At 39.5% G+C, this 142,725-nt stretch overlaps 1 protein-coding gene across 2 annotated transcripts; it reads left to right on the plus strand.

Moving 5' to 3' along the window:
* The first annotated feature begins 10,987 nt into the window (after window positions 1-10,987).
* Cul3 (cullin 3) lies at window positions 10,988-85,922 on the plus strand. 2 transcript variants are annotated; one of them, XM_040753231.1, is made up of 16 exons: window positions 10,988-11,163; window positions 29,860-30,057; window positions 44,873-44,986; window positions 60,040-60,200; window positions 61,319-61,433; window positions 62,765-62,993; window positions 66,359-66,504; window positions 67,291-67,467; window positions 68,657-68,827; window positions 69,280-69,387; window positions 70,349-70,473; window positions 70,998-71,094; window positions 72,160-72,294; window positions 78,577-78,763; window positions 80,824-80,969; window positions 84,210-85,922. In XM_040753231.1, exons 1-16 carry the CDS (start codon window positions 11,098-11,100, stop codon window positions 84,339-84,341), a joined length of 2,307 nt encoding a protein of 768 aa, XP_040609165.1. In that variant the 5' UTR covers window positions 10,988-11,097; the 3' UTR covers window positions 84,342-85,922. The 2 variants fall into 2 exon arrangements, with proteins under 2 accessions (XP_040609165.1, XP_040609166.1); XM_040753232.1 differs by having other exon boundaries at window positions 11,010-11,163; window positions 29,860-29,929.
* Window positions 85,923-142,725: the final 56,803 nt, after the last annotated feature.

A 142,725-nucleotide genomic window follows, 5' to 3' on the forward strand; every position in this document is an offset into this window, starting at 1 on the left:
CCAAAAAAAAAAAAAAAACCAGAATGTCTATTGTTCTTGGGTTTTATGATTTTAATTAAAAAGCAGACCTTTCTTTTCTTTAATGCTCACAATAAACCTCCTACTAATTGCAATAAAGGTTAACTCTTTTTAATTCAGTGGAATACCTCAGAAATATGCCATTCATCTTTTAATGTTCAATTTCCCCTTTCCTGTCTTTTTAGGGTGGTTTGCATGATGTAAATCAGTCACTGTTGAAGCTGAAAACAAAGGAAAGCTACAGTCTTAGAACTCAGATTCACATAAGCCTCTGAGAATTATCTGGGTTATAGCATTTTCACTCACGTGGGGGTAATATATGTATATATTCATTTCAGAATTTCATACATTTTCAAGTAGAGAAATATGCATAATTTGAGCACATTTGAAAGCTTGAGCCCTGTTACATTTTCAGACACACTGTGGATAGCATCAGGATGGTTCTGTTTATGGTATGGTTGATACTTGAGAAAGGATATAGACCAATTTCTACTATATCAAATTATAGTGAAAGTGCATTGTAAATTTGTTCTGTTAAGAAATCCTAAAGTGAATACATTTGGGGGCAAGCAAAAACAAAACTGCATTTAAATAAATGCTCTGAGGAGTGGGAAAAGTCCCAGTCAGAGACTTTCTAAAAACTCTGGTATCCTAGTGATAATGAATTATGTGTGTCATTTGTAATAAGATGTGGGGAAATGCCCCCTTCTAGAACACTGTGCTTAACAGCAGTGGATATTAAGGTTTTGGCCTTGACTTCCATTTGTTAAAGAGATTTTATTATTCATTTGTGGGTTCTTTTTTCTTCCTTTGAAGATAAATTTAATATACAAAAATTATGTATACATTTTTGTATTTTGGAGTTAGTCATTTAATTATCCAAAAATATATTGGCTACACCATACATCAGAATGCCTTTAAAATTTCAATGTTGTCCTAGACTGATGGCTCAGTGGGCATCATGCTTGCTACACAAGCATGAAGGCCTGAGTTCAGACCCTGAAACTCATATAAACCCAGACAGGGTAGTGTGCATATGTAACCCCAAGAATCCTTACTGGAATATAGGAGATGGAAACAAGGGAACCCCTAGAAGTCTACAGACCATTAAGTCTGGCATATACAGCAGCCAACAAGACCATGACTCAAACAAGGTGAAAAGTGAGAACTGATTCTCAACGTTGTCCTCTCAATACACATACTGTGGCATGCATATGCCTGAACTCACACAAACATGTGTGCACACACTATTAAAACTCTGATGTTAAAGGGTACTCTCATGTGCTAGCTTAATCACATCGAGATTCTCTTTGTAATTTTCCTATCAGGGCACACAAAATTGATCCAAATCCATAGAAGGCACACTCTGCAGTAAAAAGAAGAGTCACGGTAGTTAGTGAGAAAACCATCAATTGAACACATAGAGAGCCTACTCAGATGTACCTACTTTTTCTGGCAACTTCATCTTGCTCTAAAACTTGAAAACTTGCCTCTTCTAATATGCTGAGAAGAATATATTCAACAAAACTACATCTTCCCTCCTTAATTTGTCCCTTTCAGAACAGAGAGATGGTCTTTGTGAACGGAAATGCACGAGGATGCAAATAGCATGAAAATGGAATGGCTGCACAAAACACATCCCAACCCCAAATCAGGGCCACAAGAGTGTTTCCTTTAGCTGATAGCATGTTGGTTTGGTATGCTTTGTCATCTCACTGACTTTATCTGTCACAATCATAACATTTATCTCGCCAGATAAACTTATCATGTTTCTGAGGTTCCGGTCATTTAAGATTCAGCTATATCGTGTATTAATGCTCAGTTCACTCTGCATCACAGAGTAATTTTTCAGAGCAAGAGGATGGCTTATTAGAGAGGTCAAGAGCTTGGTAAAGGCCTTGCACACTTCCTGCTGGGATCTTGAACCCATCATGCAAAAGTGCAACACCCAGGCAGTGGTGGCGCATGCCTTTAATACCAGTTCTCCAGAGGCAGAGGCAGGCAGAGAGAGTTCCAGAACAGGCTTCAAAGCTACAAAAAGAAACCCTGTCTCAAGAGACCAAAAAGAAAGAAGAGGAGGAGGAAGAGGAAGAGGAAGAGGAAGAGGAAGGAGAAGAAGAAGAAGAAGAAGAAGAAGAAGAAGAAGAAGAAGAAGAAGAAGAAGAAGAAGAAGAAGAAGAAGAAGAAGAAGAAGAAGGTGGTGGTGGTGGTGGCAGCAAAGAGACCTGTTCATCATCTTCCAAATCCAGTGTGTGGGAAATCACTTTGTTTCCATTTGCCTCTGGCTACTCTAGTCCATAGGCCACATGACAAAATGAAACAGAATAAGGTTTTACTAAGTGCCTCTGCAAGAGAAACCCAGAGATTGAAGGTGTCTATAAAAACATGAACACCTCTATGCCATAGATTTTACCTTTCTGTGGGTCTGTGGTTGTTATGTGTTTCTCTTTGGTCTTATCATTTGTATATGACAGCTCTCCTTTCAGTGTAGTTGGGCCAGAGATAGTAGTATGAAAATAAAAGACCCAGAGACAGATATTGGGTTTCAAACTTCAAGCTGAATATCAGAGAAGCAAAGCAGCCAAGCCAGTAGATCTTACTTCTACCTAGCTGAAATGGCAGTCCTGTCTCCACAAATCTTCAGAGGCAAAAGGCTCCAAATTCCTGTCTCCCCCTCCTTTAATTTCTTTCTCCACCTAGCCATATCACTGTCTCAACCTTCCTAGTGCGGGGATTAAACACGTGTGATCCCAGATGGTGAGATCACCTTTGTGTGAGCTGTTTCTCTTAGCACTGGATCAATTGCATGTAGTCAGTGTGACCTTGATCTAACAGAGATCAGTCTACCTCTTAATCCTGAGTCCTGGGATTAAAGGCGTGTACCATGACTATCTAGCATCTATAGCTAACTAGTGTGGCTGCTTTGCTATTTTGATCTCCAGTGGCTTTAATAAATCATAAACAACTTATCACTACATGAGATCATGCATTTTCATTAGCTAATCACTCAACACATACACCTCTTCTCCAAGACCTTTCAATGCATTGGTTTCCATGTGAAATCTCTTTAAAAAGAGATAAATATAGATGTGTGCTGTACTAATAGGTGATAGGGGTCTACTTGTAAGACCTGTTCTTCCCCAATACCTAGAATTAGTCATGTTTATTCCTCCTGCCACCTAATGAGATAGATTAGGCATGTAACCTATTCTTGGCCAATGAGCCATGGCAGTGTCTCCAACATCTGCCTCTGGGAACTCTATAAGAGTTTTTCTTGTTATTTTAGCCCAGTGGTTCTCAATCTTCCTAATGCTACAACTCTTTAATACAGTTCTCCATGCTATGGTGACCTCCAAGCATAAAATTATTTCATTGCTACTTTATAACTTGCTACTGTTATGGATAGCAATGCAAATATCTGGTATGCAGACATGTGATATGTGATCCCCAAATGGGGTCATAGCCCACAAGTTGAGAACCATTGCTTTAGCTGCAGATGAAACATATGGTGCTCTAGATTATAAATGATACATATTGTGACTATAACTGCCTGCCACTAGCCAATGGAGGAGGCTAGGGCCCCCAAAATTGCCACAAATGGCCTAGAACTTAAGGTTGCAAACTGACTCTGGGCTTCTTGCTACAGGATTCAATAATCTGGTTGTTCTTACACGGGTCAGAGATGGGTTTTCTGTCTTGCTGAGGAAAGAAGTTTAGCTGATTCAGATACACTATGCTTCTCAGGGACAATATTAATAGTTAACGATCATCTATTTTGATGTACTTTTGATGAATACTTATCTACTCTATAGCTGTCATATAACCATATAATAATTGCCAGTTTCCTTTGTGTTCACAGAAAAACCAGTTATTGATATATGAAAAGAGTTGGTTGGCTTGTTTTATTTTTGAAACTTTTCTATACCTAGCCATGGTGACATAACATAACGTGAAGTGGCAGCTGTGTAAATTCATCTAAAACAGTGGTGAATACGCTGCTCAAACAAAAAGAGGGAAGGGAAGAAGAGAGAAAGGGAAGAAGTGAGGGAGGGAGAAGGAAGGAAGGAAGGAAGGAAGGAAGGTCAGTTTGGGCACAATTATAGGATGAGCTATGTTCTTTACAACAGAGATGAACTGTACTTCAGGGCACTGAAGAGATGGCTCAGTGTGTAAGAGCACTTGCTGTGTAAGCATGAGGACCCGAGACGCTGAGGAGCAGGGGGCAATGGAAATCATCCACCAGGCAGAGTCTAGCCTATTTACTGCCACTGCCCCTGAATGTTGGACTACCTGTATCCTTCACTCATCTACTCGAATTTTTAGGTATGGATCTGATTATCTGTATCATCTGTGCACATTCTTAGACACAAGGACCAGTCAAGTCACTTTGGCTAACATGGTAGGAAGTGATAATTGCTATCCACTAAGACCACCCCGAGTCCTAAAGTCCCCTTAGAATAAAAGATTGGGAAGCTAATAAGAAGCATCCTCCCCCCAAGAACAGATACCTACCACTGTCATCACTGTCATAATTAACTTCACCAAACATGTAGCTACCTTAACAATCCAATCATCTGAAGTAGTTGTTCCAAGATGCCTGGAAGTTCATGTAAGGATAGGTACTTGTCAATGAGAATTTCAGCCACAGAGAAGTACCACTCCTAATAGACTGACACATAAAAATAATTCTTGAGGTGTTTTTTTTAAACTCACTTAAATGTAAAGTCTGATTCATCTTTAAAAGATGTCCATGTTACCACCACCTCAGAACAGCCCATTTGGTGGATCCTTTACTCAAAAAACAAAAAAACAAAAAACAAAAAAAAACCCAGCCATAAAATAACCAGAGGATTTTCAGAAGGTGGTGGCACAGAATCAGCTTGTCTCTAGGAATTGTTTCATTATACTGACTGGAGCTAGACAAGGCTCTGCTGGTTTTGATGTATTTTCTTCTATTGCTGTTAATTCTGTCCTACCAGGGCTGCTTTAATTCACTCACATTACAAATTCTACCAGGTTCAGATAGAAGAACTAAGCCTACGATTTCACTCTGAACAATACAGACAGACAAGAGCCTACTGAAGAAGTTTAAAGATAATGTTATTTTATTACACTTATTGGTGGCCTAGTTTATACACTTACTAAATGTAGAATGAAATTTATACTATTTGCCTTCAAACTACCTTACAAGGAATGAGCTGATGAATTATAAATTTCAACATATACTTTAGCTGTCATGAATGAAAGCAATACACAATATAACTCTCCCCTGGAGGCTTCTTGGGATGGTTACTGTTAAAATGCAATTGGTAAGAGAAAAATTATTTTCCTTTGAAATAAAATCTTGTGCAGGATAGCATGATGGTCCAACAGGTAAAAGAGCACTTGCCATACAAGCTTAGTGACCTGAGTTCAAGCCCCAGGATCCACACAAGGTGAAGGAGAGAACTGCCTCACTAAGTTATAAGTTATCCTTTGATCTCCACACACTTCCTTTTAATAACATGGCATCGTACAATGCAGGTATATATGCTGTTACCAGGCATCTGAGCAACTCCACGCCTAATGACCTGTAATACTTATTAGGAAACAAAGAAGAAAGAAAATCTAGCCCTTTCATGCAAAATAGCTGGGACTCACTCTGCATCTGTCTTCTAACCTGAAAAGCACACAACTTCCCTTACCATGGCCTTGGTCTGTTCAAAACCATTAACTTCTAATTGAATTGGTAGGTTGTGAGCTGATTTAATAACCAATATCTTTACAATCAAACACGTGTGTCTGCAGTGGTGATTACAGTGGTTTGGTTTCCTGGATACCTAGAAACTCATAGCTATTACTCTCTTTTACAGACTCTTCACACCTTATGGTGCTTTTTGCAGACTGGAACTTAGAAGAGGGGCTGGCCCACCCAGCTGCCTGGCCTGACATGTCTGACTGCACGTCCTCCGTGTGGATAATGGAAATGGGGCCACTGTTTCCCTGTGTCAGGACACTGTCAGCAGGAGTAGGAATAATAACTGTCAGGCACGCAAGATCTAGTGTGTTCCTATTGCAGTGTGCTTGCTCTGTTGGGAAGGTGGCTGCTTGCACAAAAGATAAGACCCTGAAAGGTCATCTTTTATTTGCAAGTCAGGGACTACCATGAGGCATCAGAACAGTCTACTGAGGTCTAGAAGTTTTTCATGGACATTTTGAGGATGTTGCTTCCCTGGAAAGAAAAAAAATCTCTTAATTTCTGGACTGAAATATAAATAAATTTATTGCTCAATTCAATTTGGGTTTGTGGCTTCTAATTTGTGATGATGGGTCCCAACTCATTTATTCACTGTAGAACTTCACATATATAGTAGCCTTTCAATAAATACTTGAGGAAATAAATGAACAGAAGGTGCGTTACTACCCTGGAGGTAGTGTTACGTGGTTCCTGGGGATTGAACCTATGTCCTCTGAAAGAACAGCTAGTGCTCTTAACCGCTGAACCATCTCTCCACCCCAAATGACTAAATTTCTTAATGTGATTCATTTTGAAACATTTTTGTATTTTCTTGGTGGTTAAAATCTAAGAAACAGGCCGGGCGGTGGTGGCACACGCCTTTAATCCCAGTACTGGGAGGCAGAGGCAGGCGGATCTCTGTGAGTTCGAGGCCAGCCTGGTCTACCGAGTGAGTTCCAGGACAGCCTCCAAAACAATACAGAGAAACCATGTCCTGAAAGAACCAAAAAAAAAAAAAATCTAAGAAACAGGCTGGGTGGTGATGGCACATGTCTTTATTCCCAGCCGAGGCAGGGAGATCTCTGTAAGTTCAAGACCATCCTGGTCTACAGAGCAAGTTCCAGGACAGCCAGAGCTACACAGAGAAATCCTGTCTGGGGTGGGGTGGGGTGGGATGGGGTGTGATGGGGTGGGGTAGGGTGGGATGGGGTGGGGTGGGGTAGAGATCTAAGAAACAGTTGATAGTGATTCTTTTTGTTTGTTTTTTGAGACAGGGTTTCTCTGTTGCTTTGGAGGCTGTCCTGGAACTAGCACTTGTAGACCAGGCTGTTCTCAAACTCAGATAGATCCTCCTGCCTCTGCCTCCCAAGTGCTGGGATTAAAGGCGTGTGCCACCAACGCCTGGCTGAGATAGGTCTTAAGGTAGTTAATTCTTGTAGTCTGGCCTTTGGTATTTTCCCAAATTCTTGGAAAACTGAGAAAGGTCAATGTACTGTTTTTCATAAGGCTAAATCAATGTTCTTTATTCAAAACTTAAATCTTCTCAACTCCTGAGTCAAAATATCTACTGTTTATTAAATTATAGGGATGGTTGTTCTTATAAATTTTTAAATTTTAAGTTTTGTTATTTTTTAAAATAAACTTGCTAATAATAAAAATACCACATCCGTAAACTTGATTAACTTCTGTAGTTAAAATTGACATTCAAAATGGAAGCTGTGGAGCTTCATATTAAATTTTACACTTTTACTACTGCATATGTTTTATGCGCTTATTCACCACTAGAAGCAAAAAAAAATAGCTTTCTATCCTCCCTCATAACTTGTATCCATCACCTACATTCCATACCTCCTGATCCCCTCATATTCAGCCTTTCTTATTCTAATTCTTCATACCTACAAGTGCATTTGTCTACATATTACATATATTATTGCCTGGAGTCTCTTTATGAAAGGGAACATGCAGTTTCTATCTTTCTGAGATTGTGTCACCCCACTTAATATCATACATCTAATTTCTTGCAAATTTAACTTCACTTTTCTTTCCTTCTTTCTTTTTTCTTTTTTGAGACAGGGTTTCACTGTGCAGTCCTGGCTGTCCTGGAACTTGTTCTCATTCTGTAGACCAGGTTCACAGAGATCCACCTTCCTTGGCCTCCCAAGTGCTGGGATTAAAGGTGATCCCTACTACTGCTTGATTAAACTTCACTTTTCAAACTGAGTAGTGAAAACATAAAACTTGAATTAATTAGATGTGTGTGTAAGTCAGAGGACAACTTCTGAGTCAGTTCTTGCCTTCCACCTACAGGCACTGGAGATGAAGCTCAGGTCCCCAGCTTGGTGGCTATCTGTCTAGCCATCTCGATCATCTGCTTCTTCCTTTTTATTTGGCAAATTGAAATTGATAATCTTCTAAGGGCTCTCCAGTTTCCTGAAAAGTATTTTCCTGGTATGTGGTATCTGAGCTGCAGCCTGGTTTTCAGATATGACACATTTTATAAACGCATATCAGTATTTACTTATTTTTTGGGAACTAGTATAACTTAGGCTTTATTGAATAATAAAGTAATAGCCAAAAAGTACTGCATGGCTGCTGTGATGGCTTTTACATTTCTAAAATTTTTATTATTGTTGTATATGTGAATATGTGGATGTTGACATGTTATGTCATCTGTGTGTGTTTGTATGTGTAGTCAGAAAAAAAAATGAGAGTTGGTTTTTTTTCTTTTTTAACCTTTAGGCAAGTACATCTGCTTCTAACTGCTGAGCCATCTGGTCAACTTTTTTGATGGCTTTTAAAAATGTATTCACTCATTGAAATTTGACAGCAACTAAGGAAGAAATGTCTCCATTTCACAGATGAAGCTCTCCAGACAAAATAGCTAAATCCTTGCCCACAGAGATCTTTATTACACATCTGATAAAGTGGCAGGGTTTAGCTGGGCGGTGGTGGCATATGCCTTTAATCCCAGTACTGGGGAGATAGAGGCAGGCAGATCTCTGTGAGTTTGAGGCTAGCCTGGTATACAGAGTACCAGGACAGCCAGAGTTGTTACACAGAGAAACCCTGTCTCAAAAAACAGAAGAAAACAAGTGGCAGAGCTTAGACTGTACCCAATGTCTACAGAACATATATTTAACTTTACTAAGAAATAGAGCTATGTGACGGAACAGCCAACATGAAAGTTTTATATTCTGATAACTATGGAAATGAAGATCAATTAGCATGCAAATTATATACTCCTAGGCCGCACTTATTATATTTGTCAGAGCCCTTCCTAGTTTTACCTAACCCATTTTTGGTTTCTTATTTTTAGCTTAGTGTAAGCAACATTCTCCTTAAGCTTCTGTTTTGATTAGTAAATACATACAGAAGATATACAGACATCACACACACACCTTGGTTTTTCGGGACAGGGTTTTTCTGTATAACAGCCCTGGCTGTCCTGGAACTCTCTTTGTAGATCAAGCTGGCTTTCAACTCAGAAATTCTCATGCCTCTGTATCCCTAGTGCTGGGATAAAAGGCGGGTGCCTGGCTGTAAGTCTATTTTTCATTGGGGGTATTTCAACCTAGGAGAGTCTGGAGCACAGCCCTGCAAGCTTGGACATTACAAATAATTTGGGGCTCATTCAACCATAAATAAACAAGATTTACTATGTTTCTTTTTTTTTTTCTTTTTTCTTTTTTTTTTTTTTTTTACAAGAAAGGGTTTCCCTTCCCTGTATTGTTTTGGAGGCTGTCGGTCCAGCCCTGCCTCGAACTCATAGAGATCCGTCTGCCTCTGCCTCCCGAGTGTTGGGATTAAAGGCGTGGGCCACCACCGCCTGGCCCTATGTTTCTATTTTTAAAAGTACTTAGACCTCAGCTTTCAAATGTACATGCACATCCCAACAACAGTTTATTGAAAAGATTAGAAACCTCGGGAGAAACTCGGATTTTCCTGTAGAGATGCAAACAGCAATTGAGTAGGTTGGTAAATTAGGAAGTTGGATTCATACTAAAGGCAAAAGGCAGTCAAACTAGACAGTTCCACCATAGGATGATAAAAGAGTCCCAGAGCAAACAAATAAAAAAATGTTTCCAAATCTACAGCAGACTGAATTCCACGGTGTTTTTATGATCTACACTGCTCTTGGAAATGGTACAAAAGATTTGTTTGGCAGGCGTCTATCATTATGCTTAGCACAAATAATGTTAAAGTTATTGTACTACATTAGGCACTCGTTTTATTTCAATACAAACAAAACACGGCTTTTCACATTAGTAGGCTCTGGATCCTCCAGGAAAATTTACCGACAAAGCCAGGAGCTTGCGCAGTGTAAGGGAGCCTGGTTGCCTCTGTTGTGAGGCGTTGCAACACCTAGCTAAATACAGGACACTAATTTCTTATTCGGCACAAACTCTGCTTCCAAGTTTCTGGCTGGGGCTCAAGTACCCATCCCTAGTCCACGTGCCCTAGAAAAACACAGGAACAGTTCTAGGGCGCCGAGCCGTCCCACTGGCACCCACGCCCTTCCCTAGGACTACCTGCAAGGCGCCCCAGCCAAGCTCAGCCGGGCCAGCCTACTGCACGGCACTCCCAGCTTTGCTCCCGGAACTTCCCCCCGCCCGCTGCCCACGTGACACATCATTCTCGCCCTCCACCAATCAGCGGCCAACCCCGCCTACCGGGGGGGGATCTCCGACGCTCCTCTTTTGAAAACGCAGCCTACGCCTCCTGTTCCCGAGCCCTGCCCCTCTCCCGCCCCCAGGGCGCTGACCACGCCCATTCCCAACTCCGCCCCCTCACCCTTTCTCCGGGCGCCCTCCCTTCCCGGGCTTCGCCCCGCCCCGCCCCGGGGAAGCGCGCCCGCCCCGATCTCGCGAGATCTGACGTGCCCGCCGCGGCCTCCCGCCTCCCCTCCCGTCCTCCCGCCCCCTCCCCCATCTCTCCACTCTCGGCTCTCCTCCCTCCCTCCTCCCCCCTCCACCCTCTGGGCCGGATCTCGTCTCGCTGAGGCGGAGGAGGAGAAGGAGGAGGAGGAGGACGTTCGGCCTGCGCAGTGAGATGTTTGTCCGTCGCCGCCGCCGCCGCCATCGCGGAGGAGCGCGATAAAGGGAGCCGAGCCCGGCGCGAGGGGAAGCCCGCGGAGCCGCCGCGCCAGCGCAGCCCGAGCCCGAGCCGCCCGAGCCCGAGCCGCCGCCCCCGCCGCCGCGGCCGCCCAGGGGCCGGCCCGCCGCCCAGCCCAGCCCGGGGGCCGCGCCGCCGCCCCCCCGCCGAGCCCCGCGGCCGCCCTCCCGCCTTCAATGTGACACCGGCGCCTCGGAGTGCGAGCCGCCGCCGCAGCCGCCGCCGCCGCCACCGGGGAGGGGTCGAGCACCATGTCGAATCTGAGCAAAGGCACGGGCAGCCGGAAGGACACCAAGATGCGGATCCGGGCCTTTCCGGTGAGTCGGTCCTCGGCGCCCGGGACCCGGAGCCGCGGCCGGGAGCCGCACGCGAGGCCGGGGCTGAACTCCGCCAACAGGCCGCAGCCCGCCTCCCCTCCCCCACGGCCGCCGGTGGCGGGGCGCGAGCCTTCCGGGCAACGGGGCGGCGCGGGCCGGCGCGGTCGCCTCCCGGGCCGTTCCTTGTGCCCCGGCCGCCCCGGGGCCTCCTTCGCGCCGGCCTCGGCTGCCTCGGCCCAGAGGGGATGCGCGCTGCCGCCGCAGCCCTCGTGTGGGGCGTGTGTGTGTAACTTTTAGCTTGTGGTTTCCAGAAGGAGCCGGCTCGGCTTGGACGGTTGTGGGGAGGACTGTCCGCCTCTGCCCCCTCCTCAGGCAGGAGCGGTCTTGCTGTCCGCCTGCCCCACTCACTGACAGAAATGCCCGATGGCAAAACGGCACCAGCGCCGAGCGTAGTATTTATAGCATCTTTGATCCTGCAAGCCTCCTGAGCGCCTTACCCACGCGTGTTCAGAATCGTCCCTCCACTCCCAGGAGGGCCGGGCACGGGACGAACCGCACGCTCTTGCTTTTCCGTTTCTTAGCCAAGGAAGTCCCCAAGAATAGTCGCCACGCAGGCTGGTTTTACCTTGTACGTTTTTAGCCGCAGCAGACGTTTTCTCTTCCGAAACTTTTTCTCTTGGCGTTGCGTTGAGTCATAGGCTTGCGGTGTTTAGTAGATAGAGTCTAACTTTGGATGTCATGCCTCCATCAGACAGCCCCTGGCAGGCAATTAAAATGTTCTGTTGTAACAGAGAAACTGTACGTACTTGCTCACGTCGCTACAGTAACAGGTAAAGTCAAATGGGCAAACCGGCAGTCGAGCAGAGTTTTAGAAGTAAAACCAAGGAAAGTTGTTTTTTTCTTCTAAGGCTCATAAGCATTCTGTCGTGTGGGAGGGAAAGGGGGCTTTGTCATCATTTTTTAGACGGGCTTTTCCTGCAGTACCCTTTGCAGTGAGGAAAGGAAAGACAGACCACAGTGTTGTCCGAGTTGAGTAACTTTGTCCTGGAGAACTTGAGGGCCTCTGAATTCTTAATGTCTAAAAGAAAAGTGCAACTGATGCACAGTTGTGAATTTGCAAGGGCCATATTGTCAGTCTGTTGACACTTGCACCTTTTTGTAAATAAATGGGGCCTATGTAAACAGGGAGGGTATAATCAGGAGAACGAATTATTTTGATATTAATTGCATTATGAACGATTTGTTTTTTAAAAAAATACATCAGAAAGTGAGAAATGGGAAGACAACACTAATAAAGTTCACTATGTTTTCCTTTGTAATTTGGCAGTGGACTGGGTTTATGAATTTGAGTAATATAATTTTCCTCCTGAATCAACCATCCAAGTGATTGTCAAGTCTGATCCCTAACCCCCCCCGGCTTTTTTTGTATGTGGGGGTTGTTTTTAAATCAATTGTGACACTGGTTTTCTAGGAAATATTTGCTCTTGGTGCAGTTCTTTCTTCAAGTCTTTGTTTGGTGAAATGTGGAGGACCTCATATCTGACAAGTTAATATTTTTCAGAGGAGAGTTCTGTCTTTATCTGTGTTTGCACCTCTTTGACCTCCGCATTTCCCTACTAGAACCTGTTTTCCTCTCCCATTCCTTCATTGGTCCAAGATATACTGAGTACTAGATGCAGGTACTGTTCGTTCTTGGAGCTTTAGGATTTATCAGTAGATGTGTAAAGGCAAAGATCTTTGTTTTCTGGAGCTAGTATTAGGGATTAAAAGGAGAGACTTTTATTCCATTAGCTGAAGATGATAATAGTGTGTGATAGGTTAGTTAATACATAGTACTGGAACTGAGATTTATTTTGTTTTGGGGTTTTTTTCCTAGTTCATAAGTAAATTACAGTCACAGGTAGTTCCCATTGAAAATAATCAGCCATTGTTGAGGATAGATAAGGCTCCAATGATATTTCATTGACTTCTGGGAATCAAGTCCTTAGACTGTCAGACTTCCTTTCATCCAGATTAGTGGTCTTGTCTATAACTGCAGCCCACATGAACTGCTAGTCAGAAGTTATAAATAGTATTTCATGCACACAGAAATATCACTTATGCTTATATATGTGTATATTCCTACAACTGGTGTATGTTACACCATGTGGATATTTAGTTAGCTGTAACTTATGGCAGACTGTAGGTTAATCAAAAATTTAAGTTGCTCATTTCAGGGTTTTCTTATTGGTATGTAAAAGGAAAGAATAAGTTTGGACGTGTTTCGTTGTCACTGTAAAATAGTGGTAAGTTACCTTACAGAATATTTCATATATACATGAGTATTTCAGATACAATTTTACCAGTCAGCTTCTCTTGTATTTTTAGTGTGTATTTTAAGTTTGCTTTCATATTATTCAGCAGAGTGAAAGTTATACTACACTAGCTTAATGCACAGCTTAAATTTTTTCTGCTCCCCCAGTTTACATTTTTAAGGAAACCTACAATTTTTAAAAATTATTTAACTTTATTTTATGTGCATGAGGTATCAGATCCCCTGGAACTGGAGTTACAGACAGCTGTGAGCTGCCATTTGAGTGCTGGGAATTGAACCCTGGTCTTCTAGAAGAAAAGTCAAATGCACTTGACCACTAAGCCATCTCTCCAGCCTGGAAACATACAAATTTAAGATAAAAAATTTCTGTACTTTTATCTGTTGACAGAAAAAATGTCTTAGTTTTTAGACTTTCTTTTGTTATATAGAATATAGTATATTTTACATCTTTTTGTTGGTAATTTTTTTTAAGATTTTTTTTTAAAATGATGTGCGTGTGGGTCTGTGCATATGAGTGTAGGCGCCTGCAGAGGGCAGAGGAGTTAGACTCTTTGGAGCTGTCCTGAACTATCCCTCCAGTGCTGGGAATCAGTGCTTTTCTTCTGCAAAATCATTGGGCACTTTTAACCACTGAGAGCCACTGGTCTAACCGCTGTTGATAATAGTTCGTTAAAAAAAAAAGTATGCACAAAATATCAGCTGGGGCTACAGAACTTGATTATTACTAAGAGGGGACTTTACATGTGCATTTGGGCCAAGTAATCCCATTGGAAGAGATGATTTCCTTGCTGTTGTCATGTGTCTTTGTATGTTGTCTACCATATATACTCGGAAAACCCATTCTTCTCTGGTCCAGAATTTTGTTCAAATGGGCTTTAATTTTAATAGGCGTGGTTTGATTTGGAGATGTGATTATTGAATGAAAATACTGTCCTCTGTCATTTGCCATTCTTGACTTCACTTAGAAGATTAGGAGACACAATGAAAGTCACTCCTATGATGTGACCTGTCTCTCTACAAAGCTCCTATGGGTCCTGGAAGTAACATCAGCTAATAGTTTATGACTGAAGCATGCTAAATCATAACAGGGACTACTCTGGATGTAGTCTGCTCCCTGATTGTAGATGGATTTTTTTACCTGTGCTATATAAGTGGATGATGCCCACAAAGTGACAAATGCTGAGATCCGTTCATGGCAAACAATAGAACATGGAGAGATAAGACAAGGATTTTGGGGATAATTAATGTCTTTTTCTTCTGTTTCTAGTGACAATAATATTTTCCAGGTTTAAGGGACACCTTTGATCTTCACAATAGGTTTGCTTCCTAGAGAAGGTACTTGTATAGGAAAGCTGAATAACAGTCTTGATCATACAAAGCCAGGAATTAACTGTTTTCATTCTGTGTTTTTCTTTACTTTTTTTTATAATTTACTTACTTTTTTTTTTTTTTCGAGACAGGGTTTCTCTGTGGCTTTGGAGGCTGTCCTGGAACTAGCTCTTGTAGACCAGGCTGGCCTCGAACTCACAGAGATCCACCTGCCTCTGCCTCCCAAGTGCTGGGATTAAAGGCGTGCGCCACCACCACCCGGCTGTTTTTACTGTTTCCTTAAAAAACATTCTATTGTATATGTATGGGTGTTTTACCTGCTTGTATGTCTGTGCCACGTATGTGCCTGTTGCACTCAGGTCAGAAGAGGGCATTGGATCCCCTGGAACTGGAGTTGCAGATAGTTGCTTGCCACTGTATGGATTCTGGAAACTTTAATCCTGAATCCCCTGCAGTAGTAGCAAGTGCTCTTAACCACTGAAGCCATCTTTCTGCCCCCTCACCTTGTTATTTAATTATATGTGTATGCTTGGGCCCATGAATGCATGTTCCCATAGAGGCCAGGAGAGGGTGTTGGATCCCCTGGAATTGGAGTTACGGGAAATTGAGGAACCACGCTGGGATTTTCTGCAAGAGCATTACACACTCTGTAACTGCTGAGTCAGCTCTCTTGCTCCAGTTTGCATATAACAGCAGTTCAGAAAAGTCAGGAAAATTAGTACTCAAGCTGAATTTTATTGTTCGTTTATTTGTGTATGAGAGAGAAAATGGTGTTGTTATTTAAGGGTGGAATGTGCGTGGTGTGGGCACATGTGTCTGTGGGTGTATTTGAGGCCAGAGGACTTTGGATGCCTTGTCTATCATTACCTTATTCCCTTGTGATATGTTCTCTCACTGAACCTGAAGATGGGTTGGCAACCAGTAAGTCAGTCCCAGGGACCCTCCTGTTTTTGCCCTTCTATAGAGCTAGGGTTACAGATATTCATTCAGAAAACTATGCTCAGATTTTGAATTCATTTCCTTACGCAGCAAGCACTCTTGCCCACTGAACCAACTCATCTCTCCAGCCCCATGCATTAGTCAATAATGTAAAAGTTTGGCCTTTTTGTGTATAGTACATTGACTAGGAAGTTGAATCATTCACATAAAATAGTCATTTGTTTGAAGATCATTTATACATTAAATGTAGCTTAGTGGTAGTACATGGTAATAACATTTGTCCAGTGCAGGAAGAGTATAGAATTATGACTAGACATATTGCCACTTTTCTTTGTATTATAAATATGGAGAACTTAAAACAGATTTTTTTGTTACTTTCATTCAGGATTCTCAGAAGGGTAGTAGATTTGTAATGTTGTATGACAGTGAATAATTTATTTATTTATGGTTTTTCTTTTTTTATTCCAGTTTTTCGAGACAGGGTTTCTCTGTATTGTTTTGGAGGCTGTCGGTCCAGCCCGGCCTCGAACTCACAGAGATCCGCCTGCCTCTGCCTCCTGAGTGCTGGGATTAGAGGTGTTTGTTTGCCTCTAATGTTGTAAAATGAACCCAAAAATATTAATACTAGGAATCATTGAGGTGAAATATGGTCTGTAATTAATAGATTATGGCTTGACAATTAGTAGACTTTTAAATCATGAAGTGATATGAGCTAATGATAGAAAATTTGATAAATATCCATGCTTACAATTCTAATAAGCTGGGCAGTGGTGTACGCCCTTACGTTCATAGCACTATTTTATGGTGGATCATGCCTTTAATCCCAGCACTCGGGAGGAAGAGGCAAGTGGATCTCAGTGAGTTCAAGGCCAGCTTGATCTACAGAACTAGTTCCAGGACAGATAGGGCTGTTAAACAGAGAAACTCTGTCTTGGAAAAAAAGAAAAGCAATTCCAATAATCCTATCACTTGGAAACAAAGAACATTAACATTTGAATGTGTTTCTTTAATGTTTCATATCACTGTGTGATTTCATAACCTAGTTGAGTTTTATTTTTGATGCTGTCTTTTTGTGGTTCAGTTTCTTTTTCTGGTGTTTGGGTTTGCACCCAGGGTCACAGATATGCTAAACAAGCACTCATCACTGAACTATATTCCCATCCCTGTTTTTCTTTTTCAATTTTTTAAGTTTTAGTTTTATTATGTGTATTAGTGTTTTGCCTGCATGTGTGTCTACGCACTACATTCCAGCTTGGTGCCTGATGACATGGGAATTGATCCCAGGACTTTCACAACAAGAGGTCCCTATACTCATGTTCAATAATGGTTTCTTACAGTGCATATGGTTAGGTTTTTGAAAGCATTTTTAGTCACTGGTACCTTACAATTCCCACATTTGCTTAATCATTCACCTACTGTCAGGAATTTTGACTGACTCTAGGAAGTTATTTTTTTCCCTCTGTACAGAATGCAGCTTAGAATCCATTCTAGAATTACTGAGCTGAATAGAGTTGAAGTATATTATGTAATGAATATCCAGAGAGGTAGAAATGCAGCTAAAACTTGCTGAATGCTAGTTCCAGGACAGTCTCCAGAGCTGCACAGAGAAACCATGTCTCAAAAAGCCCCCCCCCGTCATAAAAGTAGCAAAATTATAGTTTCAAAGTAGTAATGAAAATAATTTTATAGCTGAGGGTCACTACAACATGAGGAACTGTATTAAAAGGAGTTGTAGCATTAGGAAGGTTGAGACCCACTGTTCTATACTATTTTAGTGTTATTTGTTTTACAGGTGAGGGCTTGAGAGTTCAGTTTGCTTGAGGTTAGTCTGTAAATATGAGAGCCAGGTTATAACTGGTTCTGTGTGAATGTGAATAGGAAGTATACACTTCAAAGTTGTTTGAATTATTTGAATCTTGGCCAGATACATCTTAGTAATAGGTTAGAAAATAGTGCTTGAATATTTTTTTGTTTTGTTTATTAGTAAGGATAAAACTATGGGTAGACCCTGGGGAACTTTTAGTTTTGCAGCATTCAACATATGTGTTCATTGTGTGGCTAAAAAGTAAAGAGGCTGAGAGAGTCGCAGAGTGTGGGCTATGTACTGCTGTGGTTTGAACAGCAGGTCCACTTTATAGTTTGTACTGCCTCCTAAATTAGCCTCAGTTTCCTCTATAAAATGAGAATACTAAAAGGACCTACCTTACCATCTTGTGTGATAAAGTAAAGCTTAGAATTTAGTTAGTACACAGTTAACTATAATTATGTCAATAGTCATGATTTTGCCAAAATTGAAATATTAAAGTTTAATTTTTTTGTAGGTAGATTGAAGTTCTACATACTTACTTAGTGCTGTGCTCTCCCTCCCTGTTTTATACAAGCTCTAGCTTAGCATTTCTGAAAACCCACAGAACCAATTTGTGAAGCACCCAAGAATGCAGTCTGGCCGGGCGGTGGTGGTGCACCCCTTTCTTTAATCCCTGCACTTGGGAGGCAGAGGCAGGCGGATCTCTGTGAGTTCGAGGCCGGGCTGGACCGACAGCTTCCAAAACAATACAGAGAAACCCTGTCTCGTAAAACCAAAATAATAAATAAATAAATAAATAAATAAATAAATAAATAAATAAATAAATGCAGTCTGGAGAATATAGGGTTGGTACCTCTGGGTTCTGTACAGGAATGCTACTAGCTCTTGGGGTATGGCTTCAAGAGAGTTTCCAGTAGTGATTCCCACACAAGTGTATAAACACTCATTTGCTATGTGTATATACCCTTACACATTTAAATAAATGTTCATCTAAAGCACTAGTTCTCAACCTGTGGCTCTTGACCCCTTTGAGGGTCAAGCAGCTTTTTCATAGGGTTTCACCTAAGACCATCTGTGTATCAGGTATTTACTTTATGATTCATAGCAGTAGTAAAATTACAGTTATGAAGTAGCAACGAAAATAATTTTATGGTTCCACAATATAAGGAACTGTATTAGGAAGGTTGAGAACGACAGACCTAAAACTACTTATTATTTTGTTGTTGTTGTTTGTTTTAATTATTATTTCCTGTCTTCTTTTTGGTATCAAGTCTCAGATTGTGGGTTTGCCCAGTGCTCACCCCAGACAGCCTTTGTTTTTTGCCTTCATTGCTCATGTTTTCTAGGCTGTGGTGTACGGAAGAAAATTCAAAGACAGTGTCCCTAATTTAGACAGACACCCAGTGACTTGAACCGTTTAGTATGTGTACCTACCTAGTGCATCTCTCACCTTTCCTGCTCAGCTGTTTTATTTTTATTTTATGTGCATTGGTGTTTTGCCTGCATGTCTGAAGGTGTTGAATCCCTTGGAGCTGGAGTAACAGACAGTTGTGAGGTACCATTGTAGGTGCTGGGAATTAAACCTGGGTTCAGTATTTCTTTACTGTTAAGCCATCTCTCCAGCTTCAGAATTTTCATCACTGCACTTAAAACTGTTTAAGAATTCTCAACTAAAGGTGGTGACACACACCTTTAGTCCCAGCACACAGGAAGCAGATGGAGGTGGATCTCTGTAAGGTCAGGCCAGCCTGGTCTACAGAGTGAGTTCCAGGAGAGCCAAGGTTGTTAAACAGAGAAACCCTGTCTCAACCCCCCCCCAAAAGGAATTCTCTTACCTCTCCAAGAAATCTAACAATTGCTCCTCCTCCCCCAGGAAAACCAATGTCAGGAGATGGTTCAGCAAATTTTCTATTCAATTATATTCTTGAACTTGTGTTCAGCTCTTTGTTTCTGTTCTGAGAAGCAAGAAACTCTTTTCTTCATTTCCAATTTCATTTTGTTTTCATGGCCAAGATTCCTGATAGAATGGTCTGTATCTCTTTAGTTTACTTTTCTTTTAGAGGAAGCATCAAGTCTTTATGAATTGATTTTCATCAGTCTAGTTCTAATAGTATACAACATAGAGTTGGTAGTATTCAGTAAATGAATTAATACAGTTAATATTCTTTAGTCCATTTCTTCAATGGCACACTGAAGGATAGTTTTTCACAGATTCTAAAGAGTAAATGAGATAGTATAAACTTTCTTTTTAATAGTGGTGTAATTGGGAGATTTTAAAGAAAGAGTTGCTAATTGTAAAGCCAGAATTTTCACTTAAAAATGTTTAGTGTTTGCTGTAGGGTAGTCACAGACAGATTGTAGAGGACTGGAAGGCTTGTAGTAGAAGGTATCCTCAGAATTGTCCTCCATGGTCATTTAGAGCTGCTTGTCTATTGCTATTAGTAGGGGATTCACTTAAAAAGGTTAGCTGTTGCCTTAACATCACCAATCGCCTGCCTTATTAACAGGGCCCTACTTGCCCAACTAGGTAATAATAGGAAATTGAGAACTAACCTTGTAGATACTAGCCCATAGTTTTTGCTACTGGAAAGTATGCCTTTTAATGTTTTAAAGCCAACTAAAATTCTGAAGTAATTAAGTAAAACTTGTTGATTTGATTTGTATACATTTAAGACTTAGAATCTAGAGAAAGGGGGAGGACCTGTTTTGCTTTTTAAATGAGAAATGTTACTGCTGAGCAAGTGAACAAAAACTTCAAAGGGGGGGCGCTGGAGAGATGGCTCAGCGGTTAAGAGCACTCACTGACTGTTCTTCTGGAGGTCCTGAGTTCAATTCCTGGCAACCACATGTTAGCTCGCAACCACCTTGGATGAGATCTGGTGCCCTCCTCTGGCATGCAGGCAGAAGACTGTGTACACAATAAAAAAAATAACCTTAAAAAAACTCAAAAGAAAAAAAAACTTCAAAGGGGAATCTTTACCTTCTGTGGAAAATATAAGATTTCTTGGAGATATTCTTCTGAAACATCAAGACAGCATCACCAAGAGGGACTCTTTAACACACTGCTTGCAAGTTATTCTTAAGTAGCTCTTGATGAACTGTTAGCCCCTGATACCGATCTATACTCTCCAAGTAATGAACATTGTTTTCCTCTTTATATCCAGTTACTTTCTATCTCCAGCAAAGAAAAGTCACTTCATGAGATTAGTAAACTGCTAAGTGTTGAACACCTACTTTATTCTGGATTTTTCTTTTTTTTTCTTTTAATTTTAAATAGCTTGTTTTAATGTCAATCCCAGTTCCCTCTCCCTCCCCTCCTCCTGCACCCCCCACCAACCCCCCCCATCCTCCCACCCTATTGCCAATTCCTTCTGCATAGGGGATATCTAGAGTCTATCATTTCATTCAGGGTAGGGTCCAGGCACTTCCCTAAGAGTCCAGGCAAAGAGAGCAACCCTCTTTGTGTTATGGACACACGATGTCTGTTAGTATTCAAGGGATAAACACTGATCCCCACTGCTCAGGACCACATAGGTAGCCCAGGCCTCATCACTGACTCTCACATTCAGGAGATCTGGATCGGTCCCATGCTGGCCTCCCAGCCGTTGATCTGGGGTCCAAGAGCTCTCCCCTGTTCAGATCAGCTGTCTCTGCTGGTTTTGCCAGCCCATTCTTTGCCAATTTGCTCTTCGCTCCTCTCTCTCTGTCGCTGGGTTCCTTGGGTTCTCTTCAGTATTTAACTGTGGGTGTTTGCCTCTGCTTCCATCAGTCACTGGATGAAGGCTCCAGGATGTTTATAGACATCAAGTTCATTGTCAGGAATGGGCATTCGAGGTGGTCTCTACACTATTGCTTAGCTTGCCAATTGGTGTCATCCGTTTAGATTACTAGAGGTCACAATGGTCCCTGATCTGTCTTCTAACCTATGATTCCCTCTTCCCCCTATTCTATCCCCCCAGCCGACCTTCCTGTTCCTCAATGTCCTACTCTCTCTGGATTTTTCTTTTTAATGTTTTGACTGATCTGAAATCCTAAAAACAAGTTTTAGTTGAGACATTTTTCTCATGTTTTAAATGTACTTGGGAGTTCTGAGATATCCACTAAAAGTATTGTAATATTACAGAAATACATAGAATAGTGTAGAGGCAGGATTCATATCCAAGTGTCTGACTCAAGAAGACAATGTCATTTTCCATTAAACTACCAGGGTTGTCCAGTGTTTGAACATTGCTACATGGCATTGTCATCTATAGAAGTATTAGGTCCTTGTCTACGGCCATACCACCCTGATCTGATCTTGGAAGCTAAGCAGGGTTGGGCCTGGTTGGTACTTGGAAGGGAGAAGTATTGGGTCATGCTCTTAACTATCCAAGCATGCAAAAATGCATGTAGCTCATGGGATACAGGTTAATCTTGCAAGCTGTATGCTTTCTTAATAGAATTATATTGGAAAAACAATTCTAAGGTGGTTTAAATTATCGGCTAATAACCAGGCGGCGGCACATGTCTTTAGTCTTAGCACTTAAGAGGCAGAGGCATGCAGATCTCTGTGAGTTCCAAGACAGCTAGGGCTACACAGAGAAACCCTGCCCCAAAAACCAAACCAAAATAAAATTATTGGCTGGTGGCAGATCTAAGAGCCATGGGGCTTACTACAGTAAATGTGGCACAATGCAGTGTATCTTAAGTATGTATCTAGAAAGCCTATTCTTTGAAGTTAACATGTGAAATGAGTTTTAAAGCACAAGGATTAAAGAGTTCTCTTGGATATGTAAATGAAACATGAAGTGTAGTTTTTAAATTAATTAAATTAGCCAAATTTAACTATTTTCTCCTAAGGTGTTGTGGTTGGTGTGTGTGTGTATATGTGTGTGTGTGTGTGTGTGTGTGTGTGTGTGTGTGTGTGTATGTATGTATATGAACATAAGCATGTGTGTATGCATTCTCTTTATTTTTTTGTTTTGTTTTTTTCAAAACGGTTTCTCTTTGGTGCGTGTATGTGTTCTTGTGAGATGCCAAGGTCCAAGTACTGTGTCTTCAGTTTCTTTTCCATTTTATTCTTTTAAGACAGGCTGTCTTGGTTAGGGTTACTGTTGCTGTGATGAAACACTGTGGCCAAAGCAATTAGGGGAGGAAAGGGTTTGTTTGACTTAGACTTTCATATCAGTGTTCATCATCAAAGGAAGTCAGGACAGGAACTCAGAGCCCAGTATGAACCTGGAAGCAGGAGCTGATGGAGAAGCCATGGAGAGTTGCTCCTCATGATTTGCTCAGCCTACTTACAGAACCCAAGACCACCAGCCCAGGGATAGTACCCTCCCCAGTCAGTCACTAATTAATAAAATTCTTTACAGACTTGCCTACCCACCCAATTTTATGGAGTTTTTTTCTTAACTGAGGCTCTCTCCTCTCTGACTCTATCTTATGTCAGGTTGACATAAAAATAGCCAGTACACAGGCACTCTCACTGAACCTGGAGCTCATTGATGGAGCTCTATTGATTGTCCAGAGAGCTCCAGAGATACTTATGTCTCTGCCATCCTAGTGCTGGGGTTCAGGTATGCATCACCATGCCCAGACTTTTTTTTTTTACATGGATGCTGGGGATTCAGACATAGGTCCTCACACATGTTATGGACTAAGTCATCTTCCTAGCTATTAATTTTAAAAAGCTGGGTAGGACTGCTTTAGTAACTGTAACAGCAGACCGTAGACTGGACAACTTATAAACAAATAACTTACTTTCTCATACTTCTGGAGACTGGAAAGTCCACGATCATGATGATATTCCCAAGTTCAGTTCATTGTTCCCAAGATGACACTTTGATGCCACATACTCCAGAGGAGAGGAATGCTTTTCCTCTTTTGGCCAGAAGCAAAGGACCAAAGCGGTTAACTCCCTTCATCAAGCCCTTTTATAAGGTTACCTAATTCTACCCATAAGGGGTCCTCCCTTATAATCTACATCTTGTAGGCCTCAGTTGTTAGTATTTGTATATTCAACAAATTAAGAGCTTTGGAGCAGACACACATACTGTAACCATAACAAGAACTGTAGAGAAAATTGGTTATTAATTAAACAGATGAAGAAATTGAAGACTGGACAAGGTGATTTCACATAGGAATTTGTACCTTATTTGAATTCAGGAGAAACAGCTAACATCTGATGTTTTTGTTGTTGGTGTTGTTAAAAGATTGTTTCTGTGGACCAGACTGAAATTAAGGTGTAGCCATAGTAATTCATTGTTAATACTGGCTCTAATTATGAATTTCCAGTACAGAGAAGCTTGATAATTTGAGGTGACATGATACAATGGAGGGACATTTGGCCTCCTTCATTACTCTAACTAGTTTTATGGTTTTGATAAGCCACTTAGTCTATATCTTTGTAAAATGAAGAGGTTTTACTTTGGGGTTTGCAAATTCTAGCTCTTATTCTATGTAAATCTAGGAAATAATGCTTGTGTGCTCTTGGAATTTGTGTAAAACATTTGTCTCACATTGAAGACATTTAACCTTTCAGAATTCAATTTTTCTTAAAAGTGGAAATGCTGTATTCCACTGATGGTGGCTAAATTTTTGTATGAAGCAGTGGGGAAATTGGCCAAGTTCTTGCATGCTTCTTTTTGTGAACTGACCATTTTAGGAAAGGTTAAGTAGACTCCACAGCATATCTTTGTAATAAATGTATGTAGTGGGTCTTTTCCTGTCATAACTGATTATAGCCAGATCTCTTCAAAGACCAAGCTAATAGTAGTGGCAAATTAATTACACTTTCATTTGTTTGTCCCCTTTGACTTATGTATAATTGATTTTACAGTATAGCTACAATTTGGTGTTGTCTTATAGTTTACAGAGGTTCTGTTTAAAAAAACTAGTGATTTCAGCTAAAGGGGAAAATGATAATGATAGTGGTAATGTCATTGTTATGACTAATTTTTTATTATAGAAGTATGAATTTAAGTCAAGCACTCATGCATTTTTTTTCTAACAGCTACTTTGAGGTTCTATTTTTTTTTTCTGTATCAACTGTGAAAACAAGATCATCAGTGAGATATTGGCCAGCTTTGTGCATCAGTGGGAAGACAGTCTGTTCACCCAAGGAATCTTTATTAAATCTCTTAACTACTTGTAGTCCATAAACAGCGTAGTGACTATATAACACTTACATTGCATTAGTATTAAAAGTAATCTAGAAATGACTTTAAAGTATTGGGAGGATGGTAAGAGGCATGAGCATTCTCAAATTTTGGGTCCCAAGGTTTCTGGAATCAGTCTTCCATAGATGCTAGGGATGAATCTCTTTACATGATTGCCTCCAGCTGTGGTCACATTGGATTATGAAATGTTCCTCATATATAAAAATATCCAAAGAATATAATTGAAATAGAATTAATAGTAAGATGTATAAACAAATGGGCGTTGATAGACTAATCTAGAAGCATAATCTTCTGTTTTTGAAAAGTAAGTTCCAAATTTTCCAGATGTTCAACATGATACCTGAGCATCCTATTCATGTGCTAAAGATTGGGATCCTGAGCATAATTGAACCTCCTGTTTATTCAACTTTTTTAAGTGTAGCTGTCCTATAAGTTAATATTAGAAACCAGTTGGCTGTAGATAGGCTTATTTTGTGCTTTCATGGAATTATCCCAGGTTGCTGTGCTTTGATTGATAATATTTTTTCTTCATGACATAAGTTATTGAGGTGATTTTCTTTGGTTTTTAATTTTTGCTTGGCAGTACACTTTTATTCCCAAATGGTCTCTATTTGAAAAAGAAAGCATTTAAGCAAGCATCAGTGATTTTGTACTCAGTCACTAAGAAATGCTCTCTTCTTTTGTTCAGTAAAGGAAGAAACAAATTTACATTTATTAAGCAAATGCTATGTTCTGTGTGTTCATAAATGTTCTTAATTGCCATTCATTACATCTCTTTTCTTCACCACTAACAGATGAGGAAAGCCAAGTTTGGAAATTTTAATAACTTGTTTAATCAGTGTCTTTCCACTATACTGTTTGCTTCAAAGCTTGGATCTTTGGCTATGTTTTTGATGGTAGACATTATTTAAGAGATTACTGATAGAAAAATGAGGTTATTGCTGATATTATATATCATTGAATCCTGTCATCAAGATCCTTTATTGATATTAGCTAACCTCACCTAGTCATCATGCCGTGTATGTGTGTGTGTATGTATGTGTGTATATATATATATTTATTTATTATTGGGTATATAATAACAAAGGAGAGACCACCTTACTAGTCAAGTGTTTGTAGCCTAAGTGGGAGGTGCCTTAGTAATTAATTCTTCCATTGTAAATGTTAAGATTACTGTGATTCCTCAGAAAAGTACACTATGGAAGCCTGGTTGAGGCTAAAGCTTAGAACTAAGCTCAAACATTTCCCCATGTCTATACATATTTTAGCTGTGTCATTCTGAATTGCTTGGAATTTGGGGTACACACACACACACACACACACACACACACACACACAACAATTTTCTAGTAGAATATTACTCATAAGAGACTGAAAACTTCTTGTACTTTGTGCATAGTGGATGCAAAGAATACTGTTCTCTTCATCTTGGTTTTAACTTGTTTGATGTTGTAGTTCTACCCAAGCTTTTAATAATTGCAGCACCTTCTAGTTGTGTACGTATATAGACAGACACCTTTTCAAACCAGGCCTTTGGAGGTTGTGCCATTTGAAATAATATAGATGAGCATTTTAGTTTTTGTTTTTTGAGACAGGGTTTCTCTGTGCAGCAGCCCTAGATGTCCTGGAACTAGCTCTGTAGACCAGACTGGTCTCAGATTCGGATCTGCCTGTCTTTGCCTCCCAGATATTGGGATTAAAGGCATACGCCTCCCCTGCCCAGCCAGCATTATGATTTTTTGTTTTTTAAGACAGTAATTTTTATTGCTGTTGCCTAATGATGGAAATATAAACTATTTAAGAATAATTATGTATCTAATTATATCTTTCCTTTAAAAGTAAGTTTTTCTTGTTGAAGGAATTTATTTTCTGTAGCTTGAACTTCTTGGGGCGGGACACTAGATGTATTTTTAATTACATAGTGACATTAAGTGGAATAGTGTGTGTTGCGTGCATGTGTGTATGCACACATTGTCCCCTTAAAGCCTTGGTTGTGAAAACTCCTGAGTTTATTTGTAGTTATAGCAAACTTAAGTATATAAATTCAGTGGGACTATTAAAATTCTTCTCAGATAGTTTAGATTGTTACTTTCAAGATTTTTAAATGTGCATAGAATAGAACCCTAAGATTTTTTTTCTTATTCCGTGTAAAGTGTAGCCTAATGTTTCTGTGGCTAAAGTTGATGAAATAAGTGTTGAATGAAAGATAAAACTTACTGGTAAAAAATATTTTACCAGGGTTGATGTGCTTAATGCCAGGACCAAATCATAGAGGAATCTATAGTGACTGCCTGTTTGATTTGTAGTATTGTTCTTATGATCCTTTCCTGAATGGCTTATTACTAGTTCTTCCCAGCTAACACTTAATAATGAAAGCACTGGTTAAGCAGATTTCTGGAGTATTTGATAATGGGTAAGGGAAACAAGTAAATATGAAAATAGTGCCTGATAGGAAATTTTAGAGCCTTGTTTATCCCTTACTATTCTTTATTTCCATTTAAAAAAAGACATTTGAATACTTAAAAAATTAGATTGATAGCTGCAGGTAAGCGTGTTTAGTGTTCTTCCATTTTCCTTGTGCCTACTACTGGTTAACATTTTCAAAATTCATTATTGTAATAGTGGCTAAAGCAACCTTCATTTGTCAGTCATTGGTTTACTACCACTAAAGTGACCTTGAAGAAAAAGACACATCTCTCAGGATTCTCATGGTCCAGTAGAAGTGGAAGGAAATAATAGTTACAACAAAATATGGGATTGTAGTGGTAGATAGACCCTAAATGTTAGGAATGATCTGAAGAAGAATGAAGAATTTGGGTGTGGCCAGGGAGAAAATCCGGGAGAGTATGGTACCTGAACTGGGTTCTGAATCATGTAAGAATTGGATCAAGAAAGGGGAGTCAGTAGTGAGTGGAGGCTGGTATTGTAAATAGGATGGGCACTTAACAGTTCCTTGTCATCTGGCAGGTTTGAGATGTTCAGATACCTCTGAAGGAACAACATTCCAGAGAGAGGGTGAGAAACACAAAAACTAGAATGAGTTTATTTATGTATTCCAAAGAGTAGTTGGGAAGTAGCATAGTGAACATGGGGGAAAAGAGGTGAATGGGATCAAGTAAGGCCTTGTTGGAGAACCTTGCAAGCTTTTGTCGTTAACTCCAGGGATATGAAAAGTCATTTGAGGGTTGTGAACTGATAAGTGACATGATTTGATTTATGTTTTCAGAAGATCAGTTTCTGGAGGCAGACCAAGAATTGTAAAGTAGCTGTTAGAACTATCTGAGATATGGTATTGGGTTTGGTTTTGTTGTTTGTTTTTTGGGGTTTTTTTTTTGAGACAGGGTTTCTCTGTAGCTTTGGAGCTTGCTTTGTAGACCAGTCTTGCCTTAAACTCAACAGCGATCAGCCTGCCTCTGCCTCCAGAGTATTGGGATTAAAGGCCTGTGCCCCCACTACCCGGCTGGACTGATGGGGTTTTTGTTTGTTTGTTTTGGTTTTTCGAGACAGGGTTTCTCTGTATTGCTTTGGAGGTTGTCCTGGGACTTGCTGTGTAGACCAGGCTGGCCTTGAACTCAACAGAGATCCGCCTGCCTCTGCCTACAGAGTGCTGGGATTAAAACCACCAATGCCCAGTTGAAATGGTGGTTTTACCATGACTGCATTTATTAATGGAACTGTTGTGAAGGGGTTGTGCTCTCTGATTGTATTTGATTGGAATTGAAGTGGGGGAATAGCCAGAGATGATGATGTTTGCACTTAGCACCTGGAAGAAAGAAGTAGACATTTATTCAATTGAAAAGACTACAGGCCAGGTGGAGTGTTGGGAAAGATTAGGACTTGTGTTTGAAACTTGAGGAGTTTGAGTTGTTGAGTAGGCAGCTAACATATCATTAGTGTACAAAAGACAGGTCAGGATAGGATATAGGGAATTTGAGAGTCGGTCATAATGAGATCTCTAGAACGTGAGTCTAGCATTAGAGATGGTAGTAAGAACCAGAAGCCAACTGACAGAAGGAAGCAGTGAAATGGGAAGAAAAATAAGTGGCTGTAGTGCTTGGAAGGCAAGTGAAATGTTTGTTTTAAACTGTAGAATTGGTGAGCTCTTTCAAAATACTGCTGGATAAGTCTAGTAAAATGAGATCTGGGACTTTGACCATTATGAACATAGAAGTCAATGACTTTTTCACAGTTCTAGTGAAATGGTAGAAATGAAAGTTACATTGTTGTGGATTAAAGATATAATGGGAAAATGGAACTTGGAGATACTGAATATGAAGGACCATTTCAATCCTTTGCTATTTAAATATTTCATTGTAAATGTAAATAAGTTGTGAAAGGATTGTGAAGATTTGTTTTTAGGAATGATTTAGTAGACAGAAAGTCAATGATGATAAGAAAGGTGATTGTCAAAAAAGAGATCCTTTAGTAGTTGACTGGGCATATGGAAGACTTCATTCTGTATGCAGCTTGCTTAGACTTTCTTTTAAAATGCAGGTTGTTTCTGTAGTTGGGGTGGGGCCTGGCATCCTGCATTTGTACTGTTTACTTTTGGTTCCTGTACTGTACTTGTAGTGTAAGAATTAACAGATTTGTTGGCATAGAACCAAAAATGTTGGTGGATATGATCAGTTTGTATAGTGCCTCCTAGTTGTTTCCATTTTTGACTGCAACAGGAAGCATTTGAGTGAGGATATGGTGTAAAAATCTAGAAAAGTATAATCAATGTATTAAAAAATTGGGCTTATAGGGTTACAGGAAGGTCAGTCACACTTGGAGTTAGTCGGTATGAATTTAAACAGGTTAAATATAAGTAGTATGTTATTATATTTAAGTATATGACTTCATGTGAAGGAGTAGGTGGGCTTTTGGAATTTACCATGGCAAATATTTATCAGGAAGCAAGGAAGGGTTAAATGACTTGTGGATACTGTTTTGGTATACTTAGGATGGAGGAAGAGGTTATAAAAGAGTGAATAAGAATGTTTATTAGTTCAAGCAACTTCAGATATATCTCTTGCTAAAATAAAATAGTTGTTAATGTCTCTATAAGTCATATAGGTTTGTAGTCATAGTCAAAATATTTATGATATGAACAAATACAGAAATATTCTCAACCTTTTTTCCCTTTTCTCTCTTGGATATTGCAGATGACCATGGATGAAAAATATGTAAACAGCATTTGGGACCTTCTGAAAAATGCAATTCAAGAAATCCAGCGTAAGAATAACAGTGGTCTTAGTTTTGAGGAGCTCTATAGAAATGCATATACAATGGTTTTGCATAAACATGGAGAAAAGCTCTACACTGGACTAAGAGAAGTTGTTACTGAACATCTCATAAATAAGGTACCCAATTTAAAGGATTGTTGCTAATACAATTTTAACTATAGAAAAATCCTTATACCATGTTGTATTTTGACCAGAACATTCTTTTTAAGGCTACAGGAAGCCTTTATTTAACATGTCACTGTATTGTAAAACCTTACGGACACTTACTGACTAAATCACAGATTATGATAGTTGAGAAGAGAGGAAGAATGTATAAAAATGAGGAAAACGGTGAATTACAAACGCTTATTTATTAAATGTTAATTATAGATGATTCTTTTAAAAATATTTCAGCTAGCCTTTTTAGCTTTCTCTTCTGTATATTTGAAAATAAGAAAATTTATTTTAAAATATTCTAAGACTTTCATCAATGGAAGTAAACTATTCTTTTTAGCTAAGTTTTGTGGTAAATAGGAAATCTTTTAAAGATAAATTAGTGGTTAACACTGTAAAGTGTTCATTGAACAAGACTGCAAAAAATTAATTTATTTATGAAATATCCTTACTACAATGTCTTGCTTTAAGACATATGTGGGGGGCAGAAATGTTTTGTGAATGGTAAAATGAACTCTTATTTCTAACCTATACATTTTGCCACATTTTTTGCAAGTCATTCTATTACTAATTTTTATTTATTGTAATTGTTAATGAACAGTTAGAGAGTAAGGTTTACATTTCATATACCCTAAATTATTTGGGAACAGTTCTCCTGTGAATACAGAAGTTCTCTTACATAACTGAAGAGGCTTGATGAAAACCTGACAGTTTAACATTAGTGTAGTACCATGCTATCATCCATATTCAGATCTTACTGGTTGTCCTATGTAGCAGTGATGTCCTCTATAAAGCAGTGATGTCCTCTATAATAATCTTTTTCTGATTCACAATCGAATCCAGGATCACACATTGAGTTCCTCAGACTTCGTCTGCTTGTACATTGGCAATCTTGAAGGTTATAGGTCAGTGATTTATAGATTGCCCTCAGTGTTTGGTTTGTCTGATTGTTTCCTCATGACTAGTTTCAGGTTGTGCATTTTTGGCAGGAATAATACATAAGTGATGTCATGTCCTCAGTGCATCACATCAGGAGGCACATGCTGTCAGTTTATCCCATTATTGGTGATGTTAACTTTGATCAGTTGGTGTCCGCCAGATTTCTTCACTGTAAAGGTACCATTTTTCCCTTTGTAATTCCTAAGTAATCTGTTCAGTGATATTTTGATACTGTATGAATGTTCTATTCTTACAGAAGCTTCTGTGTGGTAGTTTCAGCGTTTTTTGATGAGTCATCACTGTAGGGTTGCACAACAGCTTTCTCTTCCCGTCCGTCTTTAAGAATTTCTTTCTCTGGAAGGTGGGGTGGAGAGATTACATGAGCTCTAGGTACTTTTAATATTTCATGACATTAATAGGATTATGTTTGACATGCAGTCAGATTTTTGTTAAATACCTCTTTTCAAAATAAAAAATTCACTTAGATGCACAATTAGTGTATACTATCCCTGTCTAGGGTTGTTTTTACTTTGATGTGAGAGATGGTACACTTTTAGTAATAGTGTGAAACCCCATACATTAAGTGGTAAATGAGTTGTGTAGGTGATAATAGCTTAGATATTATGTGAAAGAAAAGTTAACCTTAACTATAAGATTTCATGAGAAAGGAGGGAATTTAATGCAGTCTTTAAAAGAAAGATTGAGAGACATATCTAAACACTGGGAGGCACTCCAGTATAGCAAATAGTATACAGTTTTAAAAAAGAGCAACTGGTTATTCTTAGGGAAAGGGGGGATGTTAACTGAGAACCGAGGAACATAAATTTGGGGTTATTGAATTATTATATAGCAAAGAGCATAGTAAAAGATTAAGAAAATTTGACTGTTTTACTAAGGAATTTAAACTAAACAGTGGCAGAGTTTAAAAGGTTCAAGTGGGTATAACAATGTGTGGGAATTACTGATACTGAGGATGAGATATGAAATATAGAATTGGGTGGGTGTTTATTAGACTCAGAATAAAATCTTGAAAAATATGAGTCAAAGGATAGACTACAAAAGAGAGTATGTTAGAGATTTGGAAATAAGACAGGCAAAATTAGTTATCTCAGATTGTGGTGCACCTAATAAAGTGATTTGCAGCAGGTAAAGGATGAGGTAAATCTTATTTTAGGTTATATTGAGTTTTTTTATCATTGGACAATACCTTAGAATTTTTATGCATGAGTCACAAGACCCTCAAATGTGTTTGTAGATAACACTTGAAAATTCAGAACTAGTTTTGGAGTTTTGTTATTTGGTAGAATGTCCTGAGGAGTAAGCATTAGGTTTCAGAGAATGAAGTGACCAGAGTCAAGGGTTAAATGTTGAGGAGGAAACTGATAGTTGTTGGGAATAAGGAAGATTTATTCAAGAAGTTTAGACATTACGAGAAAGAGGAAGGATGAGTGTTTTGCTTAAAAGTATCCTGAAGGGGTGGAGGATTAAAACACTTGAGGTCTTAGATGTGGGATCAAGAAAGATGGAGAAATAAATTATGACAGTTGCGTTCACATTTGTCAGGGAATATGATCATTACTTTTTTGTATGTTAGGCCTAGCCCTAGTGGGTGGGACTTTCAGGTTAGTTAAATGTAATAATTAAAAAACCTGACTTTTGAAAATGAGAAAAGATACTTGATACGGTCCTAGTGAAGACTACTAAAGAATTGATGAAGGGTTTTAGTGCAAGTTGGTTAAAAGGTGCAATTTGTAGTATTGCTATCATTTTAAACGATACTGTGTAACTTGGCCACAGACTCAAAAAAAAAACTACAACCACGTGTTTTGAAAATTGGTACGTGGAAAAAGTAAAGAGAAGTGAGAGTATGAGGTCACTGTTTAAGTGAATAATTTTTGAACTCTGAAATGTGATTAAGTACATAATGAAGTCATTAGAATAAACCTCCATGAGAAATGTTAAAGGAATTTTTTTAGCCTTAATGTGGTCCTGTACTGTTGTCTCAGTTTGGACTGATGGCTTAAACAGCAACTTTTCACTGCTCTGGATGCAATGTAGTCTAAAACTAAGATATTTGTAGATTCATTTCCTGGGGAGGGCTGTTTGGCTGGTTTGTACGTAACTTCTTGCTGTATCTTCCCATGGCAGAGAGAGAACCGGTCATGAGGGCTCTATCCTCAGTATGTTCTTAAGGACATGTATTCATGTTGATTATTCTAGATGTTAAATTTAAAACTTGAAAGCATATACACTCTATTCTGGATTTTCTCCTTATACATAATCTTATGTCTCCAGGCATCTGAAATGTTATGCTCCCCCCCACCCACACACACTTAGCGAGTTGTTTCCAGTGAGGTTTCTGATGACTCCACACATCTATATGTCAAATGAATTAACTTTCGAACCTCTGCTAATATCTTCACTTTCTTTCATCTTTGTCTTTTCTATTTATATTCATTTTTATCTCCAGAGGGAAAATAATAGCTACAAATAGTGTTACTATACAAATGGACCACTACCAAGAGAGAACTGTTGATAGGGGAGGTCAGTATATAGTAGCTCAAAATACTTGTCTTTGGACATAGGAAGTATCAACTGGTTCAATGAATATGTTTTTCAACAATGCTAAATATGATATAATACACAATATATTCTGCATGGAAACCAGTATTACCTATTATTTCATTTTATTGTTGCCTATAGTTACCTGAACTATCTGCATAACATTTTGATAAGGTAAACTTTTAATACCATCATGTAAATAACCAAGACCCATCTTTTCAGATTGAAGAATTAAAAGGAAATTTAAGTTTTACATGGAGTCAGGATTTTTTAATGTAGTTTTTAGTACTTTGATGTTTTTGTTAAAACTCTCATTACAGACGAGAATAAAGAGAGGCTGTAGAGAAGACAGAATAAAAGTAGCTGATTATTGAAGAAATAGATTTCTTTTTTCTTTTTTCTTTTTGGTTTTTCGAGACAGGGTTTCTCTGTGGCTTTGGAGGCTGTCCTGGAACTCACTTTGTAGACCAGGCTGGCCTCGAACTCACAGAGATCCGCCTGCCTCTGCCTCCCAAGTGCTGGGATTAAAGGCGTGCGCCACCAACGCCCGGCTGAAGAAATGGATTTCTAAAATTGAAGAAAGTTCAAATAATCCAAGTGCTATCTGTCTCTTGTCTAGTACTGGTCGTATATTGTCTGAAGAGCATGCCAGGCAAAGAGAATGCCTAAATGTCATGTTTTCTGTTAAAACACCAGATAGTATTTTTGTTTTTCTGAGCCAGTCTTTGTCACACTCCTTAGCTCTTCTCCTAAGGCACAAAGATCAGGTATCATATGTAGCAAATGCTTATGATGGGATTCCAGTGAGTTCTTTGTCTTAATAGGCAGCAGGATATTGTTTATCAACTCCTAGAGTAAAGATACTGGCAATCTGCTATGAATGAAAACAGGGTATGAGAAAGTTGGAGAGAGTCAGAAGCCACCGTGCCAAGCCTTGAAGCTCTGACAGAATGGCTTAGTTCTTAATTATTTTGCAGTTTAGCAAAATGGCAGCATGCTGTTGTATAGGTTTTTAAAATCCTACTTGGGCTGTTTGGAGAATTAAGAGGTCTTAAGAATTGAAATGAAGAGTACTGGAACAAAGTAATCTGAAGTTGATTTATACCAATGATGGTAATAATACACACTAATAGTAAGAGTTAGAGTACAGTTGTCAGATACACACTATCTCACATGTAGAAGGAATGTTACTTGCTGATGGTTGGTGTGTAAGGAATTTAGAAATACTAAAAGTTAGCTTTGCTTTGTGTTTATAAATAGAACGGTGATCTTTAGTTTTGCCATTTGTAGATAGGTAAGGATGAAGCCAGTTTCCTTAGATGCTTCCTGTTTGGGATGCTAAATGTAACTGACAAGTTTCTAGGGTTGTCCTGCAGTAAGGAAAGTATCCTGCCTTCTGAGCCCCTCTTTAATAAGTAACTTAGATGTAGGTACAGTGGGGAAAGTACTAAGGAGAAATGAGAAATGCACTGGAAAGCCTGCTTTTGCTGGTAGCTAATTTGAACAAATGAACCTGAGCTTAGAATTTATACTTTCTTAATCTTACTGTTCACTTATAAAGATTGTATGATAAATCTAGGATTTTGATGTTTGTTTCTTTGGTTTGTTTCACTTTTTCTTGAAAAACTTTACCCTTTTAGTAATTTTATTTTGTACTTACTTATTGAGACAGAGTTTGACTCTATGACCCTGGCTGGCTTGGAACTCAATGTGTAGAACAGATTGTACTTAAACCCACAGAGATCCACCTGCTTCTGACTCCATTTTTTTCTTCTGCCTCTTAAGTGCTGGGATTAAAGGCATGTGTCATCATGCCTGGTTGTTTCTTTGTTTTGACATGGAGTCACCCTGTGTAACCCAGGTTGGCCTCAGACTGGCTATCCTAAGCCTCCCGTGTTAGCACAGTAGACATTAGGAACATTTAGGTTATTAAGACTTGGAAACACAATTTGTAATGCTTATTTATGTCTGAACCAAGAAGAAACTAGTTTTGATGAGACTTTAGTTTTGTCCGCTTTTAATACTCAACATGTTTTCTTGGGTTTGGTTTATTATTGATTGGTACTAATACTTTTCACTAATACCCTATAATATTATTTGAATAATGTATTTTATGAGTGAACCTATGGAAGCTTTGAATTGGTTATAGCTAAAAAAAAAAAAGGTGTTAATTTTCAAAATCTAGAAGATTCTTACTGCTATATAGAGCACTTACTCCAGCGGGGTTTCGGAGTCTTTTTATCTAAGTAACTTGCTCTTTGAATGCTATTTTACTGTGATTGAATAGGAAGAAGGGAGAATAAGAGGAGATTGGTAGTGTTCATTTTCATCACTCAGAAAACTGTTCGTTGAAGACCTGGTATGTTCCAGGCCCTGGTTCAGACAGTTGTAGTCTGTCAAGTAAAGCTTCTCTGCCTGTGTATGTATTAGAGGTTCTAGTTCACATACTTGGATTGGTGAGCTGTAGATCTGACCTCCTTGATGCTTTAGTTTACAGATAGGGAAATAGGAATTGTGAAGAGCCCATAGTTACTTATTTTGAACTGTTTTGGAAATGCAAAGTCTTATTTGTAGAACAAATAGCTTTTTTCCATTTTTTTTTTAAAATTTGTTATCCTATGGTAAAAATTGTATCTGTAAATCAGTTTCTCAATGTCTTCATTTTTCTCACATTTTTGAGGAGAGGAGAACAACTGAATTAAATCTATAGACAATTTAGGGTATTTTTATGTGGGTACAAGTGGAAATGAAGTTGGTAACTTAACCTTTGAACTGTTTCGTAGGTCAGTTGAGAAGACTTTTTTCGAGATGGTTTCTCTGTGGCGTTGGAGGCTGTCCTGGAACTAGCTCTTGTAGACCAGGCTGGTCTCAAACTCACAGAGATCCACCTGCCTCTGCCTCCCGAGTGTTGGGATTAAAGGGGTGCGCCACCACCGGTAGGCAGAGGAGACTTTAACTTTTTTTGAGTCTTCCTCTTGGTCTTAGGCAAATGGAAAACAATGTAGAGAGACATTTTAATTGCATTCATGATTAAATACAGTGATAGCAAGTCTTAAGAGAACTACTGGTAGAACAATGAGGGAAAGCTTTTCATTAGCTGATCTGTAGGTTCATTACCTTATTTTCATTAGTTTTAGTTCAGACACACAGATTCTCAGTTTTTCCTAAAATGTGACAGGGTACCTTTCAACAAGAACCTTTAATGGGATACTCAGAATTGGAGGGAAAATTACGTTGTCTGGGGAATGATTAATAATAGAAATTTTAAGACCCTTTGTTCATCTCTGACTCTTACATGTGCTAGGCAAATGCTCCACCACTGAGTTGTGTCCCCAGAGTTGAAAGAATATTTGAAAATAAGAATGCTTTTTAGGAGGCTAGAGAGATTGGCTCAGTGTTAAGAACACTACTAGTTGGTCTTCTAGGGGACCTACATTTGATCCCCAGCACCTATGTGGTGGCTCACAACTATAGCTCCAGTTCCCAGGACATCTGACACCCTCTTCTGGCTTTTGCATGCACTACACACATGATGCACAACTATATACACAAAAATGAAGACAATGAAGAATTAAGAAGAATGCTTTTTAGGCTGGACAAGAAGCCTTTTCTGGTAAAGGTATTCAGCTGCCAAGCCTGACAATCTAAATTCAATGCCCGAGCCCCATAGGGTGAAAGGAGAGCTGGCTCTGGCATGCTGTTCTCTGACTGCCCATGCGCACAGTAAATGTCTTTTTTTTTCTCCTCAAGAATGCTTCTAAAGAAATCAAGTTTACATGGTTTTCTCTTTGCCCTTACACGTAACAGATTATCTTAATATGTGAAATTATGGAAATGCACCACCCACAAACTTTCTGCATCTCTCCTTTGAATCTCAAATGGAGTCTAATATTAGATTTCTCTATTCCTCGGTTGGGATTATAAAGTGATTGAATGCCTCTTGTATCTCATTATAATGTTGTAGCATCTTGCTTTGTCTGATGGAAGCCATCATAAGTCTCTCAGTAAAAGGAAGGGTTTTCTTGGTATATTCTTTTGAGTGGTACTTGATAATCTTATATTATGACTTCGTTTCTTTGGAAGCTTGTAGACAACTGGGGTTGGGAATATTGGATTTGAGATTCAAAGTTTGTGTAGCCTTTGTGAAGGCTTTAAAGTTGTATTACTAACAGTATGTTAGCAAAAATTCTAGAAAAATCTGGCATTAATCAGAAAGAAAATTTTTAGTAAGTAATTAAGTGCTTTAAAATATTTTTGGTATATCTTTGATTTCTATCTTTATTCTTAACTGTTAATGAAAAGAAATTAGAATAATATGGTAATCTAGCTAATAATCACTGAGTTTTTTGACAGACATTCAGGAAGCTCACTCAGGCAGTTTTGAAAAACTTACAGAATCTTTCATGGATGGATCGATGGATGGGTGGGTGGATATAGACAAATGGAGATACTGAGATTTGTCTATATTTATACTAAATATTGTCTTGAATTTTGAGACTTAAAGAAGGAATCCCTCAGTTTTTTACTTTTTTTATTATATGGCTTTGTTACAGTTTTGGTAAAATTTAGAATTATAAACTTACCATTTTGTTTTAGGTAATGATTTCTGTCTTACCTAGACATTTGATTAAAATCAGCTCTTTGGGATTTTTTCCTTACATATTAAAATTTAAAAGGAGAGAATTTTATTAGTGGTTAAAATTGTATGTGTTGGAGGGTAGAATATTCAAAGAGTTGTGGTCCAGTGTCAGCCACTTTGTCTATCTACAGGAACTTTTGGAAATTCAAGAACAAAGAATTGGTTTCTCTTTAATCAGGTTCTGTTCCTACTCTTTGTCAGTAGTTTCAGTGTGTTATGAACATGGTTTGAGCATCAACAGATTTTATTACTGAAAATTAGAGATTTGTTTTGACTCAATTCTACTTTAATTTTAGTTTAATTTCAAAGTTTTTAAGATGTAAGAAAAAGCTGGAATCACAGAAATAAATAATGTCCAACTTGGTTTGTTGGCAGTATTAATCTAATATGTTGAAGTTATTTAACAACTCCAGCAATTTTTGGCATTGTAGTTCTTTTAACACTTGTGCAATTGCAGTTCATGATAAACGGGTTCAACTTGAGAATTTTATTGCCAACTTTTTAGTGAATATACAAAAATTGGTCTTTATTTCTACGCATAGTTCTTTGATTCTTGGCATATATACATATTGATGCAACCACCACTAACTACCTTAAGTGTGAAAAAGTTCCTTTATCCTGAAAACTTTGTGATACCCCCTTCATAGTGATGCCCTTCTTGTCCCCTCATCTCTCACAACTACTGATCAGTTCTCTTCACTATAATTTTGTACATTCAAGACTGTTCTGTAACTGGAGTCACAGTTTATTACCTTTGTGGTGATTGACTTCTTTGATTCAGGTTGGAGGCAACATTAGTTGGTTCCTTTTGTTGATGACCAACTCATGCTCTGTTGTCTCAAGAGTAGCACCATTTGCTTATCAATTTACCTGTGTGCTTAATGAAAGATGGTTCTTGTATGCAGCCTTTTGAAGTTGTGAATAAAGCTTATAAATATATGCATACAAACTTTGTGTGGATACATTTTAATTTCCCTGAGATTGGTATTTAGAAGTGAGATTACTGGGGCATATGATAGTTATGTATGTATGTATGTAACTTTATACACCTAATTTCCTATATGGCTGTACTATTTGCTTCCATTTGCTGCAAATGTTTGTCAGTACTTGATCCTGTCAGCTTACTTTAGCAATTCTAGCATAGTTAATTTCTCATCCTGGTTTTAGTCTACATTCTTGAAAATTTGCATTTTGCTTTTCTTCTTTTGTGAACTGTTTAAGACACATTTTTACAATTGAATTCTTTGCTTTTTTTACTGAGTTGTGTGATTTTTTTTTGTTTACTTGGATTTTTATTTTCTGCTAAACTGTCGCCTTTCCTAATTTTAACATCATCTGTAGAACAAAAGTTCAGAATTTTCTGATGGAGTCCAGTTTATATTTTCTTTTTTAAGCCATGCCATTACCAATCAGGATAACAGTTACTTAAAAATTCTCAAATGATGCATTTTCATCATAATAAAGTCCTTATTTGATCTTTGCAAATACTCCCACATATTGCTATTCTAAAGTGAAGGTTAATGTAAAATAGTGATCGGTGTTTTAAATACCAGAGTTGTGTAAATACTGTTGCAGCAGTATAAGAACAGTGGTGTAAAAGCCAGAAAGGCTGGCATGGCTCTTTAAGCCTGCACCAGGGCCTTATAGCAAAACTACCTAGGTGACATTTACTTTTATATGGGTTGTCTGCCTTCAGATTTAGGGTGGCTCTAAAATTTGTTTAAATATCCCTTTGTTTTCCAGGGAAATTTTAGATTTCTAGCAAAATGGAATGAAAGGCTTGCTTAAATGATGCATTTAAGTCTCTTCTTCATAGCCTGGTCCCATATTTCCTTTAGTGCTTAGTGGTATCTCACTGTATGTGCCAGAGTCTGTCGATTTTCATAGTGAAGGGAGAGTTTTGTTTTTGTTTTTAAATAAGAACCATTTGCAAGGCTGTGATGGCATATGCCTTTAATCCCAGCAGTCTGGGGGCAGAGGCAGGTGGATCTCTGTGAGTTGAGGCTGGCTTGTTCTACAAAGCTACACAGAGAAACCCTGTCTCAAAAAACACCAACAAGCAAACACTAAAACTGTTTGTTTGCATTCCTGTCAGCAATGAATAAGAGGCTCCCTGTTACACATACTTTTCAACATTTGGTTTTGTCTGTGTTTTATTTTAGCCACCCTAATAGACATGTAGGATTATCATATTCTCTCAATTTTCAGGTCCCTAGTGGCATTGGGTTGAACATTTTCTCATACAGTTATTTGTTGTCAGTGTATCTTTAGTTAGATACCCTTTGTTGCCTGTTTTAAAAATAGGGTTACTTAATTTTTTCATTAAAAATTTTTTTCTTGTAAGCTTTGTAGTCTTATCAGATAGGTCTTTGTAAATACGTTCTAGCCAGTAGTGGTCTTCTCATTCTCTTGACTGTAATCAGTTTTTAAAAAGTTTTCAAATGGTTTTAGTTTTCTGTAGACTGATCCATTGTTCTGTGAGACTTTCTCATTCTTTTGGAAGCCCAAGTACCACACACAGTCATTAGTTTTCCACAGCTTATTTTATCCTTCTCATCACAGTTGGTTCTATCTTACTCTTAACTTCTGACGTGGTTACTTCCACGTTTCTTCTTGTGTTGCTCTTCAAATGCTAGCTTTTCACCTGGATGAACTGTAATGTAAATTTTCTTTCAGTACTTGGTGTCAGGAGTTCCTTTATTCTCGTACTGCCTCCACAGCAGGTTCTGGTCATTTGCCCTGCTGGTGAAAAAAAAAGTAATGGTGATGTTAATGGGTGATACTAACAGTGTTACTACTCAATTTTTGCGTTAATTTTAAAAATGGTTCAGTTATTTCTTATTATGTACATTTTAGTTTCTGTGCCAACCTAACCCTCTTTTTAAAAAGTGTTAATATTTTAGTAAAGATTGAATTTTTATCATATTTTTACATTTTATTGTGTTTGAATAAATATCTCACTTTTATTACTTAAGGGTAGAAAGATTTCTGTAGGAAATTGTTAAAAGAATTTTCTCATAGTGTAGTCTTGAATAACTCAGAATAGAATAAATATGTCAACAGTTCAGAGCACTTGCTGCTTCTGCAGAAGGCTTGGGTTTGTTTCCCAGCACTCACAACAGGAGACTCAACAGTGCTTCTAGGGCTTTGAACATCCTCTCCTGGTCCCTATGGAAACCGCATGTACATAAAATACTCAACATACATGCAGACAACCAGTCAAGCATGTAAATCAGTCTTTAACAAACAATCATAAAACAACTTTTAGTCAGGGTAAAAGTTCAGCGTAGTTCTTTGAAAAATGATGCAGATAGCATCGTCTGCAGTGTGTGCTGATTGTTATCTTTTTCATTTGCCCACAGACTGGTTTCATAGTTTTCTGTTACTGTAATAAATAAATCACCATGACCAAAGCAACATAATAGAAGGAATGGTTTATTTGGGGATTACAGTTGCAGGGGTTTAGAGTAGATAATAATGGCATAGTATGGCAACAGACAGCAAAGTGGAGGCTGGGATAACTGAAAGCTCATACCTCAAACCCCAAACAGGAATCTTTAAAAGAGCTCACTGGAAACAACACACGTCTTTTGTCACATATTCAGCCCCTACAACATACTCCCTCCAGCAAGGACATGCCTCCTAATCTTGCAGCAAACCAGCTAGGGACCAAGCATTCAAATGTCCAAGAATTATGGAGGTCATCTCAACCAAACCATCAAACTGATATTGCATTACATGAAATATTTGTACATTTTAGAGAACATACTGTAATATTAACTTATTTGATTGGTCAGTTTTTTTATTCATTCAACAAATGTGTCAAGTATATTTTGAAATAACTTCCTGATTTGAATGTATTCCCAAACTGGAATAATTTAATACAGTTTATATTTAACACAATTTTGTAATAGTTGTAAGTTCAGTTCTTAATAATTGACTAGATGTTGTGGTATTTGGAACACATGACTTTCATGTGTAGATTGTCTAAGGTTTTTTTTTTTTTTTACAGTCTCGCTTTGTAACCCAAAGCTGTGTTTGAAACTTAGAATCCTCTACCTCTGTCTCCTGCCAGTGCTTGGGTTCCAGCTTTTTGCTCCAACACTTGCCTACACTGTCATGTTCTCAATTAATTCTTAAAACGTAATGAGTGGTCCGGTAAAATGTATGGAGCTTGATGAGTGCATTTGTAAATGGGCATGTTCCAACTTGCTTTTTCTTTTCCTCTGGTGTTATGTACCTTCTTTATTTACCTGATAAGTCCTATGTTTACATTTAAACATATAGATTAAAACTGTGTATTCTGTGTGAAATTATGCATGTGAAAGTATTTGATTAACATAGCAATCAACTAGCATACATATATATTTTTTAATTTCTTTTGATATAGACAGTGTACTTATGTCCTGGGGCTATACCTTAAAATTAAGGTGCTCAGTCTGAGAAAGCTAAAATATATCATGTTCTGTGTTTATGATATAAGCTAGTAGTTTTTCATGCTACATATTAGATAGGATATATATATGATCCCATCATTAAAATCTAGTATCTATCTTTCTCCAGCATGTAAGAATAAGTCAAGTTAGTAAACAGGACCTACTTGATAGAGAGCCGATTCCCACAGATTATTCTGTGACCTTCACATGGATTTAACACTCCCACACACATATACACACCTATGCATGCACATGCGCGCGCACACACACGCGCACACACACTCACTCTAAATAAATGTTAGTTTTCAGAAGTTAAAAAATAAATCTGACAGTTTTCTTGGTTTTTATTTATGCTGCTGTATGTTGCAGGCATTCTATTTTTTAAACCTATCCACTTATTAATTGATTTCCTATAGATTGACATTTTATTTACATGCATTTACAACTCAGATTTATAGATATGTATAACCTGATTAATTAGTGTTTCAAAAATGCACCATGACTTTAGATTGTCCCTAATCTAACAAGGTTTGGCAAATGTTTTGTGTTACAAGCTTGTTTAGGCTTGAGTTAATGAGAATTCATTTGGACCATGGAATACTTTTGAATCAGAATATTTGTAGAATTGTGCACCGTAGCACTCATTTCTTGTCCTCTTGGATTGGTTCCAGGTTCCCATAGCAACCAAACTCCATAAGTGTTCATCTGCTTGTATGTACTGTCCAGCACGAACTCATCTCTAAGTTACACATAGCAAACACAGCGCAAATGTTCTGGAAAGACTGTTATGCTCTGTTGTTTGGGGATGATGACAAGAAAAAAGGTGTGCATATTTTCAGTAGGAAACAGACTTTTTCTTCCAAATTTTTTTTGATTGATTGTTGCTTGAATATGTGGATTTGGGACACATGGATGTGGAGATCCAATTGTAATTTCAAAGACTTACATGATCTTGGGACACAGCCATATTACTTCTTCATTCTAAAGTTATAAGCACAGAAGAAAGTCTGTTTTCTAGGTAAATAATTTTTCCATTGTGCTGATAGCACAGCGGGAAACTTAACTAGTAAGGTAGTAGTAAGCTTGGTTTCTTCTTCTTTTTTTTTGAAACAGGGTTTCTCTGTGACTTTGGAGGCTGTCTTGGAACTAACTGTTATAGACCAGGCTGGTCTTGAACTCACAGAGATCCACCTGCCTTTGCCTCTTGAGTGCTGGGATTAAAGGCATGCACCACCATCGTCCAACCCTTGTGTTTTTGTGTGTGTGGGGGGGGAGGTTGGATTAAGAAGGCATATCAGATACAAGGAAACTTTATGAAAATGTTTAACTTGTTGAAAGTGACAGTTGATATGATCTTCTGTATACCAGGTACTGGTATTTGTGAAAGAGTAACAGCTGAAAAGAGAGGCATTCTGCCACCATGGAGGCATTCAGATTTTAGTGGAAGAAGCAATAAATAAATGTGTAATGTAGTCAGATACTAGTGAGAAGGAAAATTAAGCAGAAGGTGAAGAAGTAGAAGTAGAATGTGTATATATAGAGATTTTGAAATAGTGTAGGTGGGGAGAGGAGACCTGGAAGAGGCTGGTGAAGACTGGGGGGAAGTTTGAGTAGAAGAAAGTGAAGTGAGGCCTCATGATTTGAGTGAGCAGGACAATGACCAGTCATGGCTGCTGCTGGAGGGTTACAGTTATTGTGCCTAGAGAATTAACAGCACTGTTTTCTGTACCTTAGTATATTGTTCTCATTTCAATCCTGCAAGTCGATACTTTTTTGTATGTTAGGAAATCAAGTTCTGTAGGTGAAATCACTTTTCCAAACTCACAGAGCTCCTCAGAGACCTAGCTTTGGCAGGCACTTTTAGGTTCATACCCAGGGAAGTGTGTGAGGAGAATATTGGGCCTGGTAGTCTGGGGCCAGGAATAAAGTCTTGTTCATTATGAGGATTTGAGATTTTATTTTATGATGTTAAGCCACTGGGTAGTTTGAAATACCTAGGAGGTTGCTTTTTATGAGCACATTTGTTAAGTCTGCTGTGTATAGGTTATAGATTAACTTCTGACTGGCCTATAATGTATTTCTTTAAAGCTAAGGATTCTATTTGATTACTTTATTGAAAAAAATAATACATGCATGTATATATATATATGTGTGTGTGTGTGTGTGTTTATATGCATAAACTAATGAATTGTTCTCTTAATAGGTGCGAGAAGATGTACTAAATTCATTGAATAACAACTTTCTTCAAACATTAAATCAAGCTTGGAATGATCATCAAACAGCCATGGTGATGATTAGAGACATACTAATGTATATGGTAAGTACAGTTTTTCTTCTCTTTCCCTTAAAAAATGAGACATTTCAGAACAGTGACTTTCTGTCAGTTATAATTGGATACTGGCTACATCTTTGTAGAAGGTGTTTTTTGTTTTTTAAGACTATTTTATGTATGAGTGTTTTGCCTGCATGCTTGTAAGTGCACCACTTGCTGCAGTGACCTTAGAGGTCAGAGGACATTGTCTCCCCAGGAACTAGAGTTAACAGATAGTAATGTACCACCATGTGGGTAATATGAATTGGACTCTGGTCATCTGCCAGAACAGCAAGTGCTCTTTACCACTAAGCCATCTCTCCAGGTTTTGTTTCTTAAGTAAAAATATTTCCTTTGTAAAGACCACCCTCAACCTATGTAAATGAAATGTTAGTCATTCACATTCCTTTTAATATTAGAGTAAAACACTGAAAAGGCATGACTTTTAAAATAGTCTTACTGGGCTAGAGAGATGAGGCAGCTGAGTGGTAAAACACTTGTCAAGCAAGCAAGAGGACTGGGGTTTGGATCCCCAGAACCCATACGAATGCTGAGTAGGTACAGTGACTCATCTGTATATCCAGCCTTGAAAGGTGGAGCTAAGGGCCCCCAGAGAAATCTGACTAGCTAGAGTAGCTATGCTATCTATATTGGCAAATTCTGGGTTTGGTGTTAAAAGGCCTTTATTTAGTACTTCTTCCCTGAGGTAAAGGTAGTAACATGAGTTGAAAGCTGAATGTTCTAAGTTTGTTAAACCTAACTATAAATACTTTCAGCAACAAAATGCCTTATTAATATAAACAATTTCTCATAGCTGTAGTCTTCATAGCCTGCCATCCATCTCTTCTGTAAATTCTTGCCAGTATATTGCTACAGTTAGTTTGTTTTAAGATATGAGCTTCATTAGATATATAATCAGATTCACTTTGTTGCTGTTTTTCATTTTTTATCAGTCAAGAAAAAGGTGTTAATGAGATGGCTTGAGAAACCTTGGGTTTTACTCTCTGGCCGTTGAGCCCCCCCCCCCTCAGTTTTTGGTTTCTGTTTTGTTTTTTGTTTGTTTGTTTTTGAGACAGGGCTTCTCTTTGTATCCCTGGCTGTCTTGGAACTCATTCTGTAAACCAGGCTGCCCTCAGATTCTGCTTCCTGAGTGCTCAAATTGAAGACGTGTTCCCAGCCTCATATTTTATTATCAGTTAAAAACTACTTGCAAGTTTATAGAAAAAGTCTAAATTATTTCAGTTTAGTTTATTGCATCACTACAGAATTAGTTCTAATGACTTGTTATCCCTGTGTTTTATTTCTTTGCTTATGTGCATGAGTGTTTTGCCTTCATGTGTGTCTCTACACCATGTATATGTAGTACCTACGGAAGCCAGAAAAGAGCATTGAATTTTGTGAACAGGAGTTAGTAGTTGTAAACCACAGTGTGGATGCTGGGAATTGAGCCTAGGGTCCTGAAGAGCAGCCAGTGCTCTTCAACAGTGAGCTATCTCTCCAGCCCTTGCTATCAGTGTTTGTTAGAGAATTGGATATAGGGATTTTAGTTCAGCCCTTTACTCTCTTCAGGAATTTTATTTTCAGTTCTTTAGTTGCAGTATAACAACAAAAGCTTGTCCTAGTTTTCTTCACTTAATAGAAGGAAGAAAGCAATGTTCGGGAAGTATTTCCAGTGAGAACAAGCAGCTAGAGGTTTTTTTTTTTTGTTCTGCTGAGTGAATTCAAGCAAGCCTTTACTCCTGATTTTGTGAGGGCTTAGTGGCAAAAGGGTGAGGGAGAGGTCACCTTAGTTTTCTAGGATGAAATAAAAGGTCTACTAAGGAAACCGCTTTCTTTGTCAGGTTATGGATCTACCTTGTGTTAACACTTTTAGGATAAATGAGATAGCATGTGAAAACAAAATGTCTGACGCACAGGTGTGAAGGAAGCTAGGTAGCTCCTCTTGTTCTCTTTGCAGTTTTAACAGGAGTGAGTCAATTTAGTACCAGTGGCTAACAGTTAAATTGGAATTTTATCATCCATTGTCTATTAATGATCAACTATTTTAAAAGTATGTGTACTCATTTTGTAAAGTTGTTTCATTTCTGTTTTGAAATTACTGAAATTTCAAGGTTTGTATACAACTGGGGGGGGGGTCAAGACAGGGTTTCTCTCTGTAGCTTTGGAGGCTGTCCTGGAACTCGCTCTGTAGACCAGGCTGTCCTTGAACTCACAGAGATCCGACTGCCTCTGCCTCCTGAGAGCTGGGATTAAAGGCGGGCACCACCAATGCCTGGCACAGCTCTGCTTCTTTCTCACATGACCATGTCAAACAGTTCATTAATTCCTGTCAATGTTACTCATTTCTAAAATGAAAAAACTACCGATTGATTAGCTTATATGAAACCATTTATATAAAGCATGGCCATAATAATGAACTCAGTAAAAACTAGCCAATATTAATATTTCTTCTAACTCCTTATTTTTTTTAATGGCATATATGGTAGCACAATGCTGGATCGATCCAGTGACTTATTCTACCCTTTCCTGTATTCTGCTGGAGGAAACGTCATACTAAATGGGTCAGTGTCAGGATTGTCCACTGTCACAGGCCTTCTGGTAGCCCTCCTCATTGTCCATGTTTAGACTCCTTGTGTTTGGTGAAAGGGCTCTCCTGGCTGTTGCTCTCCATTCTTCTAGTTCTGCCCTCTGACTTCCTTCCTAGTAAAAGACTTTGCTATCTCTCTCTCAGAAAAGTGAAATTATAGGTAGCACCTGAGTGCTGTGTGTACTTCTTTTGTTTTTTTCCCACTTCTGTTATAGGCCAGGTTTTAAGTTTTTGTTTTTAATAAAGCTATATTAGGGGCCATAAACCCTACTAAACAACTGGTCAGTACCCTTAAGTATTTGGAAGTTCTAATGTTTTTGTTTTTAGTTGATCTTTTCAGTATTGGGCATGTTCAAGCCACTCATGTTTAGGATAAAATTCAACTAGATTTTTCTGATGGAGTACCATTTTCCAGGATTCTTACCTGCCTCTCAGGTAAATGTCTCATTAACAAATGTAGAAACTTGCTTTCTCTTTTTTATATCTACTTTTTAAACACATCCCAGCTAAGCATCTACGTCAGATTTTTTTTTCTTCCTTTACTGGGTTCACAATGGAGGGAAAAGGTACAGAGAGCACTGCTCATCCTCTTCTTTTTATCAGCATTGGCACAGCTGGCTGCACTTTTCTTTTAATGTATTGGGCCCTGCTTACTGTGACGCAGTACCTTCTGCCTTTGCCTTCTCAGCTACTGCTCCTCGTCCACACCCTCCTCCTCTGTAAATCAAGGGGGTCTTTGGACTTCTGGTTTTTCTTCGTACATATATATATATATAACACAATTCTCAGAGGTTGGGCTCACATTGTTTAGTTGTTGTCACACTTCATTGTCTTCAAAGCACTCAGACTTGGCATCTCCAAATGAACTCATAGTTGTCATTCTAGTTGCCCATACAGAAACCGACTTTTCCTTAATTTCTTTGTCCTGCATCTTCCGCTGCTAGAATCTGATTTCCTCTTCTGTTCTGGTCTATTGGCCAAGACCAGTCCTCTTCCATTTCTTTCGTGAAATTAGTGTAACTAGTTTTAGAAGTAAATGTGTATGTACGGACTAATCTTAAAGCATCTGCTAGGCACTATTCTATCCTGTTTGGCAGATCTCTCCCAGGTGTTCTTTGATTTTTTTTTTGTTTGTTTGTTCATTTGGTTTTCTCCTTACTTAGTACAAAAAAATACCACCTTGAGAATTCTTATGTCCTCTGTTTTGAAAAAGTCTGAACTTGTTCCGACTTAATGTTTTAAAATTTCTTGTCAAAGCTGGGGTGGAATTAGTGGTGACCCACCTATGATCCCTGCATAGAAGGCAAAGTCAAGAGGATTAGGAGTTTTGAAGATCATCTTCAGTCACAGAGTGGGTTAGAGACCAGCCTAGGCTACATGAAACCCTGTCTCAAGGAAAATGAACAGTTTTTATTAGCAGTCTCCTGTCCTGTTGGTTAAAAATACACTTTCTTTGTACTGAAAACTTTTCTTCAGCAACGTTCATAGCAATCATTACAATGTGTACCTCTATCCCACCACTTACTGAAATTTGGAGTTATTATGTTGTATAAGAATTATTTGAATAAAAGAATTACTTTGTGGATCTGAAAACTGAGTTCATAAGTGGAAGTTGGGGGTAGGGTGCTGGCTAATGCAGTGTGGAAATTCTAGACAGAGCATTGATTGAATTTGGTCAAAATGAGATGGTGTGATTAGAAACTTAGAAATTGTTTATTTCCAAAATTTTTCATTCACTATTTGGAGCCACTGAAAGCAAACCTTCAGAAAAGGTGGACTATTGTCCTAACTGTATTGTGTGGTTTATCTACTTGTCTGAACTGAGGACAAGAACAATGAATGCCTGTATAACCATTGTGTGTTATAAAGCCTAGTGCAGCTCCTTGTACAAACCTAGGCACATGCAAGCAGCATATTACATTACCTTTTTGAATTGACTGCCTTTTCAAAATGCTTATTAAAGTCTTATTTTAGATTCAGAAAGAATATCTTCATTCCATAGCCATTTTTTATCTTTATGTCCTTCATTTTCCTGTTTTACACTTTTTAAATAGATGAACTACTCTAGTTTTTTTATTAAAATATACCAGAAATGACATTTTAAAACAAAAAATGTGTTTATGTTGAAAAGAAGTAATTTTGAAGTATTAATATGCATTATTATTTTTATATTTTTATTCTTTGAGAATTTATACAAGTTTTGATCATAGTCTTCCCTGCCCTCAACGCTTCCCATATCCTTCCCCCACCTCCCTACCCTACCCATCCAACTTCATGTTCTCTCTGTGTATCAGGTCCAGTCTGTGTTGGCCAAGTATTCCTGGATGTGAGTAGTTGTGGATATACCATGTGTTGGTGCATCCGTGTATACCATTAAAGATGACTTGAGTTTTCCTCTCCTCTGAGCTGGGATTATTTTTCTGGTTTGAATTTATTCAGGTCTTGTCATACTATCATATTTGATATGCAACTTTCATGTATTTGGAAACAAGCTTCCTTGATGTCATCAAGCACCTTTGACTCTTAAAAACTTCCTATTCCCTCTTTGACATAGACTCTTCAGCCTTCATGGGGAGGAGTGAGATTTGCATTACCTATTTGGCAGGTGAAGGCAGTAGAGTTTATAACTAACTGCTTTAGTTAAATTCACTTTTTTTCATTCACTTTTTAGTTTTGTTTTTTGCTTGTTTGTTTTGGATTCATTTATTTTTGTGTGTGAGCTTGCCTGCCTGCGTGCGCGTGTGTGTGTTTGTACCCTTGGAGATGAGAAGAGGGTATCAAGTCACCTGTAACTAGGTTAGAGTTTGTTGTGCTTCACTGTGTGGGTGCTGGGACTAGGTCTTTTGCTGTGAGAAAGTACAAGGGCTGAACTTTGGCTGCAGCTGCACATTCATTGTTTCCTTACAAGTAGCTTGTAAGATAGTTTGTGGCTGATTGGGGGAGGTTTCATTGTCAGTTTGGATTATTGAGAAAACTAATTAATGGGAAAAGATTTGAATTATTTTTGGTGCAGAATTTCATGTAATCTAGATTGGCCTGAAACTCGCTCTGATGCAGAAGATGACTGGGAAATTCTGATCCTCTTATCTCCATTCTGGGTTCTGGAATTGCAAGAAGGTGCCATCATGCCTCCGATAGTGAGGAGGGAACCTAAGATTTCATGCATGGTAGGCAGGTACTCTACCAATTGAGCTACATTCCTAGCCTTATTTGAGTATTTTCTAGAGTAATGTTATATTAGTTTTAGTTGTTTGTGTTAATTGTAAACTATTAACATCTGTTTTTTTCTGTATACTATGGAAATAAATAAGGGAGAATTTCGTTTATAAATGTTTTGTAGGCTGCCTTTAGCAACTAGAATTAACATCAAAGGAATAGAAAACCATTTCTGTCTTTGTGAGAGAGGGACTAAATGATTGGCTAGAGCCAATTAATATTCTGAAATCTATTTTTATATTCCTTTTATAAACAATGTACCATGCATGCCCTTTATAACTTTTTTTGTTATTTATAAGAGACCATATCCACTTTACTACCAAGTCATTTTTACTTAAATCAGGACTCTCCAACAAAAACATTTTTAGCCATTCAATGATCAGAATTTTGGTTATGAATTAAATTATGGTACACGTTAAAAGTCACAAGACATTTGTTTCCGTTTTGGTTCGTGATGTTTTTTGGTTCTTGGTTTTTTTTTTCAGACAGGGTTTCTCTGTTGCTTTGGAAACTGTCCTGGAACTAGGTCTTGTAGACCAGGCCAGTCTCAAACTTACAGAGATCCGCCTGCCTCTGCCTCCCGAGTGCTGGGATTAAAGGTGTGCGCTACCACCGCCTGGGTGACATCACCCATTTTTAATTCACTCAAGGGTGATCAACACCACAATCGCTGTCCCGCTCCCTTCTTTTTTCTTTTTTTTACTTTGGCCACTTAATTTTTATTAATTATTACATATTATTCATTACCTACATATTCTCCTTGATGAGCATGTCTCTGTTCAACTATGTCTAAAAATTACGAAAAACTAGTTTTTTCTTTCATTTAATTTTTTCCCGCAGATTAAATTGTTTTGCTGCTTAGCATTTTTAGTTAAATGTAATTTTTTATTTAAAAATTATTTTTTATTTTATATGCCGACCCCAGTTCCCCCTCCTTCCTATTCTCCCACCCCGTCTCTTATTCCACCTCCTCCTCTCCACCCCCAATCCACTCCTCATTGGGAGTATGGTCTCCCTTGGGGAGTCCACAACATCTGGCATACCAAGTTGAATCAGGAGTAAGTTCTGGTCCCACTGCCAGCCCCACCCACCCCCGCAATTGATCAGATCACCTGTCACCCACATTCAGAGGGCCTAGTTTAGTCCCATGCAGGTTGCCCAGCTGTCACTCCATAGTCCATGTCACTCTCTTCCTTTTATAACATTTTAACATGGTCTCTTAAAGGTATACTAAGACAGATGAGGAAGAAAAAAACGACACATAAGGAATTTGGGAGTAGATAAAGGAATTAGTAGGAAGACAAAAATACATAAATGTGTTCAGAAACCATGGCCAGTAATCCCAACAAATACATTCTGTGTTGATCTTTGAAAAAAAGTGTTAATAGATTGTCCTTATCCTCCACGGAACAGAAGGGGTTTGGCTCATGTGGATCACAGTAACTTTCCTTTCCACTTTGTCTGGACCTCATTAGAGTATTCAGAACTGGGTTTTGTATTATATTTACAGCCTTTTTAATATTGTTTACATTTTGATCATATTTTTACTCCTCCCAGGTCTACCCACCTGACTTCATGTTCTCCCATTGATTCCTCTCTCACTTAAAAGAAAATTCAAGTCAAAACAAACAAAAAACCCAGTAAGACAAAAAATAACGAAGCAAAATGTATACAAAACCCTGGAGTTTATTTTGTGTTGGCCAACTACTCCTGTGCATGGGAATTCCCCTGGAATGTGGTTGATATACCCAAGTGACTCTCCATTGGAGAAGACTGATTTCCTTTTCCTAGCAGATAGCTATTGCAAATAGTTTTGTTAAGAGTGGCACTAAGTTCAGTTCTAAGATTTTGTGTGGTTTGAAACAGTGTACAGGGTTTGTTTGTGCTTACAGCACACATTTCTTGATGAAGTATATGGAATAAAGCTTACTTTGGAGTGGAGTACTGCAAGTTTATATGGGAAGTTTGAAGCAGTGATAAAATGCTTAATAATGAATTAAGAGTCTTGGCTGTATTTCCTGCTTTGTCATTCATTAATTTACTTATTTAACCCTCTGGGCAAGCATTCTTTTCCATATCCATGAACTATATTATTGTATAAAAAAAGCTCTGGTGCTTTCTGAGAGCCAGAGAATTCTTATTGCATGGTTGGAATTCCTGGATCCTCTCCTAGAAGTAGGCATGTGTATGTTTATGTACCACACAAGACTTGCTTTTATTTTCGTAGCAGGGGCATGAAGCCATCTATAGAATCTGGTAAGGATGTGTTGGTTCGATCACTGAATTTTCAGGATTCTTTCAGCTCTTAGGCTTTGAACTATTTTAATACTGAAAGTGAACAGCAAGATATTGTATCTGGGGAATGGGGGAAAGGAAGGAAAACAGAGTGTGGGTAGATTGGTATTAAGCGGATCACAATTTCTGTAAGAACTCTTAAACTGAATTGATAGCAACAATACATCTACTCAGTGATAAGTAGATGAGCGATCTACTTAAGGATAGCTGACAACACTGTCATAGTCTGTAACGTGGGCCAGACACTATTTAAGCTCTTTATGGTTTAGACTTCATGATAAGTTTTATCATTGTTTTTAAGTAATTATAACATTAAAAATAGTTAAGCAATAAAAATACTTCCCTGAGTATATGACAGTAAATATCTATTACTACATAGTTCTCTCTAGCCTTTACATATACGACTCATAAGTTGAATAGTATTGCCTCCATTTTATGGATAAAGAAATTGAAGGTATAGTCATTAAGAATTGGGGTTAGGGAGATTGATTTAGTAAGATTATCAGTTTCTGTACAACCAGAGTAGTGAGCTGATTTCCCAGTCTTTTTCATTTCTATGCGTGTGGTCTTCACCACTTTGCTGTCCTACCTTAGAATATTAGTCATACAAATCTTCTCTGTCTAGTAGAAGTGGTGGTAAACCCAGAATTGAACTAGTGTTCCCCTTGTGTTGTAATTCAGTAGTGATTGGCACTGGTTTCAGGTTCTTTCTCTTCAATCAGCAGTGTCCTAATGTAGAAATCCTCTTAAACAGTTAATCCTAACTTGGGAATGACGACTAAAATTTTGAAAATTGGTTTCTTGCATTTTATGTTGAAAGTGATTGCAGAAGTCTCCTGAATAAGTCACTTTCCAAGATCAGTTATGAGCAGTTCTTTTTTTTGGTTTTATCGAGACAGAGTTTCTCTGTAGTGTTTTGGAGGCTGTTGGACCATCCTGGCCTCGAACTCACAGAGATCTGAGCGCTGAGATTAAAGGCGTGTGCCACCACCACCTGGCTTATGAGCAGTTCTTAAAACCATCATGGGAACACTTAAACTCTGAAACCATGGGCACCCTGGCAGTTAGGCTGTCCATTGATACATCAAAAGCCTTTTTCTTCTTTCTACGATACAGCTCTTTACATCTGGCTCTAGCCCCTGTGAGATACCAGCTGAAAGCCTGGGGTGTTAACCAAGCTGTTTTGCATATTGCCATGCCTGACTTTTAGACTGGCAAGTCTGTCAGTTAGCATTTTAATGTTTTGTTCTCTTTGTTCTGCTGTGTTTTTGCATTTTATTTTGGTTTGGATTTTTTTGTCTTTCAGTAATTACCCAAGTCCTACATGGCTTAGTTCTGGAAACCTGACTGGGTCAAAACGGGAATGCAGAAAGAACACAGACACAGTTGTAGAAAAGCTAAGATGGAATGGGTCTGTGCTCTCTAATGGAGACCCACCACTAACAGCCATCTAAAAACTCAGTCGGCACTTTTATTTTGTGGATCTTGAATGGAGAAGGCGGGTGTATGGTACAGAGCTGAGGCAGGCGATTTAGCTAATCTCAATTTAGAGAAGTCTCTCAGGTTGTAGTTGTCTCAGACAGAGCAGGAAGCTGTGGCTGATAGTTAAACTGTCAAATTACCCACTTGAATCAGAGGAAGCTTTGCCAGTTCCCGTGGATCTGAACATTGGGTTCCTTGACATGGCTGTGTTCGTGTCAGCAACACACATTCAAGTAACCATCTCATGATGAGCTGAGTTTGGTTCTTTCTTTCCTCCTCAGAACCTTTGTCTGTTTAATAGTCAGTCTCCATGTACTAGCCCATGACATTGTGCTTGACCTTTCAGGAGATACTAAGTGACAGTAAGTGTATTAGTGCTAGTATGTAGTACTATTCTAATTGTACCTGCCTTTCTTGACCCCAGCAAGTTTGAATTGCCATTTTGTTTTTAAACACTGGGATGTGTGTTGGTGGTGGTGGTGGTGGTGGTGGTGATGGTGATGATGATGGTTTGGATTTTTAAGATTATGGCGAACAACATCCTGTAGAATTCTTAGAAAACTGGAACTCAGCCTTTAATTCCAGCACTCGAGAGGCAGAGGCAGGCAGAGCTCTTTGAGTTCGAGACCAGCCTGGTCTACAAGAGCTAGTTCCAGGACAGCCTCCAAAACAATACAGAGAAACCCTGTCTTGCAAAACCAAAAAAAAAAAAGGGGGGGGGCTGGAGCTCTTTACCCGTTAACCTCTCCAGTCTTGCATCAGTGAGTTTGATTGCTGTCGGTACTGTGTATAAGTAGAGCAGTACAGTATTTGTTCTTTTTCACTTAGCATCTGCTCCTCTGTTTTATGGAATATCTTTCTTTGTTTTTGAAGTCTGAACAATACTTCATTTTATATATACATATTTTGTCAGTCCCATCCTCTCATCCGTGGTCATTTTAATTGTGACTTCTAGAGCTTGTGGAAATTGCTGTTGTGACTATTGGAATGCGTATTTCCCCCAGGACCCTTCTTTCTGTTATTTGGGTGTGTACCTAGAAGTGCAACTGCTCAGCCATAGGCTGACTCTGGTTTTAATTTTTGACAGACGTTGATGCTATTTCCTATTGCATCCGGACTACCACTTCCTGCTTGTTTCTTACCTGTTGCTCTTGTTTTGTTCTGAGTTTTTGCCTATTTTATTTATTTGGTTTTTTTGAGACAGAATTTCTCTGTGTAGCCCTGGATGTCCTAGAACTCCTAGGCTCACCTCAGACTCAGGATTTTCCTGCCTCTACCTCCTGAGTGTTGGGATTCAAGGTATGTACCACCACACCTGGCTTTAGATTTTATTTAGTAGGTTTTTATTTTTAAATTTGAAGGCTAAGTGTGGTAGCTTTGGCAGTTCTTTCTATTGTCGATATTGCAAATGGTTGCCATTTGAGGTGGATGTTATGAATAAGGAAACAGTATAAAGATCCTACTTACTAATAGGACTGAGTTAAAAAAATACTCCTTGAATCTGTGCTCTTTTTTTGCTTGTTGATGTCTGTCTCTCATTTGTGCAGTGCCTGCCAAGGGCAGAAGAGGGCATCAGATCTCCAGGAGTGGAGTTATAGACCATTGTGAGCCACCACCATGTGGGTGCTGGGAATTGAACTTGGATCCTCTGGAAGAGCAGCCAGTGCTCTTAACCACTAAGTCGTTTCTCCAACTCCTGATCCAGCGTTCCTAACCACTGAATTGTATAACTTGAATACCTGTCTTCTGAACTCACATAGGTCTACTGGAGATTATTTCCTGGTATCACATTTTTTCTTCTGCTCACAGATTATATAATTTTACAGTGGAGAGCAGTGCATTGATAGAATTTATATAACTTTATACAAACATGGTTTTCATTCATCTTGTGTTTTGGTAGATGATTTACAAGATTGTTTTTTCTCTCAACAACTAGAATGTTATTTAAATTTTTCCACATCCTTGTGAAAGATTGGAGTCCACTTTACAGTGGTTGAAACCATGATTAAGTTTAAAGCATTCAAGTTTCCACAGCAGGTTTTTTTAGTAATAATATATCCTATGCTTTTCTACTAAGTTTATCGGTAGGTAGTACTGTATTCACGCAATTAAATGTACAGCTTATTGTTTTACACCTTGCCTGGTGCCCTTTGTACAAAATGAAATACTTGGTTCATTTTGTAAACTATGAGCTAATTAGACTGCTTTTTGTGATTCTGTAGAACCTTTTTTGTGCTCTGGCTTTTTACTGTTGTTTCTGCCTTCATTGTTTTAGGCCTTTTTAAACCTGTATTTCATGGCTTGAAAGGATCCTTGTTTGAAAATACTTCTGTTGCTTTTTGGTAAGATGATTGCCTTGTGATTAGGCTTATTTGAGGTTCATCCAAACATGTTCTGACAGTTACTACATAGTTTATGGGTATTTTGTTGTTGGGGGCTTTTAAATAAAAGTGTGAGTTTAAGTTTTTAGTGTTTCCTTCTTGCTTACCAGTAGGTAATTATTTAATATTGGTAAAGATTTTTTAAAATGTTTTGTTCTTTTCCTATTGTAAGAAATGAATGAAAACATCATTATAGATGCTCATATGAGAAATTGAGTTTAATTAACCCTCTTGACAGCTTAATTCACCAACTTTCACTGATACTTAGAGCATTTATAGCTTTGGCTGTAGTGAGGTCAGTCAGGAAAGTGTAGGTGAGTAACCTGTGACTTCTCTGGCTCATCAGTGTATTGGCAAGTTGTTAAAAGTGTGGAACTGTTGATCTAAGTCAGACTTTTCATAAAGACTTCCCATGTACAGAACTAAGTTTTCAGACTTACAATATATATAACCTAAAGGTTAGTCTTAGAATTTGTGCCCTAAATACTCCACTTAATTATTTTCATAACTCTGGGCTTTTAAATTTTTATTATGTTTACTTACTTTGTGTATGTATGGAAGTCAGAAGAAAACTTGGAGGGGTCGGGGGGTCTCTCCTACCTGTGTTGTCCTGTGAGTGGAACTCAGATTATTATGCTTGGTAGCAGTCACCTTTACCCAGAGAGCTATCACCAAGGATCCACATTTTTGTTTGTTGCTTGTTTTTTTAAAGATGGCTTGCTTCTCTTTGTATAGCCCAAACTGACCTAGAACTTGGATTCTCCTTTCTTAGCCTACTGAGTGCTGGGTTTATGGATGTATTCCCCCCCCCCCCCCAGCACCTGTTTAGTCTTGAAAGCAAACATTGTTTAACATGAACACTAGATAGGAATAGTAGAACTGAGCTTTCCCTCATTTTGCATACTGATTGCTTATGAGCCTGCAGCCACTTGCTTTTCTGTAGCATGACTTTAATACCATTTCTTGTAGTAAAATCATGTGGCCCACTTCTGGAGGTTAGCTTTCTCAAAAGCTATACCCTGGCATAGTGTGTTTTGGCACCTTTAGACATGGATTTTGTATTCTGAGTTTGATCTTTCATATCCCAGTAAACAGGTGTCTTGTTGCGTTTGAGCCATCGGGAGGAAAAGGATGCATTTTGCTAAAATGGTAGAAGCTTTAATATCTGTGGATAGAGCCAAGTCCCTCCTTAACTCTTATCTGTTGGGAATAATAGGAACCCCAGGACTTTTTAGAGGAAGAAATTTGACATGAAGATCATCTTGTTAAAGCTATAGACAGACCGAACTCCTACCGATCTCTTCATCATAGTTGGTACTTTTTAAACAAGTAGTGCTTTCTTAAAAATTGTTAGCCAATCTTTATAGTTGTTTTTAGCAAGGTCTGAAAAACTATTCTTTCTCAGATACTGTATTATAGATGGTTTGTTTACAAGTTGATTTGTGAAGTAAACTATGAGTAAATCAGTAGCAGGATCTGACTCCTTACCCAGTTCTGTGAAAGGATGGGCATGAAGTGGTAGCCCATCCTTTTTGTTTGTTTGTTTGTTTGTTTGATTCCCTCTTTTGCCTCACAGTCTGCCTCCCTAGCTTGGGAAGGTTCATGTCTACTGTAGACTGCTTGGCAAGGGATAACTCGAGAGAACTATAAATAGATTTAAAATGTGGTTTATCTTTATGCTTGATGAAATGAATATTTCTTTATGGAACTTTGAAATGCTTTTTAAGAATATTTTATATTAAAATGTCTGAATTTTGAAAGGCAAGTTACAAGAAGGCAATTTGGTTTGCACTCTTTGCAGTCAGAGAGTTACTAATGTTGGTAGTAACATATCTTCAGTTTGGTCTGATCATGAGATTACAACATTTAAAATTAGTCCTTAATGTATGATCTGTCTTTTGGGGATGGCATTTTAAGTCCTATCCCTTTTTTTTTTGGTGGCATATACCTTTCTTTTATTAATCATAACTTTTAAAATTGATAAGTATACTGTTTACTACACAGTGAAATAAGCAACAGTTCTAAATTGAGAAAACCAAGCATTTACAGTAGAATATGCTTATACATAAATATGACCAAATTTGTGTTAAAGTTCTGATAGGTCCCAAATGTATGCTGTTACCATGTAAAAACATGGATGCAAAAAAATGTCAAAAATAGTTATCACCAAAACTAGAAAAGAAACATTGAGATGGAAAGTAAATAAAGCATAAGGAACCCAACAAGGCAGCTTTTACAAACAGGCCATTCCAATCCTGCCACTGTTAAGAGCTCTTAATTCTCCAGACTGTCGTTTATAAAATTATATTACAAAAGTCTGTACTTCTAATTCCAGCACTCAGGATGCAGGGGTCTCAGTTTAAGATCAGCCTGGTCTACAAAGAAGTCTTATCCCTTTTTAAGATTAGTAAAGGGTCTTTTTAAATTAACATGGAAACATCTGCAAAAACATAGAAACCTTGCAAGGATTTTAAATGGTTAGGACTACGTTATTACTGTATTACATAAAATCAACAATGTAGTAACAAGGAGATTCCTATTGGAGTAAGTTGTGAAAATGCTCTTGTTCCCCTGCAGGCTGAATTCCTTCTCAGTGCTAATAAGCAGTAAACAAAAACACTTGACATACATTTCAGTGTATCTTATCTTACTGTCCAGTCTTTTACTTGAAGGTCATGCTGCAAATTGCAACCTTTGTCTTACTTGATGGTAATTAACCACACATGTCAAGCATTTGCTATAGATGAGTATTACTAATTGTATATAGCTACATTTAAGTTTCTCAGTGTTCTTTATACTCTCGTTGACTCTCTGGTATGTTTCCTGATAATAATTTTGAAATGTTCCATAGGCTTATGATGTAGTTGAAACAAGACTTGTTGCAATTACCAGAACCTGCCATTTTACCCACTTTAGCTATATAGTAGACAAAATGTTTTTTAATTTGTTTTAGTAATCATGGTAAATTGTAAAGATTTAATTTTACATAACTTGAGAGGTACTAGAAATTCCAAAGTGCTTAAGATATTTGTATTGTAGGTTGTGATGATTATTTTATTTACATCAAATTTACTTAACATTATTTGTTTTAACTGCAGGACCGTGTGTATGTACAACAAAATAATGTAGAAAATGTCTACAATTTGGGATTAATAATTTTTCGAGATCAAGTTGTACGTTATGGGTGTATTAGGGATCATCTTCGGCAAACTTTATTGGATATGATTGCCAGAGAGCGGAAAGGAGAAGTTGTAGACAGGTATACCATTTATCCTTACTTTTGGTTTTTTAGTGTTTATATCTTAAAAAAACTAATTGATGTCATAATTTCATTAACACAATTAAAAAACTTCAATGTTCAATAATTATTAAAATCTTCAAAGGCTTTCACTGTTCTCAGTTACCCAGAATTTAAGGACACCATCTTACGCTTTTTTTATTTTTTAAAATAAGTTTTTCCATTTTGGAAGAAACAAAACGTATCATTTGATTCTTTTTTGCTATGTAATAAACTTTTAGTCTTTTAGATTTTTTTTTTCTCTAAGGGCTATTTTTAAAGTTCTCCTTCCTCTAATGTTTTTAAAAAATACTTTGTTTTCTTTGCATTCCTGAGAATTGAATCTAGGGTCTCACCCATGCTAATGCCGCATCTGTAGTACCCCATTGTATTTTAGTACAGGGTCTCAGTATGTTCGCAGAGCAGTGTTGAACTCACATACTTCTTTTCCAGTCTCCCCAAAAGCCTAAACCATAGGCATATGCCATTGTGCTTTGGTGAGCTTTTGTCTAAATTTGATTCTTTATTTTTGGTAGAAAAATATTGAATGGAACCTAAAATATCCAGAACCACTTCCATGTCTTGCCCTATCACTTTTCTTACCATTTATGTGACGTTGCTGGTAAAGTGGCTTGAAACATGTGAGATTTGTCTTTGGTGTCAGAGGAGCAGTGAGCAAGCAGAATTCTTATGATTGAACTTGGATGTTTAATCATGATTGCACAAAAGCCATTTATTAAAAAACCTTGTATTGCCTTGGTTTTAGGTGTAGATTGTCCTGTTATCTGGTTTACTAACTTGACTCTCTAACTTTTCCTCTCCATTCATATCCCATTAAAACTTACCTCTGTATTTTTAAGTAAATAAAATTTAAGGAATATTTTCTTTAAAATTTTTTGTGTGACAAGATAAGGATAACTTGATAAAGAGCTGCATAGTCAAGATTAAAATTATTCCATATCCATACTTAATAAATGAGTTTCCTAAGGAAAACTGGTCACTTTGATGAAAGCTAAATGTTACAAAGGTATTTCAACTTTTACATATTTTACATGTCTTTAATATATTTGATTACCAATTAATTGAACTTCTTTTGACAGAGGAGCAATAAGAAATGCTTGCCAGATGTTAATGATTTTAGGTCTTGAAGGAAGATCAGTCTATGAGGAAGATTTTGAGGCTCCTTTTTTGGAAATGTCTGCAGAATTTTTTCAGGTAAACCTTTCCTACACACCTATGAAAATTGTATGTTACAAACCTAAACTTAGAAGTGCCCTTAAGATTTTATTGTATTTGATTACTATAAAGTCACAGATACTATATCACTAATGAAATCTTTCTGCAGGCCTTTTTTCTATCAGTTACTAATACAATAAAATATTAACAGTGTGTATGATTCCATATTTGCCTAATTGGTTAGGAAAGTAAAAGCTGATCTCAAGAAAGTAAAATTGTCAAAAATTACATGCCATTTCAAACCAATTAAATTCTATATAGGCTATATTAGAACAAATTAATGATGAAGTATGGTAATAGCACCGAGTACTGACAAATGTCAAAAGAGCTGTAAGATACTGGTAACCATGCATCCTTCCTTAAACACTGTTTTACAGAGAAAATGTAGTGGTGCCTGAGCAGACGTCTTACTACAGTACTGTTTAACGCTGATAATATGATTTAAAAAAAAAAAAAAAAAGAACCATTACATGTTTATTAAAATAGAGCTTGATAATTTACATATAAACAAACAAAAACGGAGTTGCTGCTTTCTTCCAAATTGGTTGATAGCTAGCCAATAGGAAAATCTTTATGGCTACATTGAAGAGGCTGGGTCATGCTTTACGAGTTTATAATCTTGAAGCAATGTTTATTTTTAAATAAGGTATCAGCTGGTTTTAGTGTTTACTTAGAAACACACATAAACTGTTTATTATGAATGGAGATGGTCTTGCCAAGATTGTTTTAGTATATAAAAGTCTGTTAGGAGTTTGATTTTAAAGATTAAAACTACTTTTGCTAGGTAGAGAATGTTACTAATTTTTAATATAACATATATCAATGTGTCTTATTATGTAATGTATTGGTTATTATGTAATGTTACTGTTGTATACATTAAAATCATATTGGAATGATACTACTAACTCTAAAACCAGTAAGGATAGTGTTTGATAGACAAAAAGCATATATGTGTACTTTAGGCTTGGGAGTATAGTGGAAGGAGAACTTCAGTAACAATGGTGTCTCAGCAAAGCATAATGACAGACACTGAATCTTTCTAGTTACAGTTTACAGTAATAAGGGAAGTTCCCCTGCGAACTTGGTTCAGATGCTTAAATTTGAATGTAGTACATTAGCAAATCTTTAAAACACTGCTTATAGATAATGTGTTAATTTAGTTGTGTGTAAATAGTGCTTTAAAGGCTAATTTAGACTAAATGAATCCGTGTAGTAAGAACCTTCATGAAATGTCTTTAGCTGTTACACTTCTTGGTGTGATTTATTGTAAATGCTATTTCCTGTTATGCTTTTAAAATTCTTAATTGCAGATGGAAAGCCAGAAATTTTTAGCAGAAAACAGTGCTTCAGTATATATAAAGAAAGTAGAAGCTAGAATTAATGAGGAAATTGAGCGGGTGATGCACTGCCTTGACAAGTCCACAGAAGAGCCCATTGTGAAGGTGGTCGAGAGGGAGCTCATTTCCAAGCACATGAAGACTATTGTAGAAATGGAGAATTCTGGGCTAGTACACATGCTGAAAAACGGAAAGACAGAAGGTAAGTGTTATCAATTAAAAGTGAACATTTATTCTGCCCTGCTAGTCATTTCTAATTCTAACTTATGAATGTCCATTTTCAAAAAGCTATTTTTATAGCAATAATTTACCTCAATTACCACTAGGGGGGAGTTAATGATTGTATTATGCATGAAATATTAGGTATTTCTAGTGAATTCAATGCATTTTACCATGCTTTTTACATTTGTTTCCCTCATTTTGTTTTCACTAGTATAAAAGATTAGGAAGTTCAGTGATTAACCACAGGCCAGTGGCTTCCTCTTGCATTTCTGTACTTTCTTAAATACTAGTTAGCCTGAGTAGTGCTCTGTAGTCTCATATATATTCTCACAAGGTTGTTGGTTGTGTCTGTTTGTCTGTGTCTGTTTGTGTGTCTCTTGTGTTCCGTATTAGAATATTTATAGTAAAAAAAAAAGTTCACAGTTTTTGAGATAATGTAATAGGTATATCAGTCATTGTGAACTTTAACTTACCATATTTGCCTGGAAAGGTTGTGAGAATGATTGGTATTCTGACAGAAATTCTTGGTTGGTGGTGCTTTGCTTTGAAGCTTTCATTTTACATGACAGTGGTGGTGATATGTTTTCAGTAGCTGTCATTGTTTTCTGCTTCCTTGATAAAAAAAAAGTCTTGACTCATACTATGAGTTATAATAATTTACTGGTAGATTCCAAAGAAATAAAAACTATATGCAAAGTTACTGGGTTTTATTACCAAGGGTGCTTTTTTTTTCTTTTTAAAAAGGAACTGTTCTAGTTGTTTGCTGTGTCTTCTAAAGCACAGTATTCTTTTTTTTTTTTTTTTTTTTGGTTTTTCGAGACAGGGTTTCTCTGTGGCTTTGAAGGCTGTCCTGGAACTCGCTTGGTAGTCCAGGCTGGTCTCGAACTCACAGAGATCCGCCTGCCTCTGCCTCCCGAGTGCTGGGATTAAAGGCGTGCTCCACCAACGCCCGGCCTAGCACAGTATTCTTACTGTGCAATCTTACTACATTTATTTGTGAGTAAATATGCATTCATAGAAGTCAAACAACTTTGCAAGTTGTTCTCCTTCCATTATGCCATCATGTGAGTCCTGGGAAATGAATTCCTGGGGTTAGCAACAGGTGCTTTTTAACCCTGAGCCATGTACGGGCTTCTAACAAGCGTGTTGCAAAGGAGTAGGTAACAGATACTTTACGCTTTTGTGCTGCTGCGCTGCTACACTGAAAAAGTAATCACTGACAGTGGTGCCAAAGGAAAGACCCTGGCTTTTTGTGCAAAGTCCATTTATGGAAATTGAGCTTAGCGGCTAGATATGTTTGAATGACAGTATCTCTTGTCAGCTTCATGGGGACATATGTTGTGAACATGTTAGATATATCAGTTATAGCAAGCACTCTAAGTAGCAGAATAGCTACTTACCATGGTTTTGTTCCATTTAGTTCTTAATGTTGTTAGCAGGTAATCAGCTACCTGTGATTCTAAATTCGATTTTTTTTTGGTTTTCTAAATTAGATTTTTAAATTTTTAACTTCCCTCTCCTACCACTAGGAGCTTAATTGAAGAATGATGTTAATTGGGTTGGGACCTTGCTCATGAACAGTTGTTGTCAAACACAATGTCATCATTGTTAATTTTAGTAATCAGAATGTGAAAAAAGTTTGCTTAATGTGAATGAAAAGTGTTCATTAATCACTATAGCAGTATGAACTAGTAAGCTCAAATGGTGTTGCTTTAAATTAAGTATAGAGAAATAATACATAATTTTTGAACGCCAAACATTTTTCAGTTAACTTTTTCATATTTTCTACTATCCCATATATTTAACTACAGTGAATCAAACAATACAATAAGATTAATTAATTGATTAATAAACAAATGTACAAATGAGTAAAATTTAAAATATGGAAACAAAATAGACTTTAGAAAGAGTTTGCTACAGGTATTTGGTATGCAAAATTGCTGTAGTTTTGTAAATTGCTATTGTACTTTATAATGATTTAAAGTGGGAAATTTTGATTATAATCCACTAAACAAACATGATTTGTCATATGCAACTTACCTTGGAAATGTATTGCAGATAAGAACATGTGTTAATGAAGTTGAGATTAAGTCTGTGAATCAAATATTATTGACCTTGTTTAAGCTGTGCTTCTTGCTTTTAAACTTTAATTTTATGTACTAATTTGCTCTTATAAATAAGGTTCAAAGTAGACAATTATGGTTTGTCAAGTCTAGCCTCTTAACAGGTTTTTAAAAAATAAATAACAGAATGAGAATAGTATGGGCTGGAGAGATGGCTCAGCCTTTAATGGCTAGGCTCACAACCAAAAATATAAGAGGATTTATAGATTTTCAATATTCATAAAGTTTTAATTGAATAGTTAATAGTCGATAATTCATGCTTTCTCTTTGATTACTTGCTTACTATGACAAAACTGATTTTGTGTCATATTTCTCGTGACCTACTAGCCTAAAATATGTATTGTCTAGTGCTGAATAGAACACTGTTAGCCAACTTTGACCTTAAAATTGCTGGTCTAACGTCATTTTCAAAAGTTACTGACAGCAAAAATTTACCTGTCATCACAAAGTTCTGATATTATCGTCTCCCTGTAAACAATTCTGGGCATATGGAAGAAAATTACTTCAGATCCACATTGTGGTGGTGTTGAAAATTGTATGAAAAATGGGTTAAGACCAAGAGTCTAAATTGAAGCAGTGTAGTGTGGTGGCCCAGTATTTAAATATAGAGGTCTAGACAGTGCCCAGAATTACTCAGGGTAAAAGGATTTTTAAAAAATGGATATTTAGGTTGTAAATTTTATGCAAAAGTAATAAATCCTGTTTTAACATATTTCATTTATTGTAATGGTTGTCAGTTGTAAGATACTAATTGTTTTTTTGTTTTGTTTTTTGTGGGTTTTTTGTTGTTTTTTGTGTGTGTGTGTTTTTTTTTTTTTTTTTTTAATGAGACAGGGTTTCTCTCTATTGTTTTCGAGGCAGATCTGCCTGCCTCTGTCTCCCGAGTGCTGGGATTAAAGGCGTGCGCCACCACCGCCCGGCTTTCTTGTGACCTTTAAACATCTGTTGTTTCTACATTAGAGTAACATGATGAATTATGTACAAGTTCCAATATTTTTGTCACTGGCGTTATTTAGTGTGCTGTTTGAGGTCTGTCTGTATAAGTGAAAACATGCTAAGATACTTTCATCACATCTAGTCAAGCACTGTAGCTCACAAATTGTGGCTTTCCACCAACCCCCGTCTTACTACTCAAGTGGACAGCAAATGGTAATAATCTTGAACAGACTCACATTTTACCTTAATCTTTAATGTAACCAGTCTGTTTGTTTTCTAATTCCAGACCTTGCTTGCATGTACAAATTATTTAGTCGTGTGCCAAATGGTTTGAAGACAATGTGTGAATGTATGAGTTCTTATTTGAGGGAACAAGGAAAAGCCCTTGTTTCCGAGGAAGGAGAAGGAAAGAATCCTGTTGACTATATCCAGGTAGATAAAAGTTTTACATTCATGATAAGCATTTTGCAAGTACTTTATGGATCACTTTTAATTGTATGTTATATACCTTAGCTAAATATTTTAGAATATTTTAAGATGTTTGTTATGTGTTGGGAAAGCTGGACTCAGCTGCTGTTTAAGGTTGATTTTTTTAGTAACCTATTAAAGATTTGTTTAATCTGAATAATAAAAAATGAGCTGTGTTGTAGGTTGGTGTTTAAATACAGGAAAAGCCAACTTATGTTTTAAATGCTTAAATCTCAAAATATTTTTAAGCAGTTCTTTGACTAAACTGTATTCTAAGTTGTATTTTTGTGTGTGTGTTTTCTTTCTTTCTTTTTTTTTTTGACTCCCCCTGTTTGGTCCAGACAAGAGGTTGAGGAGAAGCGGTAACAGGGTTTCTTTTTGTTTGTTTTAAATGTTTATATTTCATTTATGGGATGGGGGCGTGCGCACGCGCGCACACACACACACACACACACACACACACACACAGAGAGACAGAGAGAGAGAGAGAAGTCAGAGGACAGAGTCATTTCTCTCCTTCTATCCGGTGGGTTCAACAAGTACATTTATCTCCTGAGCCACCTTTGGGCCCTGTTTGATTTTTGATGTATTACACATATGTAAATGGTAGAATGCTTGCCATCACTAACATTTGAGCTTGTACACGAACTGGAAAATAATAATAGTCTACAAAATTAACCTTGAACTATAATTACCATTAAGTATTCTACATTTTTATAATGTTTCCTAAATTTCTTTTTTTTTTGTAAGGGCTTACTGGATCTGAAGAGTAGGTTTGATCGCTTCCTCCAAGAATCCTTCAATAATGACCGGCTCTTTAAACAGACTATTGCTGGGGACTTTGAGTATTTCCTAAACCTCAACTCCAGGTCTCCTGAATACCTCTCATTATTTATTGATGATAAGCTGAAAAAGGGAGTCAAAGGGGTAAGTAGTAATATATTGGAACACATACTAGGTTTTACTTCCTGATCTAAAGTTTGGAAATAAATAAAATTGAAGCAGGGCTCTTTAGTGTGCTTATATGCTCTGGTCTCCTAGACAGTTGTGTTTAAAGTTTTAGACATGCTCAAAAATTGTTTGATGTTTCACATATACATATCTTGTGTAGTTTTCATTTTTAAAAATACCCCCTGAAAGAAAAAGCACAAACATCACACTTGCAGTTTTTTAAAATGATTGTCTTTGTAGCTAAGAATTAGTTGTGTGAGGGATGACAAAACGAAAAAACTTGGCAGCAGTTGTAGATTGTTAATTGCTTTTATCTGGGTCTGGGTGTAGGGTGTCAAGTGGGGCTTGGTTTTTGAGGAACTTGAAGGTGTACTTGGAAGAACAGTTCTCTGAATTACTTACTTTGAAAGTTCCACACTAGCCAGGCATTGGTGGCACACACCTTTAAACCCAGCACTCGGGAGGCAGAGGCAACAGGCCAGCCTAGTCTACAGAGCGAGTTCCAGGACTGGCTCCAAAGTTACACAGAGAAACCCTGTCTCAAAACAGCAACAACAAAAATGTTCCACACACTGAAGCTTAATTTTTAAGTTTCATCCGGGGACCTTAGGAGCTCACTTGGAACCATAGAAAAACAAATTGAGCTATTCTGATCACATATGGTCTTTTAAATTTTAGACAAAGGAGAAAGACAGCAAATAGCTACAGATTACAGAGGCAGTGGCTGAATGAGAAAACAAAATAACTGACTGCAAAGAAATCATATTCAATTAATCTCTCGTTTCTAAAATCACAAGCATAATACAGCTTACTACATTTTCTTTCCCTTAGATAAGGTAAAGAAACCTTTTTATCCTTTGGATTTATCAAAAATTTACCCATTTGTTTGCCAATTTTGAGGTTTTTAATGAACTTTAAAAAAATTACGGCCATGTAAATTTCTGTGGAAATTTAATATATCCTTTGTTAATGAAATTTCATCTGTTTTTAGCCCAGCCCTGTAATATTAATGTCTGATTTGAGTAGTAGTCCTCCATTTTTTTTTCAAAGTATTGGAGAGTATAGGAATATATGAGCTATGGGCCCATTCTCAAGTCACATCCTTTCCCTTAACCAAGTATTATGGTTATTTTTCGACTGGATTGTCTTTTGATTACTTTTGCAGCTAACAGAACAAGAAGTAGAAACGATATTGGATAAGGCAATGGTCCTTTTTAGGTTTATGCAAGAAAAAGATGTATTTGAACGTTATTATAAACAACACCTGGCAAGGAGACTGCTCACGAATAAAAGTGTTTCTGATGATTCTGAAAAAAATATGATTTCTAAATTAAAGGTAAGCTTTATTTTAAAATTGTGGTTGAACACAAGCAACATCAACATATAATTAGAAATTTCTCAAGGTAGTGTGGTTTTGAGCAGGGGGGTTTTACTTCCACTCGTTCAAAGTACAGACCCTCAAAGGTCTCAAGTGCTGTTGTATAGAGTGATTTCTAAACTAACCTATGCAAGAATTAACATGAAATGGTGTAGGGAATGTCAGAGTTTGAGCCCCACTATCCCTTTAGATTGGAATCTCTGGAAGAGCTTGGAAATGATATTTAAAACTAAAATCCTTAAGTTTTTCTTAAACACTCTAAACTTTGATAGCTATGCACATATATACAGCAATCAGTGGAAAGACTTTCACAGGAGATAATCAGGGATGGCAATAAAACAAAAGACTGTACACTTTTTCATAGGAGCGTCTACTATTTATTTATACTTACTTGTATTCTTTCTCCATAGACGGAGTGTGGATGTCAATTCACATCAAAACTGGAAGGAATGTTTAGGGACATGAGCATCTCAAACACAACTATGGATGAGTTCAGGCAACATCTACAGGCAACGGGGGTAAGCGACTGCATTAATTTTTCATCTTAAATGTTGGGTCTTTGCTTTTATATTTATGAAGTCTGTTTCTTCAGTTTTACTAATATCTTTATCCATATACTTTGAGGCCCCTCTGTACATGCAGTTAAAAGTAGTTGTTGGGGGTTTGACAGTTGGCTCAGTGATTAATAGCTTTTATTGGTTCCCAGCTTGTTAGCCAGCTTACAGCTGCCTGTAACTTTGCCTTCAAGGGCTCTGATCCCTCTGTGTATCATAAGGGCAGCTGCACTCATGTGCACAAAGTCACACAAACAAACATATAAGCATAATTAAAACTATCAATTTAAGAAGTATTAAAAGTAAATGTTTTAAAATTTTAAGATATAAATCTTCTAAGCGCTTCCCTGTGTTGGAAACAGTTGATGGACAGAGCAGAGTCAGCAAAACCGTGAGCTTCCTGAAGTCTTTGCATTCTATTAAAATGTTGTGAACCTTCAAGTTGAACACAACTCCTCTAAGAATTTGGGCCTGTTGAAGTCTACTCAGCACAGTAGTTTCTTTTATTTTCAAGCACCATACAACAAATTATTTTGCTTTAAAATAGAATGCTTGTGATTATAATATTACCAGAAATTATAGGTGTTCATTTTTTTTCCTTTATTGAAGTTGTCATCCATCATATAGATAGGTATTTATTGAAGACAGATACATAACACTGCCTGCAGCTAATATTAGTTATGTAATGTAAAAATGTTAAAAACGGATGAATTACCTTGTGTTCATTATTTTTAATTTTTAGGAAATAATTAACAGTTACTTGGAAAACGTTAAACAGATTCAATTATTAAGAAAATCTCTTTTCTTTATTAGATTCTAGACATGAAGATATCCACTTTACAACTACTTTGCTAATTGTAATAGAGACTGTATGGGTAGGTAATGCATCTAGTCTGTTGTAGTTCACCTCTTTGTATTTGTATAGGTATCTTTAGGTGGTGTTGATCTTACAGTCCGGGTTCTCACAACGGGATATTGGCCTACTCAGTCAGCCACACCAAAGTGCAACATCCCACCAGCACCAAGACATGCTTTTGAGATATTTAGAAGGTAACATCTCAATAAGACTTTCTGAATATAAATAACCAAATTTGAATTTTGTTCTCACATTAATTATATTCCTTACTGATGGTAAATATATTCCACTTTAGACCTCATATTCAGAAGGCTTTATGTTAGTAACTTTTAGCATGTAAGAACAGATTAAATAAAACTTCAGAAGAATGTCAGTGGCCTTCCTTTGTCATTGATGCATGTTAGTAGAGTTATGCTTTGTCCTTAGTATTAGTCACTGGCTTGGGATAGGCTGTGGAGAAAGTCTTCTAAAGAGCTGGCTTGGTCAGAGTATACAAGAGAAATGATTTAGTGTATTGGTATCTACTTAAGTTCATTGATCTGACATCAACAACCCTGTACCTCGCCCCCACAGGAACAGGAACAGAACTTAATTCCTGAGGGTCTCCTTCTACTGTCTCTTATTTCTATGTTTTCTAAGGGTTGTTGTCATCTTATAATTTGTAATTTCAAATGCACAAATTGTATGATTTCTTAAAACTGAGTTTAATTTGCTACAGGTTCTACTTAGCCAAACACAGTGGTCGACAGCTCACACTCCAGCATCACATGGGTTCTGCAGATCTCAATGCTACCTTTTATGGTCCAGTTAAAAAGGTAAATATTGACACTTTAAGTATACAGAGTAACTAAAATTCATGTACAGAACCTGTGTGTGATATAGGTCAACCTGAATATAGCTATTACTTCCATCTCATAAATTGGAAAGCTTAAAAACCTCTGCTTTTATTTATTATGTCTATTCTTTTATTTGCTAACTGCATTTGAAAATATGAAGATCAAGTCTTTTTTAAAGAATAAAATAGAGAAATTATGAATTTTTAATTTTAAATAGCCTGTTTTACATGTCAATCCCAGTCCCCCCCGCCTCCCACCCTATTGCCAATTCCTTCCACATAGGGGATATCTAGAGTCTGTCATTTCACTCAGGGTAGGGTCCATGCACTCCCCTAAAAGTCCAGGCTGGAGAAATTATGGATTTTAATTTAAAAAAGTCAGAGACCCTGTTGCCAAATATAGCATAATGTAAGTTGATTTGAGGGCATACAAAGCGAGGTACCTGTTTTCAAAATTCTGTCTTTTAGTTCTTCTTAAAACCAGGAGATTGGCACTTGATACTTACAAGACACACAGATATTTATAGAATCATTTTAAAGATGATGTACTAGTAATTTGTTTCTTTTTTTTTTTTTAAATTGAGGTCTAGACTAAATCTATTCTACTACTTGGTTTGAATCAAACTGAGGTTATTTGCCTTAAGGTTGAAAATTATTAGGCAGCAAAAAGTTTTAAACTAGATTGTAACCCAGACTTGATTCATGTGATGAGTTGCTCTGACACTGAAGCATTTTTAGTGTTAAGTGCATGTATAAACATTGTTGTTTTTATATGTAATTAACATAGATCAAGAAGTTTATCATGTATTTAGCTGAAAAATATTTGGCACTATTATCTCTTTAAGCTTATAAATACTTTCTTGACTAATTGAAGTTGGGAAATTGAGGACAATCCTTTAGTAAAGGGGTGTGCATACATATACGTCCTAAGTAGGATTTCTAATGTAATGAGTTCTGTTTATTCAAGGGGAGGAGATTATGGGATTTATTTCTGAAAGTATGATTAAAGTTGGTAGAAGATAATGTCTTTTATTTTTTACAACAGGAAGACGGATCTGAGGTTGGTGTTGGCGGTGCACAAGTAACTGGTTCTAATACCCGGAAGCACATATTGCAAGTCTCCACTTTCCAGATGACCATATTAATGCTCTTTAATAATAGAGAGAAATACACATTTGAGGTATGGCTTATAGTAATAATAAACATTGTGACAAGTTTCTAACTCTTCTTTGCTACTTGAGTCTTTCTTGATAGAGTAAACTTAAGAGACATTCCTTGAATACCACTAGGAGAAATGGCATAAAATTCAGCCATTGAATTTTGTGAACATCATTCATAACTGGGGCATGTTCTACTTTTTGTTGCTTTAAATCGACATTATTTAGATGTAATTTTCATACTGTGTGAGTACATAGCTTGCTACCCTTTAAAAGTAGGGTACCTATGTATCCATTATCACAGTCATGACTACTGCCTCCTATATGTAATCTGTAGTCAGTTCCCTGCAACCACTCTTGGTGCCAAGTAACTAACGATTAATGATTTATTTCTGTGGGTTGTAGAAATTTATATAAATATATGTGTTGTTTGTGTTGAGGTTTCATGGTTCAGTGTTTTTTTTTTTAAAGATTCATTTCTGATGGGTAGTGTCAGTAGTTAGTTCTTACTGCTGAGGAGTTACTACACTTTCTTTATCAGTTCACTTGTTGATATGATAAGCTTTTGAGTTGGTACCATGAAACTAGAAAGATAACTCAGTCGGCATTGAGTTGCCTTCGTTTGATCACTGGAACCACGGCCATGTTAAAAAGCCAGGCATGGTGGCACTTACATATAATCCCAGAACTGGGGAGATGAGCCCCAGGCCTGTAAGAGACCATAGAGAGAGGTAAAGAGAGAAAGGTGACTACCTCCTGAGAAACTACACCTAAGGGTGTCATCTGACTTCTGTATATATTCTCAACCTACACACACACCTATGTGTTTAACTTTTTAGAAACTGCCCAAACTGTGCCCTAAAGCAAGAGCTCCATTTGCTCCATATCTTCTGTAGTCCAAGTAGTTTGGGCCAGTTTAGTTTATTTTCAGGTGTATCATGGATTTAGTCTTTAATAACTAATGATGTTGCATATCTTTTAATGTGTTTGTAAGCTATCTTCGTATATTAAGGATTCTCTCTCTCTCTCTCTCCCCCTCCCTCCCTCCCCCTCCCTCCCTCCCTCTCTCCCTCCCCAGATACAAATACTTTGCCTGGCTCATTATGGTTTATTTTAATATTCTAAGAAATGATTTCCTACCATGAAATTTATAGAGATTTACTTCTAGCGCTTTTAAGTAGTTTATAATTTTGGTTTTTATATTTAGATATGGTAATTTTCAGGGTAATTTTTATATGGAATGAGGTAAGGATTATAATTGATTTTTTTCTGGAGCTGAAGAGATGTCTCAGCTGTTTAAAAACATTAGACACTCATCAGAAGGACCTTTTCAATTCCTAGCACCCACATGGCAACTCACAACAGTTTGTAACTCCAGTTCCAGGGTGTTTTATACCCTCTTGGTCTCTGCTAGCACTAGACTTGAATTGGTGCAGAGATGTATATGTAAACACAAAATATTTAAATAATTTTGGATAGTTGTTTCATCATACAGTTCATTCTAGCATCATTTATTAAAAGTGATCCTTTTTTCCTGTTTGGCACCTTTATTATTATTATAATGTGCATTCTTCCTTTTTCTTTTCACCTGTCTCATTTAATTTATGATTTGGTTGCATTAGCTTTTTAAGATTAAGCATTTTAATTTCTTTTGTGTGCACATGGGGGGGTGTGGTATGTCTGTATATACATGCTAGGATCTTCTCTTAGGCTCTGGGGATCAGGGTTAGAATTCCAGTCATCAGGCTTGGTTGCAAGTACCTTTACTGCTAAACCATATCAAAGCCCAGTTATATTACCTTATCTAGTTTCTATACCTCTAAAGGGTTACTTGGTATTGAAATGGGTATCATCTTAATTTTTGAAGTAAGGTATTAAGTGTTTTGAAAGGCTTTAAAATTGCCTTCATATTCATTGACAGCCAGTTTTTAGCTATAGGTAACAGAAGAAGAAAGGAGTTTGAGTTTGAAATTAAGAACAAGATACTCTCCGTCATGCTTCTGTTTTCTGGAAAACATATCTAAGAGAGTCATTTCTATGTGATATATTAAAAGAAAGTATAAACTTTTATGTTCTAGTTCAGTGGCCAAGACAAGAAGTTTTTTCTTTATATTTAACAAATGGATTCTACCTAAGAAAAATACTAGTTTACATGCACAAGTTAGTGGAATTGAGTCCTAATTGATGAGGCAAACATAGACTATACCTTAGTCAAACAATATACATAAAGCTTTTCTACAGAGGAGGAAATCAGTTGTCATTTTTAGATAATCTGGGATTGTAGGTGTGAGTTACCACATCAAGTTTTATGTGGTGTTGGGAAATCACACCTGCGGCATCCTGCTGCTGGGCAAGTATTCTGTCAAGTGAACTATAGCCCCAGTTCCAATAGGTGTTTGTTTTTTGTTTGTTTGTTTGTTTTGAGGGACTGGGTTGAGACAGCGTTGCTCTCTTATATAGCTCTAAATATCCTAAAATTTTAGATGCAGTCCTGCCTCTGCCTCCTGAGTGCTGGTATTAAAGGTGTGCCCCACTGCCACCTAACTCCAATAGATACTCTTTAATTGAGGCTTTTCGTGAATATTTTACAAAGAGAATGTCATACCTGCTAAATATTAAGGTTGATTTTGAGAGGTCTAATATATTAAAGGACTCAGAAGTTTGATGGAATAATAACAGTACAAATTCATTTTCCAAAGCTACTATAGAATTGTTGTATTAATTGTAATGATGGAAGGCACCTTCCCTTTCCCAACCAACTTGGGATCCATTGATGCTAATGAGGTAGTAGTTAAGTGGAATGTTGCTCTAACTTTGCCAGCTTTAGCTGATTCATACACATTGAGTTTTCTGTGTATAATTCCATGGACCTCTACGACCATTTTGTTCCCTATACCTCAAATCTAAGATGTTGTGAGAAGATAGTTTTGTTTTACACCGTTATATCTTAAGTACTTAATAATATTAAAGGAAGCTGACTTTATACATAAGTGCTTAAGTTCAGGAAGGTGGTTATATTGACCACATACAAAAAATCCCAAATCGACACGACTTAAAACAATCTGTTATCTCTTAGTTTCTCTGAGTTGAGTGTTCTAGCTAGAGCTCACTTGGGTAGCTGTGGCTTGAGGACCTTTTGGTTTAAGGTCCTTGGCAAGATTGCATTTACTTGTCAGGTCTTAGAAAATCCAATGGTTTCACTGGGCTTAAGGAATGCACCACCAAGGTGTTTTATATGGTGGGCAGATTTTGGCTATTGGTAAAAGTCTGTAGTTTGTTGTTTCTTTCCATGTAGGCTTTTCTACTTGATTTCTGGTTGTCTTTACATCATAGTGCTCAGTTGCTCTAGAATGAGTGGGTACTCCTAGATCCCCAAGAAGAAACTTCATTGTCTTTATTGATAGAGCCTTGGAACTCACATATTGTCCCTCCCTTACTTGTTTGATCACCCAAGTCTGTCTCGGCTGGTGAGATGTCACAGAATGCAAAATATTTGCTGGTAAATATGCTTGCCACCAAGCCAGCTGACCTAAATTTGATCCCAGGAACCTCATGGTATAAGTTAAGAACTAACTTAATTTCTACAAGTCAGTTGACACACATGTACACACAGACCCAACATATACATAAATATTGTTAGGAACTGTCTTGAAAACTGGCTTGTAGGAGAGATAGTTTTGTGTTGTCACATTTAATCCATAGTAACAGAGTTGCAGAGGGTTTTTTCTTTCATGTGTTTTTTTAATTAAAGAAAAAGTTTAGTATAATCTAAAATAGTTACTAGGAGCATAGAATAGCAGCTTATATCCTTTTAATAACTGGCATTTGATTTTGAAAGCAATATGAATAATAATCCTTTTTTAAGGCTCTATATTATGCTTTTTAGAAATTTTTCTGAGTCTCAAGTATAAGAGCTAATTTGAACCCTAATGTCAGATGTAATTGAAGTGAAAAGCCATTAAACATTCCATGCAGTGCTGTGTATTGCAGAGACAGGCAGATCTCAGAGTTCGGGGTGGGGGGGGTCCATCTGGAATTGATAGCAGTTATTCCTGGTGGTATGTGTAAAATATGTACCTGACACAACTTATCAAAACTGAAAAGGGGGGGGAGAAGATGTGAACTATTTTACAGATATATTGAAGAATGATGTACTGTGTCTAAGTAATAGTTTCCTTGGAATACAAGAAGGACCTGCATGAGGGTAATGTGTTAAAAGACAGTTAAATAGTCATCATGGGGTATTAAACAGATTACCATCTTAAAGCACAAAGCAGTTGATGATCTCTAGATAACTGAAAGTATTTGCTTAAAGTCAGTCTTCATATTTACTTCAGAAACGTGGGTCTCTTGGCCAGTAATTAGAATGACAGTGTTCTTAGTGTCATAAGGTTATATTTAAGTAGAGTTCTAAATGTAAACAACAGGACAGCACTAGACACCTTCCTGCTCCAGTGGGAACTGGTACAGTGCCTACCTTTGCTACCACAGTTGCTCTTCAGGTCCTTGAGTTATTAATAAAAGAAAAGAAGTGGAAGTGATAAATCTCATGAAAGAATTAACAAATATTTACATTTTGGGGCATTGCGTGATTTTGAGATTGATACTTTGTGACAATCACTTGAAAGCGTTCTCAGAATAGTTGTATGGAAAATCACACTTTCTGTAAGCAAGCTTTTCATAGCTGGTGACATGAGGAAAAGAATTATCAAGAATCATAACCTAACTTGTAATCATTGTAGCAAAAAATAGAGAATTTATACCAGGATTTATATCAATTTTGCTTTTAAAATGAAAAATTATGGAAGGTACTGGAATGGGAGAACTGTATTATATAGTCACATTTTTTAACATCAAAGAAGTAAAACTCTAAACTTTTTTTTTTAATGAACTTGATAAGCTGATCCCAGAGTTTTATGTGGATAAGAAAGTGGATGTTAGAGACAGAATTGCTTGTGTGGCCCTGGCTGTCCTAGAACTCACTCTATAGAGCAGGCTGGCCCCAAATATAGTGCTGGGATTAAAAGTATATACCACCACCACCCAGCCTATAAACAAAACTTTTTATCGACAGGAAATGGGGCTTGAATTGGTGGTGGGAAGTTTTAATAACAACATTAAATTATTTTGTTTTAAATGTATTCCTTCAAGATGAGTTATCATGTAGCCCAGTCCAGTGACTACATTCATGATCCTCCTGCCTTTGTCTCCCAAGTACTGGTATTATAATAAAAATCATAGATGAAGAACTTGCTTGAACAAATAATACCCAGAAGCAAATTGGTTTATAGCTTTCAATACTTGGATATGGTAGGTAAAATTTTCATTTTAAGTCAGTCTAAATATTTTTGGAGGTGCTAGAGGACAGTGGATGGACTTTAGTACTACTCTATCACATCATACACAAAAATAGATTCTAGGTAATTGCATAATTTAGAAAGTTGATATGTAAGTATAAATAAAGATATCACCTAAGGAAGTATTTTCAGTTCTTTTAGTATAAATAGCTTAAATGTTATAACTAACCATCTGTAGTCTATAATAAGACTGTCTAGCTTACTATTAACTCATAGTATTTGTAATATCTACAATAGTAATAAACATAATTATTCGAAGCAATTATTCACAGAATCTTGACTTTCACTTAATTTGTGTTGTCATGGATATATGTGTACTAAGTCATGTGAGTATACAGATTTCTTAGTTATCCTATTGAGAGCAGTGAGTTAAAAAATACAACTCTTTCCCCTGGTGTTTTTATTTTTCTCAGTATAACATTGTATTCATGTCATAACACAGCAAAAGTTATCACCTAAACCCTAGAATAGGTCTTACTGATTTTTGTGTTTAATGTAAATTCTAGTAGTCAAATCTTACTCTGATCCCAGAGGCAGTGAATATGCTCAAATCCAGATTCCGATGTTTGTTTTCATAATGAAAGCTTGAACAAAGTAGTCTTGGAAGTAAACTTGTAAGGAACATAGTAAATGTTCCTGAAACTGACTATTGTATCAATATAACCTGAATGCTGTCAAGTTCCTGGTGGTGCCTGCAGATGGCAATTTAGAGAACACATTGTATTTCCTGAAGCAGAAATGCCCTTGCCTTTAACAGTTTATAGTTTGTTCAAATAATGAGATTTTAGTAGCAAGTCATAATATTCAGGAGATTTTTTTATTGTAAATTAATTCCTTAATAGAATTACCTTTCTCTAGCCACTGCTTGGTCTATTTATTGCTGATTAACTAATGTACTTTTAATCTTTGGGGGGAAATCTAATTATGTCAAATCTAATGAAATTTCAGGAAATTCAACAAGAGACAGATATCCCTGAAAGAGAACTTGTTAGAGCCCTCCAGTCCCTCGCCTGTGGTAAACCAACACAGCGGGTCCTCACAAAAGAACCCAAGTCAAAGGAGATAGAAAGTGGCCACATATTTACAGTTAACGATCAGTTCACATCCAAACTACACAGAGTCAAGATTCAAACAGGTACTTGGAATTAAAGTTTTCCTCTTAAAAATTATGTATATTTTATGTAGAAAAAAATCCTTGTCGGCTGGATTTATTCCTTTAAGAAGTAATAGTTTTGTTGTTAACAAAAATAATGTGTATAGTATGCTTGTGCTTGGTCCTGAGAAGGGAAGCAAGGTATGTGGATACCTAGGCATAACAAAATGCAGGTGAACAAGACATGGCCCTGCAGACTTCTTAGCACTTGTGGCTGGTAGTCAGCAGGCTTTCAAAGCTGTTTTACAGATTTTTCAAAATTGGTTGGTACCTACAGAAGAATTGATCTTTAGATATTGCAATTATAAATCCAGTATTACCTTTAATTTAAAAGCATAAATGACATGATTGTGAACCATTTTTAGTACTGCCTTCTATGTTGATACTGAAAATATTATTGTTCAGTATATATAACCTGTGTAAGGTCTTTTTTTCCTGTTTGTAAATGGCAAAAAAAAATCCCTTCTTTCAATGTTTACAATTAAAGCTACTTGGTTTCAAATTTAATATTAGTACAGACAGACCTTACCTCCACACACACATCTCCTTGAAGTAAGATGTTTTCCTCCATCATTCTAAATATGATATCACACTTGGGAAAAATAATTTCATATTGTATCTATTGTATATTCTCGATTGTCTCTAAGGTTCCTTTTGTGTCTTACCTTTTAGGACTAGGATTCTCCCAGGATTTCCACATTTTACAACTTTATATATTCCCCCTTCTTTCTTTTTCATTGACCTAATGGAGGAGGGTTAATTCCTCGTATAGATTATTTTTATTTGCTTTTACCCCCTTTTTTCCTTAGCATATGATTCTGAAAGCAGTTTTTTCTTTGTGTGTGTGTCTCTCTGAGTATGTTTCAATGAAATACAGAGATATGTTTGATTTGATTAGACCAGATAGATGGGTAGGTGAGATTAGATAAGATATCAGGGCTATAGTCCGGAGCCTCACATATGCTAGTCCACATGCTTTCTAACCCTGAGCCATATCCCCAGCAGAAAGCAGTATATTCTTACCAAGGAACTTTTCCGGCAAGTAGCTAAATGTTTGTGTACCATAATAATATTATAAATTATAGATCTGCTATATCATGCCTTTCTTTGAGTTTTCTAGTTTGATTCCAAAAGTTTCATGCTTATTTCCTTTTAAGGGCCAAATAAAACAATACGTGGTTTTGTATTTTGCTACTTCAGTTACAGTATAGTTGTACATTAGTTCTTTATTTTGCCCCTTGCTGGTTACTTTGAGCAGAATAGGAAGGACAGCAGAGTAAGACTCTCCTAAAGGTTGGGATATTCAGTAAATGTATAATGAGATTATAAAAGAATTTTGTTAGGTAATAGAATCCAAGGAGTTGGTAAAAGACCTCTACACAGAAGTATTTCATTGCTAAAGAATTCCTTTTACTGTTACCTTTTTAATTGTTTAACTGGTAGAATTTTGACAGTACCTGCTCTTCCCTTTCCTACAGTGTCTCATGAATTAGAGACAGTAGGTACTTGACTGTGAAAATTTTTTGTTGAAATAAAACTTGAAACTGTGACAGAAAAGTAAGAGTTGAGGTCTGAAAGCCATGGAAAATTGAAAATTGTAGACTGCTAGCTAATCTTAACCACTGGAGATGTCCACTACCATTTCTTTTCCAGAAGAGCAGTTATTCTAATCTATGAATAATTGACTTTCAGTCAGGTATGTGTGGAAGTATGGTTTTTTAATACCAGAATCTAGGAGGTCAAAGCAGGTGAATCTCCTGAGTTTGAGGACCTCCTGGTCTAAATAGTGAGTTCTAGCCTAGCCAGGGCTGCATAGTAAGACCCTTTAAAAAATTGTTTTTGCTTTTATTTTCTTCTTTCAAACTAACTTGTAATTATACAAAATAATTATTTATAATTGAGATGAGTGTGAATGTTTGCTTATTTTGTGTTGTGTATATTCTCATTGAGATGGATTTTACTCTGAATACGAATTATATTACATTTTTTATAAATCAAAATTTTAATTGTAATTCTGATAAATGCCTTTGTTTCTATTTTAGTTGCAGCCAAACAAGGTGAATCTGACCCTGAAAGGAAAGAAACAAGACAGAAAGTAGATGATGACAGAAAACATGAGATAGAAGCTGCTATAGTGCGAATAATGAAGTCTAGAAAGAAGATGCAGCACAATGTTTTAGTAGCAGAGGTAAGGATGCTTGAAGCGTGGTCCACATCATTATCACACAACACTGCTCACTAAGAGCAAGATACTGTACATAATTGAACACCTGTACATCAATATACCTTCTTAAACAAATCAACTGTGTTTCTAAACATTAATAATGGTTGCCAGTGTTTTGAGGGCCTCTTCACAAATTAGGAAACTAAGACCCATGAGGGGCCATTAACATAGTAGGGTAACAAAAGCCTTGTTTAAGAATTGAGAAGTAGTGCTGACAGTTTATTAATTGTGAAATTGGAAGGAAGAGTTTAGCCTCCTGGGTTTCTGGCATGAATGAATAAACAGAGATTGGACCCCATATCTTAATATAGGTTTGCACAGTTGTCTTTATTGTACACTGGCGTATGTAGACTCGGGAGTCCATTGGAACATTGAAGGCAAATGTTAATTGGGAATTCACATTACATAGGAAGATAGTCAAAACTGGGATCATATTAAATTGCTCAGGTGTAATACTGCAAGAATGAACCCTATAGTGCCATATTCAGGAACAGTGAGAATGCCCAATAACACTGAGAAGAAGCTTTTGAGCAATGGTTTTGTTTAGTTTTTTGTTGTGTGTCGTCCCCCGACCCCCAAACAGGGTTTTTCTGTATAACATTCCTGGCTCTTCTGGCATTCTTTCTATAGACCAGGCTGGCCTGAAACTCACAGAGCACTGGTTTTAAAGGTACTCTTTCTGAACCAGTCTTAGAAATAGAGGTTCGCCAGGTGGTGGTGGCACACGCCTTTAATCCCAGCACTTGGGGCAAAGGCAGGCGGATCTCGAGACCAGCTTGGTCTACAAGAGCTAGTTGCAGGACAGGCTCCAACGCCACAGAGAAACCCTGCCTCGAAAAACCAAAAAAAGAAAGAAAGAAAGAAAGAAAAATAAATAGAGGTTCCAGGCACCAGGACCTACTGATTCCAGAGTTCTCCAGTAAACATTCTGGCCTTTAATAGACTTTGCATAGGTGGCTGTGAAGGTCAGTAATTGTGAAAGCCATAAAGCTGAGGTGAGTGACTGTAACGGCAAATGTAGCCAGTTAACTTTTGCCATACATTTCCACTGGCTCAGTGAGAGTAGATAGTTGATGCAGCACCTGGGAAATAAGTGGGGTGTGGAAACCACCAAGAGTTTGTGCTTTGAGGCAGTGGGTCCTGGCAACAGGCAAAAAAAAAAAAAAAAAAGAGCTCTAGAGGACTCAGTGGTGGGATTAGGAGTTCTGGAACTTGGCTTTTTCTTCTAAATGGGAGATTGTTAAAAATGCTTATTGTGGGGAGAAGATGCTAGGTGGTTAGGACGAGGAAATAGTGACGTCTGGGAAAGGAAGACTGAATAGTGATGATTCATAGTAGAAACAGTGGGTACTAACAAAATGTGCCTTTTCCTGGGAACACACTAGGGCACATGGTTTGTGCTGACCAAGAAGTGATAAAAATAAGTGAAGGAAGGAAGGAAGAGGATTATCAAAGCGCAGTGAGGTAGCTTGCTGTCCCGGTGTAAAAAAGGAGAGTGGCTCTGCATTGCATGTTGGTTGGAAAACAAAGGAGCCTATCAGCATTAGAGATTGTGTCTAAAACAGAGTGGTGATTTTATGATTTCCCAGGGGTTATCAAACCTTTTTAGAAAATGCCAGTTTTAGCCTGGGGATAACTGTAAGAGTCACATACAACTGTGACTAGATAAGTGATTTTATAAAAGCAAGTATTAATTAGGTGATATTTGGCCTGTGAGTGCAGCTGATGACTCCTACTTTATACTGATAGCAATTTCATCAAATAATGCTTATAAAATAGGACCAAAGAATCCAGAGTTGAAGTTGAGAGCTGTAATAATCTTGAATGCAATCTAGGCCCTATAAAATGGAGACTATGTCCAAAGTAGCTTTTGCAGTCTGGAAAATAGAGTTAAGCACTGGCAATTCCAAGTGGGTGGTAGCAAGGCTTTTGTTTTTGTTACTTATTTTTTAATTAGTAGATTTATTAAGTGCACTGTGAGAATGCAGAATGACTAAAGTTGGAAAAGGAGAACTACCTGCCAAGAGTAAGACTAGAATGGTAATTGTGGAAGGGTGATAGATCAATTGTAGAATAGAATGCCGAAGATAACCATGATCGACATGCGTAAAAGAAAATCTGTCTTATGGGTGGATGGATAAGTGGGGTGGATTATTGAAATGTTCATGAGCTTCGAGGACAAAAAGGTTTAGCTTCTCTCTTCTACTAATTGTTAATACCAACTTCTTTTTTGTTGTTTTTTGTTTTACGAGACAGGGTTTCTCTGTATTGTTTTGGAGGCTGTCGGTCCAGCACGGCCTCGAACTCACAGAGATCCGCCTGCCTCTGCCTCCCAAGTGCTGGGATTAAAGGCGAGCGCCACCACCGCCTGGCTAATACCAACTTCTTATTTTCCTTTATAAAATGAAACAGCCTACATTGCATTTAAAAGTATTAGACAAGTAAACACACACAGACACACACACTCACTCACTCACTCACTCACTCACTCACTCACTCACTCACTCTGACTAACTGATTCGTAGCAGTAGGTTGTGGCTGCTACAGTTACTGGAAGCATCATACTTAGGATCTGAGTGCAGTTGGAGCAAAGAATGACAGCAGTCGCTCGCAGTATTGGGTGCCATTGCTATAAGTCATTTTATCTGTTAACTCATCTCTGAGATCCCAGAGCTGAACAGATGGGAATCAGGAATTTGATCCTAGACAGTGTGGGTCAGAGCTTGTACTTGTAAATACAACATGCTGTGCTTCCCAGGTTCTGTGAACTGGGAAAATAACCTAGAAGTTAGTAATATCATTAAAATGATTAAACTATATGCTGGTATGTAGTGAAATTCAACTGATCCTCTTTATTGTTCACATTTTGACACATGGAAATGTGATCTAACATCCATAAATTTTACAAAAAAAAAAAGATTTTAAATGTCTTCCTTTTTACTCTTTTTGTTTTTGTTAATTTATCTGTTATGTTGAGGCAGAGTACTCTTTCTGCCTCAGGTTTCCAAGTGCTGAGGTTACAGACATTAGCCACCGTGCCTGGTACATCTATATTTCCTAATTTAGTTGTACATTCACTAATTTTTTTTTTTTTTTGGTCTCCTTGGCTTTAAAATGGCATGTCAGCTTTAGTAAAAGATGGAGTTTTGTGTGTTTACGTGGAAGTGTTTTAGTTAAAATTAGACTTGTACCTTCTCTTTTTAGGTAACTCAACAATTGAAGGCTCGATTCTTACCAAGTCCAGTTGTTATTAAGAAACGTATTGAAGGACTTATTGAGAGAGAATATTTGGCACGAACACCTGAGGATCGCAAAGTATACACATACGTAGCATAAAATGCATTCAGAAATTTGATTTATTCTTGGACTGTACTCTTCGCATGGACTGGGAAGTTCTTTTAAATCATTACTATTAAGACGACCATCTCTTCTGTTAAATTGCAGTACATGTTATAGACCACTCAGATCAAGCCTCTCCTCCCTCTGAGAGTTTTCAACATCAGTTGATTGAGCTTCAGGCTTTCCAACGTTATCCCTGTAGAGATCATCTTTACAGTTCCTCGGGAAAATGTGAATGTGCCGCGTTTTGTTTTCAATATTGTATGAAAACAGGAAAAAAATAAAAACAAATTTAGAAAACACAGCTCATTAAAATAAAATTGTTGGATTTCATTTCCCCAGGTCTTCAGTGTTGATGTAAATGTGTTTCTGTAGTGTTGCTTATTAGCACTTTGCGTATTGTGTAAGTTGGGTAGCAAAAATGGCAAAAGAAATGCAAAATTCACAGTTATCTTGCTCTGCTTGTGACATTTCCTTAGCTGGTATTGTTTAAAGGTTTGATAAATATACAAAGACCCAGGCATACAATTGGCGCATGCTTTATCCTACCACTTGCACTTATTGATCTTCCAGCCTTATGACCAAGAACCTTTGTTTGGACATGAGTACACCCTGGGTTGTTTTTCCCTATTGTAATTTGAGGTTTTCCAAATTCAGTTCTAAGATGACTAGGTTTTGCTCTGAGTTATTTCTAGAGAAAGAAAATATTTTAGTATGTATAAATTGTACAATAATTTTTTGCTGTTGTACTTACTGCTAATAGTGGATTGTATAGGGTGGTGTTTTTATTTCATTTATTGTAGACAAAAAAAATAAATGAATTTAGTATTCACATACACACTAACTCAAGTATGTCAGAGCACAAAGGTGGCAGCTGGTTATATTTAATTCAGTCCCTTTGAAAAGCACATACATTCTACTCTTTGCTTATATATATCTTAGCCCCCATCCACACACACACACACACACACACACACAGTTTAAATATATATTTTGGTGAAGCTATGGTACACCATTGTCTGTTTCAAAATGAAATCTAAAGATGCAATAAATAGATTACCTTGATAGTTTGAAGGAAGTCTTCAGTTCTTGCAGCTGTGTTTTGGAAAGTGATTAAGCAATACTTTTCAAATGTGATGATTCTTGATATTTAGCTCTCTGTTGTCCTCTGAGGAGTCATTTTCATGTTTTCCGAGCTGTGCTTTGTGCTGGAGAATTGTGTCCGTTACTCTGTGCTTCCAACCATCACTGAAATTGGTTTCTACCCAATTGATCTGCCAAGGATTATAGTTTGTTTTAACTTCAGAGTATTTTTATCTTTCGTTTTATTTAATTTTGTTCCTTTTATTTTCTCTTACAAGATAATGTTTTAGATATGTAATTGGGGGAAACCACTATAGATTTCTGTCAGAAAAAATTAAATGTTACTGAGTTCAATTGACCAACTCTCCATTGAATATCAATACTGTTGATACACTTGCCAGAATGTATATCTCAGAATATGGTTTCTGTTTAAATTTATGGTGAAGTTACAATAACTGAATTCTGATATGGATTAAAAACTCCACATAAATATTTTCCCCATGCGTCTTGGATTATAATTTTCCTTTTAGGCATGCAAATATGCTTTTATTGGGTTTAAATTGTCTTTTTTCTGTACTGTACAATTTCAAGCCTTATGGTCTTGGTTTCTACTTGTGTTCCACTTTCTCATGAGATAGCGAAGTTGTGACCAATATGGACAGTGTTCTCAGTACACTTTGCTGTGCTTGCACAAGTACCACAGAACTGAAGAGTTGCTTTCAGGTATAGTTGAAATGTTCTCTAAGGAAGCTGCTGTTTAATATGTGGGAAGTAAGGACAGCTCAGGTTGTCAGCAATCAGGAAAGCTATGAAAGCTTCAGTTATAAAGTCTCATGAGTCAGACATTAAGAACAATGAAGTACTAGTTCAAACCATTAACATTCCATATGTGTCATCTTCAGTATGGCTGCACAGATCAGTCTGGAGTATATGTAGGACAAAGGTTTGATACTTTTCCTTTGAGATGCTTGCTTCTGGGTTAAAGTAGATTTGCTAAGGAATGCTAGCTCTGCTACTTTACAAAATTCATGTGATACATTTTGGTGTTTTTCCTCATAAATAGGTCCTTGACATTTTTATACACTTTTAATGTTTTGAAAAGAATAATGTGACTAAAATTTTTGTGACTTAAATTTTAGGGAAGATGGGTAATTTTTCCAGCTACAAAAACAATGTCGCCTCTGTTCATTACTTGTTAACGTTGTAATTTTTTGCTGTCGTTTTTCATGGAGGCAGCATTTATTTTTAAATTGTCATTTTAAAATTGAAAATTTATTACAATTAGGAAACAGCCTCACAAAATAAAAAAAGTGGTTGTGATTACAAGGATTCTTTATGTCAGTGCATTTCACCAGGGAATTGAATGGATGCATGTATGGGGCATGGTAAGTACAGGGCAGGATGGCACCATTTCGAGATCTGGAAAATACTTTGTAGTGAGAACCTTGAACAGTGACACACTGTTGACTTTTGTTTTCTTAGTATGCCGAACAGACAGAAAGGTTTAGGTAAGAACCAGTGTCTTACAAATAATATATGTTCATTTCCAGAAACTAGTACCCTGACTGACCTGAGGTTTCTGCATATCTAATTCCTCTGTTTGGTTGCTAATGTTTTATATTTAAATCTATACGATGCTTTTTTGGGTTTAATTTTGGATATTCACTTTAAACAAATAATACAAGATTTTCCCCTTACATGTCTGCTGTCCTTTGAGAGTAGCCTAATCATTCGTGTTCGGCTTTTACACAACATAAGGTTCTCACAGTCTTAGAAGGAAAGCCTGTCTGTGTATCATTTGTAACTTGTTACACTATATGGTAGTAATTCATTTAGTAAGTGCTTCATGGTCTACTGATGGGAATGGAAGAAGTAGAAAAGCAGGGAGGAGGGGATATAAGTTATTTCTAGTCCTGAGAACAAAAGTAGTCAAGTCACAGGTGACACTTGTGTAAGCAGTTTGTTGTTCATTTTGTTTTCATATCTGGCGTAACAATTGTACCAGTCTTGTTTAGGATGACTGCTTAAAAAATGCCCAATCCAAGAGTTGGACCTTGGTTTAATTCTAAGCTAGGACTCTAGAACTTGTCTATATCCCATACAAATGGATATGATTTTCCATTTAAATCTGTCACTCTGTACTTCATTTGCATAAAGTGATGATTGTAATGTGGAAATGTATCTTAGTATGGAATTCTGCATGTTTTTGTTGGCCCATATTTCCTGATACCAACTTCAGGCAAGAAGCAAGGGTAATGATGGCTTTTACGTCCATTTAAAGGAAAATATACTCTAAAATGCCTAGTATGTGAGTTGCTCAAGGTAAGTTATTAAATTCTGCACTTAAAAATTCTTTCCTTATTGTATGGTTTTCTGTAACATGATTAATAAAAGGCCCAGAGATAGATATTGGGGTCAAACTGAAGGTCAGAGAAGCAAAGAAGCTAGCCACTAGCTCTTAGCTCTGTCTTAGGCTGAAAGGGCTGTGCCGTCCTTAACATGGCTGGAGAATAATTGCCTAAGACTGAATTTGCTTCTTCCTTTTATACGTCTGTCCACCCAATCATATCACTACTACTGTCACCACCTCCTTAGTGCTGGCATTAAAGGTGTAATCCCAAGTGGTAAGATCACCTTTGTGTGAGCTGTTTCTCTTAGACTGGATCAATTTTGTGTAGCCTTGGTGTGGCCTTGAACTAACAGATCCGTCTGCCTTTGTCTGAGGATTAAAGTCCTGGATTAAAGGTATGTACCACTAACACCTAACCTCTGTGACTAGCTAGTTTGTATGCTGGAATTAAAGGTGTGTATCACCACTACCTGTCTCTATGGCTGTGGCTAGCTTTGCATTTTAATCTCCAGTGGCTTTATTCAGTCATAAATAATATAGCACCACAGTTTTCTATGCCACATCAGTTGTCCAGAAGGTATAGGACAGACACAAAATGACAGTGAATGTCGTGATTGATCATGAAGCTAACTCTTGGGAGAACTGAACAAACATTTAATACTCTTAGAAGTGACACATTTGTAAACTTTATATAAGTAATTTCATCCCTGATATTTAGGTCTAACTTGATCCTGAGTGTGACATACCAAAATGCCTTGAAGTGTTAGACTTTGAAGTACACGAGAATCTTCAAGTAGTATATGCTGTGTTACTAGTTAGTGAAATCAAATTTCAACATTCTAATAAAGTTTACAGCTCATAGCTTAAACTTCATGCACAGTTCTTGCAGTATGAAAAGGAAACCCCGAGTATCCAGATTCTTTCCCTGTTGTGATTTCTCAACGAGTGCTTTAGCTGGATCTGACGTGGTGGGTGTGGCACTCTAAGCCCCAATGCTTCAGGTCTTAGAAGCATTGAGTTTCCTAACTTAAAATTTGTGAAACAAAACTCAGGTATCACAAAAGCATATAGACAGTTCACCTAGAAAACTTAAGGTGGCACCTTAGCGTACCAGTTTAGGGGCTTTATTCGGTGTATTTAACACAACTGATAATTACAAGATACACTTTGTAAGCGAACAGTATAGACACCTGTTGATTGAGATTCTGCACTTTATTCAGTATATATGTTATCTTCCTTCTAGCTCTGAGCCACATTCTTTTATTTCTTACTATGTTTTCATTCTGGACCATATGAAGATAGAATGTATTACCTTTTTTAAAAATGTAAAAATTTATATAACAAATGGCTTTAAGTTGATGGTCAAATCTTAATGTTATTTTCATATTCATAATCTTGTCACAATCTAATGACATTTGGTTACGTTTCAGTGAAAATTATCTTCTAAAGTAGTTGGGGGAGATGGGGTGTAAATTACAATATATATGGTACAGAATTTAGTGCAAATGAAACGTGCCAGCAGTGTAGTGATTTAAATGTATTAAAAGACAAATGAGCACAAACTTGCTGCTGCTTAGATCACTGCCGCTTCTAGGACCCAGTTTCTTTTTACTGATTTTAAAAAACAAGGAAAATAAAAAAGGACCTGGAAAAAGAAATGTATGCAAAAATCCCACTAATAGTCTAAAGCCTGTGTTTTTAATCACAGTTCATGTGCCCTCTCCAGTGGTATGTACAGAGTGGGCAGAACTTTGCAAGTTGAGTTTGGATGTTAACTTTCCTTGTCATATATTTTGGTGAAAGTTTGTATTGACTTATAGTGCCCTTGATACTGAAACAGCATGCACAGAAAAGTGTAGTATGCATATTGGTATATATGTTATATACATATTCTTTATTATTGTTTGCACAAAGAATTCAATATCAGGTATCAATGCCTATGGAGTTAATAGTTCTCTGACTATTAGTCTGATGTTCTAAAGGTAGAATTATAGACAAAATAATAGTGAGAAGCTTAGCTAAAGAGCATAATGTAGAATGAGATAAAAAAATGATTTCATGTTGTTCAATGAAGCTCTAGAAGAGGTACAATACAGCATGTGTGTAGCAAAACAAGACATTGCAATTATGACGTTTAAATGAAACAGGTGGGAGAGAGGCTGGAGAAGATCCAGTTTTAGAAATTCATAAGGTTGGCCACAAAACATTTTTGGAACATTCCTAAGAAAAGCATTTTTTTTCTTAAGCAAAGATGTGTATTCCTGTTTGTTAGAGGCATCCATCATATTCAGCTGGCTTGAGCCCATTAAAAGAACAGTCCATTACAAGGAAGGTTTGTTGCCACCAAGGTTAGAGAAGAGTGCTACAAACTAAAAGGGAGTTAAGGGGAGTGACCAGGCTAAAGTGGGGTTTGTTTTGTTGTTTTGTTTTACCCTAATTGCTCTTAAGTGAAGCTTAGAGTAGAGAGTTGCCCCATCTGAAGTTTATGCTTTTATAGATGCAAGGTGAGGCTCTAGGACTGCTATGTTTGGGAACCATTGTCTAGGTTATTTATGTTAAAGTAACTCCCAGTTTCATTAATTAGCTAAGAATATTCATGTAATAAGCAAGTTGTAAGACTCTTTGATATCTTTCTTGCAGTTACTAGACTTCAGTTGGTTAAAACATGTTTCCTTAGGAATTTCATAACAAAATGGGCTCATGATCACAGGTTACATTTGTCACAGCCAAGTTATTGTTAATCCTCACTGGGAGAATAGTGTCAGTCATGACACCTCTACAGTAGAGAGGCAATCTATGGTGTCTGAATTAATATTGTCATTAAAAGGAAGTAAGCTTAGAAACCCAGTTTAATGACTTGTCCAAATTTAGGTAGCAGGGTTAGATGACCAAGTAAAAAAGCAAGTGCCTACTGAATGGGCTTGGAATTTGTTCCATTAGAACCATGGGTTATGAAGTGACATGGGGTAGTGTAGAGTGGTTCCAGAGCCACATCAGTCCCAAATGAACACACAGGATGGTATATTAATTATGAAGCTGTTGGCCATTTGCTTGTTTCTTACTGGCTAGCTCTGACTTAAGTATTTAACCCATAATTGTTAGTCTAAGTATTTCTCTTACCGGAGAAAGGGTCCGGACCTCTTCCTTCAATGGCGGCTATATGATGTTGGCCCGTGTCTCTCCAGAATCCTCCTCAACTCCTAGTCCCACCTATCTTGCTTCCCTATTGGCCAGCAGTGCTTTATTGACATATACACAGGACTTCCCCATCAGGGTAGCAGAAATTGAAATTTGTATAACCAACTTTGCAAATTAGGACCACTGACCTAGCATGGCTTGCTGGGATTCTATTTTTAGCCTTTGGTTTGAAGAGAGTCTATATATTAAAGTAACTTCCAGAATATAATATTCTTGATTCACTAACTGCCCAGTTTTAAATTTGGGGTTATTTTTCAGTAATGAGCATTTATAGAATTACCAGTAAAAAGTTAGATAGGTGTTAGCTCCCTCATCAACTTGGCACACATACTGCATATAAGCATTTAAATACCCACAAGCTCTTAAAATCCAACTTCAGTTTTCAATGTTAATGAATCAGAAATTCCCCCTAGCTCTAACACCACCTTCTAGCCTCTATTGTTGTCAAGATGTACCTGCCCTTGATAGACCACTCAGCAGACAGTGTTGTTCTCAGACTACATGAAAGCACAGCCTGGTGTTAGCTTCATGACTCCATTCTGCAGGCTCCGGATCCAAGGGCAGGTAGCATTGCAACTCTCATGGGAGGTTATTTTCCATCTGTGGCTTCTATAAGTTTGAAGCTTTTCTTTACTAAGGAGCCCTGTTGGCATGCTCTCACTGAAACAGCTCTTGGTATGGTACCTGCCAGTCAGTTTGCAATAACTGCTCATTTCCAACCCACTGATGATAGCAGCAGTCACTTATGAAACATTAAACAGGTTGGGTGCTCTCACTTCTATAGTTAGTAACCCTGCATCTGAGCCTAAGCTGCCTAGTAGCTTTGCTATATAATACTCTGATCAACTGACCTTATCACCTAGAAATTATTTATAAACTAGATTAAGATATCCCTTCATTTTTAACTTTCAAAAATATACCTAAAGTCCCATTTCCCCTGCTTTTTACAATCAAGGCCAAAATATGAGGTATTAAAATAATTATAAAGCAATTATATGGAAATCCAGTTTGTGTCAGTGCTTTTGAACATGTATGTCTATTTTTGGGGGCACATGGGTCTGGGTATATTTGTATATGCTTGATTAGAGAATAGATAATTTTGGGGTTTCTTTTGAGACAGGGTTTTTCTGTGGTTTTGGAGCCTGTCCTGGCTGGCCTCGAACTCACAGAGATCCATCTGCCTCTGCCTCCCAAGTGCTGGGGTTAAAGGGGTGTACCACTACTACCTGGTTAGAGAATAGATCTTAAAGGTTAGTAGATAACTTATGGTGAAAGTATTTTTTGCTATGTCTTATAAAATATACAGTTAACTGGCTATCAGACAATAATAAAATGACTTAAAGTCCTAGTTGGTACTTGATAAGAAACCATTATGAAATACCACCAAATTCTACTAGGCAAAATATGTGTACAAACATACAAACCCACATACCTGGAACTTTACAGTAAATTTATTTACTAAGGAATTATGTAAGTTAATTTCCCATTGTTAATTGTATCAAATGTTATATTTCCCTTTGCTTAAAAAAGTGTACTATAAATGCATGAATAGCAAACTATCCATTTTGGCAAAAAGTTCCATTTATTCATTACAGCCAGAGATTGATATGATTTATATTCCTGTTGTAATTTCTGTATCAGTTTTAGGCAACTATGTAATTTAAATTTTTTTCTCTAGATTGAACTCTAATATTCTTTTAGGTGTACACAATCCTCACAGTATTAAATTTTTTTATTTTTTAAATTTATTTTCTACATTCCAATCCCAGTTTCCCCTCCATCCTCTCCTCCCAATACCCCCACCCCTCCACCTCTCATGTGCTACTCTGAGAGGTAAGGCCTCCCCTAGGAAGTCTACTAAATCTGTCCCATTGAGGCAGGACCAAGTCCCCTCTGCACCCTCCCCCACACACCCCTGTGTCTAGGCTGAGCAAGGTATCTCTCCACTAAGTCAGTTTGTGCATTAAATTAGATCTTGGATCCATTGTCACCTATATTAAGGGAGTCCAGTTCACTCTTATGCAGGTTCCCCATTTGTCAGACATGAGTCAGTGATCTCCCTAGAGAGTCACTAGTTGTGAACTCTAACTCTTCAATAAAATTCAATCCATATTTGCAAGGACCTCTAAAAAGGAGTGTAGTCAAAAGAGGACATGGAGTGCAGGTGACTCTCATGAAGTTCTAGTTCATTCTTGTTCAATGTGTAGTGCACACAAACTATTTTTGGAAATTGCCTCTGTTGTTGGTATGAATTCCCAGGTGTAACTTGATTTGTATGTTTACATGGCCTAATTCTAAAGGATGTGATATAATGAAATATAAACTACACTAACGTTTTGTTTTTCTATAGAACTCATTTTATGCTATTTGACATTTTGGCACTTTTGGTGTTAGATGGAATTTAGGTACTGGAGACTCAACAGGGAACAAAATAGGCAAAAACAAGAAGCAACCAAATACAAAACCTTGAACAAGAAATGCATACTGAGAAAAACAAATGTAGATAGAATTTTGTGGATGTGCTGTGACAGCAAATGGAGAACTCGGTGTGAGGAGTAACTGCATGGTGGAAAGGGTAAGTTGTCACTTTGGACAAGATAACAAGAGAATCTTAATGAAATGCTGATACTTCAAGGTGGGTCTTGAGTAAATCACATCAGTATGAAAATTCTGGCAGAGAAATAAGACAGATCAATAACTCATCTGGAGATGACTAGGGAGTTCGACATCCCAGGTGCAGAATACAAGAAGCGGGCAGGATGGGCACACAAGAAAGAAAGACTCCAAAGTACAAGGCCCCAAAGTCTACAGCAAGGGCTATAGCTTTTACTCCATTGCAAGGGTTGTAATCAGTGCCACAGACAAGGGTTTGCCAGGGCATAGCTATTGCCACAATGTCCAGCTGAAGGCAGATGAATGCTGGGATCAGGCGAAGAGGTGGCCATTGTAAGACCGTGGACTCTGCCAAACAGTACCTGGAATATGGGAGAAAAAACATGTCACTTAAAGGCTTTCTGTGTGAGAGGCTGTAAACAAGTTTGCCATTATCTTTAGGAGATTTTAAGTAGTTTCATTTTTCTTTTTGCACTAATCTATTATTGATTTTTCAATATAATTTCATTTTTCATATATTGGTGTTCTGCCTGTATGGATGCCTGTGTGAGAGTGTTGAGTTTCTTGGAAATGGAGTTACAGACAGTTGTGACCAGCCATGTGGGTACTAGGAATTGAACCCAGGTCTCCTAGAAGAGCAACCAGTGCTGAGCCATCTCTCCAGTCCCCACTTGTTTATTTTTAATAGACTTTCTTTTGAAGTAGTTTTAAATGCATGAGAAAATTGACCATTTTGAGAGGGGAATCAAGAGGTCAGTGTGGAGCCTTGCTGCTTTTGTGGCCAGAGACCAATGGACAATGTACTGTGTGCATTTGGGACCTGGGGAAAGGGAATGGACTGGATGTGCAGTTATAGGAATCATCACTGTGGGTATCATTTAAAGCTCAAGTGCTGGAAGAACCTTTGAAGGCATTGAATACCCACAATACATTTATTGCCTTACTCCACGGGTACTGGCCACCTGAGTTCTTAAGGATGGCCTCTTGCCCACTAACCTGACATTCAGCTTTGTTAGTAGAAGATACAGTTACCACAGGAAAGCAAGAAGGATTTCTGGTCAGGTTGCAGCTCTGCGGCTCACAAACTGCCTTTCAGTCATGCATTTCCTCCAGCACTACGTGCCAGCAAGGTATAGCTTTTTCTGGCAATGGGTTTCTTTTTTCTTTTCAAGATTTATTTCTGTGTCCCTGTGCCGTGTGTGTGCAATGCCACCAGAGGCCAGAAGGAGTCAGATCCTCAGGAACTAGAGTTACAGGTAGTTAGGGTTAGACACTGTGTAGTTGGTAAGAGCTGAACCCAGGTCCTTTGGAAGAGCAGCCAGTGCTCTTAACTGCTGAGCCATCTCTCCAGCCCTACCTCTGGTATTAAGCCCTTAATGTTGGTACAGCAGCTAATCAGATACTGCTAGTGTTGGCTTGCACCCTAGCCAAAACTGCTGCTGCCCCACCCTTTTGTGGGACATCACACACACACACACACACACACACACACACACACACACACACACACACACACGGTATTTTAAGCAGTTCTAGTAAAACGGCTGCTTGACCTTTGTCCCTTCTAACTTTTGAAGTTACCTGTTTAAGGCTACATGTGGAAGCTCATTAAATTAGCAGGATGTTGCCTCTAGTACCTAATTCCAGCAATGTCTGCAGAGATACCCCAACTCCTTCTGCAGGTCCAGTTCCTTCTGTCAACTCACTACCTGCCTCCACTAGTCCAAAACCTGGTACTTTGTTCACCAAGGTCTTCCCAGCACAGACAGCATCTATTCAGACATTGATTGCACTGTGGTACCTATCTCTTTTGCTATATCTTCCCACAACCCTTGGCTCACCAGAGGATTGCTCCTACTTGCCTATGAGCAGGAATAAACAGGTACTTCTCCCACCCTCTTCACAGAGAGGTCTGAACCCCAACACACTTGAGTCTGTCTGTAAGTACTCTGCCTAAGCCCAGCAGAATTCTCTCCTTTCATGGGTATTCTCCCATAGTAGCTGAAATATTCCATTTGCTAAATCCTTCAAATAGTAATCCTCCCTGTTAAACAAGCTGTGGATAATTTGCTGTTTTGAATCTATCTCCTATTATACCCAGACTGACAAAGGAGTTGAGAATAGTGAGAAGGGTTAGGGGAAGAAGGATTCTAAAGTGCTTAATTGGTAGGAAATTGGGACGGTCAGCCAACTTGCAACCCAAAGTCATGCTGCTTTCCAGGTCTCCAAGGACAAACCTCCCATTGTGTGTAGGAATAGAAAACTTTGGAATATCACTAATTGAGTCGTGTAAACTTTAGGGGTTTGTGTGGTTTTCAAATCACTAGAAGCATCAGTTATTGTAAATAGAGAAAGCATAAGATATCGATGTCTCCTGGTGTTGCTTTGTATGTTATTAGTGTGTTACTGTTATAAGAACTGGAGAGTTTAGTGAGTAGAGCAGGGAAGAGCTTATCATCACAAAGTACTTGTTATGATGAGAAACACACAGTAAACGTGGAAAGAAGTACACAGACGAGTATGTTTTCTGAAGGAGTTGTGTGAAGGACTTGAAAGAGTGTAAGGAATAGATTAGAATGGCATCTATGGTTAGGAAGTCCATTTGGAAGAGGTAGTATATAGGCTGAAACCTAAATGTGGACAGAGGTAATCAAAACTCTGGGCAAAGAGCCTCTTTGCTAGACTGTATAGCGAATAAAAGGAGAGTCAGTTGACAGAGAGAAGTAGTGGGTGGGAGACATAAAACAGAAGGAGAAGGCAGAGTGATGGAGGATATAGAGGTGAGTTCTAGTGCTTTAACAGAAAACTTTTCCCTATGTGGCTCATCTGAGACCTTCATAACTTCCCACTCTCCCATGAGCATTTCCTATCACTTAAAGATTATCTCAGTGCTTATACTAGTTTTCCATCACTGTGACAAAATACCCAAGAAAAACAACTCAAAAGAGAAAAGGCATTATTTTGACTTACTGTTCCAGAGGTTTCAATCCATCCATGGCTGCTTAGACCATGGAAGAGTTGAGTATCATTGTGGAGTACATGGTAGAATGAGTAGTTTACTAATGGTGGTCAGCTAGCAAAGGATGGGAACAAGCAAATACAGCCCCATTCCTTTCGACTAGTTCCTACTTCCTAAGTATCATCTCTTCCCAACAGCCCATCAAATTATGAACCTGTCAATGGATTGATTCATTGGTGAGTTCAGAACCCTCATGATTTAGTCTTTTCCCAAGTCCTTCTTTCTTGCTTCTGCTATGGGTTTTGACAAGTGCATACTGTCTTGCACCTACTATTACAGTGCTGAACGGCAAAGCTTCACTGTCCTGCAGAATCCTTGGACTCCTATCTTCCATTCCTCCCCCTGTCCACTCAGAGAACTGTTTATGCGTTTACTGCTTCTGCTGTCATACCATTGGACCCAGGCAGCTTGTGGCTCCCCAGACTGACTCTGTTCATTTAGTAGGATGCATTTTAAAACTTTACCTGTCTTTTCATGTGTGGATAGCTCACTCTGTTGTCACTGAGAGTGACGACTCTGCAGTAAGGAGCTATCAGTCTATTTATTCATGTATCAAATGACACCGTGATGGTTTCCAAGCTTGGCAATTGTGGACAAAGCTGCTGTGTTAGTGTTCAAGGTTTGTGTGGACAACGGTTTTCAGTTTACTTGAATCAATGCCCAGGACCGTATAAGAATAGTCTCAGCTTCAAAAAATACTGCTGAATTGTCTTCCATGGTAACAGAAAGCAATGGGTGATTGAGTTTGTTTTGTTCTGTGTCTGTCTGCCTTTGTTATCAATTCACATTGTTTTTTTTTAAAGATATATATATATATATATATATTGGTTTTTAATGTGAAGTAGTATGCTAATCAGATATGATGTGGGGCAGCTTTGCATGTGGTTGTTTTGTATGCTTTGGTAAGTCATCTGTTCAGAGAATTTGTTCATTTTAAAATTGGGTTAGTGCCATAGCAATGACTCGGCTAGTAAGAGCATTTTCTACTATTGGTGCAGAAACACAACTCTTACTTCAAAGGGACTAAGAGATAGGTTCTTTCTGGAGCTAAACATTAGTGGCCACAGCACAGGAACATAGATTTTGGTTACCCCAAAGTCTGTGTTGCAACATAGCAGCAGTATAATAAAATTTTTATTGTAACAAACAAACAAAAGAAATTATATTTCAATGGCCTAGGTGGAAACATTAGAAAGGCAGCTTCCAGAAACTCAGGGAAAGCCCAGCTGTGGGCCTCAGATGATATCAGAAGACAGTCTTAGCCTTTTGGTTGGTGGAAGCCAGGGAACTGTGTGTGCATTTCAAAGGATTTCCCTAATAGTCACAAAGAGTTTTGGGGGGTCCATAGAGGAGGGAGGTAAAGAGCTGCTAAGAGCACAGAAGATTACCCCAAGATAAATGGGCTCTGGGTTTTCAATATTCCAAATGTCCCATAGTTTTTTTAAGTCCTAATGGGTTAATCATCCTTGCAGAAGGCTCACTGTAAGGTGTCCTTCTTTCCAGGAACTGTGGTTGGCATAGCACAAACCTGATAGCTAAAGTTCATTGGATGCCTAGAGCCCCTGGCAAAAACGAGAAAGCCAACTCCTGAAAGTTGTCCTCTGACTTACACACACACACACACACACACACACACACAGTAAATTTAAATTTAAAAATAGAATTGTTTCTTTTTTGTTGTTTTAAAATTTCTCCCTGTATTTTACATATGCCCATTATCCCATGCATGTGGCTTATCTTTTTATTGGTTTAGCAGTGTATGAATTTTAAATGTTAGCAGAGTCCAACTTTCATATCTTTCATAGAGTGTTTTTGTATTCAGTTGAAATGCTCATTGCCAAGTCTGAGGTCAAAGGGCTTCTTCTTCCTTCTAAGTAACTTCCTAAAGACTTTATGGGTTTAGTTTAAATTTAGGCATGTAACCCACTTGAGCTCCTTACTGTAAAAGGTGCAAGATTCTTTCTTCTCTTCCTTTTTCCTGCCTGCTTTCTTCCTTGCTTAATTGCTTCCCACATAGATGTTTTGTCAAAGCATCTGTTGTTGGAAAGTCTATCCTTGCCTGTTGAATTGCTTTTTCTCCTTCACTTGAATTCATTTAACTGAATGTCTTTCTCGGCCCTTCCTTTTGCTCCATTGATCTGTTTGTCTCTTCTCTGTCATCTCTGCTGTTATAGGTTTATAACCAGTTTTTAAGGCAGGGGCATCAGGCCTGCAATTTAAACATAGGGTTTTCAACAAGTGGTTTATTTAGATGAAGTTCCCCCTTGAAATTATTACTTTTCATACACAGTGAATATCATCTTGCTGCATTTCATGATAAAGTAGGAAACCCAGAAGGTCTTCTTTCTCTCTAACCTGTGTTTGTTTGCATGAAAAAGTACAACAAGTCCATCCCACTCCTGTTAATCCTCAAGCTGCTGTGAATACTAAAACTGTGGAGTTGGGTGAGTGAGGAGGTGGGGAGATATGGGAGAAGCTGGAGGAGGGGAAATGGTGAACAGAATGCATTAAATGAATAATGTTATATATCTGTATTATACATTTATTGTAACATTACACACAAATTCAGCCTAAGGACCTGATATGGGGGCTCCCTCCCTCTCCTGAGCCTTCAGTCACATATATCAGCCCGTGTGGAAAGAAAGCTCTCTAGATTCCAGTTCCAACCAGCAGTCACAAGCATCTACTTGAGACAAATAAGACTGATGTATTTCCCGTTGGTCATTTTGTAGAGGACAGATCCCTTACTAGGTGACTTCATGCCGTTATGGGGGCCGGGGGAAGCATCCTGCCTTCCTAAGCCTTCAGTGGACCACTGTGGACTCAGAAGGGAGAAGACACCTCCTGACTCAGCATAAGATGTAAGCTGGGTTTGCTGCAGGCTGAGCACCGTGGACATTACAAAGCCCATGTCTCCTATGATACAGTTCTGTTCTCCCGTCCTAGATGAGGGTGGGAACAGCTAAGAATCCTCTGCACAGAATTTGCCATGTGGAAACAATGGTGAACTGAATAGTCAGCAAATGGCTGCAGGACAGACTTAACACAGAAATTAGAGAACAATGGAGCAGTATTTTAAAACTGTGTTTCAGACTTACTGATTCAGGGATATTGGAACAGTAAACCAATATTGTCAGGGAAAAGGCTTTGAAAAGTAAAGACTCTTTGAAAATTAGAAAGAATTGTCAAAATATTCTCAGTTCACTAGAGTTACTGAAAGGAATGTGTAGTCCACAAAATGAAATAATGGTTTGACGAGTAGAACTCCAGGAGTCCAAAACAACGGGGGAGGAAGGGGGAGAGGGGAGACACTAGAGAAGGGAAAGGATTTAGAAAAGCCTCCATGCCTCCACATTCTTGAAATAGGAACGCTAGGAAACAAGCAGTAGACACTAAAAGAACTAAGAACTCCCCAAGTTTAAGAACCAATGAACTCTAGCTCAGTACGTTTGTTTTAAAAATTGAAACAAATTAGAAATCATGCATTTGCCCTCTTCCAACAAAGTAAACGTTCTGCAAGCTAAGCAACACAATAATAAAGAATTTGCTTGTGGACTCTCTCTCTCTCTCTCTGTCTCTCTCTGTCTCTCTGTCTCTGTCCCTCTCTGTCTCTCTCTCTTTCTCTCTCTGTCTCTCTGTCTCTGTCTCTCTCTGTCTCTGTCTCTCTCTGTCTCTCTCTGTCTCTCTGTCTCTGTCTCTGTCTCTGTCTCTGTCTCTGTCTCTCTCTCTCTCTCTCTCTCTCTCTCTCTCTCTCTCTCTCTCTCTCTCGGACTGACACTGGAATTACTGTCGCAGTCCCACTTCGGAATGCACTGTGGTGTGGTACAACACTGAGGAATTTAAGACATCTCAGAATTTCATACCGTAAAATCTAAGGGTCCTCACCGAGGACAAAAGAGCATACAGTATTCTAAAATGAATTCCTTTGAAGTCCTCCAGCCTAAAGTAAGTGTGAATCTGAATTTCAATTTGAAAAACTTGAGCATGAACTCTCAATGACTAAGAACAATGAAAATTATGTCCTACCCAGAAGGACTAATTTAGAGTGTGGGATTTGACAAAGCCATATATGAGAAGCTGTCTAATAAGTAAGCCTAGGAATACTTGTACATTTTAGTTTAACTGATTTTATGCCAATTTAGTTTGAAACAATCATTTACACACTAACTAGGCTTCACTTGGTGTTGGGGGCTTGAGTTTGCAGGCAGTGGGTTCATGCAACCTCCCTTGTTCTGACTGCCATGCTATTCAGAACAGGAGTCTAGATAATATAAGATCCTTAGAGACTCACTTAGTTCTACAGCAAATGCTTTGGCCTCAGGTTGGACGTTAGATGCCGCTGACCAGAACCTGGTCCACAGTGGCGGTCCTGTGTTCTTCTGGGTACACGGCAGATATCTGCTTCTGGCCTCCAGAAGAGAAAAACCCACTGTTTTTCTAGACTCTGTCAGGTCCTCGTTGCCCCTCCCTGCTTCTCAGTTTTCACTGAAACTGGCTTAAGGTCACACTTTTCATGGTACGGTTTGACTTCACCTGCTCCTTGCCCATCAGTCCAGTGCGGCTCAGTGTCTTCCTGCCTTGGATGGAGGTTGGCACCACTGTCCTGGATGTGTCACTGCACTACCTGCCTTGACTTCACTAGCGCTCCTTCCTTAAACCAGGTGGTCTGCACCTTCCCTGCTGATGTGGGGACAGGGTGCTCACCAACATTTCACAGAATTTGCTCACTACGGTGGGGCTCCAAGAGGAGGAACTGCAACATCTCTTTGACCTTCTCCTCCTAAGTCTCATGTCCCAGTCCCTTGTCTTCACAGGACCAGAAAGGGCAGGCAGGATGTTTATAGACTGGTTCTGCTTAATCCCCTCTGCCCCTCTGGAGTCAAGCCTTCCTAGCTAATCAGCCCTGGCAAGCACTATGGGTTTTTTTTCTTTTTTTCTATGAGTTCTAGAAGATTTCCTGCAAGCTACTGGGCCAGGCCTAGATTTTGACACATTAAACAGATACAAAAGGACATCCGTCTTCAACTAAGTTTCCCACATATTTGCTTATTGTCATACTGCAAAATCCCATTTAAATGTCAGAAACTGAAAAACTCTGTCATCATTATATTTCATTTCTACAAAGGAATCTTAATAGTTCCCATTTCCTGACTTTTTTCTTAGTGGTAGACGAAAACTTTGAACTCATATATATGGGAAGACAGAAAAGAAAAGTGTACAATTTTTTAATATTGTTTTATGCCACCCCAAATTTATAGCAGATTCAAAGACATTTTTCCTAAAGTAGTTATGAAGTTGGCATGAAGCTAAAACTATTTTTAATGTAAGAGTGATATAATGTAGAATAACATCTTAGCAAAATGCTCACAGGTTGCTTTGGGGGGGCAGTGAAGCGAGGGTGCATGATGATAAATAATAGAGGTAGCAAGAATTAATTATGTGTAGAAAGATGTCATTGCTCTCCTAAAAACACAAAAAGGGATCAGAAAATAGAACCGAAGGTACAAACTCCTCAGAATTCTATAGCAATAGAATTGTTAGCTATTAAAAACTATGGAATTGGCCATATCTATCAAGTGAAGAAAGTTCTGGACTTTTATTTGTAAGTAGGAAACAGATTAAACACTCAATTTAATCCTGTAATAAAATAACCACAAAATTAATCAAAAGACAGGAAAGTTATATAATAAATGTAATGGATAAAGAACTATAAACCAACATGGGACTCATCCAGATCCCCCTGAATGTGGGTGTCAGGGAGGAGGCCTAGGTAATCTATGGGGCCTTGGGTAGTATTGATCCCTGGTGTACAAATGGACTTTGGCAGCCCATCCCACAATGAAGGATTCTGTCTCAGCCTGGACTCATGGGGGGAGGGCCTAAACCCTGCCCTGGATGAAATGACAGACTGTGGAGATCCTCCAAGGAGGGAGATTGGGTCGGGAACTGGGGGGCCTGGTGGGAGGGTGAGGGAGGAGGGGAGGGAGAGGGAGTTGGGATTGACATGTGAAGCAAGCTTGTTTCTAACTTAAATAAAAAAGAAAGAAAAAAGACAAATTCTTGCATAAAGGAATGAACAAATTGAAAAAAAGAATAAAAATCAGATACTGTTAGATGAAAAAAAAAGGAATTATAAACCATCTTAGTTAGGATTTCTACTGTTGTGACAAAATACCATAACCAAAAGCAAGATGCGGAGGAAAGGGTTTCTTTGGTTTACACTTCTACATTGCTGTTCATTATTGAAAGAAGTAAAGATAGGAACTCAAACAGATCAGGATCCTGGAGGCAGGAGCTGATGTAGAGGCCATGGAGGGGTACTGCTTGCATCCTCTGACTTGCTCAGCCTTCTTACCTTTCACCAGCCCAGGGATGACACCACCTACCAAGGACTAGGCCCTCCCCCATTGATTACTAATTGAGAAAATGCCTTCCAACCAGGTCTCATGGTGGCATTTCTTCAACTGAGGCTCCTGCCTCTCTGATGGCTCTAGCTTGTGTCAGGTTGTCCCCCCATAAAAACAGTCTGTATATGGACCAATGTAAAGTTTCCCTTTTGGAGAAAGTTCATTCAATGTGAGATGCAGTTCAGCAAAGCCTTCAGGCTCATCTGAGAGAATGAACTGAGAACCCTGCTTACACTTGGGCTGAGCAGACACATGCTTTAGGCTCTCTTCCTCCCCAGATTGCACAAACATAGGAGGAGGAAAGGAGTTTCTGTTTGCTCCCTGTTGAAACAAGCCTCCAAGACAAAGCAAGCAGTTGGGAGCTCTGACCATGGTTAGATCTGCCAGGTAGGTCATGGTGTTTTTCTCTTGCTGGCAGTGGAGAAAATCAGGTATTAATTGTACCATGTGCTTTTGCAATCTTCCCATCTCTGGGGTCCTAAATGATATCAGGAACCTATGAATATGGAAGAAAAGATTAAGTCACAAGTCAGGGCTGATACTTTGAAAAGCATGTCAGTACCTTTTAAGAGGTTCTTCTCCACCTCCGATAGAACCAGGGTTACTTTCAACCCCAGACTGAGGAAAACAGCCCAGAACAAGTTGAAAACAGACACACTATGAAGCTTGCAACATGTTCTCCAACAGCTCTACCTCCCAGAATCCAGGCAGCCAGTGGACAACCTCTAGCAGGGTGAGAGGAATGGGTTTCCTTCAAGGTGAGAGACACACCTCTGACATCAGGAGCACCCAAAAGTCATGCCCCAAGCAGAGCCCTGAGAATGAAGGTCATGATCAGAGTTTCCAATCTGCTGTTTGGGTCTCTATATTTACAGGTCAATATGCATATCAACCTGAATAGCGTACAGAAAAGAATTTTTAAAATACTATCTGGGAACAGTACAGCACTGCAAATGGTAGCAATGTGTCATAGAACTATGTTTGTCTTAAAGAAGGGTGAAGCAAGAGGAAAGTTTTAAGGATAAAATAATTGCATAAGCAAGCACACAGTATTTTCTGGCTCCAAGGATCAATTGCAAGGGTCATATCTATCCACTTTTGAACAGTAGATGCTGGAGGCATTCCATTTCTGAGATGATTTGCCATTCTTTTTTTTCAGTGCAGGGGATCAAACACATGATCTTGCAGGTGCTAATGAGGTGCTCTATTATTGAACTACACCTCTAGCCTTTTTAAATTTTGAGGCAGGCTTTTACTAAGCTGCTCATTCTGACTTCAAACTCCCAATTCCCCTTCCTCAGCCTCCTAAGAAACAGACATCACAGGCGTGAGACACCACCCAGCCAGCACTATTTTTATGTAAGGTCGTGATGGCTTTTGTGCAAAGTTGTAGATCTTGCAAAGTCTTCTGTGATAGCTGCTATTTGTGAGCGACCATATGTAATGTCTCTTCCTTTACAGCCTCCTGGCATTACTACTTCTTTTAGTTAGGGTTGACACAAGTGACTCCATTTTGATCCTGACGACTTTCATATGAGAAACCAAAACAAAGAGAAGTTGATTACTCTAATTTAAACGTTTGACTGCTTGCTCTAAAAGTAATAAATAAATAAATAGCTTTAAAAAAATCCCATAAGTCGTCCTCTGATCTTCACATGCATGCCGTAGTACATACACAAGTAAGTAAATCTAGTGAAAATTTTTAAAAGAAAACATGTAGTATAAATGAAGCAACAAGAAGACATGCTAAAGATAAAACAAAACACAGCACAATAGGCCCTCCCCCAAAGCACTAGAGTAAAGATGCACTTTTAGAGTTAAAAATACCATCATAGATCAGTATTTATCCCTGGCACACTAATGGACTTTGGGGACCCATCCCACAGAGGGATGCTGTCTCAATCTGGACACTCTGGGGAGGGCCTGGGTCCTCCCCAGAATGAAATGACACTCTAGAGATCCCCCATGGAGGGCCTTACCCTCCCTGGGGAATGGAGTGGGGATTGGGTGGGGGGTTGGGGGAGCTAGGGGGGAGTGGGCATGGAAGGGAGGGAGAGGGAGCTGAGACTGACATGGGAAGCAAGCTTTTTCTTAATTTAAATATATAATTAAAAAGTGTAAAAAAATACCGAGACACTTTACAAAAAAAATACTATCATAGAAATGAAAGACTCAACAAAAGAATCAGAGAATAAAGTCATGGAAACATGCTAGAAAGTAAGACAAAATAACAAAATTGAGGATTGGTCTAAGATATTGTATGCCTACATTAATTCCAGAGAGAATAAGGGAAAAGGGATAAGCTAAGGGGGAAACTTTCTTCTTCTTCTTCTTCTTCTTCTTCTTCTTCTTCTTCTTCTTCTTCTTCTTCTTCTTCTTCTTCTTCTTCTTCTTCTTCTTCTTCTTCTTCTTCTTCTCCCCCTCCTCCTCCTCCTTCTTCTCCTCCTTCCTCTTCTCCTTCTCCTTCTTTCCCCGCCTCCTCTTTTCCTCCTCCTCCTCCTCCTCCTCCTCCTCCTCCTCCTCCTCCTCCTCCTTTTTATTCTGTCTAGGATAGAATAATGCAGGTTTTCAGATAAAATGAACCTACTCGGTACTCAGAACAGGTCCAATACAGCATTATTGTGATGAAACAGAATTTCAAACCACTTGGAAGAATTTCAGAGCACAGAGTAGGATGGACATATGGTGCTCAGAATGAAAAGAATAGAGGTGGAACTGGAGAGGAGATTTTGGGTCCTAACATGGTGGACCATGAGATCCCTGATAAGCCTGCTTCCTTTACTTGTATTCACTGGGCTAGTTTAAAAATTTTTTATTCAGTGTGGCCACATTGGGAAAAAGAACAAAGAGATCCAATGATATCCCCCCCAAGTCACCTACAGGGTCCTGGAATGAGATTTATATTTAAGTAGAGGTCCAGAGTTATACATAACAAAGTGGTCTTAGTCTGGGTATGTGTTCACTATCTATCTCCATCGTTGTCTGGAATCCAGTATTTTCTACAAGATGGTCTGCTGAAGAGTTGTAAATCTCTTTCAAGCAGACAAATTCCACCTCTGACTGGTCCAGTCTTCAGCATTTTTCTTTTCCAAGAATGAGATTCTTGGGACATTCCTATTTCTTGAGGTGCTTTGTTTCAATAGTCTGGTAGCCAAAGTGAGAGGCAAAGTGTTTCTGGAGTATTTTCACTCTTTCCAGGCATGCCAGTTACCAAGAATCACTAAACTAAATAGCAGTTAGACAGCATACAGGTCCTAGAGAGAGACCTGGATAATACTGCTGATAAGAGACTAAGTGTTCTGTGACAATTATACTTCGATTTTTTTAAAACCTAAGTAAAGTATACATCTTTCATAATACCTCTGCTTTTTCTGTTTTTAATGTGGTCTATTCTTATTCTATTATCCAGATAGAAATATCCTATCAGAGCCAGGTGGTGGTGGCACACACCTTTAATCCCAGCATTTAGGAAGCAAAGGCAAGCGGATGTCCATGAGTTCAAGGCCAGCCTGGTCTACAGAGAGAGTACCAGGACAGGCTCCAAAGTACACTGAGAAACTCTGTCTCAAAAAAATCACATTAGGATTGGGAGTTATTCATATATATATATATATATATGAATGAGAGAGAGAAAGGCTTGGGCTCACACTTCAAATTCTAGCACTTAGGAGATCAAGATAGAAGGACTACCAAGATAGAGGCTGGTCTGTGCTTTAAAATGTGAGGTCATTAGAGCTGCATAATGAGATTCTATTGCAAAATAACAACAACAAAAGTGAACAAACAACCATAGACACGACAAAAAGTAGAAAAAGTGTAATTATCACAGCACTGGACTTTCAGAGTAATAATTCTGCTGCATAGCATCCCAAATAATACAGGAAAGAAACTGCAATTTCGCTTAAAACACAGAAATAATACATTAATTCATTTGAAGGATGTTTTTCCCACTGGGTCTCGTCAGTATATACCTAACCTTACTTGAATAAAGAAGCTCTTCATAGTATTGATGAGTTTTTGATACATTTTGCCAAAAGAGAATACGTCCTTAAAAGAACACTGATCATTAACTCACAGCCCAGCTCTGTGTGTGACTTTGTCATCACAGTATAACCTGTCTGCGTGCAACTGAAGGATGGAATTTGGACCAGCATGACTGACCTAATTAAACACGCACTCTGGGTTTCACCTGTGTGTGCTTTGCCAACTCTTAAAAGACACTGTCTCTGTTGTTGGTGGAGACAGCTTTATCCAGTTTTGCTGGATGACACTACAACGTACTGTCATATACAGGATTGTCTGGTACATTTACATAACCTGTCTCGCCTCTGGAGGCACTGAAGTCTGACTCCAGAAATTGCCATAAATAAGCATGTGAAGAGTCCACCAGGGGTCAGCATACCCAGTGTGATCACAGCATTCCTACGAACTGAACCAAGAAAAAAAGAATCTAGATACATTTTAAAACTGCAGTATACATATAGTTAGCAAAACACTTTCCCCTTTCAAGTAAGTTTGCTTGGCACTGGTTTGGTCCTTCCTTCTCCAATGGCCAGAGACTCAACAGTCACTAACCCTGATTTTGGTCCTGAGTGACCCCACCAGTTCTTTCTATTAAATTATGAACCCCAGCAAAGACAGGCTATCAAGAGAGAGGGAGGAAGGGTGGGAGGGAGGGAGGGAGGGAGAGAGAGAGAGAGAGAGACAGAGAGAGAGACAGAGAGAGACAGAGAGACAGAGAGAGACAGAGAGAGAGAACTGTGAAGAGACAGTTCATTCAAAAGAAAAAAAAAGTGACTTTGTGGGCCAGAAGTTGACCAGAAATGCAACAGCGTTAAATACAGTGTCCAAGAAAGAACTATACTGAAGTAATTAAAGTGTGTTCCTCACTAAGAAATCCAGAGTCCAAAACAACACGCAAAAGCCCAGAAACTGATACAATATAAGCCAACACTTACAAATTGCAAACTGCAAAACAGCCCAGAAACTGAAAATATAAGTCAACATTTACAAACTGCAGACTGTAAAATGGCAGCAAAAAACAAACAAACAAACAAACAAACAAACAAAAAACTCCAAATTGTGTTCTTCTTCAGTAAGTTTGAAACTAACTCTAGATCTGGGTAAACAGAAACGGCAATGTGGACGGTGCTTAGGCTACCCCAAGGGTTCTTCTGCTGTCAGACAACAGTTACTAGACATTTTGGAAACATTCAAATGTGTTGTCTAATATTATGTTAAGTAAGTAAAGATAAGCAGTCCACAAATTAAAAGTCATCAGAAGTGTCAGTAACTGAAAGGGAAAACACAGAAAGTCTTACAATTGGACAGACTGTAGGAGATGGGAATGAGGAGAATCTAAGAAAACAAAAGATGATCAATTGGCCAAAACAAGTCATTGTGAATTAATCAGTAACCCATGCTTTGAAGATATAATTAGTTCACTATAAAGCAAAAAGTAAGAGACTATAGGACAAAAAATGTTTTTCCATCTTAGCATGGCGATTTAGTGTACTCAGCTGAGAATAACAAGATGTCATAACCTGGGTGGCTTATGAATGACAGCATTTGGTTTTCATGGTTCTGGAGGCTGGGAAGTCCCCTGGTCAGGGCACCTGCAGAGCTGTCTGGTGGCTGTTCTCTTTCTGACTCATAAATGGAGTCTCCTGGCTGTGCCTTGGGTGATGGAAGAAGATGAATGGTCTCTATAAGAACAAGAATTGTAGTAGCTTCAGGAACTCATCACCTCCGAAGGCCCCATTTCCTAACACTATCACAGTAATGGTGAGACAATGTGTCGGGGAAATATGACATTCAGACCATAGCAAATAGCTTTCTTAGGCAAGGTAAACATAATATGAAGACACCAAGATAAATTAAAACAGGATTAGAACATTTGTGCCTTGAAAATAGTTCATTACAATCCTAAAATGCTAGACTAGCTATGTCCATTTCAGACAAACCATAACTTGTGGAAAAACATCCATTTGAAAAAATAAATAAAAGGAACATGTAGTGCGTGCGAATACATATGCACCTAAAAGTTATCTTTGGACTAGCTCTTGCAGAGGGTCCAGTTTCAATCACCAGCACTAGCCTTCTGAATGGAAAATGGGCTACATATCTCTTTCTTTGAAGAGATAGACCTTAGTGTTTAACATTCCTGGTTTCCTTAGTGCTTTTCAGTGAGAACTAGGACCTCTGTGCCCCATATAAAAAGAAACATATAAGAAGCTTTTTTATTCTTAATAAAATAAGTAAATTGAATAAAATAAAGACAATAATAATACTCATAATAAATGTGTATGTATTTATGGTTTGAAATAGGGCTTCACTCTGAAGCCCAAGTTGGCCTCAAACATGCAGAAAATCTTTTGCCTCAACTTACTGAGTGCTAAGATTACAGATTTGAACCATCCCACTTGGCTTGGTGGAGAATTGTAAAAGCACACATGAATGCCTAAAACTTTGCTGAAATAATTATTTTTCTAAAAATAAAAAATAAAATAAAAATCACAAACCTCAAAGGTACCAAAAAGACAAGGATTTTCAGAAAAAGGACAGTCATGACAGAAATAAAATTAGTAATCAGAGGGTCCCATTGGCCTCTCACCCCTTGAAAAGGCACCACATCCGATAATTTTACTTACGAAGAGAGTTTATCTATTTCAAACAACTTCACAGAGAAAAGGGGGAAGTTGCCAGCTAGTTCCATAAGGCTAATATAACCTTAGTACCCAGGTGGGAGAAAGGAAGAGAAGGTTATATGCAAATCACATGCATGATTTACATGCAAATATCCGAACTAAAATACTAGCAAATAGAACTCAGCAGAATGTATGTTTAGGAGGCCACATGATGATTTGAATGCTTTTTTGGAACTAGCTTCAAAGTCATACATAGTTCTTTTGACCGTTCACACACAAATAGCTCTGATTCAACATACAACTTGTCTAAGGCCCTAAAAAGTAAGCTCATGCTTGGGCTACCTTTTAGAAATTAAAAGTACATATATTTCATTAGATTTTCCTACAAATTACTACTACAGTTGTGCTATTGTTTTTGTTTGTTTTCAGACAGGTCTCATGTAGTTATGAGCTAAATTGTTAAGATTCCTGCCTCCATCTCCTGAGAGTTGGGATTATAGAAATATACCACCATCATGCTGAATTTACACAGGGCTTTCTGTAAGCACTCTACCAGCTGAATTACGTCCTAGCCCCTAAATCCTTAACATTGTTAAGATAACCATTTTATTTTGCATATATATGTATTATATGTGTATACACACACACAAATATATATAATTTAAGAGATAATCACAGGTCCATTTACCCAGTTTCCTCCTGTGGTAGCATATTGCTTACATGTATAGGACAATATTGCAACCAGTACCTTGACATTGACACTACTATACACAGAAGTGCTTTAACACCATAAGGGGCCCTTCTGTTCATTTATTTTTAAAGTCCAGTATTTTTTAAAATTCTGTTTTAGCATGGAACCCTTGGATTCGAGTAACATTGTTGATTCTCTGGGTGCACAGTGAGAGTGTTGATTTTAGTCTTCAGTTGAAGGGAGTATTAAAACAGTGTTCATAGCACCTTAAGATGGCCAACCCTAGAGAAGCCGTTTTCCCCCGGAGCTGGACAAAGATTAAATCTGTAACCTGATATATGATTTGCTTCTGGAGGTCTTCTAAAGGTCCTATCATGAGTGGTCTGGCTGCCTTTTCTGGGTGGAGGGCTCCTATTTTTGGAAGGCAGGGCATCCAGAGTTAAACACAGCTTCCCAGCCAGGGCTGGGAGAAGCCTGCCATGGGCTTCAGATCTGTGTGGGAGGGTTAAGTCCCTTTCAATTTCAAAATGCCACAGTGCTAATTCCTCTCATGCCTTTGGCTTCTGTGACTGCCCCCTCCCCAGCAGAGCACAGCCCATGCTCTCATCTTCCTTCCCTTGCACGTTCAAAATGTATGGGCACTTTGAGAGACCTGGCCGGGTGGTCCTCCAAATGAGGTCACTCGAAGAAAATGAATCACCCCCACTAAGCCCAGCTGGAACTTTTATGCGTCGAAGCTTAGCCTCATGAAACAAGTAACTCATAAAGCCAGTTGTCTTCAGTTCGGTGCACACTTGGCTAGAGATCCTCTCACGTGACTGAGAACCACAGAGCTCTGGCTGCTCGCCCCTCAACCCCCAGACCTCCGGAGATGACCTTGGAAATGGGAAAGACAGCGCTCCTTGGGTTAGATCTGTGAGATGGAAAAGACTGAAAACCTCGGCCTCTAAGAGCTTTTTCCTAGATACGATTTTGGAGTCAGCATACATCATTCCAATTCGCAGCTGGGGAATCCGCTTTTTCAGTCCCTTGTCCAGGCTGGGTGCAAATTTGCTGGGTGCAAATCTGCTGGCCAGAAGCCCCTGGGAAGGGTCGGAGTTAGAATAAGGGCCTGTCTAACCCAAAAGGACCATACTCTAGGACGGCCCACCCAGCCTTGAGACTCTGCAGCGTGCACTCCAGCAAGCTAGCCGCAATGACCTTGCCGGTTATTGGTGTTGGAGAGGAAAGGAAGGATGAAAAAAAAATGAAAAGGGAGTTCATAAGTGTGTCTGTTTTTGTTTTGTTGAGGGTTCAGAGCTGCAGCCAACTGCAGAACAGCTCATCTGGGAGAGTTTGCAGCTTGAAGGGCAGCGGAACACCAGCCTTGGTTTCCTGATACGAAAAGACTCTTATGCTACTTCTGGGTTCAGTGACAGCGATGGGACCCATCTACACATGGTTCTCTGAACAGGTGGAAGAGTGTGGAAGAGTGTGACAGACAGGGCACCTGTGTGCAACCTGATCCTTCTGGATTTGTGTGTGTGTGTCGCGCGCACGCGCACACACACGCACATTCACAGGCTGTTCTATAGCAAGAAGGTCTCAAATAAAGTGGCATTGCTTAATGAGATGGCAAAGAACGTGCTTCGTGCTGTCAGTAAAATTATGAAATCTGGGCGGGGCGGCTCACACCCTTAATCCTAGCACTCAGGAGGCAGAAGAAAATCAAGAAAAAGAAACAGGAAGCCAAGTTTCAGAACCCAACACAGCCCAGGAGGAGTGTTGGTATCTTTCCTTGTACCATCTCCTCCAGGAAGTCTTCAGAGATAACTCTTTCCCTTAAAGGTTCCATCAGGACTTGGATGAGAAGACCCCCAGAGCCCTTGGCCCAGCTTTTTGGCCCTTGGTCCTGTTCCAAGGGGTACACAGACCTAATGTGGCACCTGCAGCCTGGCCAGGGCTTGGCATCCTCAATAGGATACTGCAGTGATGGACACAGCGACCAGAGCAGTAGACATGATGTACAGGGGGACAGGACAATCGAGCAGCTCTTGGTCTCCAGAAAGACAGAAGAATGGCGACAGCCACTTGCAGTTAATCTGGGATCCGATAGTGGGGCTGGGTGTGGGCACAGGGGTTTGTCCGGTGCCACAGAACTGGGGTGGGCAGGACCTCGAGGCCAGGCCTCCCAACGACTAACCTTTTGGCTCTTGGACACCACAGCCTGACATCTGTTCCTGCGCTGGACCGTGAGCTAGGCAGTCCCAGGAGCTAAGCAACACTGGCTCGCAGGTGGTGCATACTGGGCCGCAGACAGCCAGATCCAATGGGATTGGCTCCTTGGGCTGGCTTGTAAAATCCGTTCTGGACTTGTCTTCTTTCTTATGCTTTGTTCTGAACCCTGAAATGTTGTCTTCTTCTTCTTCTTTTTGTTGTTGTTGTTGTTTGTTTGTTTGTTTGTTGTCTTTAGACTACAAAGTTTAGAGGAGAGGGCAATGATGCCGGTACTGTTGGTGAGGCTGCGAATGCGTTGAAGAGGTGAGGGTAGCTGCCCGAAATGAAACCACAGGTACCCTAGGAGCAGAACCTGGGATAGAGTAGCAGATGGGATGAATGTGTACTCAGGATTCGTCTCCCTTCCTGGTTCTCACCTGGCTACAATAAGTTTGCAGGTAACGTCTATAAAGTAGACCCGGTAGGAAGGAAGGTTCAACCGGTTGATTTGCTATTTGCTAGAAATAATATTTCAGGGAATAATGGCTTAAGTTGCAGGGAATCTGCCTCAGTACCCTCAGCAGCTGGGGGGAGGGGGTAATGAGTGAACTATGGGAGCTGCCAGTCAACAGGGACCCAAGTTCAAGTGAATGGGTAGGTGAGGAGGTGAGAAACGTTACTCGGAGCAGAACTGGACAGAGACAAGCAAAACAAGACAGCACTCACTGTCTGACAGCTCCAAGGTGGACACTACTGGAGAAATGGAAAAAAATACATAAAAACTTTAAAAGCCATTATATTGAACTAAGAAGTGAAGGCGTGGGTCAGCCAAACTGAAAAATGAAATGGATGTTTTTAGTGAGTTTGAAAGTTACTTGTAAGCCAAAGTTGGGGGATATGAAGAGCCTGGCAAACTGAAGATTGTTCAGCCCACATTTTTCTCCTAGGCAACATGCCTTTCTTGGAGAAAAGAAATTAGGGTCAAAGAAATGAGTTGTTTCTTGGGTAACGTACAGCTGTGTGATTCCAGAAAGCATATTTTGAATCCCTGGAACTTCTGCTTCCATCTGCTAAGCCGGACTGAGGTGAGAATTAAATAACATTAACTGCCTGTCTCACATGGCAGGAGCTACTCACACATAAAAATCTCATAGCAGTAAGCTATTTTTTCTTTAGAAATCATGCTATGGTTTAATAGCTTTTCGACAAACATTAATAGAGAGAAACTTGCAGTGGTTTAGTGGAGAAATGTCCCTCAGAGTCTCCAATTGGTGGTGCTGTTTGGGGAGTTTAGGTGGTATAGCTTTGCTGGGGGACATTATGTCACTGGAAGCTGGCTTTGGTGTTAAGAGCCTTGTGTGGCTTCCAGGTTACCTTTTGTGTCTTGTGTTTGTGATAAGGGATATGAGCTCTAAGCATCCTGTCTCTGTTGCCATATCTACAGCCTTGCCACTATGCTTCCCTACCACTGTGGACTCCTCTCCCTCTGGAGGGGCAAGTCAAAATAAACTCTTTCTTCTATAAGTTGCGATGGTCTTTTTTTTTAAATCACAGCAACAGAAAAGTAACTAATCAGTCACTAAGCTCAAGAGGCAGAGGTAGGCAGACCTCTGTAAGTTCAAACTCAGCCTGGTTTACAGAGCAAGTTCCAGGACAGCCAGGGCTACACAGAGAAACACTATTTGGCAAAACCACAAAACAAACAAAAAGTAGTACTATTTTACCTAGTCATGTCCTTATTTTATCTAAAAGACAGCAATCCCCAGTCAAGATCTTGGTGCTCCTCCCTCCCTCCCTTCCTCCCTTCTGCCCTCCCTCCCTCCCTTCCTTTTTATTTTTTGAAACAGGGTCTCTCTGCATAGCCCTGGCTGTCCTAGAACTTGCTCTGTAGACTGAACTCACTATGTAGATCAGGCTGGCCTCAAACACACAGAGATCCACCTGCCTTTGCCTCCCAATGATTGGTACTAAACAAATGTGCCATCATGACTGGCTCATTCCCCGGCCTTTTCTTAATTATAATTTGTTCTATCCAAACATAATTAAGGTGGGCCTGGTGTTACGGGCATTTAACCCCAGCTATCCAGGAGGGAAAGGCAAGAGAGCAGCAAGTTCAAGGCCAGCCTGGGAAATTTAGAAAGACTCAGTCTCAAAGAGTACAGAGGGCTGAAGATGTCGGCCATTTGATACAGTGCTTGCCTAGAATGCTTTAGGTTCAATGCCAGTCATACTCAAAAAATGTTAACAAACTATGGTTGTAATTCAGTAATCAAACATATAATGAATTAGGGCAAATGAGTGGCCCCTTCCATAGGACTGCTCAGAGGACTGTCCGCAATCCAAGGTCCATTCACAGATGTCTGATAGGCTTCAGTTCAATGTGCCATTTTCAAGGACAACATCTGTGCTTCCCAGGTTGCAAAGGTACTGTAGAATGTGTGGGGAAAAAATAGGAACTGAGCTTCCTGTCTCCGGAATCCTTAAATTATGAACAGAAGTTGGAGAAAGGAAGACTAATTAAACAGTGAGTTAATATCGTCCTTTCTCACGGACCTCAGGATGTGATTTTCATGACAAAGGCTTATTTACATTATAAAGGAGTCTTTTAGGCATTTTGCAACTAAATCCTCTTAGGCCAAGGCCAGCAAAGAATTGCCTGGGCTCACTAAACACTGTTTATACGATTTTCCAATTCTCCAGGAGACTGAAAGAACATGGATACAATAGATGATGTGTACCCCTTGGAAATACAGCTCAAAGGGCTTGGTAGTAGGAGTATGTGGGAGTAGTAGGGTCCAGCTGAGTGGGCTGCAAGGGTAAACGCTTGGCCCAGGTGAGAGTGTGAGCCATGTACATGACCATTAGTGTGATGCGCTTTATATCTAGGTGACCTTCCCAACGATGGCGTGGGAAGAAGAAGATCCCTACCATTAGTCCAAAGAGGGCAGTCCACTTAGTTACACTGAAGAGTCAGGCTGGAGACTGAGCCGGCTGCTACAAATGGGCCTTAAAGGCCCAGACAGGACTATTAATGTGATGTAAGGGTCGAATGAGGAAAACAATGACACGCTTCAGAAGAAATCCAGTGAGGTTTCTTTGGCTGCTCAAGCATTTCCCGTGTGGGAGGTGAGTGGGACAGTGAAGAGGTCAGACGTAGCTGACTCTGCTCTAAGTAACTTGGTCGTGTGCAGAATGGGGTTCTCAATTGGGCCTTACCCTTAGATTCACGTTGCCGAAGCAGCTCGCCCTTGAAAGCTGCACTTGATATGAAGTTCTCTCATACTGTATAAACAGCGGTCTCGCGCGTGGGCTGTGCCTTGATGTCTCTGCACCTTGGTGGACATATAAACAACACCATCTATCGAGCACTACCCATAGGACACAGCCTGATAGATGACTTCACCTGTCAAAATAGAAAGGGTGCTACACTGTAATTTATCAGAGTGAAATGGCACTGTAGGAGCACAGGGGCATAGTATAATCCTATCAGGAAAACCAGGCTAAGAACTTATCTAACAAACCAGATTGAGAAAAGGATGCAGCACCCTCCCCTAGACTCCATCAACCTAATGACTGTGGTGGTAACGGCTGCCAGCAATCTGTAATCAGGCTACCCAGGGTGTCAGTCAAGGCACTGACAGGCAGGGAACTCCCCCCAGGACTTCGGATAGGCTCCGTCTCCAATGGTGATACGACCTACTAGAATTGCCATCCACCCACATGATGCTGTTCATCGGGAGCCTCTATCCTCTCATTTATCTGTCTAGTCTGGACCTTCAGCTCCATGGCCTCCGGGATCCCATACCTTGATTCTGAAGTTCTTGTTAACCCTAAACTTGGTTAAACTCTGACCCCAAACCCTCACTCTGCAGCAGTGCCTCCAGCAGGGTTCATTATCTGACCCCAGCAGACATGCATTTTACATTGCTATCACCTACAGCTTTTGCCTCTCAATTAAGCCCCTTGGAAACTCCTTGTACTCTGCTGTGGTCCCATTTAACCATCCTTAATCTGTGTGTGCATGTATGTGCGTGCGTGCATCTGTGTGTGTGTGTGTGTGTGTGTATGTGTGTTTACTGTGGTGTGAGTAATGTAGGAGTTAATATTAGCAGTCAGCATTGGAATAAAAGATTTTGTATTTTCCTTTCCCAGCTCTCAAGGGAAAGCAAGACTCCTTGGTAAATTGCTGCCAATGAAAATAATGCAGTTTGTGAATTCATTGTTATTCAATACATTCTGACACTGTGGAAAGACACAAATATGCCATCAATGGTTCTGACACAGTATGCTCATGACAGGTCCATTTTGAGTGCAAATGTTGAGGGAGGATGAATGTATGTCTTGTTTGTGCAACCAAACGACTGCCATCTGCCCAGGACAAACCCCAAAGACTGGCAAATGGCTTATTTAGGCAAATAAAACATTGTCATCTATGAGCACATAGATGTATCAGAACTGCGTCTCAAAAACAAGCCTATGAACTCATCAAACACACCAGAACAATTGTTACTGGACCTCACTCTGGCCTCCTCCTAGCTAGGTTCCCAGTCTTTGCAACCTTCATCAAGTGTTCAGACGAGACACAGAGAGTGTGGTGCAGAAGACTGAGAGTTATTTCAGAGTTAATGGGATAATCTCAAGGCAAGAGAGTGCACACTAGTAGCTAAAGGGTCTATAGCAGAGGAAACCACTCTCGTGGGAAAGAGTAGACAATAGCCAGAGACTGTTGTGTCAGTCTACACATGAAAAGGCAGCTTCTGGAGGAGTGTTTTCTTGTCCACTTAACCAATCAAGTTTACTTGGACTAACTCCTTTTTTTCCTCATTTTTTAAAGTTTAAATTAGAAGCAATCTTGATATATATCAATCCTACTTTCCTCTCCCTCTCATCCTCCCAAGCTCCCCATCGGCCCCCATCCCATCCCTCTTCTGCTCCATAGAAAGGGTGAGGCCTTCCATGGGGGATCATCAAAGTTTGTCACGCCATTTGGGGCAGGGTCTAGGCCCTCCCCCATGTGTCTAGGCTGAGAGAGTATACCTCTATGACAAATGGGCTCCCAATGTCCATTCATACACTAGGGATAAATGTTGTTTCCCTGCCAGAGGCCCCATAGACTGCCCAGGACTCCTAACTGACACCCACGTTTAGGGGACCTGGTTCCCATCCTGTGCTGGCTTTCGAGCTGTCAGTCTGGGGTCCATGAGCTCCCCCATGTTCAGATCAGCTGTTTCTGTGGGTTTCTCCAGCCTATTCTTGACCCCTTTGCTCATCACTCCTCCCTCTCTACAACTCCATTCCAGGGATTCAGCTCAGTGCTTAACTGTGGGTGTCTGCCTCTGCTTCCATCAGTCACTGGATGAAGGCTCTAGGATGGCATATAAGGTAGCCATCAATCTCATTATAGGGGAAGGACATTTAAGACAGCCTCTCCACTATTGCTGAGATTCTTAGTTGGGGTCATCCTTGTGTATCTGTGGATATTTCCGTAGTACCAGATTTCTCTTTAAACCTATGGTTCTATTATGGTATCTTTTTTCTTTCTTTCTTTCTTTCTTTCTTTCTTTCTTTCTTTCTTTCTTTCTTTCTTTCTTCCTTCCTTCCTTCCTTCCTTCCTTTCTCCCTCCCACCCTCCCTCCCTCCCTCCCTTCCTCTCTCTCTCTCTCTCTCTCTCTCTCTCTCTCTCTCTCTCTCTCTCTCTCTCTCTCTCTCTTCTTTTTAGGTTTTAGAGACAGGGTTTCTCTGTATTGTTTTGGAGGATGTCCTGGAACTTGCTCTGTAGACCAGGCTGGCCTCAAACTCACAGAGATCCACCTGCCTCTGCCTTCCGAGTGCTGGGATTAAAGGCGTGCGCCACCAACGCCCGGCCTGATATCTCTTTTCTTGCTCTCCTCTATTCTTCCCTCAACTCAATCTTCCTGGTACCTCATGTCTTCCTCTCCCCTCCTCTTCTTGCCTTCTCTTTATCCTAACTCCCTTTTCCATCCCCCTGTGCTCCCAATTTTTAGACTAACTCTTAAAAGGAGGGAGACAATGGTATGTTTTTGAGGGAACAATGATAAGTCTTCGTTCTTTACCAGAAAGTTCCCAGCTATATAGTAACCTTGTGATTTTTGGGGAAGTTTAGAATACCATGTCTTCAGTAGGGCCAATAATGAAATCTATCTTTTGACAGGTAACTGAAGTCCTGAAGTTTCAGATCCTAATTTTACAAGCTACCAGTGAGGAAGCATATATCCTCAATAATAGTCAGGCTTTCTAATAGCTCTAACAACTCCCATTCAAAAGATGAAACTCTAAAACATGTAAGGGATAGCTCTTAGTTACTTTTCTATTGCTGTGTAGAGGCACCAAGATCATGGCAACTTATAGAAGAGTTTATTGGGGGCTCACAATTTTGGAAGGTGAGTCCATGATGAGCATGGTAGCAGGCAGTAAGCTCTCACAGTAGCTTAGAGCTTACATCTTTAAACAACAACCACAATGGAGAGAGAGAGAGAGAGAGAGAGAGAGAGAGAGAGAGAGTGAGAGAGAGAGAGAGAGAGAGAGAGAGAGAGAGAGAGAGAGAGAGAGAGAGAGAGAGAGAGCTAACTGGGAATGGCATGGGCTTTTGAAACCTCAAAGCCCACCTCCAGTGACACACCTCTTCCAACAAGGCCACACCCCCTAGTTATTCCCAAAGACTTTCATTGCCTGGGGACCAAGCATTGAAATACATTAGCCTGTGAGGGTCATTCTCATTCAAACCACCACAGGTACTGAATGAATCTGGCCTCTTAGAGCTGAAATGAAGTATAGAAGGGTTCACACTAGTTCTCATGATGCTCAGTGGAACCCAGAGAAACTGAGTTAGATTGCTATATGATGATCTAAGGGTTGATTGGCTTCAAATAAGAAGAAACAAAATTAAAACAGTGTTTAAGCACCCAAAGACCAAAGACCACTATGAAGATTCTAGTAGACACAGTCTACTTCCACCATGAAAATCTGAAAATCTGTAGCTCAAATTGTACTTATGTGGCACTCACAATTATCTCAGTAAGTTCAAAATGCCCTATTTAGAGCTCATAGTGTTATATTAGAACCCACAATGGAACTCCACTGGGCTGATGCCCTGCATTGAGATCATGATATACTTGCATCGAGTACAGGGTCTGTGTGCTGTGATGCTCAGAGCTCCTGGAGCTCCAGGACCTCTGGGTGTAGGCCACAGTCCTCCTAAACAGTTTGCAGTACATCTCTTCAGAGACCATAGTGCATATGCATAGAGTTATTAGTGCACCTTTCATAGCCACAATACACTCAATGTAGACTAGCTCATATAGCCCTGCACAGAACTTGTAGTGCTTTCTATAGACCTCACAGTGAACCTGTGTTGCTCCCATACAAGTATGTATTAGGCTCAGAGATCATACTGCATCCTCACTGAGGTTATAATACCCTGTTTTGAATTCCTACTTCACTCACATGTGTACAGAGAGATCTTACATACACATAGCACTGACCACGCCCAAAGGGGTATGGTCACAGGTACTTAGAACCTAAGGGGGACAAAAGAGCTGGGGGAAAGGAGACACACTCTTTGGTTGAGTCTCAGAGAGTAGCGAGCGAACCTTTGGTTCTTGACTTTTCTTGGCTTCTCATGTAAATGACTTCTCTCTCAATAAAACATCACAGGGCATCCCTACTTTGTGTAGCTTAATATTTCCGAGATACACATGGAGAGCACAGTTTACCTGTGTGGAGCTCAGAATGTCATGGCTACAGCTTTCGGTGCCCCATGTATACATGTTTGAATTCTGTGTTGAGCTCACAGAGCACTGTATAATTTGTGATGCCATTTGTATACCTCTATGCGGCTCACAGAGTTCACAAGCAGAGGGCACAATATCTATGAACTCATAATGGCCTCTTTAGAGCCCAAGTACCCCGCACAGAACTCATGGTGCAAGCATCAGAGCTCACCGGGCCATGTATAGTTCACAGTGCATGTGGGAACTCACAGATGATCATGGTGTGACAGGGTAACTACAGACCTCACAGTCTTCTCTACACATCTCATAGAGCAGTTGTAACAACAGCTCACAATGGCCTCAGAGGTCTCAAAGTACACGTATATCCATCTCATAGTGTTCTTTATAGAGGTCATAAATCCATTTATTGAACTCATAATGCCATGTATATTGGCTTCAGTGTCCTGTTTAGAGCTTGTATTACCTTGCTCATAGCTCACAGTATACTATGTAGAATTCATAATACCTTTATGGAGATCATAGTACTCCTGAGGAGAGAACCTTACAGTGCAAACTTTATTGAGCTCATGATGTCTTATATAGCACTCATGCAGCACATTTCATAACAATCATAGTTCCCATTATGTATTCATCAAGCCTCTCTGTATGACATCATGTCCTGTATAACACATGTGATGTCCTACATTCAACTCCTAATGGATACTGTATTAGCCATTCTTTGCTGTACACAATTCATTTTGCCTGCTCTAGAGGCTATAGTGCTCTGCAAAGGTGCCGTGTTACAGCATATTAGGCTCACATTGCCTTGCATAGAGCCTATGATTCATGTATTGACAGCACACTTGTCTAGAGTAGATAATTCCATTTCTGTGCCTAATATTTGACCATTTATCATCAGAATGAGACATATAATTCCCTCTGCGGAAATTGTGGTATCATCGATTCATCTCATATTATGCTTTTGTTCAGGTGCATCACGGTCCACACAGTGATCTTCCTGCATTAGTATACAAATCAAAATACAAACTATAGCTGTCGTCCTATGGTTGTCATTAGGTGGAAAATGGAATGACAGGGCCCAGTAGATTGGAAAGGATACCCAGAATAGACTTCATGATGCACTGTGAGCATTTATAACTGCCCTAAGTACTTATAATCCCCTAGATTAAGCTCACAGTTCGCACTGTAGATATTATGGTTCCCTATATAGAAGACACATTGCCAGACATAGACATCATAGCACCTGATGTCAACTCATGCTGCCCATATTGATCACTGTTGTCCTGTATAACAGCACACAGCTGCTGAATGGAGTATCTTGTGCTCTTAGTCAAGATCTCAGTGCACCTGCACAGAAAATGAAGTGTGAAGAATAACCTAAACCCTTAATGAATTTATAGACTCGTAAGTCCCTCTCTTGTCTCAGTTGCTCACAGATTCTATCTGCTACACTACTGACTTCCTGCAGAACCCTCTCTCTTTCTCATTACCACAGAGTTGCTTGTAGTCTGTTCTAGTTAGGACTGCCTGCTGAGTTCTAACTCAGAAAAAGCAACTTTTTCTCTCTAATATTTTCTCTTTTCTCCTTTCATTTCCCCAACACTAGCTAAAATCCTATGCCTGTTTGCCCTGATGCTCTAGGAATTCTCACTCTCTAAAGATGTGTCCACCCCACTCCCCACACCTCCCACCCCCTCTCCAGGTTAGATGCAGACTTCATTCCTGAGCTTACCTGCCCTTTTGACTCTAACTCAAAGTCCACTGTGGTGGTTTGAATAAGTATGGCCCTCATAGGCTCATAGGGAGTGATAATTTTAGGAGGTGTGGCCTTCTTGGAGGACATGTGTTACTGGGGGTGGGCATTGATGTCACAGATGCTCAAGCCTGAGTGTGTCATTGTCTCTTCCTGCTGCCTGTGGATCCAGATGTAGCACTCTCGGCTACCTCTTCAGTACCATGTCTGCCCGCATGCCACCATGCTTCCCACCATGATGACAAAGGACTAAACCTTTTAACTGTAAGCAGGCACAATGAAATGTTTTCCTTTTCAGGAACTGCCGAGGCTAATTCACAGCAATAGAAACCCTAAGACATTCATCTTCTCCCAGCAGCTCAGTTCTTTAGCTTACCTGCTCTAGTGTTTTTACTCTCAAACTCCAATAAAAATTTTCTTGAGTTTTCCTTTTTAAGTTCATCTTTAAATTCTGGTATCTATGAGACCAGAAGCTTGCAGAAGGATCTCTTTTATACTCTGGTAGGTGTTGTAGAATAGAATATTTCTTTAACTGTGTAAAGGGGTGTTACATTTGCTTATGCTGTATTTGTTTAACTATGTAAAGATGTGTTACATTAGTTTATGTTGCAGGATATTACTTTAACTATAAAGAGGTGTTACATTTGTTTATGCTGCATTTTTTAATGATGTAAAGATGTGTTGCTGTTTCGCCTTGCCTGCCCAAGGTACCAGTTTGGTCTAATAAAAACTGAACAGCCAACACCTAGGCAGTAGAGGGGTAGATGGGGTGGTGGGCAGAAAGAATAAGTAGGAAGAGGAATCTAGCTAGGCTGGAGAGAGACAAGAATGAGGGAGAAAGTGAGGAAGAAAGAGAGGGAGACACCAGCTGCCAGACAGACAGACACAGAGGAAACGGGGAACAAAGACATACAGAATGAAAGAAAGGTAAAGAGACCGGAGGCCAAACATAGATGAAGAGAAACAGATTAAATTAAGTAATTAAGAGCTAGTGGGACAAGCCTAAGATAAGTCCAAGCATTCGTAACTATTAGTAAGTCTCTGTGTCTTTATTTGGGAGCTGGTGGGTGACCCAAAAGAAAGCCTGTTACAGGTAGGTACACTCTTTCCCAGAAACACTCTCTGTAAAGATGATCTGCCCCAAAACATGTTTTACCAAATTCCCCAGCATTCTGTGGCCTAGTGAGGTCAACATACAGTAACTCCAAGATATGGAGTTTTTTTTAATTAAAAGGTTAATAGGCAGTTATTGTCCTCATTGCTTCTCACAGAGACATAGCATCATTCACAGAGCCTATGAAAGAATCTCAACAGGTATGTAAGCAGGCATCCTTCCTTCTCCCATATACACGTCCCTAGAAGGGCTGCCCATCTCATCTAATGCAGACACCATGGAGTCAAGGTAGGAATTCTATCCCTCACAGGTGGCATGGGAATCACTCTGAAAAACATAACACTTGAACTGACAAAGCTGGGCTTGGAGGTGAGGTTCACTCCTGGAGGTGCTTGCTTAGCATGCCCAAGGCCCTGGTTTTATCTCCAGGACCACAATACAAATGAAAACAAAACAACTGATGTGAGCAGGCAACAGTTATAATAGTGACAGTCGTGGATTTGTCGCCCTGCCAGCCTTCCTTTCAGCAACTGTTGCCCGAAGCTGCTTACATCATCACCTGCCATCACCGGGGGAAGCATATATGCATCACTAGGAGTTTTGTGGACTCGCATAACCACTCGAGCTCCATTAAAGGCCCTGCCCCCTTTGTCCTTTCTGTTTCCTGGTCTCTCCAGTCTGTCTCTCTCATGTCCCCACTCCAAGATGGTCTTTTGTTCTCCTCCTCCCCCAATAAACATCTTGCTTTAGATCTGTTACTCATGGCGTGGTGATCTCTTAGTGACTCACCTTTACAGGACCTGCCAAGGTACCTTTTTCAACACTTTATCCTAACAGTAATCCCTTCTGTGGAAGTCCATTACACATGACATGGCAGGTGCAGGCACAATACTATGCTTCAAACAAACAAAAAGCCTTTTTTTTGAGATTATAATGACATGATTTCCCATTCCCTTTCGTCTCTCAAAACCCTTCCGTGCCTCCCCCCACCATCCCCTTGTTGTTTTGTAAATTTAGTTTTGGTTTTACGTTTACGAGACCAAACCCAGGGCTTCATGCTTGCTAGGTCACTCTAACAGAACTTAATGTAGTGTAAGTGTGAAGTGTTCCCTATAGATTGATGTGTTTGAACACGTGATTCTGCATCTGGGATGGAACCATGAGGTAGAGCCTAGCTGGAGGAAGTTAGTCACTGAAGGCAGACTTTGTATTTTTATAGTTGGAGCCCTCTCTGCTTCCTGAAAACGGGTGCAGTGTGACCAGCCATGTCACACCACGGCCACTGTGTCTTCCCAGTAGTGATGGAGAATAGTCTCAAACTCTAAGTTGCTTCTTGCCGGGTGTTTGATCACAGCAATGAGGAAATTAACTGATACACTGTTTCCTGTTCCTCAGACCCTGTGGTCTCTCATACTTAGTTTTTTACCTTAACCTTCCTTGTATATGGATTGTGACTGTCTTCCAAGGGCAAACATGAACATCTCTTAAAGTGGAGATCTGTGAGGGAGGTCAAATGACGTATTTTGAGTTGGTTATTCAAATAAACTATAAATACAGGAATGACTGTGGAAAACTGTCTTTTATGAAAATTGCGTACACTGGCTGAAGCTTTTCCCTCTGACAACCTCTTATTAGCTTAGGAAAGATCTCACTAGGCAAAGCTACTAAGGGTCTGACCCCTGGCTCAGAAAGAGGTGAGCTCAGGTGCTCTCCTTTTTTCAGGCCTTTCTTCAATCCCCTTGTAGCTTGCTACCCCTTCCCTGAGCATCCAGCAAGCCTCCCGTCCTGTAGCTCAGAATGTTCATTAGGAGTGGGCAATATGGTTCAATGGTGCTTGCCTAGTATAAGTGAGACCCTGAGTTCAACTCCCTAGTACTGCCTGTTATGTCTCATGCAGTGTGCATGTCCAGAAAAGACAGTCTTGTCATATCTCAAGGTGGTATATGGAAGGATTTCTGGCAGTTAGGTGGCAGCCAGCATTTCCAAGGAACTTGTGAAATGGGTTCCCACTTGCAAAAAGGAGTAATTTCCCTTGCCTCTGGCAGAAGGGACTTATGACTTTCCATTGACACACATCCATGGTTTCATATCAAAGCCCATGCTAGGCTCCTATAGTTCCTTGGTTATGTAATGGACAATGTTCCTCTTCAAGGATGGGCTCATGATGATCTTGTGGATGATTTACATGTGAGAATGCATCTATATACCTTTGTTTGGTATGAAGTACTCTATCATGGGATGATGATAGAGTAGTGTCCCTTCTTAGTGCTGTTTCAGAATGCCCAACAGAAACAAACTTATGGTCTATCCATCATGGAGCAAGGCCATCATGTCAGACCATCTGTCTGTAGAGGCAGGACAGAAAGGTAGTGGCTGTTCACATGGAAGCAGGCAAGAAGCAACTCAGATCAGAACCAGGGAGTGCATAACCTCCTAAGGACCTTCTGGTCTTGCTTCTTCTAGCCAGGTTCCACGTTTGAAAGTCTCCATAGCCTTTAAAATAGCACTACTAGTTGGGGACTGAGTATTTAATGTATGAGCCTGCCTTGGTATGGTGGTACACTCCTATAATCCCAGCTCTTGGGAGGCAGAGGCAGAAAGATCATAAGGTCAAGAGCAGAGTTTGTTACATAATGGGTTCAATGTCATCCTTGGTTACATGAGACTTCAATCTCAGAAAGCAAACAAAAACACAGGCATCTGGAAGACATTTTAGATTCAAATCACAACAGGTAGCTAAAGGCAGATAAAACTATCACAAAAAATGTATGATGTAAGCCCCAGCAAAGCTCTGTGGACCAATCTCACACAGAATAGGGATGCTTATGGCTCCAAGTGACCAACTTCCTTATGTTTCTTGCTGAGTGCTTTATTTCATTTCTGCCTGGCCTGATTTGATGAACTAGCCGTGAAGTCATGACTTGCTCATTTTTGTGGGATGCAGACCCTATATTGAGGAACAATCTGGAAAGCTGGCTTCACTGGAATGCATAGCGGTGTTTTCTCCTGGACCTTAGATTCTTCTGCTAAACTAAACATTCAGCTTTCAGCATTTCAGTTTGGAACATCATACAACATGCCTTAATGTAACTAGGGTTACAACGTGTGTGGACCTTCTCTTTGTGAGAGAAGGAAAGTTTTGACTTTTGGTTTCCATTCACTCTGTTAATTTTATGAATGTCATTTCCCAAGGCAGCTGTGGAAGAACCAAAGGCCTTAGCCCAGTATGGAGCCAGAAAATACCCGGTTGGGTAGTTTTTTTAACATCTTTCCCTTTTCTGATAAAACTGAAGTCAAGTCGTTTTTTTTTTTTTCCAGAGAATGCTACTTAGGAGATGTTCTTTTAAGCTAAAAATCTTTCAGCAAGAGGATGGGAAGCTAATTTTGTAATTAATATTCCTGGGAATTTTGTTTCATGTAGTTTTTTAAAAGGAAGTAAGTGATTATTGTGGGTTGGGTCTACATCAGTTGGCTCCCCTGTACTTCCTGAGAGGAAGGCTTTGGACAATGGGGTCATGAACTGTTATTTTAGTGTGATTGTAAGTAGGTGGGTCCAGACACATCCCCTGTGAGCTCCCATTCTAGTTGAGCAGACTACCTCTCCTACACTTCCCCATCAGGCTCTCAATAGACTCACCAAGAGAAGGTCTATACACTTAACTATAAAAGCATTTCTAGGGCTGGGTAATGTTTGCACTTGGTTGGAGAAAGCTTAACTTTAAAGAAGATGATTAATCCTTTTTATTTAAAAAATAAGTATTAGCAAGGTTTTTCTAGTCAAGTATGAGCTACAGAAGAAATACTGGACATGCATGCTCCAACTTTAGCACACACTTGGTAAAGGTCGGCTGACTAATGATATTCTGTACTTCCCAAAGCCGAGGGTTCTTTCTACAGCTAACAAATAAACAGCTTGTAGTATGGGTGTTCTGCTGCATCAGAATCTATAGCTGACTTAGCTTTCCCCTCGGTACTGGGAGAAGGATGGGCATTTGTGTGTACTAGAGACACGCCCCTTAAGTTATTGGCACATCCAGTCCTTCATCTTACCACAGTGATAGCAGACTGGACCATCATATAGCACTGTGGAGTCCTGCAATGATTTCATGATATATGAAAAGCATTTACAACAGTGTTTAGCCTATCATAAAAGAGCCTTATTATAGAAACCAGCTACATGAACAAATGTGAACTCTCAGAGTCCATTCTTATGGCCCAGCAGAGAAGGGTTTAGGGGACAGGCCAGTGAGAAGGTGTTTGGAGGTCACCAGATGAGGAGCCAGGCTTGTTCTCAGTTGTTGATCACCAGCCATGTCCTTACCAGTCCTTTGGAGATCCCCAAGGACACAAGTCAGCTATATTAGTTTCTTGTGTCCTTGCTTGACAAAAGCAACTTAAGGGAAGAAAGGCAGATTTTGTCCCACAGTTTGAGGGTATGGTCAGTCAAGCAAGGAGGGCATGGCGCCAGGAGCACCAGCATCAGCACCAGCACCAGCATCAGCACCAGCACCAGCATCAGCATCATTAGCATCAGCCTCAGCACCAACACCAGCATCAGCACCAGCATCAGCATCAGCACCAGCATCAGCACCAGCATCAGCACCAGCATCAGCATCAGCATCAGCACCAGCATCAGCACCAGCATCAGCATCAGCACCAGCATCAGCACCAGCATCAGCATCAGCATCAGCACCAGCATCAGCACCAGCATCAGCATCAGCACCAGCACCAGCATCAGCATCAGCATCAGCATTAGCATCATCAGTATCAGCATCAGCACCAGCATCAGTATCAGCATCAGCATTGCAGCTGGCTATATTTACTCATAACCAGGAACCAAGAGAGGAGTTCGGGCGTTCAGCTTGCTTTCTCCTTTTTATTCAATCCAGGACCCCAGCTCCAAGACGGGAACCACCCAGATTTAGGGTACATCTTCTCATCTCAATTAACCTAACTTAGATGATCACTCACAGACTTCAGAGGGCTTGTTTCCATGGTGATCCTAAATCCCATCAACTTGAAAATCATCTATCACAAGACCTTATTTTCCACGGAGGAGGTCCCACTCCAAATACAGTCACACGGGGCCTTAGACCTTTGGAATATGAACTATGGGAGTGGACAGACAGAAATGCAGCCCACGGCACCCATCAAACTGGCTTGCATACTGGACCCCACCAAGCGTGGCAGAGCCTGAGACTGCCGGTAGACTTCATAGAATGCGTCTTGGTTGCTTTCTGCACACCCCATTAGCGCAGGGCCTAATTGTTTTCCAGAAAAAAAATCCCAAACCTGTGTCTCCTGCCGTATTTCAGAGCTGCTCTGGTATCCACTTTACTTCAGTCTGAAATGGGTTTGAGTCAGGCCCATCAGGGCTCCTCCCAAGAAGTGTGCTGCAAATGTGTGACATGTGCCTGACGCAGTGGGTTTGCATCACAAATGGTCTGGAAGCATAGATACCAAAGACAGCACTGTCCTGCCTCTCCTGCACATGTGCCTGACCCAGTGGGCTTGCATCACAAATGGTCTGGAAGCATAGATACCAAAGACAGCACTGTCCTGCATCTCCTGCACATGCTTCTCCTTCATTACTCTTGGGGGAAAGTTTTAGAGTTAAGCTCTGATTTCTTGAGATTTTGGTGGGAAAGAAAATAGAGGAGTTAAATAAGTTTAAATTCCCTTACCTGTGAAAACCTTTGAAGATTTACCTGCGATGATCTTTGAACAGATACCTGTGTTGCAGCTGGTCCCGTGGTGCCTCAGGAATTTGGGGGACAAGTGAAAGGACACAGTGCCAAAAGTGTGTGCCTTGAAAACAAGTTCTCACGTTCTGTGAATTCCACCTTCACAGCCGAGTGTCCGTTCAGATCTGCCACCAGGGTAAATATCTTTGAAAGATAAGCACTGGCATTTAAGAAAAAAAATTTAAACCAGAGAACAAGAGTGTGCCCTAGTGCTAAGGGACTAGAAAGTTTTCAAGAAAGTAGTTGTTTTTTAAGTTCTTGAGGCAGAGACTTATGTAGGGAGCCCAGACTGACCTCCACTCACTATGTAGTCAAGGCCGGCCTTGAACTCACTATATAGCTAAGGCTGGCCTTGAACTCTTGATCTCCCTGCTTTCACCTCTTAAGTGCTGGGAACACAGCGTGTGCTAACAAGCTTAGCTTACATGCTGCTGGGTCTTATGCCACTCCAGCTGAGCTATGTCTCCCCCCTGACTCATCCATCTGTGTCTTAACTATTAATTTAAAAATTCTGTTAGCTGAACACAGGGAAGAATCAGTCCCAGAACTTGTTATGATGAAATATAGCAGATTAACAACATGTAAACAGTGTGTGTATGGTATGTATATACAGCATATGCATGTTATATATACATGTGCTGTGTGAATATATGGTGTGGGTGATATGTGAATATAGTCTGTGGGTGAAGTCTGTGGGTATATAATATGTGAATGTGTGTCGTATGTATGTATAGTATGTGCTTAGTGTGAATGTATGCTGTCTGTAGAATATGTGTTTGTGCTTGATGTGAGGTATGCATGTAGTGTGTGTGTGTATTGTGTGACTATTGTGTGTTGTTGGATGTGAGTATGCTTGTAGTATGTGCTGTGTGGTATATATGGTCTGAATATGTGTGGTATGTGTCTGTTGTGTGATTATGTGTGGTATATATGTTAGGTATATGCTGTATATATGGTATGTATGTTTAGTGTGAGTGTATTGTGTTGTCTATATGTGTTGTATGCATGTTTATGAGTATGTGCTATGCACATGCATATATGTTATATGTGTTTATGTGGTATATGTGTGTGGTGTGAGTGTGTCTGATGTGTGCTATAAATCTTTTGTCTATGTTTTTTGTGTGTGGTAATATGAGTGATGCACGTGTAGTATGTGTGTGTGGTATGCAAGTTGTATGCATGTGTATGGTATGTATATGATATAAGTACATGTGCTATGCACATGCCATGTGCATGTGTGAGTGTGTGGTATGTACATGTGAACATGTGTGTGCACAGATGGGGAGTACTATCACAGCACAGCATAGTTGGTAGAGCAGGCAGCCCTGTATATCTTCAGAGGTTGGAAGCTTCTTCTCAGTTCTGAGAGCCTCTGTGTGACTGGTCAGGAGTCCTGTGTCTCCAGGGTGAAGCATGGCCCAAGGTACCTGCCTCTAAAAGCAGAAGTGGCTCGAGGGCTTCAACTGCCCACAGAGACAGCATCAGGGGCGATCAGGCTTGTCTTTGAAGACGTGCCCGGGCCTTCACTAACTGCCAAGCAAGTGGACTACTATTTCTAAGACTTTTCCCTTTTTTCTAAGCATGTTTGCTGGTACTGCGACTGGACTATGTGTAGGAATTCTGAGGGTCTCTGTAAAAGGAAAGATAAATGGCAGGAAGTAAACCCTTTCAGTGAGAACGTGCTGCTAACGAGGACATCAGTCCCCCAGACCAGAAAAACAACCCACCAATGATGTGTAGGTCACCCTGCTCACTGTCCCCAGCTGTCCCACGCTGAAGGATAGCTTGAGAACAATCGGGCTAATGGGAGAAGATCCCCAAGCTTACCTCCTGGCTCCCATCCTGGGGACAGGTTGTCATGACAAGCCTTCGGCACGAAGGCTTTTTAGTTCACGGAGAACCTAACATACGCCTCATGAACCAGCCCCGCCTTTGCCTTGTAAATGCCAAGTGGCAACTGTCGCAGCTATACTTCAAGTGGATATGAAGAAGTCACACCTGTGCGCACAGGAGGGAGGAGCGCTGGTGTTCTGAGTGACTGCAGGAAACCTGGGCAGTACCTGTAGCAAATGTATCTCTGCCTAAGAGCCAGTGGCTCCCGCCCTGGGTGTGGCTAAGCTCTCACCACTTTGCAAGCACTCACACAAAGCTCATTGATAAACTCAGGTACAAGCCAGGTCTGACCATCTGACCATCCCCCACCTGCAGTCAAACCTGAAGTTGGTCTGGGGCTAACAAAGTCCCAAGTACTTGAAAGATGTATTTTCTAATTTATGCTTTGTTAAGTATGCTTGCCTGTGGCTTTTCTCCTCCATTTCTTTCCCCATCATGTTTATCATTACTGATTATAACTCACTCTAGAGCACCAAACCCTCAAACAACCAAATGAAGGGTTGTTAAAGACATTTTTGTGTGTTGTGTGCATGTATGATGCATGTGTGGAGCCTAAAAAGCAACCTTGGGTGTCATTACTCAGGTACTATCTTTTTATAAAATATTTGAGACAGGGTTTCTCACTGACCTGGAACTGGCCAAATAAGCTGGGTTGTTTGGCAAGTGAGCCCTGTGGATTCACTGGTCTCTGCCTTCCCAGTATTAGGATTACAAGAATGTGCTACTGACTGTGCCCAGCTTTTTTTCCCCCACATAACATAGGTGCTAATGGCTGACCTCAGATCTTTAACAAGGCAAGTACCTCACTGACTGAGCCATTGCCTCAGCCACTGTTAGAGACATTTTAGAAACTGATAGCAATACTATACAGTTAAACATTTATCCGGTTTGTAAACTTTTGCATGCATGTGCATGCTTATGTGTGGTTGGTGGTGATGGTACTTTTGAGGGCCAGAGGTCAATGTCAGGTGTCTTTAGTGCTTTTCACTTTCTTTTTGGGATAGGGTCTCTCACTGAACCTGGATAGCCTGGCTGGCCACTGAGCCTCAGGGGCCCTCCTGTCTGCACCTTCCCAGTGCTGGAATTACAGACATATGTCAGCATGCTTGGCCCAGATGTTACCATGTCATTGAGTAGCAGTGCAGGCCACTCAGATATGGATGCATCCTGGTCCTTGGTCACCAACTCAGACTCAGGATGCTGGCTTGACCCCAGGCTTCTTCATGGCACTGGGTGGTACCCGGAGCCACATATGTCAATATGGAACCTGTCTACTACAGGGTCACCAACTCAAACATGGCCTGGGCCTGGATGACAAGCTGGTCCCCGGTGGTAGCACAGGCCACACACCTCTGTATGGTCCCTGCTGTGCTGTGCCCTCCACCCTCTCCCCACCCCTGACTCTACCCAAGCAGAGGCTCTGGTTCAGAACTCTGGGTCTCTGTATGGGTAACCTGTGACACAGAGTTCAACACAGACCCTGGCAGCATCTGGGCCACCGATCCAGACATGACCTCAGGCAGCAGCTCAGCCTGGTTGACATCCTTGTTCTGAGTGGTAGCTCCGGGCACCCCAGGCTTCATGCTTCCCTTGGTGGCACCGTGAGTATATGGATCAATATAGACCTCATCTGTGGCGGGACCATAGTCACAGACATTGTCCTTAGCAGCAGCCTAGGCCTGGATGTTACCATGGTCCTAGGTGACAGCAAAAGCCACCCAGATCAGTTTGGCCCAGTGGTAGTATGGCTCATGAACCCAGTCTTGGCCCCAGGAGGCAGCCCAGTCCACTGGAGTCAGCATGGCTCTCAATGGCAGAAGGAGCCGTGGATATAAACACAGACCCTGGCTACAGTAAGACCAGAGACCCACATATGGCCCTTGGTAGCCACCTGATCTGTGCATCGCCATGGTCCCAGGTGGCAAGCAGACCCCCTCCTCAGTCTACTCCCCACTGCTGTCACCATGGACCTATGAGGCAAGCTGGCCTCCAACATCTGTGTAATCCTCTCCACCTACCTTTCTTCCTTTATGTGTTTTTCCATGATGTCTGAACCATTCTGCTTCTCTAACTCTCCAAATTGTCTGCCCATTGTTTACTTAAAATGAGGGGGCCCCTGGCTGTCTTTCCCCTAGCCTGGGGCCAGGGACTCGAGCAGGCTTCAGTTTGCTTGTTGGGAAGATAGCAGCAAGGTCCCCTCCGTTATTTATTTATTTATTTATTTATTTATTTATTTATTTATTTATTGTTTTTACACCCTGGTCCCAGTTTCCCCTCCCTCCTCCCAGCCCCGATCCCATCCTCCTCTGTTCCCACCCCCAAATCCACTTCTCCTCTGTTTCTGCCATGAGTATTAACAGAACATGGCATATCAAGTTGCAGTCAGACTAAATACGTCCCCATGTATTAAGGTTGGGCAAGGTAACTCAGTATGAGGAGTAGGGTCCCAAAAGCCAGTAATAGAGTTGGAGACAGCCCCCACTTCACACTGTTAGGGGTCCCACAAGAAGACCAAGCTACACAACTGGAATGTGTATGCAGAGGGCCGAGTCTGTTCCATGCAGGCACTCTGGTTTGTAGGGTCAGTCTCTGTGAGCCCCTATGAGCCCAGGTTAGTTGTTTCTGTGGGTTTTCTTGTAATGCCCTTGACCCCTCTGGCTCCTACAATCCTTCCTCCCCCTCTACTGCAGGAATCCCAGAACTCCACCTAATGTTCGGCTCTAGGTCTGCATCTGTTTCCATCAGTTGCTGGATGAAGCCTCTCTGATGACAATTGGGCCAGGCACCAATCCCAGTACATCCTCAGGCAGAACAGACTGTTGGTTATAGGCTGGGTTGGCGTCCAACTCCTTCCACTTGAAGTCTTGCCTGGTTACAGGAAATGACCAGTTCAGGTTCTGTGTCTGCTATTGCTAGTAGCCTTAGCTGGGATCATCCTTGTAGATTTTCTGGGAGACTTACCTGACTCCAAATGTCCCTCCCCCTTTCTAGTAGTCTCTTTCAGTACTCTCCCCCTCCTTCCACTCTGCTTGGTTTAAAGAAACATATAGAGCAAGTAGATATATATGATAATACCGAAAGAAATAGGAAATTCAACACACATATGTTGCCTGCACTAAAAAAAGAAATTCAGTCCTGTAATCTCTACTCTCAGGAATCAGGGGCAGTAGGATCAGAAATTTGAGGTCATCTTTAACTACATAGTTAAAGGCCAGCCTGGGCTACTTGAGATCCCATTTGAAAAAAAAAATCAACCAATCATCCAGTCAATGAATAAATAAAAGAACTGCACTGTTTTGTCTAGACCCATTGCCAGGAACTTGTCCATCCATGTTTGCACTAGCAACACAATGACACGGGAAGAAGTTGGATGGTGGCCCATTTGGGAGCAAGGTAGCACCTTGATCTTTTATACAACACAGCAGGAATTCCAACTCAGGTCCTCTTTTATGTCAGCTATCTTCCCAGTGTTCCAAATCAACTTTTAAAATTGTATATTTGGGCAATATTGTTGTTTGTACTTACACCAGGCCCCTTGCGATCTGTCTTCATTTTTCTCATTTGTGATCCTACAGGATTGATAGCTTTAGAAAGCTTTTGACGTTGCTGTGTATTTAAAGAAAGGCTCAGCATGCCAAGCAGCCACAGAAACCACCGCTTCAATTCGTGTCTTATAAAAGTTCGTTTACGAAACTCAATAGAGCAAGATTCCTGCTTGTACATTTTTTTAATGGAGTGGTGTGAATGTGTAGAGTTATTTTCCCCTTTCTTCTTTCTATTTTTGCCATGAGGTTGGCACAGCCCTGGCCTTTTGAAGCACCTGGGATATAAATATAAAGTAGAGATGGAGGCCTATTAGCAGAGGACAGCTGGCTGAGTATGCCACAGCTCTGGGCTCTGCAGAGCCAACTAACCAGCCCAGACATGCTGGTTTCGGTCCGACTGACTCTGGCTTTCTGCTGAGCAGGCTTTAATGATTTAAAGGTTGGCAGAGCAAGCCAGGTCTCTTGTCATGCACCCATCCATCTCTATTTGTAACCTACACAGTAATTAAAGCCAGACTTTTTGTTGGAAACTCATCTTTGGCAGCATTTGAAGTGTGGTGTTCTATTATCCGCCTATTTCTAGACTTTTAAAAAGGTACACATCATATGCTAGTAAAATGTTAAAAAATTTTTTTATGGTTCAAAGTTAGTTAGCATCATCCTAACCAGTATAGATGTGTTGGTTTGTGAATGCAAGCCCTCACACTGGAAAGACATTTACTTGCCTAAAAGTAGGGTGAGTTCTCTAGCATTGGCTAGAGAGTCTGGAAGGACATTTGTTTGGTATGTTTTTGGAGGAGTTGCTTTTTACATGAGGGAAGACTGTTTTCTTTTTTTTTAAATGATAGTTTATTTGTAACTCAAACTTGACAAATAGTATTTTTAAAAAAATCAGAGAATTAGAACTCAGAAGTAAGTACAAAGTAAAAGCCTTTCCATGTATATTCAGCCAATTTCCTACTGTAATGCACACTTATGAAGTGCCTGCTAAACACTGTGCCAATTACTGTTTTATGGTTGTGATCTTGGCACCTGAAGAAGTGATGGCTATTTTCTTCCATTCCCTCACCTCTAGTCTTTCTGTAGAATATATATATATATGCACTACTATGATGTTCCTAAACATTATGTTGGCTTTAAATATGCAGATACCATATGACTAAAATCTCAGTGCCTCCATTTTTTCCCACCTGTTCCTTGGTTTTCTCATCTGTAAAGTGGAGATAATGAGAGCACCTACATCAGAAGTTTATTACAAGGATTAGTTAATTGTGAACCGGTCTTTAAAGAAGCTCTTATCTTTGAGCTAGTAATTGTCTAGATTTGCTAGCAGGTTCTGAGTCATATAATTTTCCCAGAGACCTGTTCACCAAAAACCTTCCCATCACACCCCAGCCAAGAGTGCCCTTCACGTAGAATTTACCATATGCTGGACGTGGTGATACATGCCTTTAATCCCAGCATTTAGGAGGCAGAGGCAGAGGCAGAGGCAGGTGGATCCCTGTGAGTTCACAGCTAGCCTGGTCTACATACTGAACTCCAGGACTACATAGAACAGTGGTTCTCAACCTGTGGGTCACGGCCCTTAGGAAACTGAATGACTGTTTCACAGGGATCGACTATCAGATATCCTGCATATCAGATGTTTACATTATGATTCACAACAGTAGCAAAATTATAGTTATGAAGCAGCAACGACAATAACTAAATGGTTGGGGGTCACCACAGCAGGAGGAGCTGTACTAAATAAAGTGTTGGAACATTAGTAAGGTTGAAAACCACTGACATAGAGGGACCCCCACTAAAAACAAACTAACAAAAAAACAACCACCCAAAGAAAAACATTTCTCATCTTATCCCACGGTACCAGCATTAAGAAGCACAAGCTAGTGCCTCCACTATGCCCCTACCTGGCAGAGTCTTTGAACAGCATGTACTCTTCCACACCCTAGAATGTCTTCCTTCTCTTCAGAGGTCAGAGTTCAAGCTCTCATCTGCTGAGACTTCTATCTGTCTGTATTAGTCCTTTTCTACTTTTATAATAAATCATAATGACCAAGGCAACCTGTAAAAGGAAGGGTCTATTTGGGACTTAAGGTTCCAGAGGTTTAGAGTCCATGATAGGCAGCAGATGGCAGACATGGAGCTAGAGACAGGAGCTGAGGGTTGAGGGTTCACACTCCAAACCACAAACAGGAAGCAGAGAAAGCACACTCAAAATGGTTTCAGTCTTTTGAAATCTCAAAGCCTGCCTTCAATGACGTGTTTCTTCCATCAAACACCATACAAGCCTGCCAGAGCAGGCCAAATCCAGTGTTTTGTATTTAGCACAAATCTCTCTCTCTCTCTACACACACACACACACACACACACACACACACACACACACTATTCATGTTATCTAGTTACACCATAGATACTTAAAGGACACGTACTGAAGGAATAGATTGGAAGGTTAGTCTATATTCATGTGTTGCTTGAATTAATTCATGTATCACTTATCATTTAATTACAAGAGTCATATATAGTGTTTTCAATAAGTACCAAGAATGCAGAGATATATAAATAAATGAATCTACCCTGTATCCCCATCTCATTTTCCAGAGGTATCTGCTACTTATACTAATTTGTGTTATGCCCTGGCAGATTTTTTTGTCCTGTATGTTCATTAATCATGCACACATACACATATGTAGCTTCTGTCAAAAACCTAAATTGTATGATATATATGTATGTATGACATATGTTAAGTATTAAACAATGTACTAGAATTATACTTCTAGGTCTATAGAAAGTAGACCTTAATCTTTAAAATAATTATAAAATACTTTATGAAAGCCTAAAATAGCATGAGCATCCCAGAGCTTCCTGTCCCGTTTAGTAAAGATTTTCAGTATGATGGTCACACTCTACACTCCTGAGCTAACCTCCATCGTGAATTTGGTGTTTCCCATTCTCATACTTAAAATAGTTTTTTTTAGTGTCTTATGCATCCACTCCACTACTGAGCTGTATCTCCAGCCCTCTTTATTTTTAAGTACTGAAATTCATATCTATAATCATTAGAAAGTCTTGGCACATTTTCAAATTTTATACTAATGGTATAATTCTGAGCTGTATTTTTCCCTAAAAATTTGATTTGTGAGAGTCATTTAAAAATGAAACGGTGTGTGTGAGGAAACACTGGGAGGAGACTGGACGCGGCCAGGGCCAGGGAAGCAGGAATAGCAGAGACCAGCAAGCGAAAGGACAGTAGAGACAGTGAGAAAGAAAGCAGTGGGGACTGTTGGGAGAGACAATAGCAGGGACAAGGGTAAATCCTTGCTGTTATGGAGAGAACTAACGGGTGTGTGGGAGGCGGAGGCCAGGAACTGCAACCACCCGAAGCTAGCATGGTAGAGCAGGAGACGGACAGGCCGGGATGCTATGGGCTCTGAGATATATAACAAGTGTGGTGGGACTGAGGGAGCCTGGAGGCTCGCACGGACTCTGATAAGCTGGTAAGCACCACAGGTATAAGCCAATATAGAGCCACACGTCCCTTCTCCCTGAGGCAAGGAAAATGGCTTCTTTTGGCTGGTGGGAACCCATTTCACAAGTTCTTCAGGAATGCTGGCCGTTGTCTAACCGCCAGAAATCCTTCTGTAGTCCAGCTTGAGGCATGCCTACACTCAACTTTTGGACCAAATCAGTGGACCTGCCCTTTTGCGGGGACCTGACACCAGTGAATAACTCCGTACGCGAGTGACTCTAAGGAACTCTGGATTATAAGTAGAGGAGCTAAGGAAGTATGGAGGAAGAAGGAGCCCAGACAGAACGGGAGGAGTGTGCTAGAGGAATTAGAGGAATGCCATGAAAACATAGCGAGCACGTAAGGAGTGAATAAAAAGTGAAGCAGACAGCTCAGTTTCATCCATTCCCTCGGCAAACCGTCTTCGTGAGGGCATCTGAGACCAGCACCCGCCCCTCTGCTGCTGTGTGGTCGGTCTCCTCACTCCTCTTTTAGTGGCAATCGGTGAAGTTACAAGCGGGCTTTAACCTTTTTTTTTTTGTTTGTTTGTTTTTTGTTTTTTTGTTTTTACGAGACAGGGTTTCTCTGTATTGTTTTGGAGGCTGTCGGTCCAGCCCGGCCTCGAACTCACAGAGATCTGCCTGCCTCTGCCTCCCGAGTGCTGGGATTAAAGGTGTGCACCACCACCCCCGGGCGAGTACTTTAACCTTATTGTCCTTTATGCGCTGGTGGGGAGCTTTCTCCAGAAGTTCTCTTTAGGAGGTCAAAGGTTAGAAGGTATGGTCATATCCAGCCTTACTGGATGTCAATGACTTCGGTGTTAGTTCATATTTTTTATGCTAGCCCTCATTGTCACACATGGTAAGAATACACACCAACTTATTTCATAGTATTCCACGAAAATAGTTGTACCAATTGATTCACCCATTCCCCACTGTGCTTAAGTGGATTTTTATTTGGAGTTAACACAGGCTGAGACACCCTTAGACTCCAAGGCTTCTGCGTTATTTGAACTCATTAGATCCTGTCCTTTGAGTCGGATCAGTTATTACCACTGTTACTTTTCCAAGGACGGCGAAACCAGCCTGTGGGATTAGGAACTGCAGAGCCTGGTGGGAGGGGCCAGGCCTCTGGCTTCCTGGTTTATAGCTGCGAACTACAACGGGCTGGGACCAGGGACGTGAAGTCACAGCTCAGCTCAGAGCACAACAAAGGGCCAGGAGGAAACACATTGTCTTTGTTCGCACCCGTGAAAATCAGGGATCAACTCACTGCGTGGTTCAGGGAAGTGGGAAACAGATGGCAATTTACTAGGAGCCCGATAGCATTGTTTGGGGTTGAGCAGGAAGTATTCCTAGGGGAGCTGGGGGAGGCTTTCAGTAGAGAGGGCTGGGAGAAGGTGCCTATGGCGGCTGTTTACACCACTCTTGTAGTGCAGCCTTATGCCCCAGTCTTCATGTCTTTGTGATGCTGTTCCTGCCAGGCTTCCAGAGAAGCCAGGAGCTGAGATGCTCCCGCACGTGTGTGTGTGTGTGTGTGTGTGTGTGTGTGTGTGCATGTGCAAGTGCATGTTAGGGAAGCACATTGGACATGATGAAATCTAAAAATATACCTGTTCCTATATCTTTCCCCTTTCTAATGTGTCCTGAAGTCCCAAGACTTACCTGAGTAGCCAGAGCTGCCGTGTGTGGTAGTTGCCTCAGATGTGGTAGAGAAGCGTGGCCTAAAACCAGAAATCCAGGCTCTGTCAACTGCCAGCTATGTGGTGACAATAACTCCTATCTGTGGGCGTGGCGGGGTGTTTCACCTTCTAGAAGATGCAAAAGCCATGCATCCACGACAGAGCTGTGCCCACTCCAAGGTAGAGAGTTAGAGGCTACTAGTGTTGTAATTCAAGAAAAGCAGAGAGCGAGATAAAGATGCCATGTGACAGGGTTTTCTTTTAGTTAGGGAAAGGGACATGAAATGCGGAGGGGGAGACCAGCCTCTGGGGACAGGAGCAGCAGGAGAGAGGAGAGAGAAAAGAGGAAAGAGGGAGAGAGGGAGGGAGGGAAGGAGAGAGAGAGAGAGAGAGAGAGAGAGAGAGAGAGAGAGAGAGAGAGAGAGAGACAGAGAGAGACAGAGAGAGAGAGACAGAGACAGAGAGAGAGAGAGGAACAGACAGACAAAGAGAGGGAGGAGGATGGGAGGTGGGCAGGCAGGGCCCTTTCAAAAAGGAACACAGTGAATGTGCACAGGTGGTGCTCTCAGTGGCTGTGACTGAGAGCGAATCCTCTCAGTAGCCCAGCACAGATGCCTGAAACTAACGACTAGCAGTGAGTGACCATGTGAGGGATGTGGCCTCTCCCCACTACTTTTCCTTCAGATGCTACAGGGTGGGGTATGTTTGAGGATAGGGAATGGGGGGCTCCCTCCCAGAGAGCCAATGCAGAACCAAAGATGCAAAGTTAAGTTCTAGGCACAAAGGAATGGAAATTTAACCGTGTCTGAAGTCTGCTGGGAGACAGCTGCTGCTTTTCAGTTCTCCTAGTTGAGGAGGAGGAATGACTCACACATGTGACAATGTCTAAGTGACAGTGTTCACCAGCCAAAGCCATGTTCTGGAATCTTATGACCAAAGACCCGAGAGCCACACAGTTAGGATGGCACATCCCATTCATTATTTGTCCCTAGGTACTACATAGATGAGTGCCTAGGGACAGGAGTGTCCCTTAAATAGAGTATACTCATGGCCCATCTTCCTCTCATCCCATCTCTATTAAATACTCTCTCTATAGGTGATTCCCATGAAGACTCGAGTTTATTCAGTTTGTTGCTGCACTCCAAAGTGGTATTGAACAGCTCTACTCTGAGTCCAATAGACATCTTCTCAGCGTGTCCGTGCTGTGAACCTTATCCTCACACCTGATGGCTCCTTTTCTACATTATTCCTTATTTGGTACTGATAGCCCCACCCAGACACCTATGGACACTACTGCGTGAAGCCTGATTGAGCTCACAAGCCTACTCACTGGGTTTCCATATGGCATTTGGGTCTATGATTCCTCTTGACATTCCTGTGACAACTCTTTGGCCAGGTGTGGGTCACACACCTGTAACCCCAGCCCATGGGAGGCTGAGTCGGAAGGGCTGTAAATTTGAGGCCACCTTGGGCTACACAGTGAGATTCTGTATCTACATCCTTCCTGCCGAAGACCATTCTTCTCTGGTTCTGTTCGTGTTAGACATAAATGCCAAACTGCTGCTTACAAGGCCCTCCGCTTCCTCCCAGCTGTGGTGGGATGTGTGCACTTGTAGTGGGGCACAGCCCTAAGAAGCCTCTTCCCATGGGGCTCCTTTCCCCTCAGTCCAAAACCAATCTCCCCCCCTGCCTGTCTCCTTCCCTCTCACTTATCAAGACTTGCATAGCATCTTTCCTCCTCCAGACCTCACAGCTACTCCCACGGATCTCCCAGACAACTTGTAGTGCCCTTGATCATGACAACAATGGCTTAAGGCACTTCCCCAAAGTGGGACCTGGGTGACCATGCCCTCTTCTCTGGGGGAAGAGCCAGTCTTTCAATGGGTGAGAAACATCAACATAGTTGATAGATCAAAGATGAAAAGACAAGTTCTTAAAATTGTCTGGGATGTGGGGGTGGGAATCTCAGGGGTTTAGGGTATCACACTATATTTATGAGACTTCCAGAAGGAACAAATCCGGAAAGTCTCATGCATCCCAACAAATTCTCCTAAGTAGCCGATTTCTTGTTATTTCTGTCCCCACACTTTCACCTTGCTGTAAGGAGGGGACCAGAGAGCTCCTATTCAGGTATGGATATCTGACAGGAACCTGGACAGGGGTTGCATTTTAGGGAAAATACGGTAGAAAGCTCAGACTCAGCAAGTCAAAGTCAGCCACATCCCTGAATGCTTTCCTCTATGCTGTAGGGGTGGAGTTGGGGGGGTATGGGGGGTGGTGGGGGGGTGGATGGGGAGGTGGGTTCAAAGCAAAGCTTAGTGGAGCTAAGCTAAGAAACTGCCTTTTGTGGTGAGTGGAAGAGGGTGACCATGAGCAGAGGTAGTGACCAAGGCTGTCACGGTGTCACTTTGCTCCAGGAGAAGGAACTGCAGAGACAGAGTGCTCGCTGACCCCTTCCCCTGCTCCTGATGGCAACTGCTTGGCACTTTAGCTGCCAACAGATTAAAGAGATCCTTTATATAAAAGCACAAATGGCAAATCCAAGAGGGGAAAATCGACTTTGAAGGGAAGGCTAAACACCAACTTGTTCCTCCATAAGACTTTTAACGTCTGTGTTAGACAAAATGCTGTGAGTTAATGAGTTAATGTTTTTGACTCAAGGGTAGGGTTTTTCTCTTCAAACATGTAGAGTTACTTATGCTGTTTTAAGAATTTCAAAAGCTCTTTCAAAAACCGGGGTTTGGTCTAAGTGACTCAGAAGAGGGGCTCTGTAAGAGAAAGGTTGTGGGAGAGGAAAGGGTCTTATACTGAGGAAAGAGAGTTATTGCTTTCAAATGTCAGCATGTGACATGAATTAAGAGGTGGCTTTTTGTTTTTTAAGTTTGAGAGCTGTAATTCTTTTAAAACCCTCGAACAATTCCCAGAAAGTTAAAGTAAAATGAATCTGATTACTAAATTGTACATGGAAATTTAAAGACATTTTTTCAGTTACGAATTGTATCTCTATAATTTTCTAATACAGAAATCTTAGGATTCTAAAATTCAGTTGATTAGAACTGTGGTCAGATCTCAGTGGAGATGGTTCCTTTCCACGGATTGAAGCTTTGACTTTAAATTTGGTTATTCTACTGTTACCAAGTGGTCAAGTCCATAACTACCCCCTCAGATTACCTGTAGTCCAAAAA

The sequence above is a fragment of the Mesocricetus auratus genome, unplaced genomic scaffold (genome assembly GCF_017639785.1).
Source record: "Mesocricetus auratus isolate SY011 unplaced genomic scaffold, BCM_Maur_2.0 Super-Scaffold_100010, whole genome shotgun sequence".
NCBI classification, from domain to species: Eukaryota; Metazoa; Chordata; class Mammalia; order Rodentia; family Cricetidae; genus Mesocricetus; species Mesocricetus auratus.

Coding starts and splice junctions, on each gene's coding strand:
- Cul3 (XM_040753231.1), top strand. CDS start 11,098: ATGTCGAATCTGAGCAAAGGCACGGGCAGCCGGAAGGACACCAAGATG. Junction 67,468..68,656: donor TGAAAAAGGGAGTCAAAGGG/GTAAGTAGTAAT, acceptor TTACTTTTGCAG/CTAACAGAACAAGAAGTAGA. Junction 69,388..70,348: donor AACATCTACAGGCAACGGGG/GTAAGCGACTGC, acceptor GTATTTGTATAG/GTATCTTTAGGTGGTGTTGA.